Source organism: Centroberyx gerrardi, chromosome 7 (assembly GCF_048128805.1).
Source record: "Centroberyx gerrardi isolate f3 chromosome 7, fCenGer3.hap1.cur.20231027, whole genome shotgun sequence".
In the NCBI taxonomy this organism is placed as follows: Eukaryota; Metazoa; Chordata; class Actinopteri; order Beryciformes; family Berycidae; genus Centroberyx; species Centroberyx gerrardi.
The window spans coordinates 27,111,379-27,237,989 of record NC_136003.1 but is presented as its reverse complement, the minus strand read 5'-3'; the positions used below and the strand labels follow the sequence as shown (position 1 = coordinate 27,237,989).

Genomic DNA, 126,611 nt, shown 5'->3' with positions numbered 1-126,611 from the left:
CCTTCCCATATTGCTTCTGCCCTTGGTGCTCTGATGATGCGGGCGAGTGGGAGTGTGTCAGTGAGTTCAAATTCATCTGCGGCGTTTCAGTAATAAAACAGTGAGCGCTTTGCAGAGTCCTAATGACACAACTGTCGCTGAATGACAGATCGAGGGACGGCCGCCGGGTTCAGCAAGTGCAGAGACTCATACATGCACATGCTCTCATCTCTCTGCTCTCCATCTCTCTCTGTCACACACACACACACACACCAAAGCCATAGCCATCATTAGATAATTGTATTACTTTCACTGTGCTTTTGTTCCAAAGATTAGACAGAAAACAAGGACCCTTGAATATGTTTACCCACTGTCAAAGTGTGATAGCGGTGCTTTTGACTGATGATGGAGTGCGTTTTTATTGTATGCATGAATGCAAACCCTCTGGGTCTGATATGAGCCCGTCTCTGGCCCATCACACACGTGTCCTTAGTAGTGTTTGACTGATATGGGTTTTTAGAAGGCTAATACTAATATTTTTGGCTGTCAATAGCCGATATTTGGTCTTCAGTAATCAGTGTTTCTCCAGAATTGTATTCTTGGCAGGGTGGATAAATCTCTGAAACATTTACACCATGGGACAATAAAACTCTCCATTGAAATCCAGGATAATAACAATCATGACAATAATAAAAACATGCTGCAGTCTTGTGTATGCATGAATCAACCTAAGGGCTTCCCACAGATAACCAGTGTAGTATTGATCAATTCTACAATACATATGGAATCAATCAAACTGCATCATGTCCATCATATCGGAGGTGAAAGACACAATATCTGATTTGTGATGAAACGCCAATAATGGCAAACCGATCAATCAGTCTAACCCTCATCCTTACTGTGTGGCTCATTGAGTAAAATATCTGAGGCTACTACAGGTGACGTTACACATTAGGATCACAAACAATCTCTGCCACTTTCCTCCATACGTTATTTTGTTTGTCAAGATCTTTATAATCTGACAGAGATTGGTCACATAATTCGACAAATCCCAAGTCTTCCATCTTTCATTTTCAGTTGGAAAAGTTTAATATTATGCAAACAAGCACATGGCCGTGGTACACATTTGGGCAAAAATCCAGTTCTCAAATTCTCCTGGTCATTATTTTTTTGTTCCTAGTTTCTAGGGTCCCATTTTTTGCTTACAACGTATAGCAAGCTAGCCTTCCTATCCCATCACATCCAAACAGCTGTAGCCACTTAGCTAGCTCACTGGAGTAAAGCATAATTTCAAGATAACCTTCTCCAGACATATTTGGGCAAAATGAAATGATGAAAATGATAACACTGAAAATAGGTCTACATAAACAAATTATGTTAAACCGAGAATTTGTTCTTTTGCTTCAGCCCAGTACACACCCAGTGAAACGCCCACAAGCAACGACTTGTTACAGCTCGGCTACACGGGGTGCGGTGCGACGGATCAAAGCCGCAACTTTGGAGATATGTGGTACATATTGTACTATATGGTACATTAATGTTCCTCACGGTAAATCTGACTTGTTTATGGAAAAATAAGCAAAATAGATAATTGTGCTCTCTTACACATAGGTAAAACGTAGATAGGCGCAACATAACCGGCAGACCGCGGACAGAACCGGGCCGCAACAACTTTGGATGCACAAATGTTACACATGCAGTGCAGTTTAGGCGTTAGGGAGAAGCAATGCAAAGCGAAGTGGTCGTGCTCGGTCTGCATGTGGGGTTCTGTAGGTCACTGGAGGGTAATTATTCCACCTATAGGGCAATTATTCGTTGACAGCCCAGTCATGACAACCAGCAGCTTTCTAGAGCCCTGACAGCAGGTGTACAAAAGAAAGAATGTGTGCAAGGGGCAGGAACGAGGCGGTATAATGAAGGTCGTCCCGTGACACCTTTTTCACCGGGGCTCGGGTCGGGGTCGAGGAGGAGGCGGCGATGACATCCCCTCTCGTTACCGACCGAACGAGAGAGAGAAAGAAGACAGACACACAATCAACTCTGCATCAAAAAGGAAGAGCTCGTCTCGGGCCGCAGGCGCTCGCTGGGCATAATTAATGCGCAGGGCCCGGCTGTAAACACGTTCTCTGAATGAGTGAAGGGCCAGGGGTCCGCAGAGATTTCGTCTCTGCTTCGGGCCGCACTGCTGGCGGCAAATGAGAAAGCGGAGCGGCGTCTGAGCGTGGTAAAACATTCAAGGAAAATCCAACGCACCTCATTTATAAAGCAAGACGCTACCAACTTTGCACAGAAAACACTGCAGCCATGCCCATTACCTTTAAAAACCTGTCGCACAACATTTCAGCCTCTTATCAATGCTTAACACATATGGAAATATTGATTAATGAAGCTCAAAGAACATATCTGATCACAAGGCATTGAGAAGGAACGCCCAAACTGTAAACATTTAAAAGATGTAGTGATGTGAGATATGGAGTGTGTGTGTGTGTGTGTGTGAGTGTGAGCGTGTGTGTGTGTGTGTGTGTGTGATTCCACCACGGTTAAAGCCAAGGGATTTGAAGATCACATCAAATATAGAGCCACCGCAGTTTACTTGACATATTCATGCACTAAATAGATACACTAGATAGACATGGAGATAGATGCATAGATAGATGGAAATTCAGTTAATAAGGAATTCAAGAAGTTAATCTACTTAGATCTTCCTTTTTTTGGGTCAGCTCCATTGTGTCATTGGTCTTTTGAGCCCATGCACACCCAGCAGCTGCATTGCAAAAAATCACCATCTTAACAGGTCATTTAGTCTATTATCGAGTCCTAAAATTGGAATTTTATTAAAATAAGTGAAAAAAATCTGCCAGTGAGGTTAGATAATTTCACTTGTTTCCAATGCAAATCAACTTGTTTCAAGAATTCTGTAGAATCAAGTGTCATTTTCTGGATAGTAGTGCAGTGATCTGCCTTATTCTGACTTGTTCCAAGATACTGACACTCCTGAAACAAGTGAAGCTGCATTGGAAATAAGAGTTATCTCACCTCAATGGCAGAATTGTTCTCTTGTTTTAAGAAAAATCAGATTTGAAGGCTGAATATGAGACTAAATCACTTATTAAGATGTCCTTGTTAAGGACGTTTTTTTGCAGTCTTGTCAGGAGGAGCAAAGGTCTCTCCAATGAAAAATGAAAGTGAAGAAGACTGGAATTAAATGATACTGAAAACTCGCACTCTGAGGGAGACAGCCTGACGAAGAAGAAGAAGGGGTACTTAACTAATCTGAGCAGCAGCTGGTTGTCCTCAGTGTGAATTAGAGGAGCATGGGAATCTGCTTTATTTTTTCATTTAGAGAAAGCAAGTGATAAGACCGCCAAAGCACTCAGCGTAAGCAGCCACCACACCTGAATACACAAACAAGATGCAGCCAGTGTCAGACACCTCTCCACCTAGATCAAACTCGCATATATCAAGTGGGTGAGGCACCGTCCTTTGATATTAGATTGATTCTTTTTTTCGTGTCTGACAGTATCTGAGGATTTGAGAACGTGATATGCATATTAGGAGACGATGCCACCAAGGCACCGACCGAGTTGGATATTGTTTTCCACGAGTATACGTGCATCTTCTTCTAGACACCACAATAAAATCAATGTCAGCTGAGTTTGAAATGTTTTGAATAGTCTGTAATAGGATAAGATTAAACTTTATTGATCCCTGTGGGGAGATTGGGTTGTTGCAGCAGCAAAAGTAACAGGATTCAACAGGGTTACTTGCATGTATGGATTTACTTACAGATGTTACTACTCTTGCTTACTTTAATATCAATTACTAACTATCCAAGTGCTGAAAAGACCCAAGGCGATCCCAAACCACCATACACTCAGAAGACTGACTCACCCACACACTTTACAAAATGTTGTCAGTAGTCGCACCAGCGCACTTAAAGACCACAGTTTGTGCTCTATGGTAAAACATACAGGAGGGGTGAACAATTCTCGGGTACAGAGGGGGGTTGCACCTGCTCCCTATCCGCTAGGGGGCATAAAGCTATTAAAGCATGGTGGTGGGTTGTGTGTTTCCCTGTAGGCTGCGTGTGGTTATGGCTTGCAGAGGGTGCAAACATCTGTTGTCATAATAATGATTCTTTAAAGCTGCACTAGGCAAGATTTTTATGTAGGAATCCACCCGTCTTATCAGCCTAAATCACAGAGTGGGGCTGCAACAGAGAAGAAGAGTGTGCCGTCCCCACTAACTGAGAGATTCGCATGTCTAGTGTCGGGCATGGACACTTCTCCAAAGTGATGAAAGCCAGACTCGCCAACGTTAGATCTTTTCCTCTCTCGTCTCTTTGGTTCCCTTTGGTATAAAGCATCACAGACCGGCCGGGGTTGGAAGACATGAGCGTGCCGTGTGCAGTTTATAGACGTCACATTACAGGATTTCTGGGTTTTGGGAGTTACCTCTCGCTGCCAATGTGAGAACTGGCAGCTTCTCATGTTGGCACTTGTAGAATAGATTGCACCTCTCCGCTCAGCAAATAGTAAATTGTAAATCTCGTTGCATTCATACACAAAATCCCCGCAAAAAGCCTCATACGCACTGGAATGAAGCTTTCTAAATCTCTGCCCTCAATCCAGTTTGCCCAATTTAAAGACTTGAAGGGATAACCAAAGGATCGCCAAGGCCGCCGAGCCCTTCAGGCAGCTAAAACAGAGGCAGCAAGGATATCATTAAGCAAATCCTCTTTTTTTTTTTGGTCTCGGCGTGGCGTTCGCCCACACCTCGCCACTCACTTCCATGCCTGACTCATCAAAGTCTTTGCAGAACTACAACAAATGACTGACGTGCAAAAAGTCAAGCAACATCTCCCACTCCGAGACACGATGCTCACAGTTCCTGGGGATGCTGGTATATGGTATGAATCTTCAACCCACCGGCACTAATTTAATAGTCTCCCACATGCCAGTCTCACCGATTTAATTACACGATATTATGCTTGGTAATGAACATGAGGTGGAAACAAAGAATATGACATGCCCATTAGCAGCCTGAAAGGCACCGAGAGGAACGCGTCATCGTCTCTGTGACAGTTTCATTGACTTTTTGAGGTGTCACTTGCTTTTTTTTTTTTTTTTTCCTATAGGGAACCGGTTTGCCATTTACAGCTATGTTATTTGGAACGATGAAGGCAGCCAGGAAGGACGTGGGCACGGCGCGTGACCTTTGTGACGCTGTGGGAGTCCAATCCCTGAGGCGCCGTACCTCTCCCACTGTACACAGGGGCGGTGCGTACTCTACATCATACATGCACTGCATTATATGATGAATTGAATACAAAACGAGGGCTGGGAAGGTGATATTCTGCTGGCTCGATACTAGCTAGACTAGCCTTGATTTTACCTTGGAGGGTCAAGTGACGGCTCAGCTCTCTTTCGCAGTGACGCATGAAGCTTTACGCGCTATACAATGAAAATCGGGAAATGTAAAAACATGTACACGTCCGCACAATACAGACAGACATTCACATTGCAAAGAAACAAACATTACAAGAGGCCAAGGAAAATGTCGCAGAAAACAGCTGCGTTCCTTCAGTAAAGCTTCATCTAACAAGCCATTTCAAATCATCAAAGCACACGAGCGTCCAATTTATGGGAGTCTTGCAGTTCACTCCACTCATGAGGTGCATGAAAATATACACTGGATGTACAAAATATTAGGGACACTTGCTCTTTGAAGTGCAGTGGTGAGGGGAATCCAATTAAAAGCCATTATCCCTTATTGATTTCCCTTATTGAATCTATAGCAATCACAAATGAGGAGATGCAGATAAAGAGATGCAGATGAGTTACAGAAGTATTTTTAAGCTTTGAGACAGTTGAGATGAGGATTGTGCAAAAGGCGGCTGCAACTCAATATCAGGAAAATAATAATATAATATAATATTTTATTTAGTACAGTCAGTGTAAATGCTGACTTTCCTAATTCAGCACTCAAACATGGAATACCCAAACGAACGAACGCCTGTGTTTGAGTACAGTGTCATATCACGCTGAATTTTAAAAGTGATGATAGAGCTTTGTAAATAAACAAGAGGCAAAGTTTTTCCTCTCCGTGTGGGAAGTGATGGCCGCCCACCTTCTCATAAGAGAGGATACAAATTCTAAAACTGTGAGCGCTGCGGCAGACACACTTATGCAATCTGAATCTCAGTGTTATGTGAAGCGCATCTTCATCTGTCAGGCCAGATGACCACACACACACACACACACACACACACACACACACACACACACTGTTGGAGCAGCAGATGGGCTGATCATCCCAGTTGTCATGGTCATTTTTACGACTGCTATGGGATCCATTGTAGACACAAATTAAACAAAAGTGGGATAAAGGGGTTTTATGGGCAAAAGGTTTTGTTTCTGAGAGCATGGGAGAAGTCATAAATGTGGGACAGGGTTGTGGGTAGTTTGGCAAGTAATGAGCTATTGATCTGTTCTCTCTAGCACCATTGTTGGCTAGGAAAGTGGAAAGTATTACTGCCAGTGCTGCCATCTTCTATATCTAAAAAGACATCTGCTTTCAGGACCCACGGCACCAATCAGCCATTCAGCAGAGCTGAGGTAACACCCCCACCCCCACCCCCGACCCACCCACCACCTCAAAAAAACGTCTTGACTTCTTCATCAGTGCTAAAACCGATTATAACCAGATTTTCAGCAGTCTCATCAACCTTCAATGTGCATATTACCTTTTTTATTGCCTTTTTTTTTATTGCTTTTCAAGAACCAGCAAATTGCAAACATCACCGGTGACAAGTGACCGGGATGGGAGGTGTGTGTGTGTGTATGTGTGTGTGTGTGTGGGGAGGGATGGGGGGTTAGAGTAGACAGAGATTCATCAGATATTGCATGAGGGCATTAGTTACCTTTTAGATACAATAAAATCAGAAATATTAGATGACAGAGATTTCCCTGTAAAGGCTTCGCTTTGTTTAGCCTGGCAAGTTTCCTATAATTCACAGAGAATATACTGTATATATATATATGTATATAAAATTTCATCAAACAAACATCTGCTTGTCCGATGTTGAAGAACTGTTTTCTTGGCAGCTGTGAAACCTGCAAATAACATTTTTTTGTTTGGTTCCCCTCAGCTTAAGGTCAGAATTGTTATTTAGTTGACATAAACAACGGCTTGAAACAAATTGGATCTGGATGGATTTGGTCACAGAGGACGGTCCTGAAATTATCCCAAAATCTGTCTGCAGCGGATCATGATGCACATGTCATCTGAAAGACATTATCTTTCCACTGAGCCTGTTTACATCTCTGTCAGCTCGACACAAACATCCCCGGAGCTCTTGGTGTCGCCGACCCTTCGCTTCACTGCCTGTTATCACTTCTCATCGCCTCGTACATCTTCTGTTTTTCTTTGTTCTATGTTGAATTTGTCAAAAAATGAGTTTGTCTGTACATGTTAGCAATTACTGATAATGTTCAAAAAAAAAAGTCAATGCTCACAGTGGCTACAGATTATAAACTAATGCTAATCTGACATAAAGCTAATGTTGGAGGTTGACTGCTCATGAATGTGTGTTAAAAAACATACATTTTCTACTCAAATGAAATCACTCCAATAGAATTCTGACTGATCCTTTTATTATTATTATTATTATTAATAATAATAATAACAGTAATAATATGGAAGAGGATTAGGGCCACATGTGAAAAATGTATTTGAGTTCTGAGTTTAAAGTCAGAATTCTGAGAATAAAGTCAGAATTCTGACTTTAATCTCAGAACTCAAATACATTTTTCACATGTGGCCCTAATCCTCTTCCGTATAATAATAATAAAAACAATAATAATAATAATCTTTATTTATATAGCACTATTCAAAACAAAGTTACAAAGTGCGGCACAGACAAAATAAAATCAGAAAGTGCTTCACAATCAAGAGATGAAAGAACAGAATAGATCAGTTAAAAGTAAAAGAAAATATATAATAAAAAGAATAAAACACTAAAAGCAAAAAGGTAAGATAAACAGATCCAGATAACAACAAATGGAATAACATAACAGGCAAGGCAACAGGGTATTAGCCTTCTTATCTATTATTTTTATTATTTCTCTTGGTTATTTTGGGTCCTCCATCTGGACAGGGCCTGTTTTATTGAGACCTGAGGATATTCAAAAAACTTCCTATCATAGCTAACATCTGAAACTTGAACTATCTGAAACTTGAAAATTGGTTAAAATCAATTTTAACAGTTGAATAATTCCATTGTTTCTATTTTGAGTTTCTATTCAGACTTTAGGTAAAGAGGTCTAACTCTTCCATTGATTTAAAACAACCTTTGGCCCATGTATTTCAACTGAGTTCAGTCATCCAGACATTTTAAAATCCTATTCAGTGATTCCATTCAAAGCTACAAGTTTCTGCTGAGAAACTGAAATATCTCTTCTTTGACATGTATGGTGTTATGGCACAGTGTTATTTTCCTGCCTAAATATTGGGAAAGAATTGAGAAAAACTAAGAAACTATCTGGGTATTTGTATAAGTGTGTATAGTATAGTATAGTATATGTATAAGTATAGGCCTGTAGCCTATTTGAACTAGCTGTGGTGTGATTTGTCTTGCAAGATAAGATAAATGAAGGGCGTCTCATTCATCCCACATGGCCTATTCATAATTTATTCAACTGAGCTATTTAACCAACACTGACGAACCCTTTGGGCTGAGAAATTAGAAATGACACAGATTCCATAAGAATCCAGTACATGTTTTATGCAGCTTGATGGAGGGGAGGGGGGGGTTCAGGCTTCAAAATGAACAAACTGTGGTAGCAGAGTTGTTTTGAACACACACACACACACACACACACACACACACACACACACACACACAGAGGGAACAAAGCAACAGCCATTAAAGGGTAACTTCGGTATTTTTCAACCTTGACCCTATTTTCCCATCTTTTTGTGTCTGAGTGACTAAAGGGGATAACAATTTTTGAAATTGGTCCAGTATTGAGCGAGATCGCTTCAGTCGGCAGCCGCAAAACGGGCTGCAATGTAATCCGATGGGGCAAATCGCACCGTCAATGTACGTCCACTAAAAGTGCTTGTTTTTGCCACTGACAGGCTCAGATTGTTATTATAAGTGTCTGACAACATTATGGAAAGGACCCTACAGAGAAATGAAACGTTTTTCTTTACCTTTCGCTTGATCCGGTCTGTGTGTAACTTCCTGCAACAACTCAACTCTCGCGAGACTTGAGCGAGACTTGGTTACACACAGACCGGATCAAGCGAAAGAAAAACGTTTCATTTCTCTGTAGGGTCCTTTCCATAATGTTGTCAGACAAGCACTTTTAATGGACGTACATTGACGGTGCGATTTGCCCCGTCGGATTACATTGCAGCCCGTTTCGCGGCTGCTGGCTGAAGCGATCTTGCTCAGTACTGGACCAATTTCAATAATTGTTGTCCCCATTAGTTACTTAGACACAAAAAGATGGGAAAATAGGGTCCAGGTTGAAAAATACAGAAGTTACCCTTTAAGCACAAGGTCAGAGGTGGAGCCAAATCAATGAGAGCTATGTTTTACTATACTTGTGAGGACCTTCCACTGACTGCATTCATTCACTGGTGTAGTTTTCTAATTGCTGTGGATAACTGGCCAAACATAGATGACTTGATGTCACATTGAGATATTGGCTACAATGGAGTTTGATAGGAGAAAATGTTTCAGTGATCTAAAACATCAAAAGTGTAGAATAGAGCCGTACTATTCAGCAACCCTCCGCCTACTTCCATGGCGTGGATCTGCCCATTCTCACCTGACCTCACTCACTCCTAATCAATGGCCTATTCTATATATCCCGCCCATTTGCTTTGTTCTGGCTGGCAGCAACACGAACCACATGTGAGGGCCATCTGTCCCTGTGATTCAGATACACACCTATGGTTGTGCGTGATAAAGTGAGTTTACTACTTTCTTCATATGTTGTTGTACTTTACTGGTTATTTGTAGATTGGATGTGACTGAATGCTTGACCAGTATATATTGGTAAATGCTATAATCGTCACCTTGCCTGTTTGCCTTGAGACTACAGATATAATATTGTGTGTAAGTGTGCAGTGCACATGATTTATTAATTGTAGCTCTTAAGGAAATGCAAGAATCCTTATAACCTAATTTAGAATGTTGAATTTCTTATGTAATTGTTAAATGAATGTTTCTCTGTTATGTACTCTATAATTTCAGCAGTGGTAGGCCTACCCCTCACCCCCTTGGTTAGAGTACTAATATTCATTGTTTGTTGGGTACCTAATTGTTCAGTGTGATGTTATACATTGGTTAACTGTATTGTAATCCTTGTGTGTTTTTCTGTTTATCATTAATAGAAAACCATAACTGTCAAGCCTCATCATCTCCTATTGCTCTACATGTGTGCATAGTGGCAATAAATGGCTTAAACGGAAACATCAGTTGTCCCTCCTACATTCTTATCGATGTACCATGGTGATGCTCAATCTCCTGTGAACCAATCCTAGCAATAGATTCTACAAAAGGTAAACATCAGGTTTTGGTGTCAGTCCCTCAGAATCAAAGAGCAAGGGCTTCTTTCTAGGCTCAACAATCACACGGGGAGAAATGCATCGTAGAAGAGACAGAGAGACCAATTTCTCCACTGACAGTAGCCTCAACACGTGTCGTGTTTTGAGTAAGGGGCACAGCGGCGATCGTAGACACGCCACGATGTTCACAAAATAGTTGGCTATAGTCATTCTGGGAAATGTAGGAAATCAGTAACTGAAGTAGAAGCCAGACGAGGCAGGTTGAGGGAAAGTGGGTTCACCAAAACAGTAAATTATAACACTTGATCACAAAATAACTCCTGGAATGCACTGAACATCACAGATTGATGGTATAACAGTGTCTGAGGGTGGATTTTTCCTTTAACCCTAACCTAAACCTACAACTAATCCTAATTTTAACGCTAAACCCAAGACCTGATCCTAAACCAGCTCCTTGAAGACGTGAGAACCAGGCAAAACCTTGGAGGATTTTCCTCATCTTTCTATCCTCGTGAGGACATTTCATCCTCGTAGAGACAGAAGTACAAGAACACACACACACACTGAGAGACAGTCCATAAACTACACACAGAAAAAGGAGGGTTCCTTAAGGTAGTGGCTCTATATGGAAATGCAATGACTCATCTTTTCGTCACATTTTTGAATACAAATTTAAAAGAAATGGCAAATCAGATTAAATAACACAGTGTGCCTCTTTAAAAAACTATTTTAAAACTACTGCTTTGGGACATTTCAAACAATTTAAAATGATTCTTTATGGCACCAAACAGGGTTCTGCTATATACAAGCCTGAAGAAGCGTTTTCTGGTGCTATACTGAACCCTTTTTGTTAAGAGTGTAGGACACACACTTGCACACACAGAGCATAGGCTGTGACACCCACACTCGCACACACACACACACACACACACCATACATAGGATTTTAACACCTCCTACTTGACTCTCTGCAAGCAGGCAGAGCTGTTACCTAGTTACAGGCAAGACACTGTGCGACCGGTAATGTATGTTGTGTCCGCGGCTTCCAGTGCGCCAGTCCGACCGGCAGCAGGCGGGGAGAAACTCACACACACATAAGAGAGAGAAAACACAGAAACACACCGACCTGTTCACGACTATGAGCGCAAAACACATTTTGGCTGCTGCTGCGCTGAAAGGAGGATACATGAAGTGCGGCGGCTCGTCCCTGCAGCTCCCCTCAGTTTGATCTCCTCTCGCGTTATTTCATCGATAATTTCTAACCGGCGGACGAGACTCGCTGGAGAGATCGCGGTTTGAGAAAGTCTCAGCCTATAACGGGTAAGTTAAAAGAGTAAAAAATGTGGTTTATTGTCAGTGTTGCTGCTTATCGGGAGTCAGTTCATTGTTTCCATCTGATTCATTGCCTAATGCATGTTGCGTCTGCCGAAAATAATGTGTGAAAATGTGAAGCAAGTGGCTGTTTTGCTGCAAATGATAGGCTGATGTCAAGCTTTAGTGTGACGCTTTCAAAAGGTACAGGTGTAACTGTGTGCGCTGAGCGTTTTCAACAGAACAGATAATTCACGTTTCTGTAGAATAAACTTCACTATCAGACAGATTGAGGTTTGGGGAATTGGGTACTGGTGGAAGAGAGAGAGAGAGAGCCTTGCAGATTTTTTTTTTTATTTCTCTGCCATGGGGAGAGATGGATACAGGTGTAATAAAGGTGTGTGTGTGTGTGTGGCGCTAATACTTCATAACTTGACCTCTTTTCAGTGAAGCCTTCCTGTGATTTGATGAAGTCTTCTCTTTTTAAAAGTGATTGTCTGAATTGCCTGAACCAAGATATTTGAGATATTTGCAATTTGTTCTGTGTGTGTTCTATATTTACAAAAGTAAGTATAAAAAAATTCTTAAATATGCTTATGAGTAAGCAGATCAAGGGAGTGTAGGGGATCAAACCTGTGAGATTTTAGCCATAGGATGAATTCTTACAGTGAATTATTCCACTGCTTATGGGAGAAAAAACTATTATCTTTTTTCATGACAGTGAGTGTGGAAACCTGCTGACATGATCCGTTCTGTTCCGTTAAGACCAACAAAACTCTTTTATGGGAAAACACTTATGTCGTTAAAATGGAGCCATCGATTTCTTTTTGTTGCATTCATAGTCTTTATATTTGACATCTATAATAGCAAAAAAAATTAAGAAATCTGAAAGGAAAATAGAAAGTCAGAGATAGCTTATACTTCTTCTCTTTGTCTTGGGATAATAACGTGTGATCCTGGAAGTTATTTGTTGTTGATAGAGAAAAAAATTATCAATTCTCTTACTAATAGCACATTTATGCCATTGTCTATCTGCATAGGGAGAGAGGGAAGCACAAACACACACACACACACAATGCCCTCACAGGTGCAAAGTTAATCAGCGCAGCCTCTTTTAATGCAAAGTCGCTTTCCAAAGAGGCAAAAAGGGACAGAGAAGCAGGTAAAACCCAAAGATCTTGAGCCCTGTAACAGAGAAACAGCCTCCAACGATAGCAGCATCACTAAAACAGGTCAAGGTGTTCTTACCCTATCCGCCCCCCTCTTCATCACCCCCCCCCCCTCCTCCTCTTGAAACTGTAGCTGGCAAAAAGAATAAGCAGAGAGAGAGAGAGAGGAATAAATGGGATTTCTGTGGCTCCCAGGCCTTGAGATTGGCATCTAACTCACACAGAGTGACCTGGACGAGGTTAAGAAATAAAAGTCAGTATTGGATGGCAGGCTCTCTGAGAATTGACTCGGCTGTATTAAGTCCCTGCGGCTGCTGGGATTTGACTCACCGAGCGGCGGGGAGAAGGCTCGCCCGCTCTTCTCAACCCTCAGAAAGCCAGCAGCAGGCAGCACCCACGGGACGGAGGAGATCCTGCTGAGTGAGGAGAGGAGGTTAAAATTAACAGCATCAACACAGCATTAAATATTCATTTATGAACACACTGGGCCACGGGTCGCTGATTTATTCAAGGGCTGCTGCCTGGTTTTTGAATAATGGCTGTGTAACAGGTCGGGGGGAATCTGCGTTCCCAAGCAGCATGCCCACACACACACACACACACACACACACAAGCTGTACATACTGGGAGTCTGAAAGCACATATGCAACTTTCTTAGATGCTAGAACCAGCGCTTCCCACACAGATATAAAAATGAATGTCACACATACAAACGCACGTTTAGTGTCAACAACTGAAATTAGTTTTTCAGGCTGATACCGATACTGATAGGATTGTATCGAAGCTACCAAGAGCCAGTGTTTACTCTTTTTAATTATCATGCCAAAAAATGAGTGTTTGCCCCATAATTATTTTCTTATCAGGGTGGAAAAGCCTCTGAAACGGCATTTAGACCATCATAGGACACTAAAACTCTCCACTGAAACCCAGGATAATTAAATTATTTTAGTGTTAGCAGCTCTTTAAGACAGGATGACACCTATTCAATGGCAAGATAAACTCTGGGATTCATTGGGACTTTGTATGAGGAATTAATTTACAAAAAACATAACTGAACAATTAAATGAATAAATAATTTGTGCAAAGAAAATCTGATTTCATTGCAGTTTTCTGTAGCTGTGATCGGGGGGGAAGCTCCATCATATCAGAGGACGACACTGACTGGCTGATATCCAGTATTTACTAAAAGGCCAATATCGGCCTGATATATCGGTCTAACCCCTTGGTCTGACAGTGTTTATGTAAGCTAAGTGGAAAAACAATTAATAGCACATTCACGTTAATAATCTTTCCTGTAAACTGAGATGATGTTATGCAAAAACGTACTGCTTTTTTTTTTTTTTTTTTTCATTCTCAAGCCTGAATCTGTTTAGTTCAGCGCTCGGCACGCCGGTGAACGCTCACTCTCGGCTCTCAAGAGGGGAAAACACAAAAGAAAGCTGAGCAAATATGCTATTCAAACAGCTCCAACAATGTCCTGAGCCGTGACCCTGACCTTGGTTCTCACTGCTGAGGCCGGCCTGTACTTGGCGCTGAATGAAAGTTTGATTGGCTTTGTGAAGCAGGTGAATAATTTGAACAGTGGCTGCAATATGCCTTCAACTTTTGACCCCCTAGTGCCAGGGAGAGACTCCACTCTGCCCTTTCTGCTTCACAACAAATATGAAATCAGTGTAAACTCTGTGCTGTAGAGAGAGGCAGAGCTCCCGAAAGTTGTTTTACGTGCCCAAACTTAAAGATCCAGTGCAGTGATTTCAACTCAGTCAGGAAAAGTTTGATTTTTAACACAATGAGCATCATTCTGTTCAGTTTCTGATGGTCAGATGGTCCAAAGCTTGTAGGACTGAGTGAGAGCTGAACCTTCCACTGCAGACAATATTCCTATCTTTGGCAAACAAAAATCCAGAGTTGGAACTTCGGCACCCAGCAACAATGGAGGCACAGAAATTTTGGCCAGTTTGGCAAGTAGCTGGCAGTCTATTGTCTGACAGACTATGGGGCACCTCATTAACTATGCATACTGTCGACCAATCAGAGCATTCATTAAAGCCTGTGTGTAGGTGACATCATTTACCCCAGGAAGTAGACTGTAATTCTAAATCTGTTTGAATCTGTTGATAATCAGAGGGAGAGGTTTTCAAAGGGCGTCAAATTTCCACAATACTGACGGTTCTAATAATTTAGGTGACTTTACATGAACAGGTCCTTTGTTAAATATATATACCATGATACTGAGAAATACAATTCTCATTGCACTGGACCTTTAATTGCTAGCTGACCTTTTCATGTGACGAACAGGAGAAAATGGCGTGTCCAATTCATGCCTTTGTCACATAATCCAATTTGTGGTGGAGGAACATAATCTTCGCATAATTCACAAGACGTAATCTGCGCCTCAGATTTCGCGCTCATTTCACAGAGTATTACGAGACGGCGTTGGAATGCAGCTTCATCCGCGGCTCCGCAGCAGATGACTGGCACAGTGAAGCACAGCGAACCTTTCAAGTGAGCTTGGCGAGGCTGTTAGAGACTCTGACCTTTGTGATGGATGCTGAGCCCACCGGTGCAGCGGCGCTTGACAGCTAAGATCCTGGCATTTCTGCTCCCGCGATGAGCTGCGTTAAACCGCAGCCCCGTGTCAGATACAGTCCCTCACCTTGGCTACGGCTGTCTGTGTGTCAAGAAACCCTGAATCTCCCACTAAGCGTGTTTAATTTAAACCTTGGCAGTTCTTTGTTGTTTATAATACGCTTTGTGTTGCAGACAAGGTGAAATCCTGCCTCAGCGATCAGCATGATGATTCAAAATCTCCACGGTTTCGATAATATCTAAAACCATTTATATCAGCTTATAACATAAAACAGCATAACATAAACGATCCTTTTATTGTCCATCAGGAGTGATATTTAGTATTTCTTTCCTTGGCAACCCAATGATTTATTCTCAAGAGACAACATTGAACCAAAGTGTGTGCTAAAAGAGAGGCGTGTAGTACTGGAAGAAGTCATAAAATGGCCTGTGCAGAAGTAAGATGACTTGACAGCTTTGTAATTAGCTTAAAGTCACGTATTTTGCGTTAAAATTCAGAGCAGGATCCCTCTTAATGTGAACATCGGCCTCCCGTTGACACAAAATATGTTCCGCATTCCTCTTCTCAATTATAGATTTCGGAGGGAAAGTGATGTGAAACACTTTACACCCCATAACCTTTCTCATAAATGAAACTAGATGCTCCATTTAATGCAGCTCCTTTATGACTCCTGCAGTTCAATGTGCAAAGCAACTGGTATTGAAGTGAAGGAAACCCACAGCAGCATCCGACTCTCCTGTAACCAATATGGAGCGTACAGCAGGGTTCCCACCCAGGCGTGGAAAATATGGAAATTGAATTCGATAACATCCAGGTAGTAGAAAAGTAGTAGAAGTAAACTCACAGTACTGTTACATGCTGCACAAGACAGCACATTTTCTCCCTGCTTCTATCAGCCTATATCAAATTGAACACCAAACAAAATCCAGTAAAAAAAGATGGAGTTTTGAAATAGAAAATGTGTACAGACTCATGTACAAGCTCATATAACACTATCTACTGTGGCTACGTTAGGACATTGCTGAGTGAATGACACGTTCGTTTTCATTACTTTACTTGCTCATTTACATTTCATTTACATTCTGCCCATCCATTTTCATTCAAGTAAGTGAAAACAGGTTAAAAAACAATATTTATGAAGCTAGGAGAGATTGCTCTCTGCTTCTAGGGTAAGATTTGATCGGCTCCAACAGAAGATTGAGGCTGTAAATTCAAGATAAGAGTCCTCCCTCTGGTGTCTCTGCACCTCAGATTTTAAAGATTCAGCTCACAGAAACATGTTTTCTACAAATACGTGGCATAATAGATATAACCACCAAATGATGAGTAATATATGCAGGCATTGATATAAAATGAAATAAATCAGAAAATGTCTTCATAATTGTGTTAAAAAGTTCAAGTTTTGATAACAACTCAAGGTGATTTCAAACTTTTACAGACAATTCAATGACGATTGCTCCTAATACAAAAAACAATATTATCCATATATAGTACGTTACATACTGTACAGAAAAAAAAATATAATACATCCTTGAGTTTGAAGACAACATTGTAGAAGGCGAGAATACAGATGAGATACGAAATGTATTTCAAAATGGTTTTGTTTACAGTGTAAAGGCTTATGGCGATAACTGAATAATTATTCCAGGAAGATCAGACTTCACAGTGGAAAAACATGTCCTTCAGTCTTAGTAGTGCTTATTTGTTTGTCGGCCACTTCCAGAAAACCGTCACACCCTCGGGTTTCAGATAAGACTCTTTCACCTTCAGCAGCTGATAGCTGCGGGTTTGTTCTACCGAAGATGAAAGCATTTCAGGTCCAAACACTGCAGCCTCCATTTGCTCCTCATATGATGTTTGATTTCTAGATTTGATGAAAGATAAGATGGATGTTATGAAGGGTTTCATTCCAAAATGAGATATCTGAAAAAAAGTAATCTACTCTGACAACATGATGCTGTCTTGAAAATAAAACACAGTATGGGACATTATTGAAGCCGGTCGCTATATCTCAAGACCCTTGGGTGCAAAATAGTATCATTTTCTAAGAATAAGTAATTATCACACTGAGATTACAGACTGGGCTCTCAATGCGTCTAATATTGTCTGGATGAGCACAAGAGACGAGTCCTCAATACAGCCTGGCCTTTCGACCAATCAAAAAGCATCAGACTGGCATCAAAAGGTTCAAAGATAGAGTATAAGTAATTTTTAGCATGGGTGGCCTAGTTTTTTTGATGTTGTTGATACAAAGTATTCTGCCATTAGCGAGAATGGCCAAGAATTAGACCAGCCGCTGCCAATCACAACCTCTGCAATCAGAGCAGATGCTTGAGTAAGTAAGTGCGGCATGTTGCTGCCCTCCATTACGCTGCGGTAGAAAGGCATTGATCAGACTGACTCTAAGTATGCAGACTTGAAGTGGCCGTTAGGCATTATGGTCTCATCCTCTCCAATTTCTCCCTGTGTGATCAGCTTTAAACATTACATACACTACACAGATTGTTGTCTGCAGAAACGGTCCCTCTCCTCGTGTCATTTGAAGAAGAGAAGACGGATGAAGAGACATTTTGATTGCAGGATGTCTCTCTCCCATGTGACCCCGTCAGCAGTTCAGAACCCCAATTTGCAAATTGAATATATTTCCCCTCAGGGAGAGCGAGGCTTGAAAGACCTAACAGGTCTCAGGCTGCTCAGTACGGAGGGGAAGATTAATGAGGTAGAGCGAGATATGACGAATATTGTGGAGATACGAAACAGCCTTCAGGGGGTTCAGGATCAGAGGCGCAGACTCACAGCTTGATGAATCAGATTTCTGGGAAACATTGCAGTTTGGAGAAACACGGATTGGTATAAAGCTAATGTTACAGGTCGACCGATATGGGCTTTTCAAAGCCGATGCCGATATTTTTGAAGCTGTTGATAGCCCATATTTTTTGCCATTGTGCACTATTTTTTAATTTGACCATTTTCATTCCGAAAATTAAAAGGATTCAGTTTTTCTCCCAGATTTTTATTCTTGGCAGGGTGGAAAGTCCTCTGAACTCTACGAACCATGTAATCTCTAAAAATAACTGTACATTTACATTAATTCACCCCTTAATTCATGCAAAATCCCCTTTATCCCAAATTAATTAAGGGAGTTGTTAATGTAATGGAGGAGACCCCATCCAAACCACTTTAAACACCCCTTCATTTTTGACTCCTTACTATCTAATTTAATGTAAAATTCAGGGAGACGGGAACTTTCCATTAATAACTCATTAATAACCTGTAAACCTGCACAAAAGGCATGACAAATCCCTTAATTACTAGTGTCTCCACGAATCAACCCATGAATAAATCCCTTAAAATCCCATGATACTAACCTTACTTTTTTAGGGCTGTTATTTTTAATGGATAATTAATGTTTATGTAATGAGAAATTAAGGACATTTCAGGGATAAAATTAAGGGGTTTGGTTTTGTACAGCATTTAGACCATCATGGGACACTAAAACTACCCATACTAATGAAATTCTTTTAGACCTAGCAGGTCTTTAAAGGACTACACCGACTTTTTGGTAGTTTGGCCCAATGGTCTCCTTACCCAATATCTGATGAGAGGATTGACACCGAAATCATCTCTGCTTCTCCAGTAGCTAGCTCTGTCTGCTGCGCATGCTAACTCTTTAGCATACTGTATGTTAAGCAATCACTGGCGATTAGCATAATCCTATAACTGAGAAAATAGCAGCTCTAAGGCTGGATGGTTAGTTAATTTTACTATGACACACGTATAAACCTGCCAGGCTGTTTTAGGAGATTGGTAAAACAGACTTAACAGAATGCAAAAATAATGCATTTTCAATGGCAGAAGATCTCTCTCGCTGCGAGACTTTTACACACGTTTACACAGGAAGTTAGCAACGTTTTTGTGCTGTTGATTCATAATAGACTTCACCAATGATGAGATTTTGTTTTTAGAGGTTATGAATCTACAGACTATAGAATAGAAACCAATACCAACTTCTTCATTACTAAAATGTTTATCTTGATACTTTGGATAATGCTATAGTCGCCTACAATTACTTAACATACTGCGCACCAGACAGAGCTAACTAGGAGACACAGATGATTTTGATGATCAATCCTCTTGTGACATATTGGGTAAAGTGACCAACTGTAAAGAAAATTCAAAGGCCATGTAGCCGAAAACCTTTGGTGGGATAAATAAAGCACAAAACTAAAAGAAAAGAGAAGCATTTTCTTTATAAGTATTGCAAAAGCCTCATGTCTGTACCTCATTGGGTGTGCGTTGTTTTTACTGAAGCTGACCAATTGGCCAAACTCCCAAAAAATAGTCCTTAAGGCAGGGCGACCCACCCCACCTGTTCAATGAAAGGGGAAAATCTGAGATGCATTACTAATGAAGAATTAATTTACAAAAAACAATTAACAATAGAACAATTAGATTAATAAATTAAATGTGCATTGAAAATAAAATGTTGTTGCAGGTGTTTTACAGTCTGTTTTTATGTAGTTGTGGGCAGGAAGGAAGCTCCATCATATCTGCAATGCACGACACTGACTAGCTGATATCTGATATTTAATAAAAGGCCAATATCGGCCCAATATATCAACATATATATCAACATATATCAGTCTAACCAGTTACAGCCACATACTCACAGTCCTAGTACCAAGCTCAGGCTGAACCTGAACTGTAGTTGATATGGTATATTATTCTACCCCTTGTTCATCAGCAAGGACTAGAAGAGTATGTAAAATATTTTTTCCTCATTGTCTTTAATGGAGAAGCGCTTTCCTGGAAGAAGAAGAAGAAGAAGAAGAAGAAGAAGAAGAAGAAAAATCTGCGCTTGTTGTTCTGTCGTGTGTGCCGTTTATTTGGTTCCGTTTGATTTATGGCACTGATCTCTTGGTTTCCTTTCTCCTGGGTTTCTGTGGCGCTTGGAATTGGTAAATTTAATGTCTGAAATGTCCATAATCACAAGAAATTGAAGATATTGAAAAATGAGTAATGGGGCTGTGTGCCGAAACCAAGACATGAAGAAATTACTCAGATCTCAGATGTCTCATAAAAAGACATAAATCTCGCCTCGCCATTTTTTCTGTTTTGTTGTTAATGCTTTTTCAGACGTAGGTGTTTCGTTTTTTTTCCCGATGCGGATTTCTTTCAAATTGAACTCCCAGAGAGAGCGAATGCTATTCATAGACTCTACAGCTGCTTCCATTGAGGTGACAATAACCTTTCAGTCGAGTTGTTTGATGAACCCTATCAATAAGCTCAGGCAGGCACATCTGGGCTTTTTCTCACTGTTGATTTTCTGATAGCAACATTTCAGACGCGATGAACGAAATCTCATTTCAGGGGAGGAAATAGACAAATATATTTTTTATCATGATATAGGAGATTGAATACTGAATGGGGCAACTATTAAATTGAATTTTCTGATGATTGAAAAGTTTATATATACTTCTAATGGGCTATATTCTGCTTGTAATGCCTTATAATACACTTCAAATAAAGTGTTACTATATTTTTTATGGATATTTCTCAACATCCATTTCTACTTATCGCCATGGGAACATTTTCTGCACTGTAAAAATAAAATCATGGAGGGAAGGATGTTTCAGACCTTCAGCTAGAATCTCCCAAACAATTAAATGATTAATTCCATCAGATCTTTTTTTTTATTTTTTATTTTTTATTTAACCAGGACATAGAGCATAGATACATAAAAGAGAAAAACAAAAACATAAAACATAGATGTAAAAGTATATGGGGATAACAAAAAAACATGTAATGACGGTAGTCTACATGGGACAACAAAGGCCAACATACAATCTAGATATGCAATAATCCAATTCCAATTCCATCCAGATCTTATCAGGTTCTTCTCCTGTAACAGTCCAGAAAGAGCCTGACGTGGCTCACATCGACACGGATCCGCCGTCTATCAGCTGCATACTTCTGTTGATTAAAGCCTCAAAATGAAAGCCTCGCTTGTTTTTGCAACTAGCGATGCATAAAAAGCTATAACGCTCACATCAACTTGTTAAAAAATAACCAGAATAAAGGCTCATTCTTTTCTTTCTTTCTTTTTTTTTTCAATTCCAAATGAAAGCTACTGTGTGTGAATGGGAGGTGGAGAGTGCCAGCTGTTACTTTGTTCCAGTAGCCAGTCCCAGGGACGTCAGCACCAGTGGATGTTTACCAAGCGTGAGACTCCACAGCCACATATGGAGTCTCACCTCCAAAGCCTTTGAGCTTCCTTAAGCCTGCTCTCATCTCATACGCACACCCAGCCCATATCGAGGCACACTTTGTGCTCCAGGTTCACAACGCGTTACACCCAGAGTGCTCGGTTGCTAATGAAATGTCAATTATTAGCCTCAGCAGCCCCCATGTGTGGGAACACACTCTGTTTAATTTGTCTGAGGTATCAATAGGGCCAAATAAAGCTGCATGGCCAAATCAATCTGCCCCCAAACATCCATCTTCATCCTGCTTTAATTGTTTCCTGTCTGACTCATGATCCCATATTCCCTTCAAACCCATCTGGTTATCTTTTTTTTTTTCAACATTTCATGCTTATCCTTCTATTTCCTTGTCCTTTGTCTGTGCTGCTCTTGCCCTCAGCATTGTGTTTAGTTTTGTTTTGTTTTACCTTACTCTCTTTTTCGCTCTAAATGTGCTCACGCTCACACCAGGGTAAAAAATTAACAGGGGCTCGGGGCAAAAATGGCCTTTAAGATTCATGAAGTGCCTGTGAAATCAGAAATGGGCGAGCGAACTTCACCCTGTTCATAGTTTTTTCATTGAGTTGCCATAGTTTCAGTCTCCTATGGGCCACTGTAGGTGATTTGTTGGAGCCTATGAATGTGTTCTGGGCAAGAAAAATTTAGCAGGTTTTGATCAGAAAACAACCGTACATGCAGTCTGAAGCAGTATATCTGATTATCACTCTGCTTATGTGATGGTATATTATGATTTACTACAAAACAAATTTTAATGTTTCAAATTGTTTTCAAATTATTTCATAGCACAATAAAATTGGCCCCGAAAAGGACAAAATGCCCCTAAAAATAAGATCAAGGGAGCAAAAAATGCCCTCTGGAAAAATAAAAAATTTCTTACCCTTGCTCATACATACTACTTCATTGGAGCACTGTTGTCAGGCCCTGATGAAGTTTTCAAAGCTGATATGCACAAGTGTGTTATGCTTTTTTTCAATAAAGAAAACAATTTTTTTTAATCAAGATTCTTTCGAAGTCAAGCAGCACTAAAGCACTCTTACATCTTTTTACTTTGTCAGGAAATTGGATGAACAGTTGTCAGCCTTTTACCATTTTTCTCTAGTACACCACAAGTGAATCTCGACATTTTCTCATGTCCTTGAAAAATAATGATGTTTCTTACTTTTTCTCTTTGTCTCGCTTTTCATTTCTCCTTGCCTCTCATGCAGTGGAGTTACATGGAAACATATCAATTAACAATTCAGTTCGATAACTAATTTATTTTTTCCCCCACAGGACAGATGGGCGGGAGCTGAGACGACAGAAAGACAAAAGAGATAGACAGAAAGAGCACATCCATGGGCGACTTCTCGGTTCCCGTCTTGGAGATGACGGATGAGATGTGGGAGAACAGCAGCTTTGCCAGCCCCTCCTCTGGCCTTCCGCTCTGTCTGCTCATGTTCAACAACACCGTCTTCAATGAGACGCTGTTCAACTCCACCAACTGCCCCAACGTCACGAGCCCAGAGGACTCAGGTCCCAGCGTAGCGGGGGTGCTCATCCCACTCATCTACATAATTGTCTGTATCATCGGCCTGGGCGGCAACACTTTGGTCATTCACATTGTGCTGCACTACTCTAAGACAGAGTCTGTGACTAACATCTACATCCTGAACCTGGCCATAGCTGATGAGCTGTTCATGCTCGGCCTGCCCTTCCTGGCCGTCCAGAACACGCTCCAGTTTTGGCCCTTTGGCTCCTTCATGTGCCGTCTGGTCATGACTGTCGACTCTATCAACCAGTTCACCAGCATCTTCTGCCTGACGGTGATGAGCATTGACCGCTACCTGGCTGTGGTCCATCCCATTCGCTCCTCCAAGTGGCGGCGCCCTCAGGTGGCCAAAGTGGTGAACGGCACAGTGTGGGCGCTGTCGTTCCTAGTTGTCCTGCCCGTGGTCATCTTCGCCAACATCCAGAAGGCGGGCGGCACCTGCAACATTGCCTGGCCACAGCCGGCGGACATCTGGCGGGCGGCCTTCATCATCTACACCTCCACAGTGGGATTCTTCTGCCCGCTCCTCATCATCTGCCTCTGCTACCTGCTCATTGTCTTCAAGATTCGTAGCTCGGGAAAAAAGGTCCACGCCACCTCGACCAAGCGCAGGAAGTCGGAGCGGAAAGTGACGCGCATGGTGGTGATCGTGGTGGCCGTGTTTGTCTTCTGCTGGCTGCCCTTCTACGCCCTCAACATCATCAACCTGCTGGTATCCCTGCCCTCAGAGTACCAGGGCATTTACTACTTTGTTATAGTGCTTGGCTATGCTAACAGCTGTGCCAACCCCATCGTCTATGGCTTCTTGTCAGACAACTTCAAGAGGGGTTTCCGTAAAGCCCTCTGCCGCTCCTCCAGGAAGGTGGAGAACCATGAGCCCATGGAGCGCCAGCAGCAGCAGGCGGAGCGGAGGAGGGTACTAATGCCCAGGGAGAGCCTGCGAAGGACAATCCGGAATGAAGAGGAGGACGACGACGAAGATGTCTCAGAAATGACCGAGATCTACAGAATTTCCCAGAATGGCAATGGCAGCTTGCAGCCGCAGAGTTCCCAGACCCTCTTCTTAGAGAAAGGAGCAGCTCCAGGGGCAACAGAGTTGTCCTCCCCAGAAAAGAAAGCCAAAGTCGTGGACGCCAATGGGAAAGACCCAGGCAATGGGCCCACACTGGCTGTACCATCGCTTGTCAATGGAGCCAAAAATGGGAGTATCAAAACCCTGCCAGAGGAACCTATGGAGCAGAGCAACTCGTTGGAGATAAGTTACTTATAATGTAAAATACTGATTGTAAGTTTATGTTACTTGAAGTGAACTCAGTATTATAACACAGGATGGACTGCCTCCAATCAACTCCTTAGAGCTATTCATGTGTAATGAATCAAAGAACCCATAAAAAAAAAAAAGTCACCCAGACCGGAAATTTTGATCAATGGACTAAAAGCAACATCAAGTCATTAATGAACATAATGCTGCAGTTATTGTACAAATTTAAAACGGAGTTTGAAGGAGTTGCTGAAGTTGAAACAACAGTATGCGTGACTATGTTTATAATGTGTAAAGATGCATTGCTGTTTGTATAAGTTTGTGCCTTTCTGTACTTTTATCATATGTATCTGGTTGATCTTTGTACTCCATAATGTGACAATCAGTTGTTCAAATTTGACTGTACTGAAGCTTAAATCAGCATTCAAGACAACCATCTACACATTAGCTGGGAGACTAGATGAAATGGCTATGACCTTCATTTTGAGAGGATTGCCAAGCTATGTCTATCTGATATCTATCTTTATGTATTGAAGGCAACAAATGGATCATTTGGTGGTGCATTGAATGTAAGAAAAAGTGATATAGTTTGTAACCAATCAGTCATCAGCTTAAATAAGCTTGTACCTTAAATTACACACTAGGCCATAGGCTGCCCAAATTAACAAAATTCTCCACAAAATTCTATTTGTTAATCAAGAGAAGGGGGAAAAAAAATTATATTTGTTGATCAAGAGAAGGGGAAATGAACATATATATATTTGGTTTATTTCAGTCTATTTTTGTATATTTTTATGCAATCTAATTATATTTGAGGAGTTATTTTGAGATAACTTAATGATGGCATAAGATGTAGAAAGTGAATTTCTATGTTATTTTTCCAAATGAATCAAAATAATTTCCAGTCAGATTTTTGGGCCCGAGACCCACCACCCATGCTACATTTGATCTTTGGGCCTCTATGTCAAAAAGTGCTGTCAACCCATGTCCTGAACCATAAAAACAGAGGTGCATCTGGTCTGAAATACATCAGCAGGTGAAAGTGACCCTATTGTAAATGACCGTCCCCACCATTCATCACATAGTCACCTTCCCACTATTCATCCACGAGTTCCCTTGCACCACACACTCTGATACAAGCCATACTATATTTAGATGGCGGTAAATACAGTGAAACAATGCTATCTTCTCCTCGATAATACTGTGCTGTTCCTCTTCTAGGCTGGTCTCTCGCCCGCAACACCCACGCACACCCTTTCACAAAGATCCATTGCGAGGTATAAAAACATCATTAAAGGCACATTAAAAAGGGATTTGCCTCGCTGATACTTTATTTGCCGTGCCCCCGGGGCTTGCAGTTTGACGAGAACAGAGATGCGTTTAGGGTAAGTAGTGCTAGGAAGTGGTGTGTTTGCCTCTCTCTATATGACTAAGCTGTTTACTAGTGTTTGTGCATGTGTGTTAGGCTATAAATATTGTTGTTACTTGTGTGATTCCTCCCTCCCCTCAGTGATCCACCTGTGCTTACTGTACATGGAGAGGCGATAGTTATTTGATGGGTCTGCTGGTGGTATCTGTGTGAATCGGTGTGACTCTCTGCCCACCGGCTCACACCCACGTACAATATGGACACACAAAGAGGCAAACAGGACTCCGTTAACTCTGATAGCCTATTATTCACATTTTTTTTGGCAGGAGCGACTATGGAAACCCTGTGCAAACACTGTCAGTAGCTCAAGAGCATGAACACAACGAGGCCTACACACTATCCTAACAGCCGCTAGTGGTTCTCTCTCTCGTCTAGATGTACTAGATGGTTTTGGATTAAATGGCTCAGTCAAAGCACATTACAGAAATTTATATCCTATCTACTGCCATTTTAAATTAGCTCATTTTGTTGCATATTCAACACATTCCAAAGGACCATGTGTGTAGAATAATGTGATTTTTTTCCCCATGTGATAGTGGCCGTTTGATCTGTGGTATATGCCCTTAGTGCAATCAGAATGCATGATTTGGCTTTCTGGAAGTTGCCATGCAAATAATCAGTAAATTTTAGCCACTGCTAATGCTAAATGAATGGGAATTTTGTGTATTTTTGTTTGCAAAAACATCCTTAGCTTCAAACAAAGTGTTGGTGTTGATTTAAGTTGGAACATATCACAGTTGCCCCCGGGACATAGACTACTACTCTCAATCAAAGAACCATCTGTCAGAATGACTAAAGCAGCTATTATCCTGTAAAGACTGTCGTGTTTTGCATCTCTTCTCACCACGTTGTTTGGGATCAAGGCAAATCATCAAGGGAGGACGTACTACATAATTCTGCTGGATGCAGATGACAATATGAGCTGTAGAATTTGTATGTTGCCTGGTGAATCTTTTCTTCATTGTGCTGCTGCAGTTTAAGTGTTTTGTGCCCTAAGGACCAATCTGTCATTGAATACATTTAGTTACAATATGAGGAAAATTAAAGAATATGTTTCAGTGAAACTGCTGACTTTCTTGTCTCTGTTTATTATCTTCCGTATAAGTGAAAACAATCCATAACTACCAATTTCGTAATATTTGAATCTCTTCATAATATCTGATTATTTACAGACAGGGTCTAGTAATCATTGATCATGGTTTTTTTCTCAAATCAATATTCAGTTTGGGCAAACTATCGGCCTTTAAGGTCCATCATCAACTGGCCAGTTCTTTATTCACGCCACCATGTTTAATCCTAATCTTCTGATGGGCTACAGCAAAACATCCGCTTGCAGGTCTTACTATGTATCCTCTCTCTGTGACCTATGACCCTCATGGATCAATCATACTCATAACTGCTAGATTAATGTTGTCTCTGTATCATCCAAGTATAAACAAAAGGGTTTTACAGCTATAAAATAAATAAATAACTAAACATGGGAATCAAGACATTTGCTTATTCTCAGATTGATGGAAAGAGCGGTTAAACAGCTGTTAATGCAGTAGCTAAGCCTGAGTTTTGGAATTATGAAAAGTTTACAGAGGTTTGTATTATTTGTAAACAATGGTAAGTATGCATTTTAAGTATGGTGACACGAGAGAATTGATTTCAAGAATTGATGCACACAGTGGATCCAAAATTTTGACTATAGGCACAATAGTACAAGAGCATGTGATTGAAGACTTTGTCAATGTGTGCAACACCCTACATAATTTCTTCCAGAAACCATACTGTAGCTGTCCAGTACACTGAGGAGAAATTAAAACACCTTCTAGATCAAAGGTGGACAGGTCGCTTTACCACAGTGTCTGTTGTTTTAACCGAAATGGAAAGCACATATGGCACAGATGTAAGACTTGAGGCCAAAGCAGTTACAGAGCCCAGCTTTCAGTTTATCACTGACACAGTCCAACTCCTGGCACTGCTCCATCCTCCAAACAAACTACTTTATTCTGTAGAAACGGACCAGTACGCTGGTTCAAGTGCAAGTTCAAGTTCAAGTATATTTATATAGCGCTTTAAAAAACAAAACAAATATATACCAAAGTGCTTTACAGAAAGTGATTATAAAAGACAAGAATAAAAATGCAAGGAATAAAACAAGACAAGAAAAATGCAAGAAGAGACACAAAACACATAAGAGCAGAAAAATAAAATAAGTAGACATACACATGGACACACCCACACACACACAGTCATGAGTATACATACATCTACAGACACCTGATCAACCAAAACAAAAAGCTAGTGAGTACATAATCTAATGTTTTCAGGGAGACTACTCCACAGTGTAGGTGCTGCTATGGAAAAGGCCCTATCCCCAGATTTCTAGCAGACCTTTGTCAGTGGACCTAAGGGGCTTAACAGTGGTGTGAAGTTCTGAAATACAGCGGTGCACAACTTACACGCAGTGCTAGCAACTGCACTGAGAAGCTGCGATGTGCTGGTGAATTTGAGCCTCTGTGGTATAAATGCGTTCCCGGTGACACAGACACAGTTCCAAGCAAACATCAGATCGTAAAAAAGACTTTTCTTCAGTACTTTGGATACTGTCCTAAGGGAACTGTCAATGTGATTTAGTGAAGGCAACGGCCAACTGGTGGGGCCACATTGTGCCATCAGTCCCACCCATCCAAACCTTCTGGATGTGAGACTGATTTGATGGAATCTGAATTTATTGTGACTCTCCAGGTTTTGCAGACTGGGATAGGCCGCTCCAGCAACGGCGAAAAATTGACAACCCTCAAAATCAGTGTGCGAACTTTACCATGGCTTTCGGGGGAGCTCACTTTTTTTTACCGGGGAAAAAAAGAAAACAGAGAAATTAATAATGGCGATTTGGCGTGCAGACTGAGTGGGACTAAGAACGTTTTTTTTTTCTGATCTTTGAGTTAAAGTGAGTGAAGTTTGATATTGCACCGCCACGCTTCGATGGTGATGGCAAGAATAGCATGCATGCCGGTATCTTTATTAAAGTGAATTAGTGATGAATCACCCTCATGCATGAATCATACATCAATAATAGTAGTAATAGTAATAGTAGTAACTAATTTTACGCATTATCCATGATGATGAAGATACAGAAAAATAGAAATGCATGGCAAAAATAGCATATTGTCAATATTTTAGAGACCCCCCAAAATTTCACAAATCATGTTTTCAGGGGAGCTCATGTCTCATTAAGGGGAGCCAAGCTCCCCTGTAGTTTGCACCCTGCTCAAAATCCTGCAACAATTTGCCAGTCCCCTCGCAACAATGTCAACTGTGCTTACGGTTGACATCATCTGAAGAGTAAGAACATTTTTTGTTCAGCGTAGTTAACGTTACAGGTTTTGTATTTGTGATCTTAGTGGTTTACATCAGTGTTTTCCAACTCAGTCCTCATGTTCCCCCGTGTCCTGCAAGTTTTTGTTCCAGCTCTACTCTTACACAACTGATCCAATTATTTATAAGACCATGGTCAAGATGATTGGTAGCCTCTATCTCATGCCAGTGGTATTGTTAGTGTTCATGTTTCTCAAAATCAAGACCACATTTCTCATAAACCCCATTGCTTAACTCTGAAAGCTTTCGCTCCATTTGTGCTGGAAGAACAGCACACTCTTCTTTTTTCATGTGCTGTAAAGCAATATTCCTTTGTGCTGCGAAGCAATGCAGCAGATTTCCTGCTAAATCTGGCCCAGTAGCACACAAATACACTGCAATAAAATGCAGTGTAGAGGCCGGTAGAGACTGCCAATCTCTCGATTGTCTTATAAGTAATCAGTGGTAATGATTTACTGATGTTAAAATGCTACATGTAGCACCTTTGAGTCACAGTGAAAGCAAATTTATGTTAGGATTGAACCAATAGTCTATCTATTCTACCCGTAAAACCAATCACAGCCTCATCACCATTAAGATAATTAATGAATATGACTTATGCCCACACTGCATTCACCATCTGTTCTCAGCTCTGCTCTAAAAGGCCCAGAGGGATGACTCACTCTGGGCATGTTGGATATGACTCACTGCTGTAAAGATGCTATAAGGAAGCCTGTCAGACAGCTCACATTCTAGTGTTATTCCTGTGTGACATAGGTCTGTTGGGTCCTGCAGAGATTACAGCTTTCATTTAACAATTACAGTAGGATCTGTGATTCAGTATGGCTCAAGAGAAATACTATAAAAGCTGGCCACATTGTTCCTGAGTTTGGCCGATAATCTGTTAGACTGTATCTAGAGGTGTATCTAGGGGAAGGCAGTGAAAATGACATGCAGATGAAAGCAGATGTATCAACTGGAGGTTTAATGGAGCAGATGCGTAAAGATGGCAGCACCATTCATCACCTGGCTGGTCCGTCAACACCGTGTGCACCCGGTGCTTGTGAACCTCGCCTGAAATCTTCGCGGGATGCTGTGGGGACGGGTAAATGACATCAAAAACCGCGGAGACGACCGTTTTTCTGTATGTTAATCAGATGTGCTGACCTTCGGAGTGCATACATAACATCATAATTGGACCCAGGGATTAGTCTGAAGGCTCACTCAAGGACTCCCTTGTGAAAGCAGGGAGGAAGAACAGGCTATTTGTCCCATTGATCCCAGCCTCCACCACTAAATGAGCTCCGCAATTATCCTCTGGAAAAGTAAAGGATCACAATCAGAAATGATGTGCATCTGATTTCCACATCTAAAGCTCTTATGTGTGTGTGTGTGTGTGTGTGTGCTTATGTGCAAGAATTATGCTCTTTACCCTGCCTACTTATCTATAGAGCATAATTCTCCGAGGAGGATTAAAATGCATCTTGACTGGTGTTTTTTCCCGGGTTAGAGGCAAGTGCTTTATACACTCACCGGCCACTTAATTAGGTACACCTGCACATTGCCAAAATAGCCTGCTCCTCCAAACAGCGAATCGTGTGGCAGCAACTCTATATATATAAAGCATGCAGACATGGTGAAGTGGTTTGTTTTTTTTGTTCGACCAAACATTAGAATGAGCAAGATGTGTGATCTAAGAGACTTTGACCCTGGTCTGACTGTTGGTTCCAGCATCTCAGAAGCAGCTGCCCTCCCGGGGTTTTCACGCTCTACAGTCTGTAGAGTTTACAGAGAACGGTGAAATAAACCAAAAACATCCAGTGAGTGAAAACAGCTTGTTAATGAGAGAGGTCAGAGGTCAGAGGAGAACGGGCAGACTGGTTCAAGCGAACAGAAAGGCCATAAATGCTCAAATCACAGCTCTGTACAACAGCGGTGTGCAGAAGTTTGGGAGACCGGATCTAGTTTTATTTTTAAATACTAATTTTAGTGTAAAGCAGGGATAGAAATGCATGATGGCAGGACCCAGGACTGCATTGTTATTCTTAAATTCTTAAAAGCAGGATCTGTTGTTGAATCTGTTCACAAATGTGTTAAATGTAAGTTCAGCCCTCATTCAAATGAATAGGAAGTAAAAATCTGAACGCTACAAACTCGTCCAGCTGCATCCGATCTTGAGGAGTAGTTTATATTCTGGTTTTCATGGCAGTCAAGTCAAAATAACCCCCATGTTAAAATTAAGTGGAATATTGCTTTAAAGTCGATATTGGCCATCTAACCTTCGTCAGTAACTCTATATTTGCTTTGGGGCCCTTGTGATTCCCAAAGATCTAAAAGGAAAAGCACAGGGCAATCAAGTGATCAGTCTTATGACTTTTATGCTTTAATTTGGTGGAGAACTACATTTTTTTTTCAACATAAGGCGCACCATAAATGGGCTCTTTCAAAAATGACAGAAGTGGCCTGTGAGGACAAAGCCAGCCCAGATCATCTGAGGGGCTGTGGAGGCCTGTGCTGGATTCCTGCCATGTCAGAGTATGGAAAAGACAAACTATCAGCGGTGCCTGGTGAGCGCTTCATCGGACTCATTTCAGGATTCACTCAAACACACGGCCGGAGGAGCTTCATTCTTATATGGCTGGAGCTACACTTTAATCTTTAAGAAGTTGTCAAAGTAATGGAAGAAATTCATAATCCTTCCCTCAAATGTCACCAAAAAGTGCTTTTTCTTCTCCCCAAGGAATATTTTGGGGGTAAATAACCCTTTTTTTTAGGTTTTGCTGCAGGACCCGAGAGTGTCTGCACAACACTGAGCTGCATTTAACCTCAAACCCTAAAACTATTAAACATTGAAAGACTGTGAATAAGAATCACAGATAAAAGGAAAGAAGAGCAAATAAACAGATGGATTATACCATTGTTACCAAGTTTTTTCTAATCTCTATAATTTCTCTTCTTCTTGGGAACCACCAAACTTTGAGATGGCCTATATTATTTAGAATGTAGAATATTTACCTCAATATACGGTATCGTTCTCAAATAATTTTTTACAGCATAGTATAATGGCTGTAGAAAAATGAGAACATCGTGGGGAAAATTGGTTTATTCTATGTGTTGCTTTCTATGTTTATTCCATGTCTCCCCAGGTACGATTTGGAGGGAAATGTGCAGGATTGATATGCGAGGCTCCCGAATAATATCTGAATATAACATGGAGTGTGTGTGGGGAGAGACAGACACATGAGGAAAGAAACAATACTTCACAGTTAAACCTCATGGACTGGATTTGGTGGCAATTTAGGGCATCCATTTCACTTCTTCTCTTCGTTTAAGTGAGCCCTCTGGAGACGAATTCCTGTCATAGCAACAAGCAAACCCTTGTGTTTCTCTAGTGATCAGGGGGAAGAAACACCTAACATCCCTCTGCTCCCTTTGCACCTGCGAGGAACATTTGAGCATCATAAGCAGCATGGAGACAGATGCTTTAGTGAATTATATATTATACTGTATTATATCGTATTCATATTATTGTACATGTTTTATAACCTCATATTGTGCAACACATCAAAACTCGACGTGAAAACAAGAAAAATATAAACATTAATGCAAAAAACTTTAGGTAAATTAGAATGAATCCCTAATTTGACTGCCATTTTTCATTTGGGTATTTTGGGCGTTCCACCTTCAGACAAAGGGAGGGGATCTGTGATTGAAAAGCATTTAACTCTGAGCAGAATCCAGCTAAGGTGGATGCAGAAAGACATAATTCAGAACAGCTGTCAGTAATTTCCTTTCCACATCTTGGATCTTGTCCAGTTTCTCAATTAGTGGCAAGTTTCAGGTGCAAATTGCAAGTTTCACACAGAAACGACAGCAGATTTCAAAAAGATGATTCAAAGCTGATTTTCTGTATCTTTGCGTACTTATAAAATAAAGTCTATATTATCTGCTTGTACCATGTTTTTTAACCTTTCATTTATGCAACGACAGTTTGAACTTGCACACTTGCTCTTTTTCAGCATCTATACTGCTACTCACTGATTACTTAATTCTCACAGTCTTATTAACAACAGCTTCTCTGTAAGCAAATAAAAAAAGCAATCTTTAGCACTGGCCAAATCAGTGGGAAAAATCCCACTAAATATAATCCATTATTTTTTACAATCTATGAAAATTGCCACAGTAGATTTCAAAACTTCAAAGCATCAAAATAACTTCTATTGTTTTGTATATCCAATAGGTATGATGGAGCAATGAATTTAAACGATAAGTTTGGCGATTTTGGACCTATATATAATTTGTCTCTTACATTCCTGCAGTACTTGGACACACAGACATGGCTCCTGAGTCAGCTGTCGGTTGAAAGATGGATTAGACCAGCTACGGCATTTAAAAAACTTTTGGGGAGTTTGGCCCATTGGCCATCTTACCCAATGTGACCGTTAGCCTCTTGCTGCTAACAAGCAGTCCAAACAGGGTATATTAAATATCAACAAAAAAGCCATTTGTAGGCTCCACAGGGGAGATGAGTTACGAAAGAGGATTAGGGCCACATGGGAAAAATTTGAGTTCTCAGAATAAAGTCAGAATTCTGACTTCACTCTCGGAAGACTTTCAAGTTAATGCTATTGAGCAACAAGAAAAAGAAACTAGGACTGCAAGCAGTCATGGACGGGGTCAGCAGATGTCGTGTAAGAGGAAAAAGAGAGTTACAGCAAACAAAGCACATTTTCTCAGCATCAACCAGGACTCAAACTCACAACCTTTGACACCAAGGGCAAGTCATGAAGTTGTTGAGCTATCTGTTGATGTTTTGAAGAGAGGAGGCGGCACGCTATGACTGAGGCAACCAGCAGGGTGCATGATAAGATCTGTCCATACAAAGGCAGCTTTCAAATTAGTGTCAAATATTCCGTTTTCATGATAACATTTTGAGAATTTGCGTACTTTATCTAGACAACATAGAGATGTCTCTAATTTATTTGTACAAGTATGGAATGCTCCATGAGCAAAAAACTGATGTTTAAAGATGCTCTATTTTCCATTTCCATATGGGCAGAATTCAAATAATTTAAAAAAATTCAGTTTTTCAGATAGAAGTTTGAAATTGTGGAAGTTTCATCTACCAAGACAGGAAAATATTTTCTATTTTTTTTAGATGAAGATTGGACATCGAGTAAGCAGCAACTGACCGTACAGTACCATTTACAGTCAGACGTTTTGATGAGCTGTGGGCTCAATTTTTGATTAAATGAAAAACCCCACAACAGTTTTATTTGGGCAGGTCTAATGATGTCCTGTAGTAATTTCCATGTAATTTGTGCAAAGTATGTGGGACTAGTTAGATTTAATTCGTTTTACAGTTTTTAATAAAAACAGAGTGGTGGACTTCATAATTTAGTATAGGTATCACCTGTATTGTTGATTTTTTATGATTTTTTAAAGTTTTAAACTTTAGACCGCTGCTGTAGCGCCACCATCTGGACTATTTGCCCCAGACTTTAATGAGTGTATGTGTATATGGAGCTATGTGCCAAGTTTGGTGAGTTTTCATGCATGGGAAGGCAGTTTTAGTAAGAAAGATAGAATAATAATAATACATACAAAAACAATAGGGACCGGCAGCTGCCGACCCCTAATAAAACCATCATGGAAAAGATCATATCCAGAACAGGATGTGATGACACTCTGCAGCTTGTTAGGAGTGAACTCCAGACCAGGTGTGGCAAAGCCAACCTTAGAGTCCTTCACGGAGATAAGTAGACATACTCAGGAGAGGAGATCAGATAGAGAGTTGGCTCAGCATGAGAGCTGAGATGCTGGAGAGCATGCACCATGGGCATCTGGTGGTCCAAGATCAGTCACGCTGTTAGAGAGAGTACTTGCCTGTTCATGCTGCAACATGCACAAACCCAGCCAACTACACAAGCTGTTCATCACACCACTGCTGGAGCTTCTGTGGCAAAAGCAGGCATCATTTTTATGTGAGTTCAAAGAGAGAATGCTCTTGGTTGTCAAACATACCTGATGTGGTTAGTTACTGTGTACTGAACCTCATCAAGACCACAAGCAAAGCAGTCATCACTAGGCTACAAAGGTCCGCAGTTCATGTCACAACAGTTCCAGGAGTTTACAAACAAGTGTGACTTTAAGCATACTATGTCAAGCCTGTACTGTCCTCAAGTCGGAATGGCAAAATCCGCAATGAAGACAGCAAAAGCTATCCTGAGGCAACCTGACCAACAGCTTGTACTCCAACGGAGACACCGGACTAGTAGGGATGGAGAGTCGACTACAAAAGAATCGATTCTCAATTCCATCACGTCGATTCTGAGAATCGATTCTGCTAATAAACGGAATTGGACTTGACTTCTGTTGCAGTCTCGACTCCAAACTCTGGAATCGAAGAAACTGTATAATTTAAACAAATTTGTTATTCATTCATTCTGATTTAGGCCTATCTATACTAATCTGTGTTTGATTGCCTTGGTCTGATCTAACCCAAGTGGGGAGGGGGCGAGGGAGAAATTCAAGGCTCATTGGTTGAAAGCCAACTGGCATAAAATGTACATTCTTGTGTTGATTTTCATTTGGAATCGATTTTACAATCGATTTCATCAATTCCATTACACGGAGTCGGAGTCGGAGTCGGAGTCGACTCCAAAATGTGGAATCGTCCATTCTTAGACTACAGTTCCTACTCAAGTAAAACCTGAGGCGAGCATGTCCAACCTCTCTGCTGCCTGACAGAAGGATGTCAAAGCAAATCAAGACAACATACATCGGTGACGAGGTGCAGACAGATGGAGAGAAGGAGCAGAAAGAAACTAGAGTTATCCAGACCAAGAGCTCCAGACCACTGTCCTTCATTGTACAGACCGTTGTCCTTCATTGTAACCACCAACATTTGCTACTTTTCAACCAAGACAGCAAAAGCGGGGACTCACCTGACGAGAGCACAGGAGTCCCAGTGGTGCCAAAACACAGTGGAACGACCTTTGAACACTCTGGTCCCAAACTGATCCAGGAACAGGTCCTAGGTCATGACTTGATAGCTGCCCTAAACAACTAATTCTTCATATTTTGTCAGCAGTGACAGACAACAACATACCACTAAGCCACAAAATCAGTGTTAGGTTTAGATGCACAAACAATGCAACTGTCCTAACTCAGCGCTCAATGATTGTATCAGTCATCTGGAAAAGATGACCTTGTACTGATACTTTAAAAGAATGCCATGAGCTTTTGCCAAGATTTCTCCTGTATTTCATGCGACTTTTTTAATGCATCAGAAACTCCTTCAAAAGAAGGGAGATTGCAATGAAGATACCACTCATTGAGTAACATAAAAACTTGATAAATAGATAAGCATCATAAAAACTAAAGATAAAAAGAAAAATTCTATAGTCCTTAGTCCTTAGTCAATTTCACAGAGCTGTCAAGTATTTTAAAGAGTTCGTAAGCACACTGTTTTCAGCCAGTCTCAGCCTAGTACACAATTTTGAAAGATGCAAAAAAGTGCAGAAGGAAGCGAGAGCAAATATTTGATAACGGATCATCCATCTCTACTTGGGGGCCGTAACAATTTTCTGATCGCAAAGCATTTCAGGCTGCCAAAGGTGAAATACCTGCCTTGAAATCACTGATGGCGGTGTGGCCAGAGGTGCAACACTGTTTAAACTTTCAGCCTATAGAGAGCAGTGCAATGATTTTCTGCCCCTAGAAGCGGATGCAGGACTTGATTCAAATTTTTTTGAAATTAAGTGGATTAATGCCATTCACTATAGAAGCCGTGTAATCATGTTTACAGCTCAAAATGTGAGCTATGTGATTTATTTAGTGCTGTTTAACTCTTTAAGCAAATTTCTACACTTACTGATATATCTGAATTTATGTATGTAAATCTGACTCATTGATTTAGAAAGGTTAAGGGTATTTATGCATAAACTCACATGAGATACAGTGCGATTTTCACTGTGGCAGAGGCAACAACCAACACATTAGGTCAAATGCTCACAGTCAGGCAAACATCTCTTATATGTACTGATGCAGTAGGAATGCATGTCAGGATCCTCTATCTGGCAATGGCATGCAACACTTTGACCAAGGCTATGAGTCATGTTGCTAAGAGACCAATAGTCTGGCTAAAGAAGGGATTAAATTGAAAGTTTTGTGAGTGTTCTCTTGTTAGATGGAGAGAAAGGCAGGTAAGTGGGTGGATGGATGAAGCTGTAGCAAGGCAGAGAAGGCGGAGGAAGGGGGGAAGAATGGCGCGGCAGAACAGATTATCTTCTCTGAAGGGCAAGCTGCTCCTTCGTCTTCCTCCTGAAGGATGATGCTCTCGTCGGCTAGCCAACAGCCTTCGTACAAATAGATACGGCAATGTCTGCACTGCAAGGTTGTGTCGCAGCATTTAGATAACCTGAGCTCCCAAAGGCTATTACCTTGGTTAGATAAGTGGCAAGGTTCTTCTTTTCTTTCTTTCTTTCTTTCTTTGGCACATTGCTAATATATTACATATGCATGCAAATATAATATTGTTGTGGATAGCAGGAAAATGTTCTGAACCGTTTGCTTCAGTCAAAGCAAAGTGATGACAGGCGTCAAGCGCAAGATGGCATACAAGTCAAATCATTTCCTACACCAATTGAGAATTTCTCCCTAAGTGCATTATTTACAGACAATTAATGGAGACATCCTAGTGAAAGGAAAACATGGGTTATATAAGCTAGACCCACATAATGGGATCCTTTCCAGAAAAATCTATTTTAAGGATTAGTTCACCCAAAAATGACTTTTTCTTTCATTATCTACTCACCTTTATGTCAGTGGTGAAATTTGGTGGTGGCCGTTTCTTTAGAGTTCCAAAAAGGGCAAAATGACCATAAAAATGTTCTGAACTAAACGATATTGACCTCACTATCAATTCATTTCGGTGAACTGTTCCTTTAATTCCACCCTTGAAGTGGTAATCGAAAAGATCCTGAGATCCCGATTTTTTTAAATTTTGTCTCCGTCTTTGTTGCTAAGCGCTCGTTGCTGTGGTGTTTCTGCGCTGCTCTTCCCAGAGATCACCTGTCAATCAAACAGTGTGTCCAGCAGCACTGTGACGTCTGTTTACTTGGATTTTCTGTTGATAAAATTTGAGTTTCTTTTCTTTGTCTGTTCAGCCATGGCGGCTGATCAGCTATGCTCATTCTAACTACCCAGTTCTTCCTCTATTTATTCCAAACAAACCGGAAACGTTTTCCCAGGAACGACCTACCAGACACCGGGTGTTTAGAACAGCAAATGTAAAAGCTTTCATGAACTGGATATAGGTTGAATCACTATTGTGTGATATCAATCGGTGATAGCAACACAGACATTTATTTAAATGAAAATGTTGTCAATTATTACTTTAAAAATCATGAATGTCTCAGTCATGAATGTTTAGTCATGACATTTTTCCATCTTCATGTGGAAATTGTCATTTGCTTGTTTACAATTTACAATTTCCCATTTGGCAGACGCTTTTATCCAAAGCGACGTACACATGAGATTTTAATACAACACAAGCTTGTTGTAGACAGCAACGACTGGTCTTCCATTTGTTTCTGCTCATCCACATGCTGTGCTCATTTCTTTTCATGCTGAATCAAATTGGGTCCTCACTAAACTTTCATCCCCTACCTCCGTGCTCATCAGCTCTGATTGGGTTTCCCGAGGCAAACACACAGCCTGCCTGCGCTCTTTTCACCAAACCAAAGATCCGAGGGAAACTTATATATTTATCCTCCTCCTGTCATTCTGCATAATAGTCTTTCTTGTTTTCAGCAGAAGTCTGCAGTTGCTTCTGTCGCAGGTTTTCCGGTGACCTTTTGTTGCTGGCTCATCATCAGGCTTCCCCATTACTCTTCATCAGAGCAGTCCGGGTCCACTGACAGGCCTTTAACACCGGCTCTGTCCCACTACCAGACATACACCTTGATGACTTCAGGAACCACACAGAACCACACAGAACCGCACAGAACCGCACACATAGAGTGTATATTGACAACTTTGACTTCTCTTTACCCGATGCTTCTGGGCTGAGGATGCAGGGGGTTGAACTACAGAGATTATTCACACTATATAGTACAACACAATTATATAATTGATATAAGTCTGTCATAGATTTTAAAGCTAAAATGTTACATGCAGTGGGATTAGGCCTTTATCTTCCTTTTTAGAGAGCCGGCTTTTATGTGTGAGGCAACCTTTCTACACTGGAGCTGTACCGTTCATCTCTTAAATTAGATGTCTCCACACTGACTTTAAATGGCAGACATGCTTGAGAAAAGAGCGGCCGTGAATCATCAAAGAACAGTATTGTGTCAACTTCTGTCAGCACCTCGTGGACCTTGCCATCACATCATGCTTGAATCAATATGTAGCTAAAACCCTCCTAAACGTTTCCACCTCACAATAACAGCACTTAAAGTAGACCGGGGGAAGCTCTAGCAGGGCAGAAATTTTACAAACTGATTTGTTGGAAAGGTGGCATCCTATGACGGTGCGATGTTGAAAGTCGCTGAGCTCTTCAGTACGGCTCATTCTACTGCCAGTGTTTGTCTATGGAGATTGCATGGCTGTTTGCTTGATTTTAAAAACAGTACCTGTCAGCAATGGGTGCTGCTGAATAGCCAAATCCATTAATTAGAAGGGGTGTCCGCATACTTTTGGCCATGTAGTGCATGACTGATGCTAAATGAAGATATAATCCCTGCAGTGTTAGACTTAGCATGACCAGCACTTGCTTGCTTGTCATTTGTTGAGCTGAATGAATCGCTTGCTCACTGCAATGAACAGAAATCCTTGGTATTCAGCCTTGAGAGCTTAATGAGATCTGAGTAACTGGAGGCCTATGATAGTCTAACAATAATACATTCATCACTCATAAGAGAACATGCTCAGATTTACATACCATGAATTCAAAACAAGGCCAATACAAAGTGTATAAAATGCACAAATTTGGAAAGGCACAGATTGTCAGGATCATCTGCACTTCAAAGCTCACCTTGATCTTTAGTACACACAAGTGTGTGCTAAAGGTGTCTCTAGGGACCGAGACCAAAAGGGGATTAGGTCCAGGTCAAGACTGGAACAGACACAAGTAAAATCTGATTTAAGATGAATCCCAATATACTGGACAGATTGCAGTGATGATGCTACTCAGCAGTGTCTTTAAGCATCGCATTACGAAGAGAGAACAACAGGGAGGGGGAATCCTGTGGCTTTTGTGACAACAGCAAGACAGAAATTAGAGCCTAAGACAAGTCTAAGGCTTAGAAAATGGAAAGATGCAAAACACTCAAGACCAAGACCAATGTCAACCACCAGAACGCCTTATTATTATGCTAAGATTTATAGCTGAAGAGAAGATTTTTAAAATGCAAAAGCTAATACTCATGCCATTCAATTGCATTTTTGTGGATGAGCAAAGCTACACTGCATGAGCAGACTATCTGTGGATGATACAGAAAGCTTGAGAGGTGAACTATATTATAAATGATTTGTCACAAAATGAATCTTAATGATGCATCCTTCTGTAATCTAATATATAGAAGTTCTGCAGCACTGTAATTACCTTGATTACAGATCAAGGTCCATCAGGATCTAATTAGACAGTATTCACTATTAGATTGAGACCAATGTCTGCAATGTTTCCTTAATCTAATATGATTTTCTCACAATGAAATTAGCAGAACATGAAATAACACAACAGTAATTGCAACATTTGAATTTTGGCCAAAAATGAGAGTGCAACGTGTTATGTAGCTTATAATTAATAATATTAATGGCTTAATATATAAATGACTATTTTAGTAATTCTGCCATTTCATGTAGGCAGTAAAACCCTGCGAAAAAGACAGAATTGACGAATCCATATTCAACTTTATTAAAGACAAATGTCAGATGAACATGTCTATGCATGCACACACTCACACAAGCATATTAATAATGATAAATATTTATAGCCACAAAGCATCTATTCTGGGCTTCGAGCTAGTTGAAGATTCAGAGCAGTCAGGGGACAAGACTATTCAAAGACTAGGTTTTGACACACAGCTTGTCTCATCATGACAAGGCCATTGTAACAGTCAACTACATGCATTTATCTTTGCATTAATATTAATATGAATCGCTATTATTAATTGCTTTTCAAAGAGCCACCATTTGTCCCCCCTCACATGGACTCCTCAAAAATGTGGATCCAAATATGTCCCAAATAGAGAATGACCTGCAGAATTATTATGACCATAGTGAATATGTGAACCCATAATAACAAGAGGCACATTAGCTTTTCTAACGTCCTGCCATAATCACCATGATATATTAAACATAACCAGTTATGCTATTATGCCAAGTCAGGACTCCAGACAGGGGCTAGGTGTCACACATAACTAAAGTTAATTCAGTGTATCCATCCACTTCTCACACAAGTACAGACAATGTACAGATAATGTACAAAATGTACTTTAAATAAATTAATAAGAGCTATGAAAAGATCAGGTATAGAAAATACGTTTCTTTCTAAACACCCAAATATTTTGGATCCTGTTTTACGACTGTGTTTTACGTTACTAGTATGTATACCAGATGAATTCAAGTGGACTGCACCAAGGAGGTTCTATGATATTAACGGACTGTACCTTTAAAATTGTGACAGTTGCTCTTGTTGTACGGCAGGAACAACATTCCGTTTTACGGCAGTTTACCACTTCCTTTCACACCGGCGGTCTGACAGGGAATTGTGCCTCTGATCAGTGGTTGGAATAAACCGCTTGAAAGGGTGTCACAATATTTACGGTGAGATTAAAGTATAACATGTGAAAACGTATGAAAAGTAAATGTTTCCAATCGTGTGTGTTGCTAAACTGTAGCGAGACTTGTCGAAGAGTAGTTAGCCTGCGACCCGGTTAGCTTAGCCTTGCTAACGCGGCCACCTGGCAACCCTCATACTCGGCTAGCTAACGTTAGCAGCAGCTAACACGGATAGCGTAGCTCTCAGTCTCAAATATCATATCCGTGGTTACGTTAACTCAGTTTTGTGCCCTACTCGATATTGTTTACATATTGCCCTTAGATATAGCCTGCTAGCATGTGACTGTATTGGTTAACGGCAAAAGCTAACGTGACTCAGCTGGCCAAAACCAGATATCAGCTGGTACCACTCCTAGATGGAGATTATGTTGGACGAGCTGACTCCTTTCAAAGATCTGGCAATTTAACGATACCTTGCTTATCCTCAAACGATACACACATCCTAGAACATGACATAAGACCTTTTACGACTCGTTACCGTTTATTCTTCAATTCGGCATCCAGCCAAGCCACCAAGTAGCCCTAATTTAAGTCAAATGTTGTTCCTTTCTCGATAAGCAAGCAGCACTAAAGCGCCAGCTCCTTCAATAGCATTATTGGCGTCATGTTCTCTTTATATGAGAGAATGGTACGTATTGTGGCTAGATGGTAACACTCATTAATGGAGATGCTGTTGGACATTCAGGGTCAGTGATGATTAGCCCACTGCGCAAGCTGATCAGTGCCTATTGTTTTAGTGCACTGCTGGAGAGACCAGTGCTGCTCATAGCCTGAGACCCTGTGAATGTGTGGGATAAGTCCCACCTCTACCATGTACACCATTGCATTATACATTGGTTATTTGGATGTGTACATACTTGTAGGTAGCTAACTCTTTGGTGACAAAGTCTGGTATTTTCTGCCTGACTTCAGATCATGGCGAAGTTCAACGCCCCTGTGATCCAGGACAATCCATCTGGATGGGGTCCCTGTGCCGTCCCAGAGAAGTTTAAAGACATGCCCTACCAGCCCTTCAGCAAAGGAGACCGTCTGGGAAAGGTTTGTGTCTTCTCCTTGCACACTTCCAGATTTCTCCACCCACAATGCCAAGTGGTAGCAGGTTTGTTTACCACCTTTTTCATTACATTGTATTTTCTGCCTGCAGGTTGCTGACTGGACTGGGGCGACTTATCAAGACAAGAGATACACAAGTGAGTGGAACAGTTTTACAACATCAGAACCAGGAGAATTGAAACCAATATTTATTGCATGTTTTTACAGATATAACCTTGTTAATACAAATGTCAGACATTTAACTGAACAGTCAACCAGATGGGCATCGTGACCGAAAATAAGAAGCAACAGAAAAATATATCCCTTTTATTTACATGCAATTAACTTAATTTTAACAACAACCATATAGGCTGTTCCCTGCATGGTAACACTATAAATTCATAAATAAATAAATCATCAGTATAAACTATAATAAGTGTGCTGGTTAAAAAGTGAATACACATCCAATGTTTCATGTTCTCACATTTATTTTTGATAAATTGTGTCATTTCAGACAAGTATTCCTCTCAGTTTGGAGGCGGTAGTCAGTATGCCTACTTTCATGAGGAGGACGAGACGAGCTTCCAGCTGGTGGACACTGCCAAGACGCAGAAGACGGCCTACCAGAGGAACCGCATGAGGTTTGCTCAGGTACCAGAGACTGAAAAGTGAACGAAATGTCGCCTTTTGCCTTTTAAAATGTGTTGATTTAAAATGTTTCTTGAGATCCTACGTCCAATAACAGGATGATGTTTCTTTTAACAGAGGAATCTGCGCAGGGACAAGGACCGTAGGAACCTGACCCAGTTCAACATGCAGACGCTGCCTAAGAGTGCCAAGCAGAAAGAGAGGTGAGATGCTGTCGAAACTCTGCCTTCAGGAATTGTTGTCCTGTTTTGTCCTGTTTCACTTCTCTGCTATAGTACAGCATTTCTTCAGGTGGGTCTCCACATACGAGTACAAGCATGAGCCTGGGTCCCAGGGCAAGACTAGATTTACTCTGTTTGGGTCCAGGGCTGACTGAGTTTTAACACTTCTATCCGCCAGTCCCGCATGTGGGACCATCATTACAAACCAAGCTTTATTCAATACCAGAGAAGTTTATTTTAAATTCTAGTCAAGATCCTAAGGTTTCCGAAGATACCAAATATGTCAAGCTGAATTACAGGAAAATGTGGAGAAAATGATGCACAAGAATCCAGATTTTTTCCATTTGATGTAATGGTGCAGCCATAAAAAAATGGCACCTCGGGTTTGAATATTTCACTCAATATAAGCAGCTATAGCTTAAATGAATCGTTGGAACGAGCAGATGCAGAATATGCATGTTACACTGTCGTACAGTATTGGGGGAAAAAATGTTTTTCTAACTTTGAAGCTACTTGAGAGGAAATTTAAGGGTAAACCCTGGGTTTAAAGACTGTAGCCTTAACTCAAGTTGTGCTCTTTCCAGGGATCGCATGCGCCTGCAGAAGAAGTTCCAAAAGCAGTTTGGTGTCCGTCAGAAGTGGGACCAGAAATCTCAGGTGTGACTCACTTAAAAACGTTCTCACATGAAATGTATATAGAAGGCGTAATGCATAAATGAGTGTAACTGATCCTTTTGGTGAGGCTTTTAATAATATAGATTAGTTGGTAATAACCTTCCCCATCCTTTTTACACTCGATCATGCTTTATGCGTATGTGTTTAAGTCTCTTCCTCTCTTGCCTCCCTTGCTACCATCCTCCCCATCACACCCCACCCCACACACCCCACCCCCATCCTCCCCGTCATATCCTGCTTCCTCAATGCTCAGCTGAAACCCAGAGATTCATCTGTTGAGGTGAGGAGTGATTGGGAGGTGAAGGAGGAGATGGACTTCCCCAGGCTGATGAAGATGAGATACATGGAGGTGGCTGACCCCACTGACATGTGAGTGAAACACACACACACACACACACACACACACACACACAGCACTTAGCCCGACCTACTCTTCATACACAGTTGGTGAACTTGTCTCAGAGGGAAATGAGTGATGATCGTTATGTCCCGTATCCCCCAGTGAGTGCTGTGGTGCCTTGGAGTACTATGACAAGGCTTTCGACCGTGTCACCACCCGCAATGAGAAGTCCCTCAAGAGCATCAAGAGGATCTTCCACACTGTCACTACCACCGATGATCCCGTCATCCGCAAGGTACAAGGATGCACCCTTACATATGAAGTGCTGATCCAAGAATCAGAATCATTTTAAAACATTTCTAAATGTGCCCTCGCACCGTAAGTGGTTTATTGTATGGATGCTTTCTTTACAACGATGATGGTCACTCTCCTCCCCTCTCCCCAGCTGGCTAAGACCCAGGGTAACGTGTTTGCCACTGATGCCATCTTGGCCACCTTGATGTGCTGCACACGCTCAGTCAACTCCTGGGACATCATTGTGCAGAGAGTGGGCAACAAGCTCTTTTTTGACAAGAGAGACAACTCTGACTTTGGTGAGGCTTTATGAGATGCGTTGACATCTAATTATGCCAAGGTCGCTGTCACTGTTGGCCTTGTAGCAGCTTTGCATTGTCACTTGCTGTTTTAGCATTGAACGCTCTAATGTCTGTAACTGTTCTCCTCAGACTTGTTAACGGTGAGTGAGACCGCCAATGAGCCTCCCCAGGATGAGGGCAACTCCTTCAACTCCCCCCGTAACCTGGCGATGGAGGCCACATACATCAACCACAACTTTAGCCAGCAGTGTTTGCGCATGGTAAGTACACATTTACCACCATTTTACCAGTGCTTCCAGAAATGCATAATTTCTGCCTTCATTAAGATGTTTTTCACTTGCAAACTTCTTAAATCCTATTTTTTTTAAAGCATTTGTTGTAGTATACAGTAGTTGTGAGGCAGTGGTATATGCATTAGGACACTGAGACATCAGGTCGCCCCTAAAGCTGGTAGATTTGACCACAATTCGACAACAAAAATGTCTTCCACCGGGAAAAAATGGTCCAACTCGAATTTTTGTGGATAGTTCTAAAATGTTAATGTCCATAAGAGCAGGGCAAGAAACTAACTCTTTGCACCAGCCATAGTGACTGGTAATCCCAAAATTCACCAACCTCTTCTGACTCTTTTACCAGCCAACTAGATTTTTAGAATAGAATATGACCTTCAGAAGGTGGTTGGTTACCTGCCAAAGTGTTTGGAGTGGATCCCTGGAAAGAAGCAATCGCAACCGAGAACATTTCAAATACAAAGTTTTCTTAAATCACTTGTCAAAAACAAGTTAATCATCTCTTCCCCAATTTGTGAATGTTCACAATTTTAGAAAACCCTTGGAAATTTTTCCAAGAAAGCTGCAGTAAAATCAAGCTTTTTTGGACTCTGTAATGTCATAACACCTCTGAAATTCTTGGGGCTGATCTCTGGTGCTGAAAGCGTCACCATATATCATGACAGCTAACTGAGTAAGAATGCCCAAATTCTTAGTTATTTTATTAGGGTATGTCAAGTTTTTTTGTTTTTTCTACAGGGAGGAGAGCGTTACAAGTTCCCCAACTCCAATCCATTTGTGGAGGAGGACATGGATAAGAGTGAGGTGGCATCTGTTGCCTACAGGTAGGTACTGACCCCTGCTGGTTGGTTTCAGTACAACACCGAGACCTTGAATGTAGACGACTCATTTGATTCACAAGAAGAAGCAAGGATACGCGATTTTCTCAATCATGCCAGTTCTCCACATCATGCCATTGTAAATCCCCGATGGAATCCTCATTGGATCTATCTCAGTCTCTTTTTAAAAAGTCTTATAGCAGGTGGCCTTTCTGAGGGGTCCAAAGTGCAATTACTGCACATGGATTTTATCTGTTGTAAACCTGCAGACAGTTATCCAACGTCAGTAGTCGACCATCTGTTACAGGTACTAAATATGTGTAAGAATTGGATAGGTTTCTGTAGGTGCCTACAGTCCATATCTGTTCACCATACGCCATCTGGTGGATGTTTTTGTCTGAAGTGTCTTGCAGCACCATGAGTACATTAGCAGTATGTTTGGACAGAGTGAGGATCAAACCCTAAACATTGCCAATATTAGAGCCATTCTTTACAGCATAAGTTACACACGACTACAGTTTGATACATAATTGTTTCATTATCATGGCTGTAAAAAATGCATTACATGTTAGTCAGGATTTCTGGCCTGCAATATAATACAAACGTTTCCCTCAATGAGAACATTCTGCCCGGGAGGGTTTTAAGTGGGAGATTTATAATGAAATGGTTTTGAGAGAACAAAAATCAATGAAAGACTTAAGACTTTCATACACTGTAGTTATCACAAGGCACCAAAATGGCCTAGAAAACTTATTTCACTGTCAATTGGCTCCTTATATTGCATTATATGATCTCATTAGAGTATTGAGAAAGGTCTCTGAACTAACATTATTTTAAATCAAACTTGAAATCTGGGCTTGTGAGCTCTAAGCCCAGTGAGGCACAATCACTTGAGAGTGGGATACTGGCTTTTTTTTATTTATTTTGATGAAAACCCAGAAATCTTACACTATCCCGTGGCCTTAAATTATTTATTTATTATTTATTATTATTTTAACATAAATAATGCATTACTTAACTTGCTTTAGCTTGCATGATACTAGTTTAATTGAATATAACTTGACTATTAAATTATCTGGAGACCATCCACCTCCTCCGTCAGCAATGGCAGGTGTTCATAATGATCCCTGATTTAGTCATCTGTTCCTCCTCAAGTCTAACCCACAGTTCACAACACTGTTAATCTCAGGTGAGTCACTATGCAGATTTTCCCTCTCAGGCTGATGGGTTGTGTTTGTGCTGCAGGTACCGTCGCTGGAAGCTCGGGGAGGACATCGACCTGATTGTGCGCTGTGAGCATGATGGAGTGATGACCGGCGCCAACGGAGAGGTTTCCTTCGTTAACATCAAGACCCTCAATGAGTGGGACTCCAGGGTAAGAAGAAAGGACGAGGGGAAATGGAGATTTAGTGGAGGTTACGACACGGGGCGATGTGCATCTTCACAGGGTTCCTAAGGACATGCAAAACCTTCATGGAGTCATGGAACTTGAAGAGTGTGTTTTCCAGGCCTGGAAAAAATATAGAAAATTATACATGTCCTAAAAGTTTTGGAAATGCAAATAGTTTCAAAGCCCTTTTTTTCAAACAGTCATGCACTAAATGTCTAGCTTGTCTGCTAGTATGTGTTGTCACCTTATTTGAAGGTATAATAACCTAAACAAATTTTCTGTTGTACCATTTGAACGTGCCCTGACAAATACTGGTCATGGGAAAAGTCATGGAATTTAATTGTCTCTGTGTGTAGGAACTTAGGCTAACTCTTGCACTTCCAGGGTTGAATGAATTGTTGATTTTGTGCTGTAAATCTCTTGTTCCCGCTTTTCCTCGTCAGCATTGTAATGGAGTGGACTGGCGTCAGAAGCTGGACTCCCAGAGAGGAGCCGTCCTGGCCACTGAGCTGAAGAATAACAGCTACAAACTGGCCCGCTGGACCTGCTGTGCCATGCTGGCTGGATCAGAGTACCTCAAGCTGGGGTGAGGAACACAATTTGCTTTATTGTTATGGCAGGAGGCCAAATTACCCAAGAAGGTCCAAATAAAAGTCAACAGCATATGGACAGAAGGGAAAGACCTGCTCAGACCAGTGGTTCACCTATCCATACTAGCAGTCAGTAGCAATCAGCTACTTTATATTCTTAACGTTATTTTATCTCCAAATCAATTGTGTAAGCTGTCAAGAACAACTTTTCAGCAGTTTTAGCTGGCTAAAGATACCTATTGTTAGCTAGCAGATACAGCTAACAAGCAATTCAGACTCAAAAAGCATCATTATGGATCTGAAACATGTTAACATATTGCTAAAGATAAAGGCTTTAATGCTGACAGTAATTTGATGCTGTTGTTTTGGAAACACCATGAAGTAGCTGACTGCTAATATGAACCAATGGTATCAACAGGTGGACGGTCTTACCTTTGACATCATGGATGTTTCCTTCAATCCAGTTACTGTAGACTTGAATGTGGAACTTTGTGGGTAATTTGGTCCCAAGCTCTGCTCATCTCTCCACGACACTGAAGGATCATTTTGCCGCATATTTTCATTATTTTTTGTGTCCAAAGGCTGGTTGACTTTGCCATTGTTTACACCTGCTTCACTGTCTTCCACATAGGGTTTCCCACCCTGAATACACTCAGATTATATCAGAACAATCTTGAACCCGTAGAGATGCTTCGACTGTTGCACTTTTCTGACATACGGCGTTGCATCCCTGTCTTGTGTCCAGGTACGTGTCTCGTTACCACGTGAAGGACTCTGCTCGCCACGTCATCCTGGGCACCCAGCAGTTCAAACCCAACGAGTTCGCCAGCCAGATCAACCTGAGCATGGAGAACGCCTGGGGCATCCTCCGCTGTGTCATCGATATCTGCCGCAAGCTGGACGAGGGCAAGTACCTCATCCTCAAGGATCCCAACAAGGTGAGCCGGCACAAAGGAAAACACCCACTCTGTCACCGTTTCTGCGTTGTGCTGAAAGATTTCAGAGGGACTTTGTTTGTTGGTTGTAAATCGTAGTGCTGACGGGTCAACATTGTGTGTGTGTGTGTGTGTTTGCCAACAGCAAGTGATCCGAGTCTACAGCCTGCCCGACGGGACCTTCAGCTCCGACGAAGATGAGGAGGAAGAGGAGGACGAAGAGGATGAGGAGGAGGAAGGTGAGACAGGATTGCCAACTGCTGCCGTTTCCCAAGCCAAGTATATTCAGTAGATAATATACTGTATATATTCATGGTATGAAGTTTGCATGCACTATTCTATTTCTACTATCCTGTATCATATATTCCAATGATTCTGATTTACAGGGACATTGAGACCTTTTAAATTTTATTTGGTTATTTTGGTTGTTTTGGGATGATTCGATTATAATATTATATGATATATGATTATTACATTTGGTTATTTTAGGGTGAAATGTTTATAGATTTACGGTACAGTAGAACTGAGAATGTCCCAATCAACTAGAGGTTCTATATAAAGCCTTTTTTCCACTGTCAGAAAAGTGTCTGAGGTGAAAGAACTTCAAATTGGAAAAGATCCCTGCATCCCTTGAATGATTTTCCTTGTTTGGATGACTGTATTTTTAGGTTAACCCAGTTTTGTTTACTGATAGAAAACTGTTTCCCCTTCCTTTTTTCCATTCTTTTTCTAGATGAAGAGAACTGAGGTGTGGAGACGGCTCTAGTGACCAAAGTGGGCTGCACCACACACATAGAAACACACCGTAACTCCTTTTGACATTCAATAAAGATATCAGAGATTGGCCAACTTGCTTTTATTAGTGTTCTCTTCTCTTGTATGCTCCCTATACACAAGTCAGAAAATGAGTTGGAAAACATAACTGCACTGGTTGTCTTTGTGATACACATGAACAGCTTAAGACATATGTAGACGTAAAGTGTCAGTGCCCGTAAATATCTGAGTTGCAAGTTTCTAGGATTCAGAAAAATGCTGTACACATCATCAGTGTTGCTGTGGCAGCTCTGCAGTGTCCCAGATGATCTTCAAATCCATATCGGCCATTCGCTCCTGAAAGATCTGATCGAAGCTCTCGCTCTGGGCCACGGTAAAGATGTTCTTCCAGTCACCGATCTTACCTGCAATAAAAAAATAAAATGTTACACCTCATAATCTGTTAATATGTACCTGCAGTTAAGAGGTTACATTACCTTTGCGCATGAAGTCTCCATTCAACTGATCTGGTGGCAGGAACTTGTAATTGGCCTTCGGGTCTTTCTTCATGTTCTTGAATGTACATTTCTCAACAACTTGATCTATGGCTGCCTCACTCAGGTCTTTCCCTAAGAAATTGCACATCTTAATCACTGCTGTCTTCAGATCCTGAAAGAGAAACAAAAGGCTAGTAGAGAAGCAAACGCAATCTTTTTACAACACTGACCAAGAAATGACTCTTTTGATGATTACTACCTCTGGTAAATGACCATGGCCCAACGCATCAAATGGATTTGAAACGCCTGCCTCGCCCGGACTCTTGATGGTACTGAATACTGAATATCCTCAGGGGAAACCATGAGTCCTGCCAAGCTAAATCTTACCAAAATCATGTCCTCATATTTCAGGAAAAGGATGTTGTACTGGTCTCTCTTAGCATGCCACTCTCTGATGTGATCAAACCAGGATGCTGCACCAACTGTATAATGACATGGCATGCATGTATGCCTTGGTTTAAAATTTTCCTCAAATCAAATATTGACTATATTCAGAAACACAACAGGTTGAAATGTGTGAAAGAGGAAATGTGGGCAAAATGGTAAAAGAAGGCTAAAGCTTCAGATTAATCTCCACTGTTCTATGAACGAAATTAATCATGAAAAATATTGACGTAACTGAGTCTGTTCTTGTATGCTCTCAACACACATTTCCGTTCTGCTCGACAACATCTGGTAGATAATAGAAAATAAACAACTCTTTTATTGTGCTTGTCTAATATGTAACACAGCAGAAGAGAGGAGAACTGCACGGTGTCCCCATACGGACTCTGACCCCATACAATAAACAGGATTATCACGGGTGATTTATCAGCACAGTGTTCTGTAAGATGACCATCAAGTAGGGCTGAGGTACCTTACCCTTCCCCACCAGATAGTGCTCCAAAAAGTCCTCGAAACTCTTTGGGTTCTTCATCGGGGTCCAGGCACTGCAGAAGTGGAAATAGGAGACGACGACGTCCTTTGGGTTCCGCATCACATAGATGATCTGCCATAAAAATAAAAAAAAAAATCAGCACAGAGCTATGCCCGATAGACCTACATGTGGAAAGAAAGTGACGCCAAACTCCATTCAAATATCTGTCTGTTTAATGCTGTCTCGATTTTCGGCAAACGTACATACCCAGTAGAACTTGAATCAATACCTTTTCTGAATCGATAGGGTCTAATGGTAAATTCGGCATGCAAGTGATCCACCAATCAGCTGTTACTTCAATAAAATTTAAACTTTTAGGATTGGTTCACTTCGCACTGCTCGCTGCCGTCGCCCACCACTGTGTATTTTGTTGAGATCGTAAAAGTCAAACCAGTTACAAAAGTGAAAATCTTACTCAATTGAGGGCTGTGTGGTGTACTGCGTGTACGCCGAATTGACAGGCGGCTCCTAACGATTCAGAAAAGGTCTTAAGTCATGATCTATAATGTATGTATGTTAGCCGATAACCAAAGCAACAGTAAGCCTGGTTTCTGAAAAGAGTCGGGCGGTGTATAGTCCGGCATAGATTGCAATCTGTTACCTTTGCCCTCTTGTCCTTCAGTCCTTGAGGCATGAGAGCCGGGGTGAGGTGAGAGGCGAAAAACCTCGGGGAAGGTCGGAGAGAGTAGTCTTCACGACCCTCCGTGTACTCCAGCCATGGCATCTGCTCCAAGTTGTTGGGATAAGCAACAAGATCTTTCTCTAACTCACAGATGGAGATGATGATGTTTTGAGTCCATATGGTGCCTGTGTCAGGATGTATGAAAAGCTTTGAAAACATTGTAAGGGGTCCCTGAATATACCTACAGTGCACTGAGTAAAAATAATAATAATAATAATAATAAAAGTGATGGGACTCAGGACAAAAAATGTGAGTGCAACAAATGATGGATATAGCCTATTTGAAGATTTGTTTCACTCACCTGACTTTGGATAAGTGACAAGGAATGTGTCACTGTCACGGATCTCAAAGCTCTGGAGTGAATCGATGTATTCTGCAGTGGTGAGGCCGATGGCAAAGTTGTAGTTCTTATACCTGCAAAGGTCTTCGGTGATCTGCTCCATTGGTATTCTGAATTAGACACAGAATGTCGAAGCTGTCATGCAAAGAGGAACGGAAAATCTAACTGCACACAGGCACAGAAATTGGACTTTGACACTTTTATTTCATGATGTAGTAAACAGTCCAGTCCCTGTTTTTCTTCATGTACATCTGAAATACTGGGTACACACTGCTGCCACCAATAGGCTTGGAATATACCACATTAAGGTTATTTAATGCAGAATTAAGTAATCCAAGACATTTATCGACCTCTATTGGCAAAGAGTAAGAATTGCAACAACACAATACCTCCTTGTACGCAGCCCCATCTCCACAGATATGGTTATTTTGGGCTAAATCAATTTATGTGCAAGAGCATGCTGTGAATGAGGCCCATTGTGAGTATCAAATTCATCTGTTAGTGAAATCCTCAAAGACAGATCACCCCCCTCTAAGCAAATCCCTCTGTGGCAATAGTGTTTTGTAAGAACTTTTCGTGCGACCCATCTTACAGTTCTTTACAGTTCATCATATTAAGGTTTAAGTACCCATACTGTGCAATTTTTACTGTGGAACAATGGGATTTATTAGCCGATCTGGTCCTGGTGGTGCCTACTGGATCTCGGGTTCTACCGCTACCTCTCTGTTTCTCCAACCGCTGTCTGCTGGTTTCATTGCTGTGGCTTGGTGTATTCTTGCTGAACTGCCAATCTGGCCCTGTGTCTATATCCAACACACACTCTCTCTCTCTCACACACACACACACACACACACACTTACTGACAATTCACAATGACTTTCATTCTCACTCTCCTCTGTTTATTGACTTTGCATGATACTGAGGCTGAGGAGAAAAAACACTTACATGGTTTGTTCCCGCTGAACATTCCTTGCAGCACAACTTGCGCTACTTGTCTAAATCGGAGTTGGCTTTTACATTCACCTTTTGTTTTTATGGACTCAGTGGACTTGATCTGTCGATCACTACAGCCTCTTAGTCTTGCGAGACAATTTTGTAATGTCTGAAAATTCAGTTTGTCACAATGTCTGTCAGAAGGAATCAAATTGTTACACTTTTATGTGGAGTGAAAGTCATGAAAAGCCCAGTCAGGTTTATTTATATAACCCTTCATCACAAAAGCATGTCTTGAAGGACTTTACAAAGATAAGCCTACTCTAACTAATGTAAGAAATAAAATGTATAGTGTCTTTTAAATGAATATTATACTCTGTTATTTCTTCCCTTTGTCCTGCAAAGTGGAGTGCCCTTTGTCCTACATACTACAATGATGTAATCAGTGCTTGAATTTATGCATGTTCACTATGGTTATGTGTGGTTTTGAGTGATCCTATAGGTGGACATGTAGTTAGAAGTTCGAACTGGTGGGTTGGTTTTGAGCCAAGTGGGTTTGGCTATGGGCCAAGATTTACGGTTTTGTTTACTTCAACCTATATAAGTGAATCCTCAACTCCTGTCTTTGTCACTTCTTTGCTACTTGTTTGGTACATTGAACTGAATCATGCATGTATGAATAAAGAATCCACGGAAGACTCTTGAACCTTTGCTTCTTTATTTAGACCCACAACGGGTGAAGTTAAATTTGCCTTTACAATAATCAACAGTCAATCACAAACCAAATTATGCAATACAGTGTACAAACAAAACAAAATAAGTAAACAAAACAAGGCACAAGACACAATATAGCATATTGGAAGACATAACATGCCTACATAGCCTGGCCTAGCCTATCAGGCACCACCATCATTAGACCATCTTTGAGGACAAAGAAAACTCCTAAGAAAATGATAGAAACCTTGTGTGGGCCCTCGTGTGATACCCCTCATAGAGGGATGCCTTAGTGTGCAATAGGTGCATTTAAACAATAAAATGGACAACATAGTGGACAATAATAGATATCAAGGCAAATGGGAAATTAATTCTCTCACAAATCTCTACCCATGTAATATCATCTATTGTCATTCCTAAATGCTTGTGTTATCGAAATCAAAGTGGTTTTTTTGTTTGTTTTTTTTACAAAGATTGCACGATAGGGGTTTTATATTTTTACAAAGATTGCACGATAGGGGTTTATAAAAAAACTGGTCCTCATTTGCATCCTTTGGGAGTCTTGCCTATCCAGTAGCCATGATATTAGGTTTCTCAATTGAGCAGACTAGTAATAGCACTGTAGATTTGGTAGGCCAAGACCCACCTTAGGTTCAGATGTGGTAAGTGTAGTTAATTTAATTCTGGGCTTTGTGTTATTTCAAATAAATTTGGTTATACCTGTATTCACTGATTTTACAGAAACCTTGGGAGAACACTGTACACTGCATTGATGTGCCCAAGCAGGTAATCTGCATAAAGAGATATTTTATGTTCTTGATTATTAATTATTGGTCCTCTTATATGCACATTGCCTATTACACACATTGCCATTGGTTCTACTGCCATCACAAATAGCAGTGGGGACAGCGGGCACCCCTATCTTGTTCCTCTGCTCAAAGAGAATGGCTGAGAGCAGGAACCACCGGTAGATACCATATCTTTGAGAGGGTTATAAATGGTTATGATCAAATTTACAAAACATGACATTAAACATTAAAATTACGTAAAACAGAGAACGGAAACATCAAATCAATCTTGTCAAACATCTTCTCAGCATCTAATGAAAGAAGCAGAGAAGGCATCTGGCAAAAATTCACAAATATATTACGTGTGATACAGGCAGGGAGGAACAGTGCATGACAGAGAATTGGTCATTCCTGACCACTTGTTTGTTGCAGATAGGGCTAGGCAACAACAGGGAAGCAAAGTTAATGTCTTTTCCTTGTAGAATTTGGGACTTAATACTAAGAGAGACGGCAGAGAAGGGAAATATAAACGGTTTACCAGCAGGGGTAGCAGGTTGAGCTGAGGTGAGTGTGACTGCGGGAGCCCTGTTGCTTGGTCCGGGGGGCAATGAATCGGAGTCTGGGGTTGGGGCAGAGGTGGATCCTTCCACCTGATGTAGATGAGAATCCAAAGCGTCAACAGTATTAATGAGGGCAGTCATAGCGGCCAGAAGAATGGCTTGGTGTGTTGGAGTTGCTGGAGTTTGGAGTGAGAGACCCACATCAGCCGGAGAAGGCGATGAGGCGCCTGAAGAATTACAGCTGTGTCTGCCAGAGTGCTGAGGAGTAGTATGTTTGTGCTTGGACTTGCTTTTCCCTCTCCCTCTCTCTGGAAGGTGGAGTCAGATCCACTTGTTTTCTTGCTTGGGCCAAGGTGGAGACGAGAAGATCAACGAGCTGAGAGTGAAGTAACCCAGGCTCCGGCAATATGCCATGATGGGCGAGGGTGGATATAATTTAATTGCCGTGCCACCCAGATATTTCAACTAGAGTGACCTTGGTTGAGGGGCTCGGTGTCTGACAGCGTACGATTACTGCAACAAAACTCCACCTGAACAGATCAATGATAATCAGTGATTTCTAGCTATAAACGTGAATGAATTTTCACGTGCATTTTGACATCAGATGGATCTAAACAATTTAGAGTTAGCAGAATGGCACAATGTGATTGCTGCGACAAATATTGTCTAATCACTGACACTGTGCTACTGTATAATGCAAAACTTTTGTTCTTTCACTTTCTCCTCCACTGGATCAGATGGAAATTTTATTTCTCTGTGTTTTTGCATCTCCTTCTCTGGATAAAATGACATCTCCAGAATAGTTTGGTTCTTCTCTGATGTCAGCACGCCTTCACACAGGGAGTCATGGATCCTCTGCCATGAGTCCAGCTCAGAGCGCCAAAGTGCAGCTCTGGCTCTGATGCACTGTGAGACATCACTCTTGCTGCCTTTGGCCAGACTGATGCTGTCTTTGCAGATGAAGAAGATGTCCAAGCCAATGAAAAGGGCATTGAGCGTGATTAAACCAGCTCTGGCTGACTTGGAGAGGGCAAGAGGCCCTTTGGCTGCCGCCTGTCCTATGTCTGGGATGTCTGAGGCCACCTTGGGCACATTACGTAATGCTTTACCTTCCTGGATGGCCACCTTGCCAGCACTTGTAATCAGCTCTTCGCCTTTCAACATCTTCACAGCAGAGACGCCATCAACAATGGAATCAATGCCTTTTCCAATAGCACCAGCATTAGTAAGCACCTTGCCTACTCCCAGGGCCACGTCCACATTGCTCACTTCCATTCTGGTGACTGTTTGACTGGACACCTCCTCTAGACAATCCTGGAGACTCTGCACATCCTCCATAAAGCTCTGGAAGACTTCACTGGCTTTCTTTTGGTATTTGTGATTGACTCCAATCTCTGTGGCTGCAGTGACTGCGCTGTTGACTCCGCTGGTTATTCCCATCCCAACCCCAGTCATGGTCAGCGCTAAAGACACCCCAGCTGTTACAGGGGCTAACGCCAGCCCAACGATGGAAAGCACACCGCCAATCACCCCCACCGAGCTGCCTGTCACACTGGAGATCTTCGCCCCCATCTTCATCCTGTCGAGTTGGACAGCACTTTCCTCCAGGTCGGTTAGGAACTCAAGCATCCTGGGTTGTCGCTGGCTGAACTCACTGATGAAGCCAAAACTTGACACTTCCTGGAACAAGAACACTAGCCTAAAGTCCTGGTCCATCCTGACAAAGAGAAAAGAGATTGGAGGAACATTTTTAATTCATTTCATTCAATACCAGTGCTCTGATGTGTATAGAACCTTATATCATTATTGAAATGTTAGGCTAGCTATTTTATGCTGATTAATAACTGCCAAAGACTTCCAGTGTATATGAAATTGTACACCCCAAAAAGCTACACAAATATTATGAGAATATCTACCTAGTTTCACTTTTGTCTACAAAGTTGTTCTATTGTGGCTTCAAGGAAATCAACACCGCAAACATACTGTAGGAGCGTCAAGGGCCTCTGAGTGGAAATAACAACTCTGCTTGGGTATTTTTGTTTTCCAAAGTTTGGGTGTCAGGAGTTACTATGCCAAAGTTTGGTCATGAATCATTGTGCAGTAATTTAGAAAGCTACAACTGTTAGAGGATGACTCTCTGTTGGCTCCACGCCTCCCCCCCTCGGCGTTGGGAGCTTTTTGTGAAGGGAGTACTTAAAATCAAAAACTTTGAAAATCATTGTTGAATGAAAGGCCTGAAAATTAGCCAGTTAGTGAACTCTAATTTTTTCCAAAAGCTGAGGTAACTATGGCTGCAGAGAGGAATGCCACTGTCAAAACTGTAATGGACAACGACATTTTCAACGACATTTTATCAGTCTACACTTCATTCTTGTATGAACCACAATACCCTGCAGAGCAGTGACGGACTGGAATATAAACATGGCCCTGGAAATTTGGCCCCAACTGGCCCACCATAACTGACCCACAGATACTCAACCCACCGCCCCGCTTCTCACAATATGGACATGTAGAACAAAGTATTATCACTATTGCCTATTTTTTTTTAGAATCTTTTTTTCTTAGAATATAATCAAAAAAAACTTTTACCACTTTTACCATTTTACCCCCCACACCACACACACACACACACACACACACACACACACCTGTATGGAGCCAGCCGGCCAGTCTACAGCAGGATTACCAAACAGCATGATTTGCCAAGCAGCCGCACCCTGATATAATGCCACTGGTCTAGAGGGGTGTCTAGTGCTCAGTGTAGTACAAGGCATGTTGGAAAACTGAGTATCTAAACAATTTCAGGAAGCTACTCCCGCTTCTTCCCCATGTTGTTTCTGGCTAAACTGGTGCACAATCCAGGCTGTTATGGAATATATTACCATGTTTATGTCTATCAACCTTCCTGGTGTTACTTTCCTTTAATTCATTATCTGAGAAGAAGAAGATGAGCTATTCCTCAGAGTTCTCTTGCTCTTCCTCACAACATGGCTCCAAAATATTTCAATCATTGAATCACTGATCAGCCTGAGGTCTTAGCTTCTCCTGGGCAAGAAGCTTGACACCTACAGTATAATTTTCTTTAGTTGCAATGAATCAAGATGGACAAATTAACATGACATCTCATCTCATCACCTCAATTGTCAACACTTGCAGAAAACGATAATATTGCTTTGTTACTGCTTTTTTACTCCATTGCAACTAAAGGAAACTTTGGCTCTTGGGTGTCCATAATTTTGTACAGGTCAATTTTATACTTCTTTAATGGAAATTACTTAAACAAGTTTTTTGTTTAATTGTTTGTAATTATGTTTGAAGATATGGTGAGGTATAAACAAAATGTCCCAAAGGATCATGCTGACCAGATTTGCATCACGATAGCTGGTGACAATAACTGATAACACTCTGAATAACTGTGTTGAAACAAGATCTGGGCCCAACCAGATCATACATGAGTAATGCTTACCTGATTTCAACAAGCTGATTCATATGACAAAGCATACTTTGTATGTCGTCTTCAGACAAATCCACAGCAAGGTGAACCACCGTTTCATTAGTCATCTTCTGCCAAAAGTCACTGATTGAGCTGTGAATGGAAAGATTACAGTTAATTTCTAGATATTGTGTCGTGTCTTTCGTACAATTTGTATATTATTTCAGGGAAAACAATGCATGAATTGTCAACTTACCTTTTCTCTATCCTCTCACAGATATTCTGGGTGATGTGTATGTATTTGTCCAACTGAAATGCCAACACTTGCACATTGTGGAGGCTGGGCAGGAAGAAGACACTTGCATCTCTCTTAAACTCGAGGAGCAGCGGGCAGACCAGCCTTGCAGCAGTGAGGACAGCCTGAACACTGTCATGGCTGATCCTTCGGGGCAGCTGTAGGACCCGGTTCTTCTCCATGAACACATGCAGCGAGGTGACCGCCAGCCTCTCCACAGCATCCAGGAAGTAGTCAAGCTTCTCCAAGCCAAGCAGAGTATTCTTCAACACAACAGCCAGTTCCTCCTCCAGCTCTTCACGCCTGCTGTCTGCAGTCAGGCTCAGCTTGCTCTTCGTGTATTCTAGCAGGGCCTCAGCTGTGTTCTCAGACTTCGTTACATGGTCGAAGCTCAGGTCGATTCTGTCATCCCTGTCTTTGATGTCCATCATCATGTTCACCTCTGTCTCCCTCTCTAGAATCCATTTAGGGAGCCTGTCACTGAATTCTCTCACTGTGTCAATGTGGCTGAGGGTATCTGAGGCGTACCGGCACAAAGCCTCCTGCAGTTCCTCTCTGCAACACAAAACAACATTGATAAATTTACTTTTGAAATCAAAGTTTTAAAACGTCATTCTGGCTATTTTTGACCTGGACCCTATTTCTCATCTAACCGATTGATTCTGACCAAAATCTCATCAGTTGCTTCACTGTAGAGCTGCTTAAGTCTTGTTTGCCCGGCTCAACAATACAGTCGGTTCAAGTGGGGTCTCAAAAATTCAACTCCAAAAGCACCCAAAGCATGTCTTTTTCAACATATTGATTGCTTGCTCCTATCATGTCACCCATTTTCAGTACTTTCAGATATATTTTCAAATACTGTTTGCTAGTGTGTGAACAAATCTTCCAATTTATTTTTTTTCTGAACTAAAGAGCTTTGAGTTGGGCCACATATTTTTTCGGCCTCGTCTAAAAATTAAAAACATAGCTTACCTGGCCACATACACCTGTTCGTCTCCTTGTGGCTTCATCTTATTAGCTGCGTGGATAAAATAAAATAAGTCGAGTTTAGAAATCTTAAGCTTCATAGGCTACAAAACACGTCCTCGTCCGTGAACTGAACATATACTCTGAAATAACTTGGTAACTTGTAAGTGAGACAATCTTGTAAGGAAAAACTCAGGTATGTTGCGTTTCGTTTTCCTTTCTCCGCGTCATTGAACCACACCCACTCCTGTGACTGTCTACAGCCCGTTCGAGGCTCAGCAGTCATTCGAGTTGAGCGCACATGAACGCCCCCAAACAGTGATAAATATGTAGGGAAAGTAAGTAAAGTAGGGAATTTCTCTTCCTTTTCTATGATACGCAGAGTTGCAGAAATGTGGCGTTTAGGGAGCGCAGAGTGGGCCTATGGAGGCTGTGCCAACAACTGATGATAAAAGTAATTGTTTGGCATTCTCTGTAATAATTTGTATTACTGCATGGTTCAGATTTCAGTCTGTTTAATTTTTTACGCATTTTTGTTTTTAATGAATCCATTAAATGATTAGGCTGCGTTCACACAGCGTTTTTTTTCTTGTGTGGAAAAAGCGCTGTCTGGGGCAGAAATAAAAAGCGGATCAAGATAACGTCATCTGGCGTTAGCTGAGCAGCTGGCTAGCTTGCTAACCAGCTGGTTAGCACTTGTAGCAGACAATAGAGTGTTGTGAAACAAATAAAGGTTTACCATATATTCCCAATGCACGTCCAGTATAATCCCATAGGCTACTGCTTTTATGATCGTTACAGTAATGGACATTCACTTATTACAACGACCAATTTCTCCAGCACTTTGACTTTCTCCATCTCTGTTGTTATGGGAAACGACCAGCCTCTCCATCGCGTGCCTGGTGCGCATTTCCTCCTCGTCACTCTGTCGCTGCAGCACAAAGCAGCTCTGTGTCGTTTGATTTCTAAAATGCAACAACAGCCACCCAAAACGCTGATTTTGTTACAGCATCTATTTTGTTATTATATCCCACCAAAAGCACTTGAATGTGCAGACAAGTTGTATCGGCTACTTACGACTTTGTTAAGTCAGAGTTTGGGAGGAGCACTTGAAGGCAGCATGAACCAGGAAAGCAGAGAACAGCGCGTGTGCAGAGCATGGTGCGGATGTAATGCCAGTGAACTTAGTGTGTTAATTATCACCTTTTTACTTTTAATGATGTGCCTCACTGCAAGTACACCTGGTATATGTTTAATTTAACTCTGATAACTTAGACCTTATTGTAAATAGCGCATGCTTGTAAATGGAATGGAAATAGGACTTTTTTTTAATGTTATTTGTAAATGAATCCAGTATACATTTTAAATCACTAAATTGTATGAAAATTTGATTTTTCATACAATTTTAGTGAGGCCCTAAAATGAGTAAGTCCCTGTCCCAGTCTTTGCTTCATTCATTTTCTATCTAGTGCTCCTAATTCATGAAATTGTAATTGTTTTTATTCATTTATTAATTTTACTTTGTCACTTTGTACCATTTTGTAACGTATGCATAGTATTATACCCTTTGGTGTGTATATTGTTGCTACAATGTTAACTATCTTGTTTTGTATATTTCTTTGTTTTCATTTAAAAAAAGTAATTTTTACAATTTGGCTACAATGTTTACATTTCATCCTGTTTGGGGTTGAACATTTCATTGTCTCAGTTATATAATGTGATGGTTCAAAACGGTTCAGTAGCCCTGAAACAACATGCAAGTAGTGACAAAAATTGCACTGTAGGTATGAACAACAGAGGCTGAACATATTTCACATTCAGTGATGGGCGAATGACCCAAAAAAGTTATGAATTATATCCATTCCCTTACATGCCCTCCCCTTGATAAAAATCAAAGTAGTGGGAATACTTTCATCCAGAGAAAGTCAACTTTTCTACCATTTCTCATCTAAGCAGCTCGGTGTCCCCATGCCAACCAAGAGGACACTTTACAGGATTGTGACGATAATCTGATGTTTAGAGGGGGGGAATAACAAAAGTAACAACTTATTTTTGGATTAGTGACTGTATGGTTACTACTGAAACTGAAATAGTAATTCATTACACTACTTGTGACAAGTAATGATATTTGACACATTACCATGTTACCACCCAACACTGTCTCCGCTTTGAAAGAGCTCTAACAATTAAGTTTTCAAAACAACATGAGCCAACTAACAGAGAAAGGAGGCCAAATAGTGAGCACCTGAGTTGCAGGTGAATCAGTTAGAAAAACTGCTAATTAATTTAATGTGGTGAGGGGAGCAGTCTGGAAAACCATGACATGCCAAACAGAGACAAACTGCATCAGCAAAGAGGAACAGCGGTCACAATTCACCAGCAGGGAAAGACAGACACTTTGGTGCTAAACACCACACACATTCAAGAGTTAGCATTGAATTGAATCAACACTGCTGTGACACAGTCTCAACAGAAACTGTACATTGACCTTAACAAGCTGGTATTTATGGCAGGGCCGCCATTCAGAAACTACTTGCATCCAAGACCAACAAACAAAGATAGATAACCTGCAGTGTAAAGAGAAGAAAACCTCTGAGCAGCAGAGACAGTAACAACGTATTTTTCCTACATCTGGACAGGTTTAAGTTTGGAGAGAGCCAAAGGTATCAACCCATAATGTAATGTCTGTTGCCAAACATGGTGGTGGATCTGTAATGGTATGGCGCCATCTGCTGGGAGTCATTTTACAGGACCAGGAGCACCCTAGGGTGCAAACACTGCTCCCTCACATTGTTCCCATATCCCAACCAGGGCTGGTTTTAGCCTGCTATATTAGGGTGGGCTGGTAGAAATAATAGGTGGGCAACTTGGGCGGTAGGTAGCCCAGAGGTTAGAGAAGCAGACTAGTAGTCCGAAGGTTGCCGGTTCGAATCCCTTTAAAAAGGTAGTAGTGTGGTATCTGTTAGTGTGTGGAACAATAGTAATCACCGATTGGTGGGGAACTATTCTCTGCTGCTGGGGGCGGGACTTTGGGTAGGGGTCTGGCAGACACAGATCATTCTCCTCAGTCTGTCCTTCTCCCTTCATCGAATAAATTTGAGTTGATGCAAATGGACTGCTGATGGAAATTCGCTAGTAGCTAAATCTGGTGCAAAGCATCTCCTCTGTCTGAGATTATGTTTTTGTATCCCATATATATATATATATTATTTTATTTCTCTCTCTCTCTCACTCTCTCTCTCACTCTCTCTCTCCTATTCAATTCAATTCAATAGGCTTTATTGGCATGACATTTGACATGTGTTACGATTATGAAAGACAATGTTAAGGAATGAAATTAACAAAAAATAATGTGAATAACAATATTAGTTAATAGAATAAAATAGATAATGAAATAAATATATATATATATATATATATATATATATATATATATATATATATATATATATATATATATATAATCAAGTAAGTAATCAAGTTAACAATTTCAATGTGACTTTAACAATGCAAGACAAACAAAATCAGTGCAAGTGTTAATCTACTGATATAGTTACATTGGAGTTTGAGTATAGGCTTGAGTTAGTTGATTTAGTTGTTTTCTTTGTCACTTTTCAGTTTGAGTTTGAATAAGACTACCGTCTATTTTTGTAAATATTGGCTAAGGTGAGAAGTCTCACTGGATTAGGTTTTAATTTTATTTGAGAACTAAGCTCATCCAATGAAAAGAAATGTTATGGAGTTGATTATGTTAAAATCTGGATGAAGGAATTTTTTTATTTTAGGGTAAATCAATCTGCCCTCCACTGACTCAAATCATAGGGTAGCAGCAAACTTAGAAATGCTGCTTCACTACCTCCCGATTTCCCTGCTTCAAATTGTTCTTTATAAATTAGAATAGAATAAAATAGAATAGAATACTACTTTATTAATCCCCATGGGGAAATTAATCTTCTGCATTTAACCCATCCAAACACCCCATACACAAACACACAGCCATAAGTTGGAGAGGCCTGAGGGCACGATGGCAGGAGCTTGCATCTGATCTTGACTCTGACAACTCTCTGGTTGCCAGCTATCATTTTGCCAGATTTTTGTGCCATCTGGCCAGGGATTCGAACGGCAACCTTCGGACTACTAGTCTGCTTCTCTAACCTCTGGACTACCTACCGCCCAAGTTGCCCACCTATTATTTCTACCAGCCCACCCTAATACAGCAGGCTAAAACCGGCCCTGTCGAGCGAGCTAGAGAGTGAATGAAGAGAGGGAGCGGTGGTAGCGAGAAAGCCGGTGAATCAGAGAAATAAAACGTTATTTTCTGATTGTTTCACAGCGGTTACGTTCTAAAGCACAAATAAACACGCCCACACCCCCGCACAACCCCGCACAACCCTGCAGGAAGTGCCGCAACGCCTGATTTGGTGTGAATACGCCACACTCTGTGCAGCGGACGGGTCTGCTTCAGAGCTCTGTGTGTTTGTGCCTGAACACGATGAGAAGGGGGGGTGGGCAGTGGGCGACTTTGGAGGCGGGCTGTAGGCTGCCCGCCCAATCAGAAGTTAGAAACGGTACTGGTATTTTCTGTGCTATTTTTCCATTGGCTGAACAAAAAAAATGTTTTTCTTAACTTTTGATTGGGTGGGCAAGACGCACGTTTGGGTGGGCTGAGCCCACCCCTGCCCATAGCTACCGCCGGCCTTGATTCCAACAGGATAATGCCCCCAAACACACCGCTAAACAAATTCAAGAGTGGTTTCATGAACAGCAGGATGAAGCCAAACTCCTTCCACGGCCCTGATCTTCAGATCTAAACATCACTGAACCTTTATGGGAAATAGATTTCCACCTCCTTCATCCCTCAAAGAACTGGAGGCTTTCATTCTCGAAGAAAGCTCCAATATCCACCGCACACAGTTCAGCTCTTAGAAGACAGTAGTAGAATTGAAGGAGGCAAAGGATGGTCCTACTCATTATTAGCTACTTGATATTCATCTATTGTTATTTTACAGTGTTTCTGCTATTTTGCCCCTAACTCAGCTCATCCTAACCGTTCTAGGAAGATGATTTAGCCAACAACTCTGTTTTGCTCAGATTACACCTTCCACTTCAAAAGTCTCTTGATCCCCTTCAGTTAAGTCAAATGATATTAGATGCAGGGACTTTACTTTTGCAAATATGAAATATTGGCCTTTCTCTCACACCATTTCCCTGCATGCTCGTACCACACTTCTGGTAGTGACACATTGCTAAGCTAACAGGATTGGATTGAAAAAGCCCTGTGAATGGGACGGTCATTTCTTCCACAGCCTCTGAAGCAAGCACAATCTGATTCAGCTTGCCTTGTGTGACCTGAGGCTCCCCACTCACTCTGGCATGGATTGTGCACATTATACCAAAAAATGAGCCGTGCATATAAGAACTTCAAACAATATTCCACTTAGTTTTAACATGGGGGTTATTTGGTACTTGACCACCATGAAAACCACCAATATAAACTACTCACCAAGATCGGTTGGTCGAGTTTGTAGCGTTTGGATTTTTACTTTCCATTCATTTGAATGAGGCCACGAAAAACTGAAAGCCTGAAAACTTACATTTAACACGTTTGTGAACATATAAAATTTGGTTTAGGAAACTATTTTTGTAAAGTTGTACAAACTTTACATACTAACGGTAGTAGTTCAGTCAGATTAAAATCTGGCAATTCCCCAAGATTTGATTTAAAACGTGGCATCCGGCAGGGTTGCTCAATCTCTGCTTATCTTTTCCTACTCACCACCCAGCTTTTATCTTGTCACATTAAATCAAGCAGTCTACAAGGTATTACAGTTGCTGAAAGAGAAATCATCATCAGCCAGTTAGCAGATGATACTACACTACTATACTATACTACTACAAGGACTCTTCTCAGGTTCTTCTTGCTCTTGAAGTAATACACGTTTTCTTCAAAGCTTCTGGTCTTTTTAAAAATATAAAGAAATGCAAATTTATGGCAGTGAAGGAGTCAGGATACCGTCTATCAATAACATTCCTGTTGAAAAACAGTCACTTATTTTGGTATTTCTGTTACTAAAGATCAGAAAACCAGAGAAACCTTAAATTTCACTGCTATTATAGAGAAAACCAGGAAAAAACTCAAAAGCTGCAGGTATCTCAAGACTAACCTATGCTGCCATTTCTCTACACAATAAAAAAAAAATCAATAAATGAAAGATGCTTTTTAATTTCCTATGGAGAAAAAAAAGCACAATATATCAAGAAACCTATTATAGTGAACAGCTATTAAAATTGTGGCCTTAACTTCCTTGATTTTAACACATTAAATAAAAATAAATTGGATCAAATAAGCCTTGAGAAATCCTACCTCAATCTGGAACTTTATCTCTCAACATGTCTTTTCTCATTTAGGTGGGTCAAAATTTATTCTTTTATATAACTACTCTATTGAAAAGATTCCAACTGCTCTTTCTAACTTCCACAGACAGGCATTGATTGCATGGTCTCTGATCTACAAACACATTTTTTCACCAAACAGATGCAGTACTTAATTTGGTACGGAAGAGGATTAGGGCCACATGTGAAAAATGTATTTGAGTTCTGAGTTTAAAGTCAGAATTCTGACTTTTTGTAAGTAAATGTTCGTTTGTGGTGGAACATACAAAGGTATCATCCACTTTGGAAAATTCAATTCAATTCAATTCAAAAAACTTTATTTATCCCTGAGGGGCAATTCCTGAAGCAGGCATAGTAAAAGGACACAACAAACAGGACATATAAGACAAACATGATAGACAAGCAGTGGCCATGTGGCAGAGACAGTACAGTACACAGCAGGGGGGGGTGCTGGGACTGTGGCAGACCAGTAGGTGTGGGGATTAGTCCCAGGCGAGGGAGGAAGAGAGGGCCCGGGGCAGACTGGAGTTTAGTAGGTGAACAGCCTCATATATGAAGATTGCCTTCCTCCGTTTAGTCCCAGCGCAGACGCCTACCAGAGGGCAGCTATTCGAAGGCCCTGTGTAGGACATGGGTGGGGTCCTGTAGGATGGAGTGGGCTTTCCGGAGCGTTAGCTGATCATGCAGTGAGGTCAGAGACCGGAGGATATTTCTGCTTACCCCAAAGGAGTTTAGCTTCCTCAGGAAATACTGACGCTGTTGGCACTTTTTGATGATCGCCTCTGTGTTGGCTTCAAAGTGCAGTTTGTCATCAATGACAGTGCCCAGGTATTTGTACTGGTGTACAGCTTCCACTGGTTCCCCATGAATTATGGTCGCAGTCCTTCCCGCTCCATGCTTGGTGAAATCCATGAACATCTCCTTGGTCTTGGTGACATTCAGCTCCAAACAGGAGCTGTCACACCATTCCACAAACTCACTGAGGACCGGCCCGTGATCTTGAGCAGGGCCTGAGAGCAGGGAAAGGAGCACAGTATCGTCCGCAAACTTCACCAGGTGGCGATTAGGATGGCGGCTTCTGCAGTCATCTGTGTACAAGATGAACAGCAGGGGTGAGAGGACACAGCCCTGGGGGGAGCCAGTCGGAGAGCCTTTTATTAACCAGCACCTTCTGTGTTCTTAGGGTGAGGAAGTCCATGATCCACAGAATTAGCTGGTGATCCAGGTTGAAGCAGTTCATAAGTTTTTTAGCCAGGATGTGGGGTTGTAGGGTGTTGAAGGCAGACGAGAAGTCCGCGAACAGGAGCCGGGCAGATGTGTTTGAGCCCTCTAGGTGTTCATGGACAGAAAAGAAGGTAAAGTACACAGAGTACTTTTTTGACAGAAGTTCAGAGTCCCTATTGACAAATTATTTTATACTAAGACAACTAAATGTAGACAAGTTTGCATCATATGTCATATTGCAGGTATACATCAGGGGACTTGATGAGTGAGTGTACAGTAAATAAACCTGTGCTACCTATTCCTGTGCTTTATGATCGCAGGTCAAAAATCGATTGCAGATAGAAATTTGTAGTTATGTAATTGCTATGTAAAGTTATGTAATTGCACTAATAAAATAGATACATAATTACATACAAATACATAATTTTATGACACTACATAATACCACATTTGACTAAAATATGTACTAAGCATGAATGCAAGCATGAATGAAATGTCACACATGCGTGTTGACATCAGATTGATCTAAATATGATTTTAGAATTAGCAAAAAGGCACAATGTGATTGCTGCCACAAATATTGTCTAATCACTGACTGTGCTACTGTATAATGCAAAGCTTTTTTTCTTTCACTTTCTCCTCCACTGGATCAGATGGAAATTTTATTTCTCTGTGTTTTTTATCTCCTTCTCTGGATAAAATGACATCTCCAGGATAGTTTGGTTCTTCTCTGATGTCAGCAAGCCTTCACACAGGGAGTCATGGATCCTCTGCCATGAGTCCAGCTCAGAGCGCCAAAGTGCAGCTCTGGCTCTGATGCACTGTGAGACTTCACTCTTGCTGCCTTTGGCCAGATTGATGCTGTCTTTGCAGATGAAGAAGATGTCCAAGCCAATGAAAAGGGCATTGAGCGTGATGAAACCAGCTCTGGCTGACTTGGAGAGGGCAAGAGGCCCTTTGGCTACTGCCTGTCCTATGTCTGGGATGTCTGAGGCCACCTTGGGCACATTACGTAATGCTTTACCTTCCTGGACTGCCACCTTGCCAGCACTTGTAATCAGCTCTTCAGTTTTCAACGCCTTCACAGGGGAGGCACAATCAACAATGGAATCAATGCCTTTTCCAATGGTAGTAGCTCTAGAAAGCACCTTGCCTACTCCCAGGGCCACATCCACATTACTCACTTCCATTCTGGTGACTGTTTGACTGGACACCTCCTCTAGACAATCCTGGAGACTCTGTACATCCTCCATAAAGCTCTGGAAGACTTCACTGGCTTTCTTTTGGTGTTTACGATTGACTCCAATCTCTGTGCCTGCAGTGACTGCGCTGTTGACTCCGCTGGTTATTCCCATCCCAGCCCCACTCATGATCAATGCTACAGACACCCCAGCTGTTACAGGGAGTAACGCCAGCCCAACGATGGAAAGCACACCTCCAATCACCCCCACCGAGCTGCCTGCCACACTGGAGATCTTCGCCCCCTTCTTCATCCTGTCGAGTTGGACAGCACTTTCCTCCAGGTCGGTTAGGAACTCAAGCATCCTGGGTTGTCGCTGGCTGAACTCACTGATGAAGCCAGAACTTGACACTTTCTGGAACAAGAACACTAGCCTAAAGTCCTGGTCCATCCTGACAAAGAGAGAAGAGATTGGAGGAAAAATGTAACTAATTTTATTTAATACCAGTGCTTTGACATGTACAGAACCTTGTATCATTATTGAAATATTAGGCAAGCTATCTATTTTATGCTGATTAATAACTGCCAAAGACTTCCAGTGTGATGATATGAAATTGTACACCCCAAAAAGCCACACATGATGAAAATATTAAGAGAATATTTATATATCTTGACTATTGATCTTGCCTCCCCCCTAAAACCTAGCGACCCTGACTGCCGCGACATCCTCCACAACTGTCTCGCAGACATAAAGTCCTGGATGTCTCAAAATGTCTTATAGCTCAGTGACAATAAAGCAGAAATCGTAGTTTTCGGTCCACCTACCGCTACTACTCCAAATGTGAAACCAGTGGCAAGAAATTTAGGGGTATATTTTGATTCCAACCTGACCTTTGACGAGCAGGTGAAGAGGGTAATGCAGTCCTGTTTCTTTCAACTGAGAAACATATCCAAAATCAAACCATTCTAATCTTCTACTGATCTAGAGAAGGTCATTCATGCCTTCATCTTCTCCCATCTTGACTACTGCAACTCCCTCTACTCCTGCCTCAGTCAAAAGTCCCTCTCACTCCTCCAGGAGAATGCTCTGGCAGAATGCAGCTGCAGAGTTTTAACAGCCAGGTGCCAAACATAGAGATCACATCACTCCAATCCTTGCATCCCTCCACTGGCTACTACTAAAGGTGAAAAAGGAAAACTAAAGGTGATCCAGCATTTGCCATTAGAGCCCCTACACTGTGGAACAGCCTGCCAGAGGAAATTAGGCTAGCAAAGTCTGTGTCTTCTTTCAAATCACTTCTCAAGACACACTTCTACAGACTGGCCTTCATGTAATTGTTTAATCCTGTTTTTTATTTTTGTGTTTTTGCCCTGTGCTTTCCACTACTGTCTGTCTTTTGTCTGTAAACTCTGTTTTTAGAAAGGTGCTATACAAATAAAGTTTATTATTATTTTTATTATATATCTTTATATACTGTATATCTATATTTTCTACAAAGTTGTTCTATTGTGGCTTCAAGGAGACTCCTGCTTCTTCCCCATGTTGTTTCTGGCTAAACTGGTGCACAGTCCAGGCTGTTATGGAATGTATTACCATGTTTATGTCTATCAACCTTCCTGGTATTACTTTCCTTTAATTCATCAGCTGAGAAGAAGAAGATGAGCTCTTCCTCATATGCTGTATTAAGCCACAATGCAGCAATTTTCAACCCAAAGCTTAGCATGGCATTTTCAAAACATTGTTTGAAAACAAATTGTTGGGTTTTTCGTACATGTTATCTCTACTTACGAAACATTGTCAGATACACTAGGAGGCTATGGCAGTGATAAATCAGCTTATGGCAGAGATTAACACAAAATGGCTCCAAAATCTTTAAAGAGACTGAGGTCTTAGCTCCTCCTGGGCAAGAAGCTTGACGCCTACAATATAATTTTCTTTAGCTGCATTGAATCAAGATGGACAAATTAACATGACATCTCATGGAAGGATTTATAATTAAATCACTGCATATTATAATAACAACTGCACTTGGTTGGCTTTTTATTCCTACATTTGTGAAAGAACCTTCGCAGTCACCATAGGTAACTACTCTCTACAACTCACATTACCTGTGGTGTACCACAAGGTTCTATTTTAGGTCCAATTTTATTCTCAATTTACATGCTGCCACTTGGCCAAATTATCCAAAGACACAATCTCTTTTCATGGCTACGCGGATGACACACAGATATACCTTCCCCTGAGACCTGGTGACCCAAACAGCCTAGCTGCTGTAGTAGATTGCCTCAATGATATCGACTGTTGGATGGCACAGAATTTTCTTCAGCTCAATAGCTCAAAATCGGAAATCATATTATTCAGTCCCCCAAAAGCTATCGGTCTTATTGAGAGTGGCCTTGGTCTCTGTCTGCAAATGTGAAGCCCGCTGCCAGAAACTTGGGAGTACTATTTGATTCTGATCTAAACATCGAACCACAGATTAAAAAAGTTGTCCAGTCCTGCTTCCTTCAACTGAGAACCATCTCCAGAATCAAACCAATACTATCACACAGCGACCTGGAAAAAGTAATTCATGCCCTAATCTTCTCATGACGAGACTACTGCAACTCCCTCCTTTCTGGCATCAACCAAAAGTCACTCTCTCACCTCCAACTAGTTCAGAGCGCAGCAGCTAGGCTTCTTACTGGTTTTAACAGACGACATCACATCACCCCAATCCTGGCTTCTCTCCATTGGCTCCCTGTTCGGTTTAGAATTGATTTTAAGATTTTACTGATCACTTTTAAAGCACGTTTGGGTCTGGCTCCAACCTACATAACAGATACGTTGACCCCATATGGGCCAGTGCGCAGCCTTAGATCCTCAGGCGGGCCCTTCTGGCCGTTCCAAAGTCTAGGCTTAAAACTAAAGGTGACCGTGTCTTTTCCATCAGGGCCGCTCGGCTCTGGAACGACCTGCCTGAGGAGATAAGGCTAGCAGAATCAGTGACTTCTTTTAAATCACTTCTTAAAACCCATTTTTATAGACTTGCTTTTATGTGATGTCGTCTTTTTATCTTTTATCTTCTATCGTCTTTTTATCATCTTTTCATCATCTTTCTATTGTCTTTTTATTGTCTTTCTATTGTCTTTTTATTGTCTTTCTGTTGTCTTTTTATTGTCTTTCTATTGTCTGTTTACGTCTTTTATCTTTTTATCTTAATTTTATCTTACTTTTATTTAATTTTAACCTCACTGTTTATTTTGGCTTCACCTTACGATTATACCACTATTTACTTAAATGTTGCTCTTTTCCACCTCTGTCCTCCTATAAATGAAAAATATAAATAAATAAATAAATCCTCCTGTTTATTATTGTTTTATTGCTTTTTAAATTCATATTTTGAGTATTCTGCTTTTATTTTGTCTGTCAAAGCACTTTGTAAACTCTGTTTTTAAAGGTGCTATATAAATAAAGTTATTATTATTCATTTGTGGGGGGAAATTCTGACCCCGACGCATTTCAGAACCTCTCATCACCTCGATTGTCAACACTTTGACAAACGATAATCTTGTTTTGTTTGGATTACTTGATGGCAACTAAAGGAAACTTTGGCTCTTGGGTGTCCATAATTTTGTACAGGTCAATTTTATATTTCTTTAATGGAAACTATTTAAACATTAAAATTAAGCTTTTTTGTAATTATGTTTGAAGATATGGTGAAGTATAAACAAAATGTCCCAAAGGATCATGCTGACCAGATTTGCATCACAAGAGCTGGTGACAATAACTGATAACTGTGTTGAAACAAGATCTGGGCCCAACCAGATCATACATGAGTAATGCTTACCTGATTTCAACAAGCTGATTCATATGACAAAGCATACTTTGTATGTCGTCTTCAGACAAATCCACAGCAAGGTGAACCACCGTTTCATTAGTCATCTTCTGCCAGAAGTCACTGATAGAGCTGTGAATGGAAAGATTACAGTTAATTTCTAGATATTGTGTAGTTTCTTTCGTACAATTTGTATATTATTTCAGGGAAAACAATGCATGAACTCAATTCATAGTGCAATAATTTATTGTGCAATAATTCATAGTGTGTATTTTTTATATAGTGTGTATTTATTCATAATGTGTATTTTTATATAGGGTGTATCTATTATTTATTTTTTATGCTGCTTTTTTAATTGCCTTTCTTTGCCTGTTTTTAAAAGCTGACTCAGTGAGTTAGGCACAAGAATTCCAATGTACCTGTACTGTTCTGTAGCCTACCTGTGCAAATGGCAATAAATCTCTTGAACTTAACTGTCAACTTACCTTTTCTCTATCCTCTCACAGATATTCTGGGTGATGCGTATGTATTTGTCCAACTGAAATGCCAGCACTTGCACATTGTGGAGGCTGGGAAGGAAGAAGACACTTGCATCTCTCTTAAACTCGAGGAGCAGCGGGCAGACCAGCCTTGCAGCAGTGAGGACAGCCTGAACACTGTCATGGCTGATCCTTCGGGGCAGCTGTAGGACCCGGTTCTTCTCCATGAACACATGCAGCGAGGTGACCGCCAGCCTCTCCACAGCATCCAGGAAGTAGTCAAGCTTCTCCAAGCCACCCAGAGTATTCTTCAACACAACAGCCAGCTCCTTCTCCAGCTCTTCACGCCTGCTGTCTGCAGTCAGGCTCAGCTTGCTCTTCATGTATTCTAGCAGGGCCTCAGTTCTTTTCTCAGACTTCCTAACATGGTCGAAGCTCAGGTCGATTCTGTCATCCCTGTCTTTGATGTCCATCATCATGTTCACCTCTGTCTCCCTCTCTCGAATCCATTTAGGGAGCCTGTCACTGAATTCTCTCACTGTGTCAATGTGGCTGAGGGTATCTGAGGCGTACCGGCACAAAGCCTCCTGCAGTTCCTCTCTGCAACACAAAACAACATTGATAAATTTACTTTTGAAAACAAAGCTCTAAAACGTGACTCATTTTTGACCTGGACCCTATTTCTCATCTTTTTCCATCTTACCGATTAATTCTGACCAAAATCTCATCAGCTGATTCACTATAGATCTACTTAAGTCTTGCTTGTCCGGCTCAACAATCCAGTCCTATAGGGCCAATGGACTCTCCAAAATGGACTCTCAATCCCAAAAGCACCCAAAGCATGTCTTTTTCAACATATTGATTGGTTGTTACTATCATGTCACACATTTTTCAGTACTTTAAGTTCTTAACAGACAAATATTGTTTGCTAGTGTGTGAAGAAAATCTTGCAAAAGTTTTTTTTTTCTGGACTAAAGTGCTTGGAGTTGGGCCACATATTTTTTCCGGCCTCATAGAGAGAGAGAGAGAGAGAGAGAGAGAGAGAGAGAGAGAGAGAGAGAGAGAGAGAGAGAGAGAGTAATAAAAGCAGTTATATATCAGCATACCCCCGCGCACGCAGCAACTCACCTACCACCAAATTGTTTCGAATTCTGTGGGAAACACTGTTATTACTGAAATGTTACATTCCCGAAAGCAAGGAGAAACGCAATCAAACGAACGGTCATGTACCGAGCTATGCATGAATGGAATTTACTCCCTAGACATATCACACAAGAAAACAGTAAAATTCGATTTAACATTTTAGTAAAACAGCATCTTTTGACTAGAGACGTTGAAAAGATGTAGAAACTAGTTGGCTAAGTTTTGAATAAAATACAAATATGAGTTTGATTGTGTTGATGTGTCTTGTGGCCGCGGAGGGTCTGAGTTTGTGGACCGGGAAACTGGAGTGAAACGGATTTTAGTGAAACTAATTTCATGTATTTTGATTATTGTATTGAATACTAGTGTGAAATGGACCGTATTATGATTTGAAATGTGTGCGACTATTTCATATATTCTGATTATTGAATTGTCAGGAGCTTGTCTTGTCTGTGTGTGTGTGTGTGTGTGTGTGTGTGTGTGTGTGTGTGTGTGTGTGTGTGTGTGTTCTAGTCTTTGTCCTGTTTATTTTGTAATGTTATGCGTAATGATGTAAGTGTAATGTTTGCATTGTCACTATGTAAAGTCTGTTTTGTGGACCCCAGGAAGAATAGCTGCTGCAATGCTGTAGCTAATGGGGATCCTAATAAACTAAACTAAACTAAATTATTACCATTATTCTAATCTAATTTTTTGTTTGATTAGATTTATTATTATCATTATTAAGAGAGAGACTATTGCACCCAAGTTTAACTGTGTAGCCTTAGGTAAAAATGAGTGGATTTCAGTCATTTTTAAAATGCTACACTGAGTAAATAAAACAATCAGTTGAATGAGATACTGACACATTTAAGATGACAACAATCTGTAGACCTAACAAATAGGCTACACATAATAAATACTATAACTCTTTATTTGCTCATATTTTCTTAATCCTGGCTCAGCAGTGGTCTAAAAATTAAAAACATAGCTTACCTGACCACAGACACCTGTCCGCCTCCACTTGGTTTCCTGTCGTCGTCTCCTTGTGGCTTCATCTTATTAGCTGCGTGGATAAAATAAAATAAGTCGAGTTTAGAAATCTTAAGCTTTACAGGCTACAAATCACGTCCTCGTCCGTGAACAGTGAACTGAACATACTCTGAAGTAACTTGGTAAGTGAGACAATCTCCTAAGGAAAAACTTCGGCGGGGGAAAGCTAAGGTATGTTGAGTTTCGTTTTCCTTTCTCCAACATTGAACACCTGACTGTTTACAACCCGTTCAAAGCTCAGCAGTCATTCAAGTTGAGCGCACATGAACGTCCCCAAACAGTGATAAATATGTAGGGAAAGTAAAGTAGGTAATTTCTCTTCCTTTTCTATGATACGCAGAGTTGCGGAAATGTGACGTTTAGGGAGTCGAGGCTGTGCCAACAACTGATGATAAAAGTGATTTTATTGTTTGGCATTCTCTGTAAATAATTTGTATTACTGCATGGTTCAGATTTCAGTGTTTGTTTTATGTTTTATTTACCACGCATTTTTGTTTTTAATGAATCCATTAATTGATCAGTTAGCCTATGCCTGGTGCGCATTTCCTCCTCTTCACTGTCGCTGCAGCACAAAACAACTTTGTCGTTTGATTTCTAAAATGCAACAACAGCCACTCAAAAAGTTGCTTTTGTTACAGCATCTATTTTGTTATTATTTCCCACCAAAAGCACTTCAATGCGCAGACAAGTTGTATCAACTACGACTTTGTAAGTAGAGGTTTACGAGGAGCGCTTCAAGGCAGCATGAACCAGGAAAGCAGGGAATAGCGTGACGTGTGGTGCAGAGTCAACACACAATCGTGCAAATTAATGAGTTTATTACCACCTTTTTACTTTTATGATGTGCCTCACTGCATGTAGCTACACCTGGTATATGTCTAACTCTGATAACTCTGACCTTATTGTAAATAGCGCATGCTTGTAAATGGAATGGAAATAGGACTTTTTTTTATGTTAATTGTAAATGAATCCAGTATACATTTTAAATAATACATTTAAAATTTATGAAATTTTAGTGAGGCCCTAAAATGAATAAGTCCATGTCCCAGTCTTTGCTTCATTCATTTTCTATCTAGTGCTCCTAATTCATGAAATTGTAATTGTTTTTATTCATTTATTAATTTTACTTTGTCACTTTGTACCATTTTGTAACGTATGCATAGTATTATACCCTTTGGTGTGTATATTGTTGCAACAATGTTAACTATCTTGTTTTGTATATTTCTTTGTGTTCATTTAAAAAAAGTAATTTTTACAATTTGGCTGTAAAGTTTACATTTCATCCTGTTTGGGGTTGAACATTTCATTGTCTCAGTTATATAATGTGATGGTTCAAAACGGTTCAGTAGCCCTGAAATAACATGCAACTAGTGACAAAAATTGCACTGTAGGTATGAACAACAGAGGCTGAACATATTTCATATTCAGTGATGGGCGAATGACCCAAAAAAGTAATGAATTATATCCATGTCAACAGAGAGGACACTTTACAGGATTGTGACGATAATCTGATATTTAGAGGGGAGTGATAGGGGCGATAACAAAAGTAACAACTTATTTTTGGATTAGTGACTGTATGGTTACTACTGAAACTGAAATAGTAATTCATTACACTACTTGTGACAAGTAATGATATTTGACACATTACCATGTTACCACCCAACACTGTCTCCGCTTTGAAAGAGCTCTAACAATCACAACTTTTTTTTTTTTTTTTTTTTTAAGTTTTCAAAGCAACATGAGCCAACTAACAGAGAAAGGAGGCCAAATAGTGAGCGCCTGAGTTTCTGAGTTTTATTGGTTAGAAAAACTGCTAATTAATTTAATGTGGTGAGGGGAGCAGTCTGGAAAACCATGACATGCCAAACAGAGGCAAACTGCATCAGCAAAGAGGAACAGCGGTCACAATTCACCAGCAGGGAAAGACAGACACTTTGGTGCTAAACACCACACACCTTGAATCAACACTTCTGTGACACAGTCTCAACAGAAACTGTACATTGACCTTAACAAGTTGGTATTTATGGCAGGGCCGCCATTCAGAAACTACTTGCTTCCAAGACAGATAATCTGCAGTGTAAAGAGAAGAAAACCTCTGAGCAGCGGAGAAAGTAACATCGTCTCATCAGTCGTCTTTTTGTCTTTTTCCTACATCTGGACAGGTTTAAGTTTGGAGAAAGCCAAAGGTATCAATCCATAATGTAATGTCTGTTGCCAAACATGGTGGTGGATCTGTAATGGTATGGCGCCATCTACTGGGAGTCATTTTACAGGACCAGGTGCACCCTAGGGTGCAAACACTGCTCCCACACAATGTTCCCATATTCCAACAGGATAGCGCCCCCAAACACACTGCTAAACAAATTCAAGAGTGGTTTCATGAACAGCAGGATGAAGCCAAACTCCTTCCACGGCCCTGATCAGCAGATCTAAACATCACTGAACCTTCATGGGAAATAGATTTCCACCTCCTTCATCCCTCAAAGAACTGGAGGCTTTCCGTCTCGAAGAAAGCTCCAATATCCACCGCACACAGTTCAGCACCTGGAAGGCGATATTACAAGCAGTGTTGAAGCCCTTCTGGAGGCAAAGGGTGGTCCTTCTCATTATTAGCTACTTGATATTCATCTATTGTTATTTTACAGTGTTTCTGCTATTTTGCCCCTAACTCAGCTCATCCTAACCGTTCTAGGAGGATGATTTAGCCAACAACTCTGTTTTGCTCAGATTATACCTTCCACTTCAAAAGTCTCTTGATCCCCTTCAGTTATCTCACTCTCTCTGAATGGAGCTGACTGGACACCAAATGCCAACCAGTCACTCATAAATCTCAAGCTTTGAAAGGAGTATGATTATTATAATGATGATTGATGAATTCCCTCCTCACTAGGCCTCACAGAAGGGGAGCTCTGCCTTGTGAGGCAAGGCCAGGCTTCAAAAGCCAAATTTGTGGCAGTGGCCATAATTTAACCTGAGTCCAAAACTGATTTTGCAGTTTTTATCACTAAAATGGAAACCAAAGAACAAGCAAAAAATCCCCGCAAACACATTTGGATGTAATATCTAAAAATATTTCACATCAGGGGAGCTTTCAGGATCAGTGTTCCCTCTGTGTGCGTCTGTGCAAAATAGTTTGGTGTCTTACATCTAATAATTTATCACACTGACCAAATAATAATATCTTGTCAGTCATCAGTCATTTCTCCACTTTGTCCCCAGAAATTTAGTGGACATAAGAAAGTTTGGAAATTTGGGTGGCAAATGATATTAGATGCAGGGACTTCACCTTTGCAAAGATGAAATATTGGCCTTTCTCTCACACCATTTCCCTGCATGCTCGTACCACACTTCTGGTAGTGACACATTGCTAAGCTAACAGGATTGGATTGAAAAAGCCCTGTGAATGGGACGGTCATGTCTTCCACTGCCTCTGAAGCAAGCACAATCTGATTCAGCTTGCCTTGTGTGACCTGAGGCTCCCCACTCACTCTGGCATGGATTGTCTACATTATACCCAAAAATGAGCCATGCATATAAGAACTTCAAGCAATATTCCACTTAGTTTTAACATGGGGGTTATTTGGCACTTGACCATCATGAAAACCACCAATATAAACTACTCACCAAGATCGGATGCAGCTGGACGAGTTTGTAGCGTTTGGATTTTTACTTTCCATTCATTTGAATGAGGCCACGAAAAACTGAAAGCCTGAAAACTTACATTTAACATGTTTATGAACATATAAAATTTGGTTTAGGAGACTATTTTTGTAAAGTTGTACAAACTTTACATACTAACAGTAGTAGTTCAATCAGATTAAAATCTGGCAATTCCTCATTCGATTTAAAACGTGGCATCCGGCAGGGTTGCCCAATCTCTGCTTATATTTTCCTACTCACCACCCAGCTTTTATCTTGTCACATTAAATCAAGCAGTCTACAAGGTATTACAGTTGCTGAAAGAGAAATCATCATCAGCCAGTTAGCAGATGATACTACACTACTATACTACACTACTATACTATACTACTACAAGGACTCTTCTCAGGTTCTTCTTGCTCTTGAAGTAATACACGTTTTCTTCAAAGCTTCTGGTCTTTTTAAAAATATAAAGAAATGCAAACTTATGGCAGTGAGGGAGTCAGGATACCTTTTAATTTCCTATGGAGAAAAAAAAGCGCAATATATCAAGAAACCTGTTATAGTGAACAGCTATTAAAAAAAAACTTTAAAAAAAAATCATAAAAAATCAACAATACATGCTTCAGCTCTGTAATTTTCTGAGGTTATCGACCCAAAGAAGACAAATTTCATACACTGGTACCTATACTAAATTATGAAGTCCACCACTTTGTTTTTATTAAAAACTGTAAAACTAATTAAATCTAACTAGTCCCACATACTTTGCACAAATGAGATGAAAATCACTACAGACCATCATTAGACCTGCCCAAATAAAACTATTGTGGGGTTTTTCATTTAATTAAAAAATTGAGCCCACAGCTCATCAAAATGTCTGACTGTAAATGGTACTGTACACAGCCACGGTAAATTGCTGCTTACTCGATGTCCAATCTTCATGTAAAAAATAGAAAATATTTTCCTATCTTGGTAGATGAAACTTACAAAATTAGAGACTTCTAACTCCAAAACAGATTTTTTTTTTTTTAATTATCTGAATTCTGCCTTTATGGAAACCATTGTAGTCAATGGAAAAAAGAGCATCTTTAAACATCAGTTTTTCGCTTATGGAGCATTCACAAATAAATTACAGATATCTCTATGTCTAGATAAAGTACGCAAATTCTCAGAATTTTATCTTGAAAACAGAATATTTGACACTAGTTTGAAATCTGCCTTAATATGGATGGACAGATCTTATCATGCACCCTGCTGGTTGCCTCAGTCATAGTGTGACGCCTCGTCTCTTCAAACCACTAGCTCAACAACTTCATGACTTGCCCTTGATGCCAAAGGTTGTGAGTTTGAGTCCTGGGTGATGCTGGGTAAATGTGATTTCTTTGTTGTAACTCTCTTTTTCCTCTTACGCGGCATCTGCCGACCCCGTCCATGACTGCTTGCAGTCCTCGTTTAGAAGTGTTACTGCCGCATCTTCTACACCTCTCCCCACTCTATAGGCAAACTAAAAGTCAAGTTTGTTCTCTGCATGGTAAACTTTCCTGCTTCGCTATCTTTTCAAATGTCTGTAGTTTAGCCCTCAAAATAAAAGACAGTTAAATGTAAAAATATAGATTCAAACTAATTTATTTGTATTAGGCTAAGTCAAAACCAATAAGCAAGAATTCAGATTAATAATTGTTGTCATAATGATGATGAAAAATACCATAATATTTGGGATTTTTAACTAAAAGGGCGACATACATTTTACTGCACAGCACCATTCTCTTTTCTCTGTGGTGTAATCTATGGTTATGCTTTCCCAATGGGATTTTACTATAACAGGAAATAGGTGCTGTGTCAAACTCAAAGTTGTTGCATTAAATCAAAAGTAGGCATTCAATATAGCCATTCCATGTGCGGCTGTTTATTGAATGTATGCAAGCTGCTATTGTCATGAAGTGGCTGTCAGACTGTGCCTACTGGAATATAGGCAGTAGAATATTAAGCACAGCCACGGGCGTCACTTCATGGACGGGTGTTGCATTTGCCATATCTCAGCCTGAGTGAGTCCAAATTTGACGTAGCTAGTATTTATTATTCTAGAGACCAAACATCAAGCAAATCGCCTTAAATCTAATTTTAAGCGAAATAAGAAAAATCCCATCAGAGAGCATCGGGACCAATGTTCCCTCTAAACTGGTTTAGTGACATATGATCGATAATTTTTCACATTGATCAAATAATATTATCTTGTCAGTCCATAGCCTATGTCTAATAATTCAGCACATTATAATCTTGTTAATGTTGTGGTATGCTGTAATGCCTGACTGCATAATATATTATGCCGGTAGGTGGCAGTGTAACCCTAGACTATATCACCTCAAGGCATATAAACAATTCAGCACCATCGACATCATTAAACCACAGCCTGCTCGGTTATGGTGCCAAAGTCTAAAATCTGGCGCTGTCCATGGTGCCCAAACCGTGTACAAATGGAGACATAAATATTGTAATTTGGCAGTAATTTGGTAGAGTCCAGAAGCGCTACTCGGTGGTTTGTATTCATTATCTGAAGCTGTGAACAAAAGTGAAATTGGCATTGGGCTACTCTTTACAGAAGGCAACGTTAGTTAGCTTCTCCAGATAAATGTACCTTAGCTTTGTATAAACTTTAGGCTCTAAATGGTGCCATTATCTAATCAAACAAAACGAGACAAAGCTTTTGTCAACCAGCTGCTCAGTAATAGATTTACAGATGGAAGTGACAAAATGTCGCCAGAAGTGCAAATAAACCCTTAATGTTTTACATGTCATGTCTTGAATGTCCATGTCTTGATCCTTTGTGTCATGTTGTATACGTATGTGTATGCCACAACAAGTCCTCCAACCCATGGGAGGACAGGCTCGTATGCCAATGCCTACTATCACAAAACAAATTTCCCTGTGGGATAATAAAATATTCTATTCTAAATCACCTAGAGGTTCTATATGAAGCCTTTTTCCACTGTCAGAAAAGTGTCTGAGGTGAAAGAACTTCAAATTGGAAAAGGTCCCTGCATCCCTTGAATAATTTTCCTTGTTTGGATGGCTGTATTTTTAGGTTAACCCTGTTCTGTTTACTGATAGACTGATTCCATTCTTTTTCTAGATGAAGAGAATTGAGGTGTGGAGACGGCTCTAGTGACCAAAGTGGACTGCACCACACACATAGAAACACACCATAACTCCTTTTGACATTCAATAACTTGCTTTTATTAGTGTTCTCTGCCCTTGTATGCTGATTTCTCCTATACATGAGTCAGAAAATGAGTTAGAAAACATAATTTCACTGGTTATCTTTACGATACACATGAACAGCTTAAAGCTACACTAAGCAATTTTTTCTGACCACTAGAGGGTGACAGCAACCGCAACACATTTTGTAAACACACAGCAAAGCTACTGGGTGATGGCAGCCCTTAAGGGACAAACGGTTACAAAAAGGCTAATGGCTAAAATAAACATACCTACAGAGAAATATTGCCGGTTACCAGTCTCACTTTGCCAGATTTTTCTCCCACTGAAGGTTACATGTCCCACAATGACAAGTGAAGAGGCAGGTAGCAAGTTTACTAGTTGAAAACGTTTACTCGCTCGCTTTATCGATTCACCTTTTCTCGGGCCGACTTTGACAATAAGCTTTAGGAAAGAGGTGAAAACAACAACACAGCTGGTTTGCGTGTGTGGCTGTTTGTTCATATTATTACGTCTCACGGAAATCTCCACGTAGCACACGGTAGTTTCAGGATTGGTTACAGGGTCTGAAATCGCTTATTGCAGGTTTAAGACATATGTAGACGTAAAGTGTCAGTGTTGCAAGTTTCTAGGATTCAGAAAAATTCTGTACACATCATCAGTGTTGCTGTGGCAGCTCTGCAGTGTCCCAGATGATCTTCAAATCCATATCGGCCATTCGCTCCTGAAAGATCTGATTGAAACTCTTGCTCTGGGCCACGGTAAAGGAGTTCTTCCAGTCACCGATCTTACCTGCAATAAAAAAATAAAATGTTACACCTCATATCTGTTAATATGTACCTGCAGTTAAGAGGTTACATTACCTTTGCGCATGAAGTCTCCATTCAACTTATCTGGTGGCAGGAACTTGTAATTGGCCTTCGGGTCTTTCTTCATGTTCTTGAATGTACATTTCTCAACAACTTGATCTATGGCTGCCTCACTCAGGTCTTTCCCTAAGAAATTGCACATCTTAATCACTGCTGTCTTCAGATCCTGAAAGAGAAACAAAAGGCTAGTAGAGAAGCAAACGCAATCTTTTTACAACACTGACCAAGAAATGACTCTTTTGATGATTACTACCTCTGGTAAATGACCATGGCCCTTTCACTTCACTACAAAGCATCAAATGGATTTGAAACGCCTGCCTCGCCCGGACTCTTCATGGTAAATACTGGAAACCATGAGTCCTGCCAAGCTAAATCTTACCAAAATCATGTCCTCATATTTCAGGAAAAGGATGTTGTACTGGTCTCTCTTAGCATGCCACTCTCTGATGTGATCAAACCAGGATGCTGCACCAACTGTATAATGACATGACATGCATGTATTATGAGAAGCCGCCTAGGCCAAAATTGAATACTTGCACTTGCACATACATATATACCGGTACTAAGCACTTGCACATACATGCATACTCTCATGCATATACATACATATATACATGCATATACATGCATATATACATACACATGTAAGTATCTATGTATATGAGTGTGAGAATGTATGTACGTGTGTGTGTGTCAGAATGTATTTATGTTTGTGCTTGAGTATGTATATATGTGTGTGCATAACTATGTATGTATGTGTGTGGTTGAGTATGTATGTATCCGGAAGGCACCATACTTTAACCGGAAGTTGCTACCACAAGGTGGCAGTGGCACACCAACTGCCAATAAACATAAAAGGAGTTGAGACACAGGTGGAGGCAAAATGCATACTGCGGTAACGTGAGCCGCCGAGTGCGAAACCATGGTCAAGCAAGCCGCCGTCTGAATTTCGTTGCGCCTAAAGTAGTGTAATTATGATAAGGACGGCCTCTGAGCGAGGCGAAGGTCCTGAAAGATACATACCGTATACGCGTTTTCTTTCATGTTCTTTCTGTGTTCTGTTATGAACATAATGCTGACATCAGTTTGCATTGTACTTTTTCCTCATGTTTGACCTGTTGTAAGTTTTATTTTGCCAATGGGTTATCAGATAAATCCTAAAGATTGCTGTTTCTGATGTCCTCTCTAACAGTATTAAAGTCGAGTCATTCCACTGTAACTGTTTGTGGAAATTGCAAAATAAAATAACCTCTTAGCTCTGTAGGCAGTCTGGTGTGTTTGTTTCATCTATTTTGGGCTTTTTGCAATGTTTCGCGAAAAAACCATGTGACACGGACCTAACAGATTTACGTTTTTTTCGTTTTTAAATTACAAATGAATTACGGATTATCCGATGGTACACGGACCTTTGATGTGGGCCTGTGAATACGAGGAAGCCTGTTGGCCACAACGACAACAGTTAGCAATAGGGACAAAAACGTGCAGCTAGAGTCGGCTGTAGGCTAACGTTACCTCAGCCGGCCAAGACGAGCACCTCGTCTCATTAACCCGGTGCCGTTAGGACGCACGTACTATAATTAAGGTTAGGGGCTAGTGCCACTTGCAGCAAGCTAATGTAGCGTTAGCGCTAGTGCTAGCTAAGGTTAGCTCCTCTGGCTCACTTTGCGGACACATCTCCTTACACGAGACAACCGCAACTGTAACGTGGCAAAACTCGAAAAGTACTTTGTCGAGTCAGGGACTCTTGTCACCATGAATATTTCACTTCTAACGCCAAATGAATGGAAGGGAATTACTGGCTGATGAGATGTAACATTGCACGTTCTGTCTTTGCACCTAGTCTGGTAAGTCTAGTCTTGTAATCAGCTGGGGTTGTGGCAACCTAGAAAACCTGAACAACGACACTACAAGAAATACTACCTCTCTGGAGGTTATAATGTCTTATTTTCCTTGAGACTGTGTTTCAACTACATAGTAATTATTGAGGCTGTAGTTTGTGGTAATGTAGTTTTGGATTGCAGAGATTTCAGAGTTGGCTCTTCAGCTGTCCCCTTTGTTCCTCCACAACCTAGCCTGACCTCCCCACCTATCAAGAGACCATCCAGGAGACCCGTCTTGACCTAACGGAGGAAGAGGATGAGGAGGACCCTGGGTCTGCTTAGCCGACCCCCTGAGCCAACTTTCAGTATGTTTACCAACACACATTTTTATTGCACACACAAAACTTTGTAAATATGAAAATTCAATAAATATACAAATGTTATAAAGTATAAACTATAGTATAAAGTAATCTATAAATGAAAATTGCAAATTTGCTACACACTAGTATGTGATGTACACTCTTGTAATGGAACTGATAATTTCTGTGTTTCTGTTACTCCACAGATTACGTCGATGAGTTGATGGACCTCATCTTTGATCACGTGTTCCAGGACCCTGCACCTCATGTGAGCCAGGTTTTGAAGATCCCCATCCCAGAAGACCTGTGCGCCCAGTCTGACAGGCCAGCCAAGGAGGACGTCATTGCAGCTACGTGTCTCGGTTCAATCAAGAGGCAGTCTGAACCCGAAGTAGCTGGCAGCATCAGGGAGCTCACGGTGTATGCACAGCACCACACACACTGGTATCACTACTCTGACCCTGCGACCTAGAAAGCCCCAGCACTAGCTGACAAAGGATCTGTAGGCTAGACACTGAGGCAGCAGGAAGCAGGCTTATATTAGAGACAGGCCTTTATTTCTAATTCCCTCTGTTTGATAAGTATATTTGCTCATATTTTAGTACGAAGCCTCCTTGTTTTCTGATCTGCTTCTGTTGGGGTACGTTAGATAGACGTTTTTTTGTTACTGCAATGCATTACGATAATTACGGTAATCGACGACGGCATGCTCCAGAGACTTCCGCCGGCCGAGCCATCTTGTGGCACTTGTACGTTACTACAAACTACAGTTACAAACAGGCAGCAGGAGTTTACCGGTATCCACCGTTGTTTGCATGTAAGCTGAAGCTAACTGAAGCTAACTGAACCTGGGCGCCGATGTGTTCCCGGTGATCTGGCTGAGACGGGTCACCGGGTGTCCGGGGCTTGGATCGGGAGGATCAGTGCGGGCCGTGGGCGCGGTGGAGAGGCAGCGGTGGAGAGAGGAGACGGACACGGTCCAGCCATGTACTAGGTTTTGAACTAGTCTTGTTTCCTTTGTTTTTTCCCCCGGCCTGTATTTGAGGCCGGCCTTTATTTGTTCGTGTCGACCACGGCCCCGGCCATTATCGGAGACCCGGCTTTTAATTGACTACCAGCCACTATTAGAGGAAATACGGTAGTCTCTTCTTTTGTTGTTTTGGTTATCTGGCATGAGATCAGGTTGTAGTTGGGTGTGTTCCACGAATACATAACAGATAACTAAAAACATCAAATTATACAAAATTATAAATATTTTTGTGATTCATACTGCACTACTTTATTACACTGTAGTAACTGCTACAGTGGAACACTCCCCTGTGTAAACTCACAGATGTAGATTTTGTAACATAACAGCACCCCATTATGGTCCTGCACAAGCAGTATTATGTTTCTACATGTGCCTTTTTAATGCCTTTTCTATAATAAAATAATTTTATTCTGTATGAACAGTCAGTGCTGTGGTTACTTTTTGGTTTCACGTTTAATTTACATGGGTGTGTAAAGGGAAAAAAATATATAATCCCACACACACTGTCTACACTTACATGGTGCTTTATTACATTTCAAGATTCAAGATTCAATAATTTTATTGCCATGTCAACATAATTGATAGGAATTTGTCTTGGTTCACTCTCCTACAACAACAAAGCAATAGCAGCACACAATATACACAGTAAAACAGTAAACAGCAATATACAACACACAGAATTTACATTTACGGCACAATACCCAGAAAACAGTACGTTATCCAGCAAAAACTAAAGTAAAGTGCATACCGTGTTAAAGTGCTAGGTTAAGTGCATTTAGAGATAATCAGTGCAAGTTCACATGCCTGATGGCTTAGAGGTAGGTGCTATCCCTGAAGCGAGATGTTCTACACTTAATGCTCCTGTATCTTCTACCTGATGGGAGGAGATGAAAGAGGTAATATGCCGGATGAGAGGGATCTATGGTGATATTTTTAGCCTTCCTGATTATTCTGGTAGATAATCAATGACTGAAATGTAATAAAGCACCATGCAAGTGTAGACAGTGTGTGTGGGATTATATTACTTTTTCAGTAACGTTTGTCCTATGCCCCTGTCATTAAAAGACTTTTAGGTGTGCTACAGTTGTTTCTCTACATGGATGTGTATTAAAGTATAACAACACACAGTTATTTTACTCAAATGTATTGTCATGTACAGTATTATCCAAAGTCACATGTTGGCCATATTATTTGGCAAATCAATGAATGCACAGAATGCCTAAAAGAAACTTACTGCTCTATACCTCTAAGCTGTAAGGGCCCATAGTCTGCTTTATAAATGTTCATTGCATTCTGTAGTGAGAACACATTCAAACATACAGGCTCCAGACCAGGATGATCAACATGCATGTAGGTGGATCCTGAAGCTGATTCATTCTTCTGGTAACCTAAGGAATGAGACAGGGTAACTGTTATTGAATTTTGCTAGCTTTATAAGAACATTACACTGACAATGACGTTTATATTATATGTTTATCATTTAGCACAGACAATTTAGAGTAGATGTGAGTACTGTACAAACTAATGTAACATACGACATAAACAATAAAGGTGTCAACTCTAAAAGAGGTAAGATATGCACAGGGGGAATGACCAGCAGGCCTACATGAGATGCAGTTTTTGAATATTTCAGCTACAGCTCTAAAACGGTTGAGCTGTAGCTGAATAACAATGGCATAAATTATGACAGTCGTATGTCCAAATGGTAGATAGCATGGGACATAACCATATGTTTGCCGGTGTCGTGACAGTATTTGTATCCCCTGAAGAAGAGTTCTTCTTTTGCGTCTTCACATCAATTTGATGTAATTGAATGTAATAACTACATAATGTCTGGTGTGGATTTGTTTCCTATCGCTGGCCAGTACAACGGCAATTGTAAGACATTTCATGGAATAACAATACAGCAGCTATCCAAGTAGCCAGCAAAAAGCTACCGACACCTACTGTGTTGACGAGCTTACTAGACAACCTCAAACCACAGGCACCGGTGAACATCAGGCTAAAAATGAATCAAACAAACCATACGGTATAGTTACCGTGCGAGACACTCCGGCAGGCAACGTTAGATATCGTTTTTATGGGATATAAATTTGTCCGCTATGGCTATCCAGAAAGACCACATAGCCGACGCAACCACATACACACACGCGGTGAGAAAGTACGAAAACAGTGAAATTTCAACCTACCATTCAGAGACATCCTGCTGTAACCGTGTCTGTAAAACTTCGGCAGCTGCCTCCTCTTGTTCGGTTGACAGATTCCGCCTCAAAAATGTACAGTTTTACATGTTCTGTCACGGAGTTTTCTTCTACAAGGAGCTGCCATGTTGGTTTTGGAGTTTTTCCGCGTCTGCACCCTCCCCCCTCACCCAGCCAATCAGGTGGCCAGTCAGAGCAGCGCCTCATTATCAGAGCATCCCCGCCCACTCAGAACAGCGCATAGTTAATGAGGGGAGAAACTGAGAGGATGGAGAGGCTCCACAGAGCCTGGATTTGTGTGTTTTTTTGCAACAGAATTCATAACCTTGTTTTAAAGACCACTGAGAAATGTTTTAAACAGCTAAAAAGAGCATAATATGGGACCTTTAATGAAATCTTGCATGATACGTTCACAGCTCGATCTTCTTCTGTTGAGTTTTATGGCGGTTGGCATCCATAAGTGTTGCATTACCGCCATCTGCTGGATTGTAATAGCTTCACAGTGCAAACTCATAGCTCGATCAAAGAGAGCTTGATTGACTGGTTGAGCCTGCTGGGTCTGTAATACTGTTCATTCACCAATCAGAGGCTTTAACCCGCCCCTGACTTTTGATGGATGAAGTTGACAGATTTATTTATTTTGCTGCAGCAAGTTACACTATGGATAAATGAAAGTATATATAAATAAATAAATAAAATTAGAAATAGATAAATAAATGTGTTAATAAATGAATAAATTAATTAATTAATTAATATACGAATGAATAAATAAATATACAAATGTGTAAATATATAAATACATATATAAATGAATAAATAAATAAATAAATACACAAATAAATTTAACATTTATATATTTAATGTCTCATTTAATTTGTGATTTATTTATTTATGGTGACAATTAAGCATTAAATCACATAATTATTTATTTATTCATTTATTTAAGCATTTTATTATATAATTATATATTTATTAAGCATTCAATTATATAATTATTTATTTATTCATTGATTTAAGCATTTTATTATATAATTATATATTTATTCATTTATTTAAGCATTTAATTATATAATTTGTATTTATATATTTTGTTTCGGCCCTTAAAACCCTCCATACATCTGGGGGCGCGCTTTACTTCCGCCTTCCGTTTATACTGAGATGCCTTCCGTTTATACTGAGATCACTCATACATCTACATGTGAGAAACTCACACATGCATATGAAACACTCATATATATGAAATACTTGTACATATATGTATACTTTTAATTTACGCATTCATGTACAAGGGTTTAACGTATGCATGCAGAGGTGTTATATGCAGTAGTTTCATATATGTACTAGGCTATGTACAAGTGTTTCACCAATGTATATGCAAGTGTTTCACGTGTGTGTGTGTGAGTGTTTCAGATACATATGTATAAATGTTTCACTTGTAATGTGCAAGCGTTTCATATGTGTGCGTGTGGATATACAGGAGTATATGTGTAGGCTAGGCTATGTGTGAGTGTTTCACATATGAATGTACAAATGTTTCACTTGTGTATGTGTGAGTGTTTCACCTGTGTGTGTGTGTGTGAGTACACAGAGTATATGTATTAGACCCTCCAGGATTCCGCGATTCTGCGATCGCAGAATTTACCAAGGAAAATAGGTCCACCCGCGGAATATGCGTTCGTCTGCGGAAAAAGCAGCATTCACTCTCAAAAACATGATTTTTTCAAAATTACCACTAGATATCACTAGGGTATAGGCCCTTTTCACATTGTCATGTTAACAGCTTCCGAATTGAGAAACAGGTGTATTACAACTTCCTGTTGCCAGCTCCTTCACTAAATCGCTCCACAACCTGCCCAAAATTAACATTGGTGAAGGACAAAGACTATTTTTATTGACTCCTGGATCTAAACTAGAGAAAAGGCTACAAGTTCCCTCTTCGATTATAAAGGTGAGTTTTAGTTTCAGTTTCCCCTCGTCAGCTGTCATCTCTTGACCTAATTTGCATAACGTTACATTATGGGGCTCATTCATAAAACTTACCGGCAGGTTTAGCGTGACGTTAGGGCAGATACCGTCATGGTGTTTTCTCATTCATAAACGTGAAATACCGGGACGTTATTTGCATTACTGTTCTCCCCGTACTTCCACCCTTTTTGATCATTTACATATTGTGAAAGCGTCCCATAAACTTTTTAGCAGCTGCTGGAGTGAAGCAGAGCTGAAGTATTTAAGAAAGAGAACGCTGCACATTGCTGCCACTGCTCCCATATATTTATTTTACAGTGGTTCATTTTTTCATTCCATCTTATTAATGTTTACACATGTGGAGGTTCAACCCTCTTATTTTTCAAGAGTTCCACAGTAGGAGTTTAGAAGGAGCATGTTTATTTTATGAATTTATTACATTTCCGTTTTAACTGGATTGATGAATAAATATGTATTTTTCAGAATAACTGATCATTTATAGCTGTTTTTCCTAATGTCCGTGGAATATCGTAGAATAATTATTTCTAGCCGCAGAATTACCTCGGAATTTGGGATTTTTTCCCGCGGAATCCTGGAGGGACTAATGTAGTATGTGTGTGTTTCATATGTGTATATAGGAGCATAGTTTGCAATATGGCCTATGCGGCTCCTCATAATACCGAGACTGTTCTTGTATGCATATCTCAACACAATTCCCATTTCTACATGGTAAATCGAAAATAAACAACTCTTTTATTGTGCTTGTCTAATATATACAGCAGATGAGATTAGAGGAGAGCAATCACTTCACGGTGCCCCCATACAATGTAAACTGACTATCATGTAGAGCTGAGGTACCTTAACCTTACCCTTCCCCACCAGATAGTGCTCCAAAAAGTCCTCAAAACTCTTTGGGGTCTCCATGTGGGCACAGACGCTGCAGAAGTGGAAATAGGAGACGACGACGTCCTTTGGGTTCCGCATCACATAGATAATCTGCCATAAAAAAAACAAATAAAAAAAAACAATCAGCTCAGAGCTACGCCTGATACATGTGGAAAGAAAGTCACCCCAAACTCCATTCAAATATCTGTCTGTTTAACGCTGCGTCGATTTTCGGCAAACGTACCGTAGAACTTGAATCAATAACGTTATCTTTTCTGAATCGACAGCGTCTTCTGGTAAATTCGGCATACATGTGATCCACCAAACAGCAGTTACTTCAATAAAATGTAAATGTTTAGGATTCACTTCGCACTGCTCGCTGCTGCCCACTTTTGAAATCGTAAAATTCAAACCAGTTACAAAAGTGAAAATCTTACTCAATTAAGTGCTGTTTGGTGGACTGCATGTACACCGAATTGACAGGCGACTCCTAACGATTCAGAAAAGGTGTTAAGTCATGATCTATAATGTATAGGTTAGCCGATAACCAAAGCAACAGTAAGCCTGATTTCTGAAAGGAGTCGGGCGGTGCTTTCTCGTCGTATAGTGCGGCATTAGCCAGGAACCGGGGTAGATAAGGCAGCGATACAGTAGGCTATAGATCGCAATCTGTTACCTTTGCCCTCTTGTCCTTCAGTCCTTGAGGCATGAGAGCCGGGGTGAGGTGAGAGGTGAAAAGCCGCGGGGAAGGTCGGAGAGAGAAGGAGTCTTCACGACCCTCCGTGTACTCCAGCCATGGCATCTGCTCCAAGTTGTTGGGATAAGCAACAAGATCTTTCTCTAACTCAGAGATGGAGATGATGATGTTTTGAGTCCATATGGTGCCTGTGTCAGGATGTATGAAAAGCTTTGAAAACATTGTAAGGGATCCCTGAATATTAAAAAAAAAAACCTAATAAAAGTGAGGGGACCCAGGACAAAAATTGCGAGTGCAACAAATGATGGATAGCCTATTTGAAGAATTGTTTCACTCACCTGACTTTGGATAAGTGACAAGGAATGTGTCACTGTCACGGATCTCAAAGCTCTGGAGTGAATCAATGTATTCTGCAGTGGTGAGGCCAAGAAAAAAATTGTAGTTCTTATACCTGCAAAGGTAGTCGGTGATCTGCTCCATTGGTCTTCTGAATCGGACAAAAAGATAAAGTATTTACATATATGAAGCTGCAACGCAAAGAGGAACGGAAAATCTAACTGCACACATGCACAGTAACTGGATTTTGAAACGTTGATTTCCTCATGTAGTCAACAGTACAGTGCCTGTTTTTCTTCACATCTGAAATATGGGTAGGCTACACACTGCTGCCACCAACATTGATGGTTATTTAAAGCAGCATTAAGTAAGACATATATCGACCTCTATCAGCGAACAGTAGGAATTGCAAGGAGGTATTGTGTTGTTGCAATTCCTAGCCCCACCTCCATGTAACACGTTGACGTTACAAAACTGAAAAAAAAAAAAGAAATCTATCCATCAGTAATTCTGTCCCTTTCCTGACGGACCAGTGTGGCTGCAGCTTCACCTGATCAAAATAGCTGATACATTTGGCACTAGGCAATACATTAACGTTACTAATAAAACAAATATATATAACAAAATATCGATAAATATCTATTTTATTTGTATTTCATATTTAAATATGCGAATTGTAATTTTTGGTCAATGTTACATCCTTACTACCGGATCTCGGCTTCTACGGCTACCTCCCTGTTTCTCTCTCTCTCTCTCTCTCTCTCAAGAAGAAGCAGACTATACAGTATAAATTAAATAAGAAACTGACCTGGAAAACCTCCAGTCATCCCAACCTTATACCAGGCTTTCTCTGTTTTATCTTTGTTTTGATTGTACTGTTGTGATCGCCACTATTTTTTCCAAAACAAACGTAGGAATGCCTCTGATTGTCAATGTAACAGGGACCTGTATGGACACTGGTGTTGTGTGTGTGTGTGTGTGTGTGGTGGAGAGAGCTTTACCTATTTACAGTGAATTGGTTGTAGTGGGTTAATTGAACAGTGCATTGTGTGGCCCACTCCACTGCATATTTAAACAGCCAGATGTAGCAAACAGAGGCTCTCCCTGTGCTCTGTGTGACCAGTCTCCCTGTGCTCTGTGTAGGCCGAGGTCCACTTACCTGTCTGAAGACCAAGTTGATGTCCCGAGAGCTGTGGTTGGGAAGCAGCCTGACTACTGGGGTACTAAGAGACAATCTGAGCGGCACGACCAGCAAATCCAACCGCAACCACCTGAGAAGCAGGAAACAACCCCTAACAGTGGGCCTCGAGCCTAAAGAGTATGTCTACAAGCATAATATTTTTCCACACTTGATCTAACCAGTGGATATTGGCAGGTGGAGGTTTCCCCTGCAGACAGAGAAAAAACAGGTTTTACCACACCCATGGGTTTATTTGAGTTTACCCGGATGCCCTTTGGCCTGTCTAATGCACTGGTTATATTTCAAAGACTCATGCATATGTGTCTTTATTGATTTACTTAGATGATGTGATAATATTCTCCCCAGACTTTGACACTCACTTGGCCCATTTGGATTCAATACTTGGTAAACTGTCTAAACATGGCCTTAAATTAAAGTCTAACAAATGTTGTTTTCTGAAAAAGGAAGTGCAATACCTGGGACGCCGGATTTGAACCAAAGGAATTGCTCCAGATCCCAATAAGGTAAAATGCATCCACGATTGGCCTACTCCAAAAACTGTAAAACAACTACAGTCTTTCCTTGGCCTAGCGGGATATTACCGCAGGTTTGTGAAGGACTTTGTTAAGATTGTTAGCCCACTGAATCAGATGTTAGTCCAGAAGAACACTAAGACTCAGGGTCACCTGTCCCTCACCAAATGGAATACAGCTTGTGAGGACGCTTTTAATGCTTTGAAAAAGGCCCTAAACACTGCACCAATCCTGGCATATGCTGATTTTGACCTCCCTTTCATCCTGTATACAGATGCCAGTAATCGAGGCCTTGGAGCTGTGCTTGCCCAGGTTCAGGATGAGAAGGAAAGTGTAATTGGATTTGCTAGTAGAAGTTTGAGCCCCTCAGAAAAAAAATGATTAAAAAAAACAGCTCCGGATAATAATCCCCTAGTGCACTTAAACTCAAGCAAAGATGGGCAGCACGCCTGGCAAGTTTTCAGTTTGAAATGAAGTATAGGCCAAGACGCCTTAACCAGAGTGCAGATGCACTGTCCCGTTTTTCACCAGACTTGGAAGTGCCAGAGTCGGAAGAAGAAAGAAGAGAGGGGGTGGAAATTCCATCCATTTCCTATGTCGAAGCTCAGTTGGCCAGAGCAATGTGCATCGGAGCAGAAAGAGAGAGGACCAGGGAAGGGACTGCTGAGATACGACACTTGGGATGCCCCTGTTTCCTGAACGCACACCAGCCCAGTGGCAAAGTCTTCAGGAGAAGGATCCAACCTTGAGAACAGTGTTGTTTTACCTGCAAAGGGGCTACCGACCAAGATAGATACAGTTTAGATAGATGCAGCTTATTTATGTCACTCCTAAACATATAGATAAAACAGCAAAAAAAAAAACACATTACCCCAATAAAAAAGAGGTTGAGGACCACTCACTTAGAGTTATGAGACACAGGCTAAAAATAAATACACATAAAAAATACTACATAATGTGTGTGTGTATATACATATACACACACACACACACACACACACATATATATATATATATAGACACAAATATACACACATAAGTACATACATTTGTGCAGATACATAGATACATACATACATACATACACACACACACACACACACAGAATAGAGGTCATATAAAACAATCTTAGTGCATTGCATTGCACTTGCATTATAAAATTTAGACACTCATGAACGTCTTCTGTTAAGGATGAGGTGGCAGGCTTTGGCACATTCGTTGATACAATGTTTACTAGCTAAAATTACACACAATTTATTTAAATCATCATACTCATTAACATTTGCAACATGGTTTGAAAGTTGAAAAAATAATTGAGAACAAATGTCTGTATAGAGTTCACAGTGTAGGAGTACATGGGCTTCCGATTCAATAGAACCATCATTACACAGGGCACAGAACTGTCTATTAGGTGGGGTGTTTGTGTACCTACCAGTTTCTATAGCTAAAGGTGCAACTCCACATCTGAATTTAGCAAAGGTGCTTCTGTGCTGCCTTGATAAGATACTTTGTACATACGGCTCTGTATCAAAAGTACATTTAAATAGGCAATAAGTGCGCAGTTTGTTACCCTCAGGTTTATTTATTAACTGAAACATTTCTGTTCGTCACTCTCTGCCACTGCAATGTCAAAATTCTTTAAGTCATTTCTTGAATAGACTATCTGTGCGGGCAAGGTGGGACCTATGCAAAGACCTAAAAAAAGTTCTCACCATGTACATACAGTATATTTTTTTACATTAGTCAATTGGAAAGCCCACAGAAACACACGTTTACAGAGTTGCCTGTCAGTCATGCTACAAAGCCTCTGCCAATTCTTAAAAATACATGACCACTGGCGTTGCCATAGAGTTTTCCAACCCATATCACCCTGTATGGCAGCAGTTGAGGTGTATTTACCAACTCCTAGATAAAATCTGCATGCTCAGTTAAAGACAGCATTGACACCAGAATAGCTTTTGTAACCCCAGACAGCAGCAGCATATGTCAGAATGGGTAAAACCAGAGATTCAAACAGTTTGGTGAAACATGTAAAAGGGAGGCCACCCATAGATTTACATTTGGCTATAATATCACCCAGAGCTCTATTTACATGCATTGCCAGATGCTTAACAGTTTTGTCATAGTTTAAAAACTCTGTTAGGATCAGCCCCAAATATGTATACTCCTTAACGTCTTCCAGTGCTGAAGGGCCACATGAAAATCTGAACAAAGTTAAGGGAACTGGTGGGTTTCTAAAATGCACCACCTTTGTTTTGTCAACATTTATGTTCAGTTTCCAATCCTGACACCAGTTATGGACAAGGTCTAACATCTCCTGTAATTCTTCTTCAGTTTCAGAAATTAAGACAATGTCATCTGCATATAAGAGGATGGATATTTTTTCATTATCTATACAGACACCCTTACCTAAGGCTTTGATTGACAGAGAAAGATCATTTATGTACATAGAAAACACAATGGGGGATAAAATACAACCTTGTTTTACTCCAATATCAACTGGGAACCAGTCTGTAAGACAGCCATTGACACGGACACAACACTTCACCTTTTCATACATAGCAATACGACAATTCAAGATGTTGCCATTTAGGCCCAGTAATGACAGTTTATCCCAGAGCAAGTTCCAGTCAATATGGTCAAAAGCTTTAGAGAAATCAATGAAGGAGCAGAAATTTGGCTTCTTTAGGTTCTTCCTAGAGTCTATAATTGTGGTTAAGGTGGCAATGTGATCCAGACAACTCAGTTTCTTTCTGAACCCATTTTGTTCGTCTGCTATGATGTTGTTGGTCTCAGCCCATTCAGAGATGCGATTAAATAACACACTACAAAACAGCTTATACACAGCAGAGGTCAAAGTAATGCCCCGATAGTTTAAAGGGATTCTTTTATCTTTTCCCCCAGTTTAGGGATAGGATTGATGATCCCATATTTCCACATCTCTGGGATTACACCGTGTAGAAGACATTGATTATCATTCATTCATTCATTCATTCATTTCATCTTCATTGCAGACTCATGGTCCATGGTCCATGATTCAAAAGCTTATGCAGGATATTCAGTGCATTAACATTTTTCAGCACATCAACTGGTAACCCATCATAACCATAACCTTTCTTAGCTGTTTGAAGGATTTTTACAATCCCATTCTCACTAATATGTTGGTTCAGGGGGAAGTCAGGGTTAGAGTGTGCATTGTCTCTGGTCCGGGTCCTGGAGTCACTATGATGGGCGGATTGAAAGAGGCCGGCCAACAAATTTTTCCAAGTCTCTAAAACAGTTTTTTTGTCAATTTGAATAGACCCATCAGGCCCGTGGACCTCCCAGGGGATGTGATGCATTTGCTACCAACACCAAGCTGGTTGACATGCCGCCAGAAGGCCCTTGGGTCAGTGCTCTCGAGTTCTTGAATATTTTCCTGCTGTAGTTTCCAGTGGCGCCTTTTACTAGCTTGGACTGATCGGTCGAGCAGCCTCTGTGCGTCCCTCATTGCAGCTTTAGCCCTCACCTTTACAGGACCAGGAGGGCAAGATGTCCATTCCTTCTCCACTGAGCACAGACCAGAGACAGATTGGCCATCTGGAAGTTCTGAACGGTCCAGAACGGCCGCGCACACATAGCTAAAATCTGAATGACAGAGTTCTTATTATTTCTGAGTCAGATAGTTATATCGACAGTCGCCACAGAGGGCGCTAATGGAACCATTTGGTTCCTGAGCCTCAAAACACCCAAAGAAGTAGCGACCAGAAGTCAGATCGTGAGCTACAGTCAGACGGTTAGGTATAGGCTGATTATCAAAACCAAGAACGCCAAGCCAATACTTGTGTCCTTGTGGAGAATGTTCTTCCCAAGTCGTCTTGGGGAGAACGTTCTTCTCATCAAAGCAAGCACAGAGAAGCTTCCTTGCAATTTGAGATGGACTGTGTGCTTCACACCACGTGCATGATTAATTAAGACACACAGCTTAATTTTCCCAGCTGTTAACCGGCTTTGTACTGTAGACTACAGCACTGCTTGCCGTTGTCGCAATAAATCTTGGGGCTTTAAATTCGTCCTTGTCGGTCAAGTCACCATCCGATGCATCCTCGATATTTTGAGGTTGGCAAGGAAACTTCCGGGGTTTCTATCCATCCTCCATCCTGTCGTTCATTTGATTTGGAGTTAGATATTACGTAAACGCATCACGGAGGACACAAGAACGCACAAGAACACGTATTGATAATCAGCCACTTGCTTTCAAATGTAATTTTTTTTGCCACGAAAAAACACTAAACAAATATGACGGTTGGAATGATGATGGGATCATTTCAAGGTAGAATGGTGGTTTATCTATATTGTTGGTGTTTACAGACAATTAAAACATTGATTTCTCTTACTCTGTTGATTTCATAGCCAATCAAGGTTAACAATGCGACTTGGTTTAAGATTAGAAATTTCAGCGGGAAGATTGATACAGGTGGTGCAGGAAAGCAGCCAGTAATTCTATATTGGGCTTCTTGTCAATTTAGCCTAATTACCATATTAATTTGGTAGCATTTGGTTAGTGTCAACACTAATTTTGAATGTTGATTAAATGGAATTGACAATCTTGAGTAAAAGTCTTGCAATTGTGTAGGCTACTTGATTTTTCCCCCCCATTGGCATAGGCAGCAAAAATATTCTCCTGTCAGGTCTATGGTTATAACAGTATCACGATATTGGCTTATGTAAGGCACATGAAAATTCATAAAAATACAAATTTTTATGCACTTTCACTTTTCAATCTTTTTAATCTTGCACTGTCTTTTTATCTGTCTTTATTTGTATTAATGTAAATCACTTTGAATTGCCGTTGTGTATGAAATGTGCTATATAAATAAACTTGCCCTGCCTTGCCTTTCAACTGGCCAGATAGCCTGTCTAAGAGTTCTGATCGATGAATATTTGCATTGCAGAAAGCAAGCCTTTCCTGATCACCCAGTAAAGCCCAAACATCATTATGTCAGTCATTATCCAGAGCTCATAGTCCAGTTTGGGCCACTTATTCGTCTGTGGACATTAAGATTTGAGAGCAAACACATATTTTAAACAGTGTTTGAGGAAATTGCGTAACTTTAAGAATCCAAGCTCTACTCTTGCAGAGAATCAGCTTCTACAGGCTTTTCTGAGTGCTGGCAACTTCTTCCCTCCAGCTGTTTTAGTTGAGAAGGCACAGTTTTTCTCAGGCGACTACAATGATGACATTAGAGAAGCAGTTGCCATCATAATTTTGAGGCTGTAAACACTCCGATAGCCCATGAAGTGACTGTGAAGGGTACAAAATACAAAAAGAACATGTTCATTGTGATTGTGATGATGATGAGGGGCTTGTAGTCGGAAAAATCAAAGTGGTTCTCGTTCATAAGGATTCAGCAGTGTTAATCAGGAGAACCTGCTTGATTACTACCCCTTGCCTGAGTACACTGTCCATGGCACACCAGTGATAATTCTTCAATATCATTATTCATTATTTCCCTTTATTCCAGAATAATGACTACCTTGAGTGAAGAAATCAAGGGGATCATCTGCAAGACCTTGCCAAATCTCTCTGAAGAGACCCAGTGGCAAATCATTTCTAAGCTTCAGAGCTGTGGCTTGGAGTCAAAAGAAGATCTGAAATACGTACAGCAGAAAGACATTGCTGATCTGTTACCTGTCATTTAGCTCCGAAAACTCCTGGATGCATTTAAATTAGGTCATGTATGTTAATTCAGTGTGGCATTTAAGTAGGGATGCATCAATACTTATACTAGTATCTGGTATCAGGGTGATACCGTACTAAAATAGGGTACAGGTATAGACAACTGGTATAGAATTTACCCAGAAACATTCTGATACCAAGAGTCACATGTAACATGACAGAAACCATAGTGAGTTTAATTTGTGCATTTTTCACAAACATTCAGTTCTCCAATGGTGTAAAATTTCACGATTAAGATTTCACCTCAGTCATATTTTATCTAATGGCATTGAGCTAATGGTTTTCTTTATGTTGCTTATTAATAGTAATGGATCAGATCAGTACTCCGTATTGGACAATACTTTTACTGGAAACAGTTACTCAAAATGCATTGCTCTCTCTCTCTCTTCTCTTCTCTCTCTCAATCGCGAAATCTATCTTGCTATCATAGTATGTCGGACAGTATCTGTCTGAGATAGCTGCCAGTGGATAGGCTTGAGGCCGGACTGCTATGAATCGCCATGCAAATTCAAAAAGTGCTAAAGACTGCGATTCATAGGGGCCGGACACCAGGCCATTTTTGAGGTCGATACAGATGTCCAAAATTCTCCCACCCATATCGGCCAATACCAATACACATTTTTGTAAGAATGTTAGTACAAATGCAGGTGCAAAACAAGTTAAGCTTATCAGATATGCCAAATATAAGACAATTAAGTGGTTTGTGATGGCACACTTTGGAGAAAACCTAACAGGGCTGGTCCTTCTTACAGAAGTGTTTTTTTAATTTGAATGCCATATTTATTTATTCACAGCAGATTGGCTAAGGATGCTTGCTCTTTTTGAGCAATGCCCAGCCTCATCCTCAAACTTTTACACACTTCCAGACCTGGGAGCTGCCCAGTTCAACTGTGGTCTTCTAGTGTTGGCCAATAACCAGTTCCACTGGAGCAGTTAGGGGTTCATTGCCTACTCAAAGGCATTGTGACAGTAAATAGTGGGGGAGGGGACAGCATTTAACTTCCCCTTCTTAGATTTTCCCGGCTAGTGCAGGAATTTGAACGGATTACCTTTTGTTCACAAGCCCACTTCTGTCTCTAGGTTACTTTCACCCAGTGTTTTCTGATTCTTAACCTTTTTGTTTATATTCCTCCTTAAAAACCATATTATGGTATTCATAATATGGATGTCTTTGTCTGTTCCCTACAGGTGTCTGCCACCGCAGCTGATGTTGAGACGACCCTCACTCTACCTGCAAGTCCTCGCCTGATACTGCTTGGCGCTTTGAGGGCCGTGTCATATCTGAGGGCATCAGACCAACCGTTTTGACGGGACTTGCTTCTGTGTTTGCAATCTACTATATATTCAACCTTCAGTACCAAGAACAGGCTGCCTGTACTCTGGAATTCATTCAGAGGTAAGACTCCTTTCATCTCCTTGTCGTCATTATAGTTCTTTTGGACACTTGCAATTGTTGAAACCTGAATATCCACAAATCATTACTTTGCACACTTAAAGGGATAGTTTGGATCTTTTAACATAAAATGGTATTACTTAATAACTGGTACTGACATGGACATTAGTTCAGGCAGGCAGTCCTGTGATCAGAAATCTCCCAGCCAAATGAGCAGCAGAACATGGGGTCAGGTAACAAAAACATGTTAAGCCACAACACAACACACAAAAAAACATTAACCATTCACAAGAGAATACAACATATATTGAATAGTTCTGCTACTTGATGCTCCTGTCCGATCTCTCTATACCTTGAAAATATTTTCTTTGTTGAATTACGCCAGTGTATTACTATGCAGTGGAGCTGGTTCACATATCACGCCGCCTACAAGCTTGAATAGAGGCGTAATATGTGAACTGGCTCCAGTGCGTAGTAATACACTGGCAATTTTCAACAAAGACAATAGTTCCAAGATAGAGAGGTCTGATAGGAAAATAAAGCAGCGGAATTACACAAAATACCTCATGATATCAGTACAGGATAGTACTCATATCACCTTATGTTAGAAAACCCAAACTATCCCTTTAAGACTACAAAGTGTTATCTAATAGTTTTCCATTCAGTCTCTGATCTTAGACTATTCTGATTTCAGGCGCTTCATTGGTATCAATCCAGAGAGAGGAACAAAGGCCGGCCGGGGCAAGGTCTCTAAGAAGACAGGTACGATCGTCCAGAAGAAGTCTGCCACAGTCAATCCACAAGTCTCACCACTACTGAAGAACCTCCTTGACTTTGAATGGGACTTCATATAAGTCAGTGAGCTCTCTCTCTCTCTCTCTCTCTCTCTCTCTCCCTGTTTCTCCCACCACTGTCTGCTGGTATCATTGCTGTGGCTTGGTGTTTACTTGCTGAACTGCTGATCTGGCCCTGCGTCTCTCTCTCTCTCTCGCTCTCTCTCTCTCTCTTTCTCTCTCTCTCTCTCTCTCTCTCTCTCTCCATGTGTTTTTTTGACAGACTGAAGTTGCCACATTAAGCCACAAGATACTTTGGTGTAGTGATTTTTACCAACACACAAAACAGACAAAACAGTCACATATGCTCAAAAGTGAGGCCTGGAATTATCTGCTTTATAACCATTGATTATGCATTGTTATACTTCCCGATTCTAGAGTTATTTTGATTAATTATTGTGTTTGTTGCTATTTTACAGGGGCAGCACTGGAGTAAATCTAGGGAGAGGAACAACGACCAGCCAGGTAATGGTCATCCCTAACTGACCCAGAAGATTCCTCATTGAATCAGGACTTCAGACTCTTCCTGAAGTTAAGCATGCACCTACCTCACAGGACTCTTTTAAGAGGTAAAAAGAGCCCGAACAGTTCGTTTTTCAAATGTTCCTAATGATGCATATTTTCAAAATGTTGTTAGTGATACATATTTTCTAAATGTTCTTAGTAATGCATATTTTCAAAATGTTTTTAATACTACAGTAGAGTTCTTATGTACAGTACATTTGTTATGACTCTGGTCATTTGTGTTGTTGTGTGGGTTAACAGCTCTCTTCTCTCCTCTTCAATGTGTGCATTCCAGTGTGTGCATTCAGTGTGTGTGTGATGAGATTCAGGTGTTGGTGTTCTCCTGGATTGGTTTAGGGGACGGGATTGCTGCTGTCTGATTGGCTAATGTGGAGGATTTAAACCAGCTGAGGCCAACTTGCCTCCCCCTCGCTCACTCCCATTTCCAACAAGGGAGGCCGCCCTGCTGAATCGTTGAGCTGTGTGTTTCTTTAGCTGGTAGTATTGTGAGCAGGCCTAACTTGTGGGTTCCGATGTAGAAATCTCTAGGATGTGTTAGATACTTTGTAAAACTTGTAGATCTGTTTTACTGTGCACTGTGAATAGTCTACACTAAATTAACAGTAAGTAGGAGTGAGAAGCCCTTTCTTTTTGTAATCATTTTTCTCCTGTTTGTTTGGTTAGGAGTTAGGTTAAAGCCTTGTCTTTTGTTTCAACTTTATTTCTTTTGTTAGGGAAGTTTAGGGTTTTTGAATTAGAATTGTTTTGTTTGTTATTTTGGGCATGGCTCAGCTCCAAAGCCTTAAAAAATAAAACTGCTACATTGTGAACGTTGGTTGTGGTGCGGCTGACCATTCTTGGGAGTGGGAAGGGGGGGGGGGGGGGCACACCGAACGTGTTGGGTCCTGGTTTCCCTTAGACCAGGGGCGTAACACATTGCAGTATATGTTGATATTGTAGATATTTTAAACTGCTTTTTAAGAAAGAACGTGCATACTTCACAGGATTCTTTATAGGTGAAGCACTTATTTCCTCTTATAGCAATCATTTAGAAGGAGTTACAACTCATTTCATGTCTCAGGTTTTTCACGTTTGGTAAGGGGCAGTCCCTGACCTGCAATGTAAAGAATTTTAGTTTATTGCCATTGTTCTTCTGAGCAGACACTATTAGGCAGTTTTTATTTTGCTGCTCAAAATCTCTTTGGTTTGTTTCTCTGGGTCTTCCAACTGTTTTTTGTTTTAACAGTATCAGTATTTATGTTGACACTGCCTTTTTGAATAAAAGTCTGTTTGATACTTGTGATTATATACTTGATCAATTGCTTATTTTGCATAATTTTCTTAATGCATATTTTTAAGTAGATAGTCCACAGAAAATAAGGTTTTAACATGAATTGCATTGAAGATTGATATTTTAGATATTCTAAACTGCTAAATTGAGTTATTGTATTATCAGTACTGCCTGTCTACACCAAACAGTGAGAATTTAAAGTAATCCGCTGGCAACCCCCTAACCAGTATGTTACTGTAAATTATAAACACAGAAATATACTGCATTTCATTTTTACAGTAATAGACTGTGAAATCATTCAACAGTATGAATACTGTAGAATTATAGTAGGCTATATTGCTGGTGACTGTGCTGCCAGTAATTTACTGTTATTTGACAGTAAAATTCTTTACAGTGTGGTTTGTCGCCAGAGAAAGTAACATCGTCTCATCAGTCGTCTTTTTGTCTTTTTATCTGGACAGGTTTAAGTTTGGAGAAAGCCAAAGGTATCAACCCATAATGTAATGTCTGTTGCCAAACATGGTGGTGGATTTGTAATGGTATGGCGCCATCTGCTGGGAGTCATTTTACAGGACCAGAAGCACCCTAGGGTGCAAACACTGCTCCCTCACATTGTTCCCATATTCCAACAGGATAGCGCCCCCAAACACACTGCTAAACAAATTCAAGAGTGGTTTCATGAACAGCAGGATGAAGCCGAACTCCTTCCACGGCCCTGATCAGCAGATCTAAACATCACTGAACCTTCATGGGAAATAGATTTCCACCTCCTTCATCCCTCAAAGAACTGGAGGCTTTCCTTCTTGAAGAAAACTCCAATATCCACCGCACACAGTTCAACACCTGGAAGACGATATTACAAGCAGTGTTGAAGCCCTTCTGGAGGCAAAGGATGGTCCTTCTCATTATTAGCTACTTGATATTCATCTATTGTTATTTTACAGTGTTTCTGCTATTTTGCCCCTAACTCAGCTCATCCTAACCGTTCTAGGAGGATGATTTAGCCAACAACTCTGTTTTGCTCAGATTACACCTTCCACTTCAAAAGTCTCTTGATCCCCTTCAGTTATCTCACTCTCTCTGAATGGAGCTGACTGGACACCAAATGCCAACCAGTCACTCATAAATCTCAAGCTTTGAAAGGAGTATGATTATTATAATGATGACTGATGTATTCCCTCCTCACTAGGCCTCACAGAAGGGGAGCTCTGCCTTGTGAGGCAAGGCCAGGCTTCAAAAGCCAAATTTGTGGCAGTGGCCATAATTTAACCTGAGTCCAAAACTGATTTTGCAGTTTTTATCACTAAAATGGAAACCAAAGAACAAGCAAAAATCCCCGCAAACACATTTGGATGTAATATCTAAAAATATTTCGCATCAGGGGAGCTTTCAGGACCAGTGTTCCCTCTGTGTGCGTCTGTGCAAAATAGTTTGGTGTCTTACATCTAATAATTTATCACACTGACCAAATAATGATATCTTGTCAGTCATCAGTCATTTCTCCTCTTTGTCCCCAGAAATTTAGTGGACATAAGAAAGTTTAGAAATTGATGATATTAGATGCAGGGACTTTGCCTTTGCTTCGAGTACCACCAACCCCCATCCCCACCCCATATGTGAAGATGAGATGTGAGATGAAATATTGGCCTATCTCTCACGCTGGGATTTCCCTGAATTTCGTCTGGTACAAATTACACATTACTAAAGCTAACTGGATTGGATTGAAAAATACAGGTCCTGTACAGGCCCACAGCGCATGTGAAATGAAATACAGTAGCCTAGCTTTGTTCATAGGGGAGCTACTTCATAAAAAAGAAGAAGAAGCAGACTATGCAGTATAAATTAAATAAGAAACTGACCTGGAAAACCTCCAGTCATCCCAATGTTATACCAGGCTGTCTCCGTTTTATCTTTGTTTTGGTCGTACCGTTGTGTCTGTGATATACATAACTGATTACCATACGCGTGTGTGAGAGTGTTTTACTTAGCCTACTGCAGCAGATCTGGTATGCCTCTGTCAGCAGATTTGCCACAACTCCAGAAACTGGAAACTGACGGTACCCCATCATCAACAAATCCTATGAAAATAACAAAATCAACAATGCGTTTGCTCTACTCCCATTACTTTCCGACTTCCCATGTTCCCTTTTTAGCCTTCAAACCGGAAGTCATTGGCTCCAATTGTAAGCTAAAAACCTTTAAATACAGCTCACAAAGACATAGTTTCAATTTTAAAAATCGCTAACTGTTCCCATGAAAAGTCAGGCTGTTGTAGTTATTACCAAATCAGATTCAAATGGGAACGAATTCTTCATTACGACGGGGACTATTTTCGGTGCTACAGAACTACTTTCCTGAGATCGAAAACGTGTTTACAGCCGGCTTATTAAGTTGTTTGAGGAAAAAGTCGGCCGGCCCGGTGCATCGTGATGATGAAATATGTTGCCCAGATCAACGGCATGGCTCTGTGACGTGTTTTTAATATTTTTTTTAATACAGTGGAGTTCTATGGCTACTGGGACATGGCTGCATTGGGCATCGGCTACATGGACGAGACTTGTTAGCATAACAAATTGCTGATTTTGTTATTTTCATAGGATTTGTTGACGGTAAGAAATGCATTAAAAAACACCGGCCTTATCCTTTAAGGAGGGCAATTTCTGTACTATGTCAAGCTCTAAATCTGGTTGAAATTTCTCAAAGATGTTATGACACAAAAGCTAAAAGCTGGGTTGATACAACATTCTCTAAAACCTTTGATAAAAATGAAAGTTTTGAAATGGGCCTAAAATTGTTAAGAACAGAGGGATCAAGGTTTGGTTTCTTTAAACACAGCATGTTTAAAAACATAGGAAAAATGCCTTTCTCTAAAGAGCTATTAATAACCGATAAAATACGTGGCCCACCTGTGTTAATAACCTCTTGAAGAAATTTAGTGGGGATAATATCAAGGATGCACATGGTTGATTTCATGTGGGATATAGTTTCAAATAAAAATGACAGTGATACAGGTTCAAAATTGCTAAAATAATTATAGATGTCCCTATTGGCATGTATAACTCTAGTGAGTGAGTGTACAGTAAATAAACCTGTGCTACCTATTCCTGTGCTTTATGATCCAGAGATAGAAATTTGTAGTTAATAATAATAACTTTATTTGTATAGCACTTTTCTAAAAGCAAAGTTTACAAAGTGCTTTACATACAATAAAAAAACCCAAAATCAATGATGCAGAATTTACCACAATCAAATAAATAAAACAGTTGAATAATAAACATAAATAAATAAAAAATCCGAAAACCCCAGCCTCCTGCCAAATCTGCGCACAGAACAGCCCCCATCCCCCAAGACAACAACCGACCGATGAGTCTGCAGAGACGAGCACCGCCTCCGACGGACCAGCCAGCCCAACCGCCCGATCCAAACCCCATCGAGCACCCGCGGGAACAGCCCGACCGCAAGGCCCGCGAGAAGCGCCCCCACAAGCCAACCGCACCCATGGCAAGCGCCACAGGAGGCACGGGGCAAAGCCCCACCCGAACATCCCAAGAACCCGACAGCCAGAACGCCCAAGGTCCGCAAAGCCACCACCGCCGCACACAGAGGACTCCCCGATGAGCAGAAAGACCGAAGAACAGAACAGCCACCCGAAACAGAGACAGCAGTCCACAACACCATCAACTGGGTAATCCCGGAGTAAAGGGCATTACAGTAGTCAAGCCGAGAAGAAATAAAAGCGTGGATGAACTTTTCAAGGTCTGAGTATGATAAAAATGATCTAATTTTAGTGATGTTTCTCAGCTGAAGGAAATATGATTGCACAACTCTCGTCACTTGACCATCAAAGGAAAGGTCAGAATCCAAAAGCACTCACAAATTACTGGCGGTATGTTTAATGTTGGCAGATAAGCTTCCAAGATGACTCTGAAAAAAACTGATGGAATTTGGGGGGCCGATTAAAATGATCTCAGATTTAGCATCATGTAGCTGGAGGAAATTCTGTGTCATCCAGCATTTAATGTCATTGAGACAAGCCATAATTTGGGGTAAGTTACCTGCTTCACCGGGTTTAAGTGGTACATAGAGCTGGGTATCATCTGCATAGCAATGGAACTGGATATTATGATGACCAATAATTTTACCAAGAGGGAGCATGTACATAGAAAACAATAGAGGACCTAAAATTGACCCTTGAGGAACACCACAAGTGAAAGGGGCAACAGAGGAAGAGGCCTCTCCAACTACAACCGAGAAAGTTCTGTCAGAAAGGTATGAGCGAAGCCAATCCAAGTCCCTAATGCCAACCCATTTTTCAAAACGGTTGAGTAAGATGTTATGGTCAACCGTATCAAAAGCTGAGCTCAAATCAAGGAGGATTAAAACTGAACAGGCACCTGAATCAGCAGCAAGCAATACTGTAGGTCATTAGTGACCTTTACAAGAGCTGTTTCTGTGCTGTGCAGGGCCCGGAAGCCTGATTGAAATTCCTCAAAAATGTCATTTCTATTCATAAAACTAATCAATTGTGAGGAAACAATCTTTTCAATAATTTTTGATAGAAAGGGTAACTTAGAAATTGGTCTAAAACATTTTAAAACAAGAGGGTCCAAGGATGATTTCTTTAGTAAGGGTTGAACTATTGCATGTTTCAGGCGGGAGGGGAAAGAGCCGGTGGATAGTGAGCTGTTGACAATCGAAAGAATATTAGGGCCGACAGTCTGGAAAACTTCTTTCAAGAACCTGGCAGGGATAATGTCAAGTGAGCAGGACGAGGATTTCATGCGCACAATGGTTTCCTCTAAGTTCAGCAGAGAGATTTGATTAAAATGGGTCAACAAGGCAAGGGGTTCAAAACAGATACAGAGGTCTCTAGTAATAGGGGAAATCTGGAGCCGGATTTCCTCTATTTTATTAATAAAATGGAGAAGAAACTCTTCACATTTTTATGGAGTGGCCTCAATCGGTTGAGAAGGAGGGGGGCTGATCACTGAATTAATGGTCTGAAATAGGACCCTGGGATTGGCAGGCAGGCAGGCAGGAGTGAGAGTGAGTTACTATGGTTACGGGGATGCTCTGTGTCTGTCGCTCTGAAACTTTCTCGCGATTCCCAATAATAGGTTTTTAGGTTAGTATGCCTATGCAAAATCATGAATGTAAGTACCTCAATGCTGAAATCTAGTAATATAACATAATTTTACATTTTTGGTTAACAGGGTTGCTGTTTCTTGACTTAATCCAAAAGGTTAGGTGGAGTAGAAATGCAGGAAATTTGTTTTAAATTACTATTTTTTTTTTTCTGGGGGAGGACCCCCAGACCCGCCCGGCAATTGTGTATCTTACCGAGAGCGGATGCAAGTAAGAGGCTTGGGAGCAGGAGGAGGGAGCAAGGTATTAAAAAAATAAATTTAAAAAAGTTATGTAATTGCACTGATAAAATAGATCTCACATAATTTTATGACACTACATTATACCTCATTTGAATAAAATATGTACTAAAATTTACAAAAGTGTGTAGGCTACAACTTTGTGTTGCTCGCCTGTTTCAGAGATGGTACTACTCATATTTTTCAACTCATCACTTCTGAGTACAATCCTCAAAGTATGTATCATTGAATGACAAATATAAGGCATATATAGTGAAACAAGCTTCATAATGGCAAAAGGAGTATAAAATAAGAAGAGGAAAAAAATACAATGGACATCTGATCATTAGAGTGAATTGAGTAAAATGGTTATGGTATGGTATGAAAATCACAGTTAATTAAGAATTCCTCAAAGAGACATTTTGATGATACAACGGATGATCATAAGTGATTTCTAGCTATAAGTGTGAATTAATTGCCACACGTGTGTTGACATCAGATTGATCTAAATATGATTTTAGAGTTAGCAAAAAGCCACAATGTGATTGTTGCCACAAATAATAACAGAGATAACAATAATCTAATCACTGACTGTGCTACTGTATAATGCAAAACTATTTTTCTTTCACTTTCTCCTCCACTGGATCAGATGGAAATTTCATTTCTCTGTGTTTTTTATCTCCCTCTCTGGATAAAATGACATCTCCAGAATAGTTTGGTTCTTCTCTGATGTCAGCACGCCTTCACCCAGGGAGTCATGGATCCTCTGCCATGAGTCCAGCTCAGAGCGCCAAAGTGCAGCTCTGGCTCTGATGAACTGTGAGACATCACTCTTGCTGCCTTTGGCCAGACTGATGCTGTCTTTGCAGATGAAGAAGATGTCCAAGCCAATGAAAAGGGCATTGAGCGTGATGAAACCAGCTCTGGCTGACTTGGAGAGGGCAAGAGGCCCTTTGGCTACTGCCTGTCCTATGTCTGGGATGTCTGAGGCCACCTTGGGCACATTACGTAATGCTTTACCTTCCTGGATGGCCACCTTGCTAGCACTTGTAATCAGCTCTTCACTTTTCAACATCTTCACAGCGGAGACGCCATCAACAATGGAATCAATGCCTTTTCCAATAGCACCAGCATTAGTAAGCACCTTGCCTACTCCCAGGGCCACATCCACATTACTCACTTCCATTCTGGTGACTGTTTGACTGGACACCTCCTCTAGACAATCCTGGAGACTCTGCACATCCTCCATAAAGCTTTGGAAGACTTCATTGGCTTTCTTTTGGTGTTTACGATTGACTCCAATCTCTGTGCCTGCAGTGACTGCGCTGTTGACTCCACTGGTTATTCCCATCCCAACTCCAGTCATGGTCAGCGCTAAAGACACCCCAGCTGTTACAGGGGCTAACGCCAGCCCAACGATGGTAAGCACACCGCCAATCACCCCCACCGAGCTGCCTGTCACACTGGAGATCTTCGCCCCCTTCTTCATCCTGTCGAGTTGGACAGCACTTTCCTCCAGGTTGGTTAGGAACTCAAGCATCCTGGGTTGTCGCTGGCTGAACTCACTGATGAAGCCAGAACTTGACACTTCCTGGAACAAGAACACTAGCCTAAAGTCCTGGTCCATCCTGACAAAGAGAAAAGAGATTGGAGGAAAGTTTTCATTCATTTCATTCAATTCCAGTGCTCTGACATGTATAGAACCTTATATCATTATTGAAATGTTAGGCAAGCTAGCTATTTTATGCAGTGGCGTGTCCAGGCCATTTTGACTGGGGTGGCCGAGGTGGGGCACAGACTCAAGCAAGGGTGGCACTGAGCGGCATTTAGGAAGGATGTAGGCAGGTCCCACTGTTGTGTGGGTGTTGAAAGGAAGTGTTTTAATCGCTTTTTGGATTCAGCTGTTGGGGATTGTGTTTGCCTTATGTGTTTATAGCCGACCTGCTGGACAGCAGCGCTCCCGGCTATCTGGAGGTATGAAAGCTCTACGGTGAAGTGATGAAATTTTGAGCACAAGGCTACAGAAGAGATTTAGGGCCACATGAAAAAAATATTTGAGTTCTGAGGTTAATCTCAGAATTCTGAGAAGAAAGTCAGATTCCTGACTTTCTTCCTCAGAATTCTGACTTCTTCTCAGAAATCTAACTTTAAACTCAGAATTCTGATTCTATTCTCAGAATTATGAGATTCTCAGAACTCAAATACATTTTTCACGTGTAGCCCTAATCCTCTTCCGTACAAGGCCCAGGTTGAAAAGAACCAGAATTATCAGGCATCACTGTCTACTGTATGCATATAAAAAATGTAGGCTACTAACATTACCTCTTGGTTTTTATCTTCAGGTGCGTGCTGCATTTATCTTTGCCATTCAGTTTGGTCAGGCATAGTTGTTTTTTTTTGTCACATTAAAAAAATCCGTAATTTCCGTATTCTCTTTGCTCCCCTTGGTGTGTTTCTTGGAACACAGGAGCATAGTTTTTGGAAAAAAAAAAATCCACTGGCTTGATGGTCCCGCCTCTAACATCATCAGCCAATCACAACTCAGGATACTGGTGTGGCACCTGGGGTGGTCAATCATATTTCAGGGGTGGCCCTGGCCACCCCGTAGACACGCCCTTGATTTTATGCTGATTAATAACTGCCAAAGACTTCCAGTGTATATGAAATTGTACACCCCAAAAAGCCACACTTGATGAAAATATTATGAGAATATCTACCTAGTTTCACAATTTTCTACAAAGTTGTTCTATTGTGGCTTCAAGGAAAACAACACCGCAAACATACGGTAGGAGCGCCAAGGGCCTCTGAGTGGAAATAATAAACAAAGTTTGGGTGTCAGGAGTTACTATGCCAAAATTTGGTCATGAATCATTGCACAATAATTTTAAAAACTACGACTGTAAGAGGATGACTCTCTGTTGGCTCCACGCTTCACCCCCTCGGTGTTGGGAGCTTTTTGTGAAGGGAGTTCTTAAAATCAAAAACTTTGAAAATGAGTTGTTGAATGAAAAGCCTGAAAATTAGCCAGTTAGTGCACTCTATTTATTTGCAAAAGCTGAGGTAACTATGGCTGCAGAGAGGAATGCCACTGTCAAAACTGTAATGGACAACGACATTTTCAACCACATTTTATCAGTCTACACTTCATTCTTGTATGAACCACAATACCCTGCAGAGCAGTGATGGACTGGAATATAAAAATGGCCCTGGAAATTTGGCCCAAACTGACCCACCATAACTGACCCACAGATACTCAACCTACCTTTAGAATTAGTTTTTCTTAAAATATAGTACAAAAACACTCTTATATCTGGGGGAAAATTCTGACCCCAACTTATAGCATTTCAGAACCCCTCATCACCTCAATTGTCAATTGTTGCAGAAAACAATAATGTTGCTTTGTTTGGTTTAATCCATTGCAACTAAAGGAAACTTTGGCTCTTGGGCATCCATAATTTTGTACAGGTCAGTTTGATATTTCTTTAATGGAAACGACTTACACATTAAAATGAAGCTCAATCAATTATATATTTTTTGTAATTATGTTTGAAGATATGGTGAAGTATAAACAAAATGTCCCAAAGGATCATGCTGACCAGATTTGCATCACGATAGCTGGTGACAATAACTGATAACACTCTGAATAACTGTGTTGAAACAAGATCTGGGCCCAACCAGATCATACATGAGTAATGCTTACCTGATTTCAACAAGCTGATTCATATGACAAAGCATACTTTGTATGTCGTCTTCAGACAAATCCACAGCAAGGTGAACCACCGTTTCATTAGTCATCTTCTGCCAGAAGTCACTGATAGAGCTGTGAAAGGAAAGATTACAGTTAATTTCTAGATATTGTGTCGTGTCTTTTGTACAATTTGTATATTATTTCAGGGAAAACAATGCATGAACTGTCAACTTACCTTTTCTCTATCCTCTCACAGATTTCCTGGGTGATGCGTATGTATTTGTCCAACTGAAATGCCAACACTTGCACATTGTGGAGGCTGGGAAGGAAGAAGACACTTGCATCTCTCTTAAACTCGAGGAGCAGCGGGCAGACCAGCCTTGCAGCAGTGATGACAGCCTGAACACTGTCATGGCTGATCCTTCGGGGCAGCTGTAGGACCTGGTTCTTCTCCATGAACACATGCAGCGAGGTGACCGCCAGCCTCTCCACAGCATCCAGGAAGTAGTCAAGCTTCTCCAAGCCACCCAGAGTATTCTTCAACACAACAGCCAGCTCCTTCTCCAGCTCTTCACGCCTGCTGTCTGCAGTCAGGCTCAGCTTGCTCTTCGTGTATTGTAGCAGGGCCTCAGCTGTGTTCTCAGACTTCGTTACATGGTCGAAGCTCAGGTCGATTCTCTCATCCCTGTCTTTGATGTCCATCATCATGTTCACCTCTGTCTCCCTCTCTAGAATCCATTTAGGGAGCCTGTCACTGAATTCTCTCACTGTGTCAATGTGGCTGAGGGTATCTGAGGCGTACCGGCACAAAGCCTCCTGCAGTTCCTCTCTGCAACACAAAACAACATTGATAAATTTACTTTTGAAATCAAAGTTTTAAAACGTCATTCTGGCTATTTTTGACCTGGACCCTATTTCTCATCTTTTTCCATCTTACCGATTGATTCTGACCAAAATTTCATCAGTTGATTCACTATAGATCTACTTAAGTCTTGCTTGTCCAGCTCAACAATCCAGTGTGTGAATATAATCTTGCAAAAGTTTTTTTTTCTGGACTAAAGTGCTTGGAGTTGGGACACATTTTTTTCGGCCTCATAGGGGAGCTAGGCGTGTGTGTGCGCGCGCGCGCGCGCGCGAGCGAGCAGTTATATATCAGCATACCCCCGCGCACGCAGCAACTCACCTACCACCAAATTGTTTCGAATTCTGTGGGAAACCATTATTCTAATCAAATTTTTTGTTTGATTAGATTTATTATTATCATTATTAAGAGAGAGACTATTGCACCCAAGTTTAACTGTGTAGCCTTAGGTAAAAATGAGTGGATTTCAGTCATTTTTAAAATGCTACACTGAGTAAATAAAACAATCAGTTGAATGAGATACTGACACATTTAAGATGACAACAATCTGTAGACCTAACAAATAGGCTACACATAATAAATACTATAACTCTTTATTTGCTCATATTTTCTTAATCCTGGCTCAGCAGTTGTTTAAAAATTAAAAACATAGCTTACCTGGCCACATACACCTGTTCGTCTCCTTGTGGCTTCATCTTATTAGCTGCGTGGATAAAATAAAATAAGTCGAGTTAAGAAATCTTAAGCTTTACAGGCTACAAAACACGTCCTCGTCCGTGAACAGTGAACTGAACATACTCTGAAGTAACTTGGTAAGTGAAACAATGAATCTTGTAAGGAAATATTCGACGGGTGAAAGCTCAGCTGTGTTGAGTTTCGTTTTCTTTTGTCACGTCTAAACATTGAACCACACCCACTCCTGTGACTGTCTACAACCCGTTCAAGGCTCACAGTCATAAGTTGAGAACACGAACGAGCCCACAGTGATAAATATGTATTTCTATGATACGCAGAGTTGCAGAAATGTGACGTTTAGGGAGCGCAGAGTCGAGGCTGTTCCAACAACTAATGATAAAAGTGATTTTATTGTTTGGCATTCTCTGTAAATAATTTGTATTACTGCATGGTTCAGATTTCAGTCTTTGTTTAATTTTTTTTATTTACCACGATTTTTGTTTTTAATCCATTAAATGATCAGTTCTGCATGCCTGATGCGCATTTCCTCCTCTTCGTCGCTGCAGCACAAAACAACTTTGTCGTTTGATTTCTAAAATGCAACAACAGCCACTCAAAAAGTTGCTTTTGTTACAGCATCTATTTTGTTATTATTTCCCAACGAAAAGCACTTGAATGCGCAGACAAGTTGTATCGGCTACTTACGACTTTGTAAGTAGAAAGGCGGAGTTTACGAGCAGCGCTTGAAGGCAGCATGAATCAGGAAAGCAGAGAATAGCGTCACATATACAGAGTCAACACACACTAATGCAAATGTCATGCCAGTGAAATTGGTGAGTTAATTACCACGGTTTTACTTTTAATGATGTGCCTCACTCACTGCACCTACACCTGGTATGTGTTTAACTTAACTCTGATAACTTTGACCTTATAGCACATGCTTGTAAATGGAATGAAAATAGGACGTTTTTTAATGTTATTTTCCAGTATACATTTTAAATCACTAAAATTTATGAAAATGTGATTTTTCATAAAATTTTTGTGAGGCCCTAAAATGAGTAAATAAGTCCACGTCCCAGTCTTTGCTTCATTTATTTTCTATCTAGTGCTCCTAATTCATTAAATTGTAATTGTTTTTATTCATTTATTTATTTTACTTTGTCACTTTGTACCATTTTGTAACCTATACATAGTATTATAACCTTTGGTGTGTATATTGTTGCAAGAATGTTAACTATCTTGTTTTGTATATTTCTTTGTGTTCATTTAATACAAATATTTTTTACAATTTGGCTACAATGTTGTACATTTCATCCTGTTTGCTGTTGAACATTTCATTGTCTCAATTATTTAACGGTTCAAAATCATTCAGTAGCCCAGTCCAACTGTTGCACTGATTGGACTGCAGGACCAGACTGGACCACAAGCTCTAGACTCAGTTACCCAGAATGCCCCTGAAATAACATGCAAGTAGTGACAAAAATTACACTGTATGAACAACAGAGGCTGAACATATTTCATATTCAGTGATGGGGGAATGACCAAAAAAGTAATGAATTATATTAATTCCCTTACATTCCCTTGGTAAAATCAAAGTAGTGGGAATACTTTCATCCAGAGAAAGTCAACTTTTCTACCATTTCTCATCTAAGCAGCTCGGTGTCTCCATGCCAACCGAGAGGACACTTTACAGGATTGTGATGATAATCTGATATTTAGAGGGGAGTGATAGGGGCGATAACAAAAGTAACAACTTATTTTTGGATTAGTAACTGTGAAGTTACTACTGAAACTGAAATAGTAATTCATTACACTACTTGTGACAAGTAATGATATTTGACACATTACCATGTTACCAGCCAACACTGTCTCCACTTTGAAAGAGCTCTAACAATCACAACTTTTATAGTTTTCAAAGCCAAGGCTGAGGCCAAATAGTGAGCGTCTGAGTTTCAGGTGAATTAAAAACTGCAAATTACTGTGGTGAGGGGAGCAGTCTGGAAAATCATGACAACATGCCAAACAGAGACACACCTTGAACCAACACTTCTGTGACACACTTTCAACAAAAACTGTATGTTGACCTTAACAAGCTGGTATTTATGGCAGGGCCGCCATTCAGAAACTGCTTCCAAGACCAACAAACAAAGACAGATAACCTGCAGTGTAAAGAGAAGAAAACCTCTGAGCAGCAGAGAAAGTAACAACGTCTTTTTCCTACATCTGGACAGGTTTAAGTTTGGAGAAAGCCAAAGGTATCAATCCATAATGTAATGTCTGTTGCCAAACATGGTGGTGGATCTGTAATGGTATGGCGCCATCTGCTGGGAGTCATTTTATAGGACCAGAAGCACCCTAGGGTGCAAACACCATTCCCTCATGATGTGAACAGGATAACGCCACCATACACACCGCTAAACAAATGTAAGAGTGGTTTCATGAACAGCAGGATGAAGCCAAACTCCTTCCATGGCCCCGATCAGCAGGTCTAAACATCACTGAACCTTCATGGGAAATAGATTTCCTCCACTTTCATCCCACAAAGAACTGGAGGCTTTCCGTCTCGAAGAAAGCTCCAATATCCACCGCACACAGTTCAGCACTTGGTAGACGGTATTACACGCAGGATTGAAGCTGCTCTGCAGGCCGAGGGTGGCCTATACTCCTTATTAGCTACTTGATATTCATGTATTGTTATTTTACATACATGTTAATTTGCCCCTAACTTTTTTAGCCCATCCTAACCATTCTAGGAAGATGATTTAACCAACAACTCTGTTTTTCTCAGATTACACCTTCCACTTCAAAAGTCTCTTGATCCCCTTCAGTTATCTCAGTCTTTCTGAATGGAGCTGACTGGACACCAACAGCTGATACCCTGTTCGTTCAAATGCCAACCAGTCACTCATAAATCTCAAGCTTTGAAAGGAGTATGATTATTATAATGATGATTGATGAATTCCCTCCTCACTAGGCCTAACTTAAAGGGAAAGCTGCTGTGTAAGGCAAGGCCAGGCTTCAAAAGCCAAATTAATTAATTAATTATTATTATTATCATTATTTATTTACTAATTTAACCTATATTCTATAAATATGATGTGACATTTTAAGAGCTATCTTTGCCATGTTTTGACATATGGCAAGCATAAATGTACCAGTCATAAAACCAGAAAGCCTTTGTTTAACCTTTACAAGTCATGGCTCAGCACCCAATGTCACCCATACTGCTACACTGATGCCCTTGTCAGACTGTAGTTTTAGTTATCCAAACATTTCTCAGAGGCAGAGCTGGAGGCAGAAATGATCTCATTGGTTGAGTTAAAACTCAGTGGGCGGAGCCAAGAGCTACAGTTTTTTTCATAGTGCAAGTTGGCTGGCAAACTCCAGTGGCAAAGAAGGAATTGTCAAAATATAAATAAAATATAAATGGGATGACTTATTTTTTTCATTCTTGACCATGACAGTCATGGATCTTGGAAGGTCAGCAGGCTGTAGCTAACCAGCTTGACAGCCATAGGCTAGTATGGCCTACATAACTTAGGTTAGCTAGCTAGTTAGTACGGCTAAATTGTGTTTTTTCAGTTAGTAGCAGAGTATTAGTCTTCATAATATTAGCTCCCTCCTCTTGCCTTTTTCACTTGGCTTCAGTCTAATGTTACTTAGACCGAAAAACTGATTCTTTGGCTCCGCCCACTGAGGTTTAACTCAACCAATGAGATTACTTCTGCTTTCAGAGCAGCTCTGCCTCCAAGAAATGCTTGTAGAACTAAAACTCCAATCTGAAATTCCTGGGGTGCTGCAGGTAAAAATGACAAGCCTGAAGGATGCTATAGGCCTATCTTGCACTGTTAGTCAGCAGGATGATATTAATGAAATGCAGTTCAATATTCAAACTGGCTTTGAGTCTCTTTTGATATAAAAATATAATAGTGTCCAAAAACTGACATTTTTGTACATCAAGGCACAGTAATATCATTGGAACATGACAGTTAACATCATCCTAGCTTAAACAGTTCATAAATTAGAGGCCTATTATAAGCCTATAAACTCTTCTGCTTTTAAACTAAATAGAAGCCTGTTTTTGGAGCATACTAACAAAGTGTAGATTCATATAGTTTATAAAATACATTTGGATTAAATGATAAATCAAATGCCTCTACTAAACCTGGCTGTGAGAGGCTAGCTTGATAGGCTGGAAGGACCCCTAATTAGATAACCCATAAGCACTGCTAATGTCAGTGGACATATTAAGACATCACTCACACACACACACACACACACACACACGCACACACACACACACGGGCATGTGAACAGTGGTGTGTATAGGGGGTAAGGCGGGCTCTGCACTGTTTCCATGGAAACAGGGCATCCAGCACATCTGTATTTCTTCCCCACTGATCTCAGTTCGCTCTTCACACAAACCACAGGAGCCTGGCACTGTGGCAGAGCGCTCATTACCAACTGGTCTCAGATCAGACCCCAGTGAGACATAATGAGCAGTTGGAGCTCAATGTGAAGCTGAACTGTCAGAAAGGCAATAATTTAAGATCTGATAAAGGCCACTGGCTTACCAGTACAGACTTTCTAGAATATTAACCCATATTCTGTCTGTCTGTCCCGCTCTCTTATCGGGACTTGGAGAGAAGAAGACGTTTGAATTAAAATGTGAGGAAGTGAGTGGCTGCTGTAAATTGAAAACATATTGATTCCCAGACCTGTTGCTGTTCTCTAGATGAATGTGAGAGAGAATGGTGAATTACATGGAAACGAGTAATAAAATAAGCTGATATGATTTAAATGTAGTGGCTCTATAAATCTTTCACATAAAGACACAGACTCAGTGAATGAACCAGAGAACCTTGACTGATACAGTAAGTAAAAGTAGAGAAATAAAGAAAAAGGGCATTCATTTATTTTTTCAAGCCACCTTTCCATTCACTACATCTGCCTTGTCCCTATGAGGAAAGAAAGAAAGAAAGAAAGAAAGAAATAACAAAGGAAGAAAAAAAGAAGGACAGAAAGAAGAGAGAGAGAAGAAAGAAAAAGAAAGAAAAGAGAGAGAAACAGAAAGGAAGGAGAGAGAAAGGAGAGAGAATGAAAGAAAGAAAGAAAGAAAGAAGGAAAGAAAGAAGAGAGAAAGAAGAAAAGAAAGAAAAGAAAGAAAAGAGAGAGAAACAGAAAGGAAGGAAAGAGAAAGAAAGGAGAGAGAGAATGAATGAAAGAAAGAAAGACGTGTTAGCATTGATCACTCTCTTCTTGAGCAGAAAGAAAGCAAGAAAGAAAAAGAAAAGACAGAAAGAAAGAAAGATAGAAAGAAAGAAAGGAAGAACAAAAGAAAGAAAGGAGAGAGAAACAGAAAGAAATAAAGAAAAAAGGAGAGAGAAGGAAAGAAAGAAAAGGCGTGTGCGATGGAGTTGTTAGCATTGATCACTCTCTTCTTGAGCTCGCCTGCCTGTTAGAAGCAGGAACATGAGCAGAAATAAAATGGAAACAGACAGACGGTAAGTCAGAAGTGAGTAGCTGTCAGTTTGACTCGCGCGCACGCACACACACACACACACACACACACACACCTATGTTTGTGCCCTGGGGCAATACAACAGCATGCTCAGTCTGCTCAGCGCTGTCTCTCCACAGCACCGCACCAATAATAATAACAGCTCCGAGCAGCAGCGTGCAGCGCGCTCACACAGCTCACACACTGTGCTGACTCCTCACACAAGCCCAGCTGATCACCGTGCAGCTATCACCGACATAGCAGAACAGCCTAGAGCACTGATTCTCAACCTTTTTCATATCAAGGACCCCCATTTGATGAGATTTTTAGCCCAAATCTGAGAATATTTTTATTGTTAAATATGATTTTGCCCAGAATTCCATGACTATCTGTATTGTAGGTACAGGAGAGATAACAGTGAAACTATGATCAAAATAGTCTTTTCTTCTACATTCTCTAATTGTGTTAACTTCTTGTAAACTAAATAATGGTGAAGTTTAACAATCCATCAACTTGCTGGGGACCCTCTGGAACCCCCTCAAGGACCCCTGGTGGTCGCCCGGACCCCACGTTGAGTGCCTTTTATTAAAAATATATGGGGGATGTCCTATAATCCGGCACGGGACCTTTGTCACACGTCATCCCCCTTTCTCTTCGTTTTTCCGGTCTCTCTCTACTTTGTACTATCTAATAAAGGCAAAAATGCAACAAATTAAAAAAAAATCAGAGGAGGGAGGATTTTACTCAACAGCTTCAGAGGTGTCAGTCTGTGAAACCTCCAATGAAACTTGCTTCTCCCTGCCTTAAGGAGCTGCTAACCCAACCTAATTTGATTAGAATGGGTTTCAGTGGAGAGTTTTAGTGTCCCATGATGGTCTCTCTGCTGTTTCAGAGGCTTTTCCACCCTGACAAGAATCAAAATCTGGCCAGAAACACTGAACCCTTGGAATATTTTGGAATTTTCTGACATGAAAATGGTCAAATTTTGAAGATCGACTCAGTGGAGTTTCCCGGAATAAATAAAGGTTAAAAGAAAAATAATGTGCCTCATACCTCAGGCGACCAGGTGACCATTTCTCACTAAAGGGGGTGGGGTGGGGGGTGGGGGTGGGGGGGGTTGAGTTGGGGTGTCAATGTCCCATCAACTGAACCAGGGCCGAACTCACAGGCTGCCATCCATGTGGTATGTGGCTGTGGATCAGGGAGCCGCAGCATGCATGGTTAAGGTGCTGGGGGGGGGGGGGGCTGGGTGAAGGAATGTGTGTGTGTGTGTGTGTGTGTGTGTGTGTGTGTGCGCAGAGACAGCCATGTCAAAACGCTCAGTCAGCTCCGCTCAGCTCAGAACAGGCACTCGGGGATCAGGGTGGAAACGCTGCTGACATGGCAGTGTCCTCGCACACGCAAGACAGCAGCGGAACATCGGCAGAGAGAGAGAGAGAGAGAGAGAGAGAGAGAGAGAGAGAGAGAGAGAGAGAGAGAGAGAGAGAGGATGTCTAAAAGGAAGTTTGGAATTCCATGCATTAGCCCATACACTACCAGTCAAAAGTTTGGACACACCTGATTGAATGTACTATATTTTTCATTCTCTTAAAGCCATTTTGATCTAAAGGCTTATGCTTAAATGCTTGAAATTTGTTTCTTAGACAAATATAAACAGTGAAGTTGATCCTATGTATGAATTTCTTTCTAAAGCCTTTGCCTTTCTGTCAAGGCAAAGTGTGGCTGCTTTAAAGAATCTAAAATATAAGATAGTTTTGATTTGTTTAACACATTTTTGGTCAGTGCATAATTCCATTTGTGTTATTTCATAGTTTGATGTCTTTTGATGACTATTATTCTAAAATGTTGGAAAATTGTAAAAATAAAGAACAATGTGGTGTGTCCAAACTTTTGACTGGTAGAGTATATTGGTCTTAAAAATCATATATGGGCCTGTTATGTTGTCTATTGCAGATATAATGGAGGTTCCTCCCTGACCACAGTTCAAGTGATCTGGTTAATATTAGTATTATTTCGTTGTGGCTGATCAGAAAAATCATCCAGTGTGGTGTGGGAGGATTTTGCTCAACAGCTTCAGGGGTTTCAGTCTGTAAAACCTGCAGTGAAACCTGCCTCACCCTGCTGACCCACCAAAGAATTTCATTAGTATGGACTTCAGTGGAGAGTTTTAGTGCCCCATGATGGTCTAAAAGTTGTTAGAAGAGAGCTTTTCCACCCTGACAAGGATACAATTGCAGTGAAACCTGCCTTACCCTGCCTTAAGCAGCTGCTAACCATAGTGTTTTGTTAGTCACGAGGGGGAAAAAGTTTTTACCAATTTTGTGGTTGTGTGATTTTTTGGCATGAAAATGGTCCAATTTAAAGATACTGAATATCAGTGCAAAATATCTGCAATCACCAGTTTCAACCCAAAAAATATCTCTATTGTTATCGGCCATATCGTTAAAAACCCATATTGGTTAAACCCTATACTCCATTTCATCTATCCATTGTGCAAATCCAACTTGCCTTCCCAGTAAAATCCCCCAGAGACTCCTGTGAGTTATTCTCCCAGCCTTCTCAGAGAGCAGAGGGAAGAATACATTAAACCCCGGAGACCAGAGGGCCCACGGGTGCATCCTCACCCAGAGACTCCCGCTAATCAGGTTCAATTACTGAGGATAGAAACGAGCGTTCAAAGGCCTACCACCTTTAAGGGAGCCTCCATCTTTCCCTCCCTCTCCCCTCTTTTACTCCAGAGCACAATTTACTCGAAGCGTTCCTTAAGCCAATGCTCCAGGGTGCTTTAACAAGGCTCCGATTAGGGCTGGATTTGCAGCTAGCTGAGTTAATGTCAGATTGACATAAAGAGTCCATGCGGGACCGGTGCGGGTGCGGGCCTGGGACCTGATTTGTGCACCCTTGCCTGTCAGGGATAATTGTTTAATGAAAGCAAAGGGTGTCCCAAATCCTGGCAGAGGGGAAGAATCAGAGAGGTCTTTAGTCGGAGCTCAAGTTCCCTCTTCGGGGAGCAGGCTTGGTGTTTGAAACAGAGATTCTGGCTCACAGCGGGTTCATTTTCATGTAGAGTTAAGGCGAGTTTTGTCGTCTAATTGTTGAGGCAGAGCGTTTAGTAGTGTGTGAATCCAGAAGAACATAGAAAGGAAAATGGGATAGTGAAGTTCATATACTTTTGTTCTTACTCATTATCCACAACAGCAATATTCCAATACAAGTTGTTGTTACTTAAAGAGACAAGATGAGTCAAAGTCAAAGTCAAAGTCAAAGTGTTTTATTGTCATATGTGCAGCATAACACAGGGTCATCCTGGACAATGAAATGCTTGTGACTAGGCTCACAGCAACTTTGTAGCATAAGAATAAAACAAAATAGGCAATGTACAATAGGAAATATACATAACATATATCTACATAATATATATTATATAGGAAATATACAATAGGAAATATACAACACAAGAAGAAAAATGTTACACATTGATGAGTGTATGGAAAAGGGGAACGGGGAGAACTATATCACAGGAATTGGAAGGGGAAGCTGTAGAGAGGGAATATCAATGTGTTTCAATGGCAAATCTTGACACCAAATGATTAATTTTATTTTCTGCTTTCCAGGCCTAATAGAGAGTGAAGACTGGAGACCGTCTTACTTAGTTAGTAACCATAATGTGATTTTAAAAACACTGAGCTCACTCATCTTTTTCTATTTGGAGGTGGCAGTGTGGCCCAGTGGTTAAGGAGCCTGTTCTGTAAGTGGAAGGTCTCAGGTTCGATCCCAGCAACAGCCACGTGACCTGTTTCAGTGTCCTTGAGCAAGACACTGAACCCTCTGCCTGCTCCCTCCAGTCAATGAAAGATATAGATGAGCGAAACCCAACCGAACCCATTCACTCCTCTGCATTTGCTGAATCGGGTTTGTTGAAAGATCACAAATCCCCGACCAAAACAAACACAAGTTGTGTTTGTTAATTGCCCAGAGCAGACACTGCGACAAGGCTGATCGTGTCCTGAGCCATGTGTACATGGACGGGTTGGATGAACACCAGATGTAATAGGGGATGGGATGGGAGGGAGCATAATTTGGCAACTGAAAATGATGCATGCAGGAGAGATCAATAGGATTTCGAAAGAGCGATAAAAAAAGGTGGGGGTTGGAGCTAGAAGGGCAGAAGTGTTGAGTGTCTTTGGATGGACTTGACTCCTTCCAAACACATTTGGACTATTGGATAATCAGCTGCGACAAAGGCGCTTCAGCAGCAGGGGGCGACAGACTCCAGAGAGGGCGAGCAGAGGTGGAGGGAGCTGTCCGTTCAGCACCACGCATCCAGCCCGACTCAGCGTCTCTCTGTTGCAGTAAGCATGTGCCTGATCAGATAGGACTTTGTCATTTTTTAAAATAGCTTGAATATATAATGGTGAGTTCAGAAATGCAGCTGCACAACGTGGCCAAGATCAAATGCGGGCCTGTCAAGCCAGTCCGTCCAGCCTCATCCTCGTTGTTAATTGTCACTGATGGAGAAATAACATAGTATCAGCAGAAAATAACACCATATCTGCATATCTGAAAGCTGTGAGCTGTAGCCAAAAAATGCGGTAACTTCCACAAGATGCCAAGAGCAAGAGATCTGGAAAAAGCGAGATAAGGGAAGCCGCAAGTCCGAGAAAAAAAAATGTATATGCGTTTAGTAAGATTACTTTAGGGAAGAGAGAATGCTGCAACAATTGGATAGGACAATAATAGCTAAATGCATAAATCTCAGAATCTCAGCCTATGTGCACAAATGCAATTCTGTAATCCTCCATCCACCACAGAGAGAGAGAGAGAGAGAGAGAGAGAGTCTACCATCCCAACACCCCCTCCTTCCGCCCCCTCCACTCACAGAAACGGAATTAAAAAATCTTTAATATCTTTCCAGCAACGAGCCTCCATTGCTGCAGCACGGAGCGCACACACACACACACACACACGCACACTCACACACACTGTAGGCCTGACTGTACCCGTCGCCAGCAGAAAAGAAGAAGGAAAAACCACACTGCAGAATTAAAGACCCGCTTCCCTACACTGACATTACTCATCATCCAAAAAAAGGGGGGGGAGAGAGAGAGAGAAAGAGAGAGAGAGAGAGAGAGAGAGAGAGGCTAAATTGAACGTATTGAATGTATAGCGCCGCTGACTCTGACATCGTGACAACACACGCTCTGTCTGTGGATCTGTGCGAGTCGCGTCTCCTCCTGATTGTGTAATATCTCTCTTTTCTTCCTGCAAGCAGCCAAAACCTGCATCCGAGCGCGCGAGGAGGGAGCGAGCGAGCGAGCGAGCGAGAGAGAGAGAGCCACAGAGAGAGAGAGAGAGAGAGAGAGAGAGACACAGAGAGAGAGAGAGAGAGAGAGGGGAAAAAAGGGGGAAGAGATTGCAACATTCATCCAAATTTATTTATTTTTTTGCTATTACATGGCGCAAGGGCTATACAAACGGGACCGTCCTGGGTGTGATACTGCCACGGTGAATTTGGATACTCAAGCAGCAGCAGCAGCAGCGGCGGCGGCGGCAGCGGCAGCATCCTCCGCCGTCCAGGGAAGCATCGGCTCCGGCGGCGCCCCCACCGACTCCTCGTCCTCCTCCTGCCGGCTCTATGTCGAGTGATGGTCGGCTTGCCTTGCTGGATGCTCCCCTCTCTCTCCGGATCGTCGACGACGGAACCTCCTCTGACCGCAGACCCCCATTTTCGGCGGAAACCTTCCCAGAGCTATAGGGCTACATATGGAAACTGGGGACCAAAATTTTAGGAAAAAGGAAAATCTAAGCGGTTAATTTCATTTTTTTTAAAAATTTATTTAAAATTTGATCGGCTTTGATTTTTATCGGGTTTTGCGTGTGTATGTGTGTGTGTGTGTTTTTTTTAAAAGCCTGCTAATTAATTAATTTATTCGTTGAGCCTTGATTTCTTCATTCCATCGTAGGCTATATAGGGTTGATTTGTGGAAACTGATAGCTCCCTCCACCGTAAT

At 40.9% G+C, this 126,611-nt stretch overlaps 7 protein-coding genes across 10 annotated transcripts; 2 read left to right on the top strand and 5 right to left on the bottom strand.

Annotated features, from left to right (window-relative positions):
• Positions 1–23,226: 23,226 nt before the first annotated feature.
• On the top strand, positions 23,227–24,690 carry sstr3a (somatostatin receptor 3a). Its single transcript, XM_071896126.2, has one exon. The coding sequence runs from the start codon at positions 23,227–23,229 to the stop codon at positions 24,688–24,690; it is 1,464 nt and encodes a 487-aa protein (XP_071752227.1).
• Positions 24,691–42,169: 17,479 nt separating this feature from the next.
• Positions 42,170–50,680, top strand: eif3d (eukaryotic translation initiation factor 3, subunit D). 2 transcript variants are annotated; one of them, XM_078284653.1, is made up of 16 exons: positions 42,170–42,286; positions 43,214–43,339; positions 43,446–43,491; positions 43,848–43,984; positions 44,099–44,184; positions 44,787–44,859; positions 45,131–45,246; positions 45,380–45,512; positions 45,663–45,810; positions 45,943–46,073; positions 46,842–46,927; positions 48,167–48,296; positions 48,755–48,897; positions 49,647–49,839; positions 49,982–50,075; positions 50,570–50,680. In XM_078284653.1, the coding sequence occupies exons 2-16, from the start codon at positions 43,217–43,219 to the stop codon at positions 50,581–50,583; spliced, it is 1,653 nt and encodes a 550-aa protein (XP_078140779.1). In that variant the 5' UTR covers positions 42,170–42,286; positions 43,214–43,216; the 3' UTR covers positions 50,584–50,680. The 2 variants fall into 2 exon arrangements, with proteins under 2 accessions (XP_078140779.1, XP_078140778.1); XM_078284652.1 differs by having other exon boundaries at positions 49,982–50,151.
• Positions 50,681–50,727: 47 nt separating this feature from the next.
• Positions 50,728–56,088, bottom strand: LOC139918274 (amine sulfotransferase). 2 transcript variants are annotated; one of them, XM_078284655.1, is made up of 7 exons: positions 56,058–56,088; positions 53,046–53,194; positions 52,664–52,869; positions 52,008–52,134; positions 51,474–51,568; positions 51,087–51,258; positions 50,728–51,014 (listed from the first exon to the last, which is right to left on the bottom strand). In XM_078284655.1, exons 2-7 carry the CDS (start codon positions 53,185–53,187, stop codon positions 50,881–50,883), a joined length of 876 nt encoding a protein of 291 aa, XP_078140781.1. In that variant the 5' UTR covers positions 53,188–53,194; positions 56,058–56,088; the 3' UTR covers positions 50,728–50,880. The 2 variants fall into 2 exon arrangements, with proteins under 2 accessions (XP_078140781.1, XP_071763692.2); XM_071907591.2 differs by lacking the exon at positions 56,058–56,088 and having other exon boundaries at positions 53,046–53,323.
• A 675-nt stretch (positions 56,089–56,763) lies between these two features.
• Positions 56,764–60,817, bottom strand: LOC139918287 (uncharacterized). The gene is made up of 4 exons (XM_078284526.1): positions 60,780–60,817; positions 59,769–60,362; positions 59,546–59,665; positions 56,764–57,796 (listed from the first exon to the last, which is right to left on the bottom strand). Exons 1-4 carry the CDS (start codon positions 60,815–60,817, stop codon positions 56,764–56,766), a joined length of 1,785 nt encoding a protein of 594 aa, XP_078140652.1.
• Positions 60,818–69,029: 8,212 nt separating this feature from the next.
• Positions 69,030–115,256, bottom strand: LOC139918286 (uncharacterized). Of its 2 annotated transcripts, XM_078284651.1 has the most exons (5): positions 115,215–115,256; positions 75,986–76,140; positions 73,874–74,467; positions 73,401–73,520; positions 69,030–70,022 (listed from the first exon to the last, which is right to left on the bottom strand). In XM_078284651.1, exons 2-5 carry the CDS (start codon positions 76,045–76,047, stop codon positions 69,053–69,055), a joined length of 1,746 nt encoding a protein of 581 aa, XP_078140777.1. In that variant the 5' UTR covers positions 76,048–76,140; positions 115,215–115,256; the 3' UTR covers positions 69,030–69,052. The 2 variants fall into 2 exon arrangements, with proteins under 2 accessions (XP_078140777.1, XP_071763708.2); XM_071907607.2 differs by lacking the exon at positions 115,215–115,256 and having other exon boundaries at positions 75,986–76,222.
• LOC139908951 (amine sulfotransferase-like) lies at positions 83,553–93,203 on the bottom strand. Its single transcript, XM_078284840.1, has 6 exons — positions 93,062–93,203; positions 92,703–92,911; positions 92,011–92,137; positions 84,146–84,240; positions 83,761–83,932; positions 83,553–83,689 (listed from the first exon to the last, which is right to left on the bottom strand). The coding sequence occupies exons 1-6, from the start codon at positions 93,201–93,203 to the stop codon at positions 83,556–83,558; spliced, it is 879 nt and encodes a 292-aa protein (XP_078140966.1). The 3' UTR covers positions 83,553–83,555.
• On the bottom strand, positions 110,113–114,389 carry LOC139918285 (uncharacterized). Its single transcript, XM_078284654.1, has 3 exons — positions 113,799–114,389; positions 113,576–113,695; positions 110,113–111,503 (listed from the first exon to the last, which is right to left on the bottom strand). Exons 1-3 carry the CDS (start codon positions 114,269–114,271, stop codon positions 110,534–110,536), a joined length of 1,563 nt encoding a protein of 520 aa, XP_078140780.1. The 5' UTR covers positions 114,272–114,389; the 3' UTR covers positions 110,113–110,533.
• Positions 115,257–126,611: the final 11,355 nt, after the last annotated feature.

Coding starts and splice junctions, on each gene's coding strand:
- sstr3a (XM_071896126.2), top strand. CDS start 23,227: ATGGGCGACTTCTCGGTTCCCGTCTTGGAGATGACGGATGAGATGTGG.
- eif3d (XM_078284652.1), top strand. CDS start 43,217: ATGGCGAAGTTCAACGCCCCTGTGATCCAGGACAATCCATCTGGATGG. Junction 43,492..43,847: donor TCAAGACAAGAGATACACAA/GTGAGTGGAACA, acceptor GTGTCATTTCAG/ACAAGTATTCCTCTCAGTTT. Junction 44,185..44,786: donor AGTGCCAAGCAGAAAGAGAG/GTGAGATGCTGT, acceptor TGCTCTTTCCAG/GGATCGCATGCGCCTGCAGA.
- LOC139918274 (XM_078284655.1), bottom strand. CDS start 53,187: ATGGAGCAGATCACCGAAGACCTTTGCAGGTATAAGAACTACAACTTT. Junction 52,870..53,045: donor TGTCACTTATCCAAAGTCAG/GTGAGTGAAACA, acceptor ATCCTGACACAG/GCACCATATGGACTCAAAAC. Junction 51,015..51,086: donor TGGAGACTTCATGCGCAAAG/GTAATGTAACCT, acceptor TTTTTATTGCAG/GTAAGATCGGTGACTGGAAG.
- LOC139918287 (XM_078284526.1), bottom strand. CDS start 60,817: ATGAAGCCACAAGGAGACGAACAGGTGTATGTGGCCAG. Junction 59,666..59,768: donor TGTGAGAGGATAGAGAAAAG/GTAAGTTGACAA, acceptor TTCCATTCACAG/CTCAATCAGTGACTTTTGGC. Junction 57,797..59,545: donor AATCAGCTTGTTGAAATCAG/GTAAGCATTACT, acceptor TCTCTTTGTCAG/GATGGACCAGGACTTTAGGC.
- LOC139918286 (XM_078284651.1), bottom strand. CDS start 76,047: ATGAAGCCACAAGGAGACGACGACAGGAAACCAAGTGGAGGCGGACAG. Junction 74,468..75,985: donor GGACAGGTGTCTGTGGTCAG/GTAAGCTATGTT, acceptor TTTGTGTTGCAG/AGAGGAACTGCAGGAGGCTT. Junction 73,521..73,873: donor TGTGAGAGGATAGAGAAAAG/GTAAGTTGACAG, acceptor TTCCATTCACAG/CTCTATCAGTGACTTCTGGC.
- LOC139908951 (XM_078284840.1), bottom strand. CDS start 93,203: ATGGAGCAGATCACCGACTACCTTTGCAGGTATAAGAACTACAATTTT. Junction 92,912..93,061: donor TGTCACTTATCCAAAGTCAG/GTGAGTGAAACA, acceptor ATCCTGACACAG/GCACCATATGGACTCAAAAC. Junction 83,933..84,145: donor AATATGAGGACATGATTTTG/GTAAGATTTAGC, acceptor TTTCTCTTTCAG/GATCTGAAGACAGCAGTGAT.
- LOC139918285 (XM_078284654.1), bottom strand. CDS start 114,271: ATGATGATGGACATCAAAGACAGGGATGAGAGAATCGACCTGAGCTTC. Junction 113,696..113,798: donor TGTGAGAGGATAGAGAAAAG/GTAAGTTGACAG, acceptor TTCCTTTCACAG/CTCTATCAGTGACTTCTGGC. Junction 111,504..113,575: donor AATCAGCTTGTTGAAATCAG/GTAAGCATTACT, acceptor TCTCTTTGTCAG/GATGGACCAGGACTTTAGGC.